The 143,516-nt window shown below is 42.0% G+C and overlaps 4 protein-coding genes across 6 annotated transcripts; 3 read left to right on the plus strand and 1 right to left on the minus strand.

The window, feature by feature from the left end:
- Positions 1–32,864: 32,864 nt before the first annotated feature.
- Positions 32,865–63,417, plus strand: LANCL3 (LanC like 3). Its single transcript, XM_041399960.1, has 5 exons — positions 32,865–33,410; positions 59,765–59,888; positions 60,656–60,853; positions 61,808–62,015; positions 63,258–63,417. Exons 1-5 carry the CDS (start codon positions 32,865–32,867, stop codon positions 63,415–63,417), a joined length of 1,236 nt encoding a protein of 411 aa, XP_041255894.1.
- A 7,715-nt stretch (positions 63,418–71,132) lies between these two features.
- XK (X-linked Kx blood group) lies at positions 71,133–92,709 on the plus strand. 3 transcript variants are annotated; one of them, XR_005952307.1, is made up of 5 exons: positions 71,133–71,468; positions 79,695–79,957; positions 85,108–85,949; positions 90,360–90,524; positions 92,091–92,709. XR_005952307.1 is itself a non-coding variant. In XM_041399974.1 (4 exons), the coding sequence occupies exons 1-3, from the start codon at positions 71,224–71,226 to the stop codon at positions 85,932–85,934; spliced, it is 1,335 nt and encodes a 444-aa protein (XP_041255908.1). In that variant the 5' UTR covers positions 71,133–71,223; the 3' UTR covers positions 85,935–85,949; positions 90,360–90,590. The 3 variants fall into 3 exon arrangements, 2 of the variants coding, with proteins under 2 accessions (XP_041255908.1, XP_041255907.1); XM_041399974.1 differs by lacking the exon at positions 92,091–92,709 and having other exon boundaries at positions 90,360–90,590; XM_041399973.1 differs by lacking the exons at positions 90,360–90,524; positions 92,091–92,709 and having other exon boundaries at positions 71,134–71,468; positions 85,108–89,023.
- Positions 92,710–96,480: 3,771 nt separating this feature from the next.
- On the plus strand, positions 96,481–119,273 carry LOC121333459 (cytochrome b-245 heavy chain). The gene is made up of 15 exons (XM_041399821.1): positions 96,481–96,739; positions 96,860–97,155; positions 97,409–97,557; positions 99,994–100,089; positions 101,484–101,594; positions 105,011–105,095; positions 106,039–106,184; positions 106,968–107,158; positions 110,812–110,941; positions 111,851–111,943; positions 113,278–113,531; positions 113,827–113,989; positions 114,808–114,954; positions 116,135–116,259; positions 116,984–119,273. The coding sequence occupies exons 3-15, from the start codon at positions 97,513–97,515 to the stop codon at positions 117,108–117,110; spliced, it is 1,713 nt and encodes a 570-aa protein (XP_041255755.1). The 5' UTR covers positions 96,481–96,739; positions 96,860–97,155; positions 97,409–97,512; the 3' UTR covers positions 117,111–119,273.
- Positions 119,274–129,174: 9,901 nt separating this feature from the next.
- On the minus strand, positions 129,175–136,580 carry DYNLT3 (dynein light chain Tctex-type 3). The gene is made up of 5 exons (XM_041399905.1): positions 136,492–136,580; positions 135,436–135,477; positions 133,485–133,608; positions 132,462–132,539; positions 129,175–131,389 (listed from the first exon to the last, which is right to left on the minus strand). The coding sequence occupies exons 1-5, from the start codon at positions 136,519–136,521 to the stop codon at positions 131,313–131,315; spliced, it is 351 nt and encodes a 116-aa protein (XP_041255839.1). The 5' UTR covers positions 136,522–136,580; the 3' UTR covers positions 129,175–131,312.
- Positions 136,581–143,516: the final 6,936 nt, after the last annotated feature.

Genomic DNA, 143,516 nt, shown 5'->3' on the forward strand with positions numbered 1-143,516 from the left:
TGTTTGGTGACACACATCTGTACACAGGTGGCTCTGGGACCCAGAGCCTGCTTTCCCCCTGACCTTGCTGATCTGCTCACACCCAGACCAGGCAGCATTTCAGTGCTGGACAAGGAGCTGAGGGGATGAACAGCGTGTGGGACCAGAGGCAGGTGTCACCCTGCTGTGACACACAGTGAGACACAGTCTGTTATCACCTGTGGCCTTTTCCCTACCAGTCTGAATGCAGCCACCTCATGTGGGTTGTTTCCAGAATTAAAACCACTGCAGACAGCCAGAACTTTCTGTGTAAAATGGTCCTGTCAAAGAAAGCAAACATGATGAGACCAGCTCAATCATTTTCCCCAGCTAGTACCCCTAAACTCTCTTAGCACAAGTAATTTATTGCCATTTAGTATTAGCATTTCTATTTTTATTCATTTCCTTATGCTTTTGTTGTGTCTGCTTTTCTGTTCATGGTTGTATTCTAACCATAGGTTTTACCTTAAAGGTGGGTGAAGGTAAAATGTACACATAATCATGAAAAGCTACATGTTTGGGGTTTTTTTTTTTTTCATTTTTCTGTTTCTAGTTGAGTTGGGTTTTTTTCCTCTTAGCTTGCAGGCTTTTGCATTTTGTTTAATAAAAGTGCTAGTAATAATACCTCCTTTTTCTGCTCCCTCTAAAATCTTTCACCTGCTCCTTCAGCAAAGTGCATAACAGTTGATGTTTTTATTGTGCAGATTGTCTAGAAGAAACGTAGCTTTGAAAATAATTTCTAATGTTATTTTCTCTTGAATAATTTTTTCAGCCTTATGAAGTGTTACTTGTAGCTTAGTTTCCCCTTTTTTGCCTAATTTTGCTTTCACCCTCATTACCTTCCAGCCTTTCCCCACAGGCAGCTTGGCTCCATGAAAACACAACCATCTCCTCCATTGGCAGGAATGTTTTAAAAAGGGGGTTTCTGCTCTGCACATTCAGATTTCAGCATTTACTGCTTAACCCAGCACTGACTTTCTGAAAATTGTTCACAAAATCCTGATCCCAGTGCCAAGCAGTCAGCAAACCCCCAGCCCCTGAGGAAGGCTGGCTCTCACCCTGACCTTCACTCACAGCCCTGGAGCAAGGATTTGAACTTGTGTTGCCTCCATTGCAGGGCATTAGACTGCTCTGAATATTAGACTAAGCTTGCAGTCTTTATCTTTCTTGAGCTTCAAAATCCTTTGAAATTCTCTATACTATATGCAGATCCCTGGGTAGAGTGAATTTAAACTGCTTAACATAGACTTAATTTACTTACTAACTTCTTATGGATTGTTGGAAAGCAGTCCAGTATATTTCTGTTATGGGATATCATAGGGTGTGTGTTTGAGCTGTTGTCTTGATTTTTTGTATGCTGGTGACACCAACCTTGATATTACACTCTATGGATCACAAATTTCATCTGGAACCTGAGAAATTTTCACCAGTGTAGATTTTGTTCCTTGTTTTTGTCAAAATTGGCATGATCCCATAAGCAATTTTAACTTCACTGAATTGCTCTTCAGTATAGAAGTGTTTATTAAAAAAATTCCTGAGTAGCAGCAGTTGATGGTTTTATGATTGACTACGGTGATGTCTCCTAGCAACATGACTGTAAAATGATCATCCCACATTGCTCATTTGTCCAGAGATTTCCAGATTGCTGTGTTTACCTTGATGAGGCTGACTAAGTCATCTCACTTCACCAGTACTCCCTGCACCACATTTTGTGTTGAAAAGGGTTCTCCAAAGTCACACCAAAGGTGTAAGGCCTTTTCCCAGAGTCCTGTCTTGGGGTGTGCAAAATCCCCTCCAGGCAGCTGAGTAGTGCTGCCCCACATCCCCAAAGCATTCACTTCCCTTGGCCTGCCCTTTCCCAGGGCTTGCTAAGGTTGGAGGCCTGTGGAATTCACTTTGACAAAGGATTTCAGAGCCAGGTGCAGCCTGTGGACCTTTCATCTGGCACCTCCTGTGTGCTGGTGACAGTGACAAATGAGTAACTTGCTCGTAGTCATCCTCATTTTGATAATCCTTTCTTTTAAAGAGATTGCTGTTGTTGGCAGTGAACAGATGCTCCTCTTCCACGAGATGTCACAGGTGAGATTCTGCAAGGGGCTATCCTTTTAATTTCTTTGGGGCAGGATCTAAAAGCTGCAGGTTTTTTACATGGCTTTGAAGGCAGTTTAAACAAATCCTGTGAAGGTACCTTGGGAGTGTTCCTGCCATCACTGTCCAGTGCCTGATAAAAATTGTGCTCTTCACTATGTTATTTAAACTGCAGGCAGGTGAATTAGTTAATAGAATGCTACAGGGTGAGTTTTGCAAATCTAATTATTTGAAGGACACTCAGAAATGTTAAAAGGTCTCTTTTAAGGCCGGATCTGAAGAAAGTGGTGCAATTAAATAATAGTCTAGTATTTTTCCTTAAAAAAAAAAAAAAGAAAGAAAAGAAAAGGAAGAGGCCAGTTCAGCAGAAGTAATTACTTTTGTAGTAGTTGTTTAAAAGTCCTCCAAAACCCTGGGTTTTGCTCATGTACACATGTCTGATACCTTTATAGGTTAATTTGCTACATTTGGATCAAATTAACATGTGCATCTCTGTTTTGTCTTGGCCTGCCTTGGTGCTGTGGTTGGTATCAAGATACGCAGGAAGTCCACAGCAGGGGGATGAAAATGGGGATATTGAAGCAGTCACACAGAACCAGCCACCCAACCAGAGGTATGGCTCTGCTAAACTGGATCGGCCAGTGCAGGCTCTGGTGGAATCTGTGTGAAAGAGTCAACTTCCAGAGAGGGTTGATCAGAGGCTGCTTGGTGTGGAGGGAGTTGTGCAGGAATGCTGAGGTTATCCCAGCAACCTTGCAGTGATTGTCTCACCTGATAGGTATTTTTATTCCTTAGGATCTTTTTAAGTCACCTCTCTGCTCCCTTGGTGGTGTGAATAAGATTACAGGGCATGCAGATAAAGTGTCCCCTAGAGCCCAGAGATTTGCAATATTTTTCTTGTCATTTCCCTTCTAAGCCTCTGTCAGTAACAATTGAGTTTGGCCTGCTGTGTTCACCTTAAGAAATCATGGGAGTGGATTTCTATGAATGTTTCTGTATTCATCTCTCAACTCCACCCTCCCTGGGTATGAGAATCCCTCTGAGAGAAGAGTAGCAAGTTCCTGTAGCTGCCTCTGGCTGTAAACCATTACATGTCTTGAACAGCTGACTCTTGCTGTGCTTGAAAAGCACTGATGAAGGACTATAAGGAGTTAAATCCTGCTGTATTTCAGGACTTTTTCCTTTAGTCATATTCCTCTTGACCTGAACACTCTTCAGAACACCTTTTCACAGATTAGACTCTCTTTTATTCATGGCCGTGCCAAACTAAATTTGTAACAGTTTTCTTTCACTTGTGTACAACCTTGAGAAAGATTCTTTCAGCCAGTAGTTTGTCCAATCTTACAAAGAAAAGAATTGAGCAATTTTGTCTAATCTCATCATATTGAAAAAGACATACTAAAAACCAAAAAGATTAAAAATGTAGTGGTTGTGCATAAGTCCATTCTCATTATATTTTTCCAAGTAACCATTTCAAGGTTTTATCTGTTGTTGAGCTTTGTTTCTATTGCTAATAAACCTGTATGAGACATATAATGAAATATTGATTTGCCAGCTTGAAACTTTTTCAGCTGCCATTTTATTCAGTGAATTCAGCAGAATGGAGGTTTTATTGTGGACTGAATGAACCCATGGTTTGAGCATGACACAGTGAAATTGTAACATAGCAATAAAATCGCAGGGCACATTTATGCCATCTGTTTCATAGTGGAAAAACAAAGAACATTTTAGTGATGGCTTCAAAGAATAAATCTGGATTTAGAAAAGAAAAATAATTGGAGCTTGTAATATTAGGAACAGCCCAAGATGTTGTACAGCCTCCTTCCCCCACTGTTGCTCAGCTGCAAAGTTCCCCCAGGTGTTTCTTGGTTTTGGCATCCTTTGCTGTTATAGTCTGCTGGGTTAAGGGCTCAAAAAACCACCTCTAAGTCATAAAACACTGATTCAACAGATGTTTGCCTCCTCCTATCTCATCCATTGGTTTTATCAGCTTTCCATTTTTGGAGGGGGCAGACATGGAAGCAGTCAGGTTGCATTGCTCCACCATCAATCAGTCATAGGAAACATAGTTAAAAGGTCACAATCGATGAGGAAGAGGCAAATATGTTTTATTCAGTCTTTCATCAAAACAATGTAAAATTGAAGACATGAGCCCTGTGTTATCAGAAAAATAAGGGATTACATTATTGTAATAAATGTAGAATATGTAGAAAAAGGTTTTTTCCTTGGAAAATATGGGATGTAAGGTAAGAGGGTTCTCTTATTTGGGTCTATCATCAAATATTTGATATTGTGGTTCTTGTGTTTTTAAGTAAATTGTGATCTGGTCAAGACTCTGGACAAGAATGGTCCAAAAAGTAATGTCCCTCTAGCTGTTGAAATATTTAGATACTGAATGTGATTAAGATCAGTAATGAATCTTGTTATTAATTATATTTGTAGAAAAGTTATAAATGTTATGGTTTATCTACCCAATAAGAAATAAAACAATGTATTTCTTCACGTTCAAACTGAAAGAGAGTAGGTTTAGGTTAGGTATTAGGAAGAAGTTCTGTACTGTGAGGGTGCTGAGGCCCTGGCACAGGTTGTTCAGAGAAGCTGTGGAAGTGTTCAAGGGCAGGCTGGATGGAGCTCGGAGCAACCTGGTCTGGTGAAAGATGTCACTGCCCATGGCAGGGGGTTGGAACTGGATTGTCATTGAGGTCACTTCCAAGCAAAGCCGTTCTGTGATTTTATTCTATGATTCTTTGAGGGATGGGATCTCTTGCAAGCAGTTTCTCTACAGTTTGTTATTGTTTTCTACGCCCTGTTTCCCAGTCCTCTCTGATGTACCTGGATGACCTCTTGTGATGGTATATGTCCAAAGTCTGCATAGTCTCTTATGGAAGAGGAAAGGAGAAGACAAAAGATGTCAGGGGTGTTGAAGCCACCACTTTCTGGTCCAGCTACAGCACTGTGGTGCCTCAGGGCATCTGTGCACACTCCCAGTGTTAAAACCCCTCACTGGCATGTCCTGTTCTGTTCCACCACCTCATCTCCCAGTGCCTAGTCCTGGTTTCTTACCTGCCAAAACTTGGCACTTTCCTACAGCCCCCGCCACAAAATGCAGCTTCACAGGGTAACACCTTCAGAGCTGATTGCCCTGAGTCTGCCACCAGCTTCTGTGAAGGAGGTTTGCATCCCCACCCAGCTCCAGTAGGCGCCTGGTTGTCTACCTGGCACAAATCAGTGCCTGGCAGATATGAAATGAGAAGGATGGAAGCAACTGGGTTTGCTTGTGTCTAAGCCACAGAAGGCACAGTTTTGTTTTGTTTTGTTTTGTTTTGTTTTGTTTTGTTTTGTTTTGTTTTGTTTTGTTTTGTTTTTAATAGTGTTTGCCAGTTTTAGGATGAGAGCTTGAAAAATGTCATTAAAATGAAGAATGGTCACAAGGTAATAAAGAAGCAATCTTCTTGCTTTAATGATTTGAGCTAAAAGCTAAATGACTGTAGCAGCTCAGATTGTAAAAGCAGTGGGAAATTTAATGAACAGTGACCCCACAGGAAAGTCAATCTGTCTGTTAATGTTTAGTTTTGTCATTTCTTCTGAAAAGTAATAAACCTCTATTATATAATCTATTGGTTACAGAACCTGGGGTCAGGCTCCCATTGAGCTTAACTCTGCCAATCTGTCTCAGCTGAAATTACTGACCTTCCCCAAGAAATAGATAAACATCCCAAGCAGGAAATAACTGGAAGGTACTTGGGGAAACAGCTTTGGTTGTGGGAAAAAGAAATTGTCATGAACTTGACTGTGAAAGCTCTAAATGGTTTGCAAATTCCCTTAATGATAAGCTGATTCAGCCAGTTACATTATGTAAAATATAATGAATTAAACTATCATTAGTCAGTAGTGGCTGATGCCCCAGTTCTGTAACAAGTGCTGGGTGCTGCGGAATACTCACTGCAGGTCTTGAAGCAAAGATGGTAATCAAAGATACAAATATGAATCTATTAATCTCTTTGCTTATGAGAATAGCTACTGAGAATACGTATTTACTTAACCAGAGAGTGGGAAGAGGCATGCTGAAAGTTGGGTGATTTAGAGAAGTGTATTTTAACTGCAGTAAGCTTTGGATAGCGCCATCCACACAGGTTGCTGCAGTGAGCACAGCCCTGGAAGAGGCTGGAGCAATCTGCTTCTGTCCCCTGCTGCAAGACAAAACCAGCCCTGTCCTATAAAGTTCTTCATTTGGGCTAAAGTTTCAGCTTGGCTTTGGCTTAGTCTTGTCTAGTTCTTAAATCAGAAACTGATCCTGTTTGTTTGTGCTCTGTGACCAGCATGTTTCAGTGGCTTTGCACAGCAGCTCGTGCTGTGAGAATGGGACTGTGTGTGCGTGGGAGGTCACTTTGGAAGTGGCTGAGCTGACAAAACTCTTCAGGCTTTGCCTCTCATCTTTTTTTCACCAGTTAAACAGTGGCAATTATCCAAAATCCAGCCTCTGCATGTGCACATCCATCACAGTGTTTAAATTTAACTGGAGATTTGTGAATTATTTACAAACTGCATGTCACACTAAATCTGTACTCTCTTCTTTATGATGCCTTAATAAAAACTGTGTAGCCCTATTTACACATGTGTCTTGCAGGTAACAATTCCTGTAAGTTCACTCAAATTTATTGTGCTTAAAAGTTTATTGCAACTTGCTGTTAAATATTTAACAAGTAAAGAATAACATTTAAAAAGTCACTGAACTTTTTATAATTTCCATAATTTTTTCCCTTCTCTTTTTTTGTTGCTGGTTGGCATTTGGTTCTGAGGGCTGGAAAAACTGATTTTCTCAATGGTAATGTCATTTCCATTAAGCAAATATTGTTGATGTAAAGGAAATTTTCCATCCAGTGGTTTGTTAGTGCTGAAGTACACTGAAAATCTGATGCAAATTAGTCTGGAGAAGGCCACTGTTTTCATGAAAAGAAAATGAACTTATAAATGGTCATACTGGTCCCCAGGCTGTCCTGTCATTCCAGCAGCCCCAGGTCAGAGCCAGGATGGGAAACATGACCAGGGAGCACCACAGAGCCAAGTCTGGCCAGCTGTGGCTGTGGCCATTGGGCAGCTCTGTGCCTGAGCCAGGGGCCCAGCAGGTGGAGCTGGGACAGCAGGGTCTGCCCCAGACCCCAAAGCATTGCCCAGGACAGAAACCCCCAGTGCTCTTCCTCACTGGCTTTTCCCACTGGAGCCGGCCCTGGGCAGGGGCTGCAGAGCCCCAGGCACCCTGGCCCTGGGCTGGGCAATGCTTTGGTTCCCATGACCAGCAGGATCCTCTTTTTGGTGCTGCCTGTTGCCTTCTGCTGCGTCTACAGGGGCATGATGGGGCAGACAGGAGGATGGCAACCTGCCAGCCTGGCCCCAGTGTGCCCTTTGCCCCTTTGGCACTCCTGATGTGTGACTGTTTCCACTCCTGCTTTAATCTGCCTCGCATTCTCATCAGAAATATTGTCTCTCTCCTGGCAGCACTGAATGTGTTCCATGTGTGCAGACAGCAGCAGCTGCTCAGTGCCCTCCACACTGGGCTGTGCCCAGCCTGGGCTGCACTGCTCCCACCTCACCTTTTTTCTGGGCACAGCTTCCTGGTGTCTTTCCCAAAGCCACTTTGGAAACTACAGACTTATTAAAAAGCCCTTTCAAATACACCTCGTGGTCAAAGATACCACATCACTCTCCTTCATGAGAGTATGGCATCTCTCCAGCCAGCAGAAAAGTTTTGGGAGGTAACAGTGCTCCCTGACCACCTGTGGTGTCCAAAAGGAAGGCAAAACAAAACAGAGAGTAAATTAATTTTAATTTTTCATCATGGCAGCACAGCCATTTCTCACAGCAGGGCACAGAATCATTAGAGACTGTTCTGTCCTCATCGATACAGAAGTTCTTTATCCAGGCAATTTTCTGAGTACAGTTTTTTCCAATCTTTTAAGGCTCACTCCCTTTTCCACCCCAGCACTGTTGCAATCCCTGAGACATAAATGACTCTGCTTTCCAACATCCTCACTCCTGACCTGGGAGGGTGGCAGCTCATCTCCACAGGTAATGACAGCCTGGTGTGCCTGCTTAACGTGGGCTGTGCAGGGACACGTGCAGCAGCCACAATTGCACAAACAGTGACTAACCAAGCTGCTTAATTCCTCCATTCCACAGAGCTGCCCAACTGTTTATAGCAATTAAATAGCAAGAGATGTGGGAGAAGCACACACAGTAACGTCTATGCCATGCAAAAAATGTTGACCCTTTTGAGGCCAAGGGCCTGGCAGAACCTGCATTATCAAGTAGAAAAGTGCTAATGCTATTCCTCTTCACATGGTCCCATTTTGGAGACTGATACAATACTTAGTGGAAGGAGCTGCCTAGTCTTGTATGTGCCTATTTCTACTGCTGCAGCCCAGTGGCTGCCCAGGCTGGCACAGTTGGCTGCAGGCTGACACTGGAGGAGCCAGTGCTGCCAGACCTCCCTGCATCCCTGCCTTCCTGTCCTCATCATCTGCTGCTCCTTCTCCTACAAAGCAGGGCAGTCACGGTCCTTCATCTCACCTTACTTATTCAATCCTTTTAAGCAGTTTCTTGTAAGAATGTTTTTCCTCCTTCCCACAGCGCTCCTCACAGCATTGCTGATGTGGTTCTTCTCTCATTTACCTGTCAAGATGTACTTAACGACTCTGCATTCTCCTTTCTAATGGCTGGTGACACTGCAAATCACTACCAGAGCCTGCATCTGGCCAGTAACTTGTATGTAATGCAAAGCAAAGAGAAATCACTCATATATAACTGAATCACTCAGAACAAAATATTTCAGCTGCATCTGATAAGACAGCTGCAACATATGCACAGTCTTTTTGGAATATAAGACAGAATATGAAATCTGTGGGGGCAAAAGCTTTTTTGGTTGGCATTATCAACAGTGTTTAGCACATGGTAAGCAATTTCAGTCAAGTGGAAGATAAACCTTTTAGAGGCCACAGTGATTTGCTGTCAGTAGCACTTTCAAAAAGCTCATTTGGATCAACCAGGTTAGGAGGTGACACAGACATTTGTCAGCCAAACAAAAGAGATTACAGACCCAGGGTGAGATACAAAATAAGGTATTTAATTGCATAAAGGTCAGTGAAAGTAACAGAAAAACCTATAGTATTGTACTCAAACTGTCAGACCTATTAAAACAGCTGATAAATAGGCTAACCCCTGAGGATGAGTTGTAGCACTGAGCCTGCAGTTTAATTGTCTGAGTGTCCAAGATATGGGAAAAAATGGTTTTCTTTGGATGTTTAGGTGTCTTAGATTGCCTATCAGCATTAGCCCCATATTAGCTTTTACTGCTATAAGCAACCCTTTAGAAGAGTAAACGCTCTTCCTATAAATACCACAGCTATGTTTTAGCACGGAATTCCCGGGTGCAGAGCGCGGTCCCTCCCTGTGAGGGAGGCAGTGGGATGGATGTTGCTGCATTGCCCTCTCGTGGGACGATGTAAGAATCCATGTCTGCAAACAGCAGCTGAACGCCACGGAGCTGCCACCCGGCGTCACTCCCGGGTTCCAGCGGCCCGAGCTGACAGCCAAGGGCTGCCCTGCCTGGGGGAGAGTGCTCAGAGGTCTGCACCTGGTAAATATTTACTCGAATAAGTAAATATTTAATCTGCCTCGCTTTACACTTAGCGGCATTAAAATATTCACCTCCCAAAACACTGCTCACATATTCTAAAAAAATATTTAAAATACAATTTTTCATTAGAAAATAAAATACTCCATTTCCCCCTAAATCTTCTGTTCCTGCATTTCTGTAGGACACAGCTCCGAGGCTATGTCCCTGCAGGATTTGCAAAGATTGTCCCGTAACATCACAACAATAAGCAGCATAAATACAGTCCCCACTCCTATCCCAAATCTCTTTCTGCAGGACTTGATGTCCCAAACAGGAATTAAAGAGCAGGAGGATGAACAGCACCATTTGGTGGCACACAGTGAGGATGAAGTCCGTGCCAGAAGTGGAGGGAGTGTACCAGGAATGAAAGTCGACTCACAGATCCGTTTTATTGTGCTGGGAATGATGCCATCTATCACACAGAGTGCTGCAATTGCCTCCCACAATGCTGGATCTCATCTCTATTCTGTCCTGCTCTTCTGGGAATTTTAAAGAAGCGTTTTCCTGTCTAGCCAAAGCACTTTTGTCACCCGCACTGAGTTGTCTGAGTACTTCATAGTCTCTGAAATATTTATCCTCTCACTTTTCTTGTCAGGTAAGAAAATTCACCATTTTGCAGATGACAAAGTGAGCACAGGGATTAATCCTCCGTTCCAAAAAGAGATTTATGTATGCAAAGTGGTGCTTAGGCAGAATTTAAGAGTCTATATCCAAAATGTACATTGTGAAAAGCCCTTTTCAAGAACTGAAGGTGCCTGGTGGCATGCAAGGAAGCTGTCAGGGAGTTCCCATCTCTTCCTGAGGGAGAGGAAAAGTGACAGCAGTTCAATTCCTTGTTATGAACCATTTATTTCTATATTATGAAATAAAATTTTCTAAAAACTGCATTAAGGTAGGACTTCGCAAGCAGGCTGTGCTACTTGTAAATACCTTGGGATGGAAGAGGAGGAGGAGGAACAGCTTACAATACTCCCAGCAGGGAAGAAATCAAGGTAAGATCTTGTCCTACCCTACTGTAAGGAGCTGAGGGAAATGCTGCCTCTCTTGTTTTATGCACCTAAATCCTCAGGGAAAATCTCCCCTGAGAGCCTGCTGCAGCACCAACAGGCACAGCACAGGCTCTGGCAGCTGGGCTTATGCTGAATTTGTGAGGCTGTTTGGGGCCTGACCAAATTCAGGATTCATTTCACAAGTCTGAAGTACCCTGGAGCTCACTTAAGACTTCATCACAAACCACGATGCCCTACTTGTGACTGATGACAGAAGGCACTGCTGATGGAAACATCAAACCTGTGTCCTAATCTAATCCCATGAAAAGTTGAGCCTCCATCTCCCTGAAATTAGAAAAATGCCCTGAACATCAGGTGCTGCATATTTGGGGTGGGGATGGTCCTCATTACTCTTGGGCCAGTGAGAAAGGCAGGACTGCAGCAGCAGCAGCAGCAGCAGCAGCGAGCCCTCCCCTACCAGGGCTCAGTGGGCCCTGTGTTTTCTGGGGGCACAACTATGGCTCCCAGTCTAGGGCATTTTTCTCTGCTTTATAAGTGCTGTGTTTCTCAGTAGCCTAAGGAACCACACAGTGCCCCTCCCCAGGCTAAGTGCCTACTGCCAAGGCTACTGATCCAGTCCCCTGCAGGGACCCTTGCCTTCTGCTCTCACAAATTCACACTTCTGACTGCAGAGCAGTCTGAGTTCAGTAAGGGGTGACAATCACCTCTGCAGAATGCCCCCTGTGAACTGGCAGCTTTTCCTGTAATGCAGAGCCATTTGTTCAAATGACAGGAAGGGTGATGCTGGTTTGGGAATCAGTCTCCTGGGCACGTTTTGTAAGCCCTGTTTATGGAAGACAGCAGGCAAGACACTGCAGACACTGAATCCCTCTTTCTCCAGGGAAACATCAAAGACCAGTGTTTAGTTCCCTTGGTGTCTCTCAAGGACTAGTTTAAAACTCTCCTGTGCACAGCAGTTTAGCTTTTGGACATTCCCACCTGGAAGCCTGATTTTCCTGTCTTCAGTGGAGAGTGACTGTCACCCCAGCAAGTCACCCCTGCAGCTGGCACGGCAAGGCAGGTGCTGACAACAGCTGTGCCACAGCTGCTCCTCTGGGTTCCTACAGCCCATTGCTGGGTGCCTGCTGAAGTGATCAGCTGCTGAAAGCAAACAGCCACAATGGACAGAGAGCTTTGTTTTCTTTCTTGCATTTGGGACAAATAGCGACTATAGAAACCATCTCCCCTAAAAAATTCTGTCTGACAAAGGTTATTCATGTGGCTTACTATCAGCACTTAAAATTAGACAGCTAATTTAGACATCTAAGCTGGGAGACTGTCCTACTTCATTTCCTTTGTCTGGTGTGTGGAGAAAGAAAAACTCACCCAGAAACTTTCCAAAGCTGGAACTAGAAGTCAGGGGCTATTTAAAAGTCAGTGTTGAGTTACATTAAAATGCAGTGGAACATCAGGATTTTCTGATTTATCCTCTAAAGGTCTGTCTCCTCTGCAATGGTAGAAATAGGCACATACAAGACTAGGCAGCTCCTTCCACTAAGTACTGTATCAGTCTCCAAAATGCGACCATGTGAAAAGGAATGGCATTAGCACTTTTCTACTTGATAATGCAACTCAGCAGGAAGGAAAAATGTTACATTAGAAAGCAGATACTGATTTTATCAGTAAGATTTTACCTGCAAGACTGCAGGTATCTTCTTCAGAAGCTTCAAGAAGCAAACCACTTGGAAGCTGATTCAAAGACCACAAAAACCCACTTCTGCCTATGTCTAACTATGTGCCTGCCTTACTATGTATATTTCTTTAAGGAAATGTTTAAGGACATCTCTATTCAGCAAAGCACACTAATGTGCATTTAAATCCCACTGCAGGCCAATATTCCCCCTTAAGCTTATTATTGAACTGCAATTTTGAAATACATCATCACCTCTGAAATCTTTCTTCACTTTGGAACTCTACTCTTTCAGTGAGAAAAGCCATATGGAACTAATCATGCACATTTTCTGTAGCAGATAGGCATTACAGCAGATTGTGTTTCCCTTCAAGTGCATGTCCATATGATCCTACAAACTGTGGTGTGCATACAGCTGAACATGCAAGACAGGATTTTTAGCCCTAACAACATCCATACTGTTCTACCTCCTGCTTAGCTGCATAATTATGAGATGAGCACTCATCACTGCCTATCTGCCAGCCAAATGAAGCTTCTTTTCTTTCTTCTTTTCCTTTTCATTTTCCTTTTCCTGCCCTCACAATGACCCTACTTTTTTTTAACTTGTTTTCTCCTTATTTGCTTTCATTTAACGATTGGTCGTTCCCCCTTTTCTGCTGGCTCATCACTCAGAAACACAAAGTTCAGACTACAGGAGAGAGATTTCTCTTTCTGGTAGATATTCCATACACCACTACATTGCCTCCCACAAAAGTATGTTCCTGGGAAGTAAAAGATCTGAAACTTCAGTATTGGCTTACAGAGAACAAACAGAGGATGAACACTGCAGGATTTCTACCAGCCATAACCCCAAGAGTGGGAAGGAGGCATCAGTCTCCACTAATCCTTATATGTTGAGCTGTATAAGTCAGATGACAGTAAAGACCAAATAATAAAGTTTAATCAGCTCACAAAGTACTGTGGTTCTTTCTCTTTAAAAGGTGATGGCTATAGTTCAAACTCAAATCTGCAAAAAGTCTGACATTGAGTCATTTTTGTTCATGTCACAGCACTGGGCCCACAAGGCAAACTCATCTCAGCTCTTTTCACTTAGGGCTTCTTGTTCAGTTGCTTGGACTCTAAAGACAAGACATTCATCCTAACTCTTGAAAATAGCCCTAAGCACTATGTCATGACACAAATTCGCACTTAGAGAAACACATCTGGTACAGATAGGTGTGTATATTATTTCCTAATGAAAGATTGTATTTTAAATATTTTTTAGAATATGTGAACAGTGCTTTGGGAGGTGAATATTTTAATCCTGCTAAGTGTAAAGATTTATATTAATCCTTCTCTGTAAAACAAAGGAGAAAGAAAATTCAAGATCAAAACAGGTAAAATTTCTCAAATATGTCCTCAAATATTCTTCTATGCACTAGGCTCCTCTATGATTAAAGGTGTATATCTGAGCACTCTCCAGTTCTCTAAACTAGTGGATATACAATCTGGGAGACTCCAAAGCTCTTTTCTCATTAGCATTTTATCTCTAAATTGCATTACATTAATAAATACTTGTCCAACATGGAATACTGACTGCCAGGAGAAGGTAATGTAGAGGAACTTAAATTTCCCACAGGGCAGATGGATATGAAGGGAGAAGGTAGAAATTTATGGCAGGGTAAAATCTGAAGCATTTTTGTAATGGCCACCATTTGGATTAGACAGAGGATTGTAGTGTCAAATGGGCTTCCAGCAGAGCGAGATGGAGAAGTTTGGGGTTTTTTAGAGCATTAATTTATCATATAGCTGTACTTGTGAGTGGTGTATAGCTATTTCCCTTATACATATGTAAGAGAATGACAAGGGTATGCTACCAACATCATAACCAAGTATTCATATTTTACAGTCCCAGCTGGGCCTGTATGAATATTTCATCAACTGAAAAGGTAGTTTGGGTTCACTTGGCACAATTCCCATGGCAGATGATTGGGAGCTGGCCTCAATTTGAGCTGTAAGGTTTGCAGTGAGTGAGAAAGGAATCAAAGGCAGTAGGTGTGTTCTTCCATGCGCACTGCTGCAGAACCTCACCTTGAAAATTCTCACTGAGGCTGCCAAGTTTATATAAAATACCTTAAAACTAATTGACATAAGGACTCAAACTCATGTTTTCTAACAGCAGGTCATCTGTAGGTGTGCTAAGACCCTGATTCTAGCCAAAGAATTTATTTATTTATTTCACCAGGAACAAGCAGCAATGATGATGCTTGCCATTGCTGCATAACTTGTACAATGGTTGGGAGAAAACAGTCCTTTAAGAGACAACAAACAGTGACTCAAATCTGAATCAGCTCTATTAATCAAGTAATGAAAAGCAAACTGTATTTCCATTTTTTAGTGGTCTAAAATACAGGGAGGTCAGGTTGATTTGCAGTATTTTCATTGTTTGGCCACTTCAGTGAGAAATCAATCATTTGAAAAACATGAGTGATGAGAAACTCTCAGCTAGCTTTCAATTAATAGAGAACAGGAATACGGCAAATTTATATTTTTCAGGTGAGTTACTATATATATATATTTTTTTTTGTTGTTGTTGTTGAATTTGATCATTCTCCATAGGATGCAGAACTCTCCTTGAAGAAGAAACATTAATTCATCTCCCTTATACAGAATAAAAAGAACAGCAATGGTTCAGCTTATGCCTGTGAGCAGAAAAAATGTGCTGCACTCTCTGAGATGTGAAGAGAACAATGTCTAAAGGAAATATTCTGGAGTAATTAAATAATTGTAAAAGATGTGAAAATTGTTATTTTATCTGGGTTCTTTTGTTTACCTTTGTCTCATTTTTCAAACTGGTTGCTGCATTTATTCAGTACCACAGAAATTTTAAACAGCCAGTTTGCATATGGGTGTATGTGTTTGACAAACATGATAAGTAAAATTTATGTAAAATTTAAAATTTATATTGTACATTTATAAATAAAATTTTATTTTAAGTTAACTTATAGTTCTAATTCTCAATCTTTGCATTACTTGCAATTAAGACATAAAAAATAAGTGTGACATCTCATTCTTTCGTTGCTTCAGCCACTAATCAGTGATGTTAAAAAAGTGAAATATGCAACTGAAAGTGGTAGATTTATATCTCATTTGGAAAAGCTCAATACCAAGTCAGAGGAATTCAAATAAGCCCTAGTCTGACTTGCAAAAAATAAAATATCATTTTTGTATGTCTCAATATTATTTCACTTTTAATGTAGAGATATTATTGCTCTTTATCATGGGAAATTAAAATATAATAAAATCACAGCAAGATTTCAGAATATTTTTCACCTGAGCAGCTGTCAGGTCCTGTGAGGGAAATCCCAGGCCTCCTGCTCTGGGATAACAAAATGTTGAATCTGGAGAGGGCAGGCCTGGACTGCCTCCTCTGGGACATATCTGTTGAGGATACCCTTGGACTAAACTAAGGCAAAACAATGCCAAATGAGTAATTAGAAAGCTTTAGCTATGGAAGCAGCAATTTAAGCTTTTAAACCTTGTGGTAGGTTGAACAGTCCATGTCAGCAACAACTTAAAATTTCTGAACAGCCTGCAGCATCATCGATCCAAACTCCATTGAACAGCCTGAAGCAGCAGCACATTAAAGTTTTAAGGAAAGGAAAAAATGAAGAAGGAAAGATATGAAAATTAGAGGTAAAGGTTCCGTGCCACCACTCAGGGTTCCAGCACCATCTCTGGTGCAGTTCCTGCGGATGGTGGGTGCACACCCAGCCCCCCCAGTAGTGCTATTTACAGAACAGTCCTTGTGCAGGCACATTTTCTTATTCTCAAACTTTTGAGAACAGAGTTGGGTTTTTCCATAGTTTCAATTCCACTGTCAGAAACACAACTGCAATGCTCTCTAAATCTGGTTTTAGAGATAGTTACCCAAGATAAGGAGGGTGGTCTCCAAAAAGCACTATCCTACCTCCAAGACTCTCTATCCTAACATCACCTTACCTCATTGGCATGGTAACATTCCTTTTCTCCTCTGTCCAGTGTTTCAGACATGAACTCTTTCAGGTTTACATTAACTCTTCCAGAATTTCAGCTCTCCTCTTTAGGATGAAAACCATATCCTACTCTCCCTATCCTGTAACTGAGAAGTTGCCACAGACACTGAAGGCACACAGCAGATCACTGGCTAAGGCAAGAAGTGAGATGAGATTCTGTGATTCGTGAATCTGTGTCCCAGCCACCTGATTAGGTAACTTTTATTCCAGGAGCAAATATTCAATCTTTATGACATGCACTGCAGTACAATCTAGGAAGCTACAAGCAGAGGGCTGAAACCTATTGTTTTAGGCACTCTGACAACACAAGCCAAAAATAAAGTATAGCAGGGTGAAATTGAAGATGGAAGAGCAATGCACAGTAGCATATTAGTTTCTGAGGGCATTTTTCCTTTGTTTGTCACATATCTTGACAATACTACAGCTTTAAGATGAATTTGACAGACTTAAAGTTTGTTTGGACAAATTTTGCTTGATGAAATAACAATTTTGAAAGTAATCAGCAGCCACACAGAAGACACACAATGGTTTGGGGTTTTTTTGACTTAGGAAGATATATAGAAAATGACTGGAGTTGTCAAATGAAAATCAAGTGAGGATTTGCATTGAGCCTAGTTATCACATTAGACTGCTACAATAAAATCACAGACTCAAAGAATTGTTTAGGTTGGAAAAACCCCTAAGATCCAACTGTTAACCCAGGACTGCCAAGCCGAGCTCTACACTGTGTCCCTAAGTGAAATATCTACATGTATTTTATTTACCTTCAGGGATGGTGACTCAGCCTTTTCCATGGGCTCTTCTTGTTCTAATGCTTGACAACACTTTGGTGAAGAAAATTTTCCTGATATCCAATCTAAACCTCCCCTAGCCCAACTTGAGGCCATTTCATTTTGTCCAGTCGCTGTTACTTTGGAGAAGATACCACATCCCACCTGCCTAAAGCCTCTTTATAGCTAATTGCAGGGAGTGACCAGGACTGCCCCAAGTCCCTCTTTCTCCAGGGTAGACACCCAGCTTCATCAGTTGTTTCTCTGGAATGGCCTGCCTGGGAAGGTGATGGAGTCATCATCCCTGAATATGTTTAAAAAAGACTTGATGTGGCACTCAGTGCCATGGTTTAGTTGAGGTGTTAAGGCACAGGTTTGACTCAATGATCTTGAAGGTCTCTTCCAACCTGGTGATTCTGTGAATTCTGTGAATTCAGTCCTCATAAAACAGGACTGGCCCCAAGGCTGAGCCCTGGGGAACATCCCTGGTGTCTGTCCCCAGCTGGATGTGACTCCATTCCCCATCCCTCTCTGGGCCTGGCCCCACAGCCAGTGTTTTACCCAGCAAACAACCCACAGCCATTGTTTTACCCATCCAAGCCATGAGCCACCTCCAGGAGAATGTTGTGTGAAACGGTGTCTAAGGCTTTACTAAACTCCAGGGAATCAGGACCCACAAACTCCCTCTCATCTGCTGAGTGGGTCATCTTGTCCTGAGAGGAGATCAGGGTAGTGTAGCAGGCCTTACATTAAGTACCTCAGATCTTCCTCCTCCTCCTCCTTTGTCACTGTGTTTCTCACCATCCATTAAAGGCTGGAGATTCTCCTGAGATCTCCTTTTGTTACCAATGTGCTTATGGAAACAGTTTTCATCATCTTTTAGGGCTCTTTTAGGGCCAAATTAACTTCTAGTTAGGCTTTGGCCCTTCCGATTTTTCACCTGCACAGCCCCGTGAAGGCTATGCCGTGCTCCCGAGTGGCTGCTCCTTCTCCAAAGGTCATAAACTCCCTGGTTCCATCTGAATTCCACCTGAGTTCCATCCAGGGCCCAGCTGGCAGGGCGGGGTGTGGCCATGGAGCCCCGGTGTCTGTGACATCAGGGGGGACAGGTCCCCAGACACCGCTCGCTGCAGGGCCGGCGCCGCAGTGCGGCTGAGGCAGTGGTGAGGGCGGCAGGCAGAGGCAAGGTCGGGCTGAGCGAGGGCCAGGCCAGGAGCACCAGCACCTGGGGAGCGCCCAGGGCTGGGGACAGGGGACAGGGGCTGTGGGGAACACCTTGGGCAGGGACAGTGCCACCACTGGGGCGAGTGCCCTGTCTCCGGGCAGGGCAGGTGCCACCACTGGGGCCAGTGCCCTGTCCCTGGGCCCTGCGCTTCCTGGCCCCGCTGCCCCAGAAACACTCGATCCCACTGAGCCCCTTCTCTCCCTCCTCCTCCTCCTTCAGGCCATGGCTGGAAAGATCACCAAAATCCTGCTGGTGCTGGCCATCCTCCAGTATGGGCTGAGGGCGGATGCCCAGGCAGTGAAGGCCACGGAAAATGTTCTGACACAACATGAGGAACAGTGCAACCAGGAGATGACTTGGCTGGTGAGAAAGATTGTAAATCACTCAAGTGACTGGGCAGCTGGGAATAAGTCCTGGTTAGTCTGTGCACAGCAGGGCAGTGATCCTCTAGCATGGGCTGAGTTGAACAGTGCCTCTGCTCAGGGGTTGTTTCCTGCCTGCTCCTCATCTCTGTTTTCCAGTTCAGGGGCCTGGGTACATGGAGAACAACTGGCCTTACCTGAAGACTGAAACAAAGAAGGCATTAAATATCTCAGCCTATTCCTCATTCTATCTCACTATATTTCATCTATATTTCATCCCCATCCAGTAAAGGATGGAGATTCTTCACACCCCTTTGTTGCTAATGAATTTATAGAAACATTTTTATTCTCTTATATAGCAGTTAATATATAACCAGATTAAGTTCTGTCTGGGCTTTGGCCCTTCTGATTTTCTTCCTGCACAACCCCACCACAGCTGTGCAGTGTTCCTGAGTGGCTGTCCCTTCTTCCAAAGGTAATAAAGTCTCTGGCTTCATGTCAGTTCCATCCAAAACTCCAGCTGGCTGGGTAGGGTGTTGCTGTGGGGCTCCAGTGTCTCTGACCTGAGAGGAGGGGGACATGTCCCTAGATACCCCATGTGGCAATGTCACTGCTTGAGGCAGCAGTGAGTGGGGCAGGCTGGGGGAAGGCTGGGTTGAGGGACAGACATGAAGCACCAGCACCTAGGGGAACTTTCAAAGCTGGGGAAAGTGTGCAGGGGCTGTGGAGATAGTTTGGGGAAGGGCAGGCGCAGAGGGGCACAGGGCTGCCAGCTACAGCCAGTGCCTATGGGATGTGCCCCCATCCCCAAGGAGTTACCCAACCTTCTCCTGACTGCCTCCAGGTTCCTGCACCCCCTTTCCCACCTATCCCTCAGTCCTCCATCTCCTATCCCTACTGCCCCAGCCACCACCTCTCCATCACCCAGCCCTGTTGAGCCCCTTGTCTCCCTCCTCCTCCAGGCCATGGCTGGAAGCATCACCAAAGCCCTGATGGTGGCCAGCATCTTCCAATATGCATTGAGTGTGGATCTCCCAGCAGTGAAGGTCACGGAAGAGCTCCTGAGGCAGCATGAGGAGCAGCGCAGCCAGGAGATGGCCAAGCTGCAGGAGATGGAGCAGAGGATGCAGCAGCAGAACAGACCCACCCAGGAAAGCGTGCTCCACTCAGTCTGCCAGCAGTGGTGGTTCTGGAACTGTGTCGAAATAATCCTCATGCTCTTTGGGATCTACTGGCTGCCCAGTCAGAAGAGAGCAGGTTCTGGCAGTGGCAGCCAGGAGAGAACCACCTGCAGTGCCCAGGAGCAGATGGAGGAGGACAAGCCCTTGGATAAGGTAGGGACCTCCACTGCTTTTGCCTTGTCCTTCCCACAAACAACGTTCTGACAGCTGCATCCAGCCATGGGAGCTGGCAGCATCTACAGAGTCCTGAGCACCTGCAAGGACAACATCACTGACCACCCTGAGACCAACTACTGTGCACTTTTTCCACCAGAGCTGGGCACTGGGCAAGATCTGCTGATACCATTGCAGCCATGGAGAGCGGCAGCCACAGAATGTGCCGTGCTTCCTCCTCTCCCACTTGAGGAGGCAGAGTCCAAATCCCTGCTTCCTTCACAGCCTCTGCAAATGGTCCCAGTTGTGATGCTCCCCCTGTCAGGAGATGCAGAAGTGATTTCTCTCTTGTCCAGCTGTTAATAAAATTGTTGATTTGCTTTGAGAAATCCTATGTCTGTGAGGGTCTAGGCAAGACTGTGTTGAGGGATGGCTCCCACCTCCCCTTTGTAACAAAGGGATGAAGTTTGTGCTCCCACAGATGTTTGCAGTGGTTACACTTGTGCTTAGCCACTTGGCACCTCCCTGTCTTCTCTGCTCCTGGGGTTCTTGCTGTCTCCTCCTCCCAGCATCCTTTCCCATGCCTTGGAATACCTCTGAATTTGCTTTGAAAGATTTTACTTAAATCAGCAGTTCCATTATAGGGTCTTTTCTTCAAGCTGTTCTTTATAGGATGGTTGTTCCATGAAGTGGAACACCCAAAGGCCTGCAGAGGCCATTGTGTCACCTATTTCTGATCATCAGATCTTGACCCACAGCTGAAGCCTCAGCCACCTCTGGACACAGTTTGACGGGTGTTGGGACACAGCCTTGTGCACACAGACTCTTGCTTTTCTCCCTGCACTCCCCTTCCAAAGTGGGAGCAGTGCCTGTGTGTCCCAGGCTGCTGAGAAGTCCCTCTTGGCACAGGCAGAGCTGTGTCTTTGGCCCAGGTGTCGAAGCCTGGCAGAGGTGAGGCTGCAGGGAAAGACTGTGAGAAGAGAGAAAATGCTGCAAGGGGGACAGAGGAGGCAGGAAAGAACTGAGAGGGACAGTGAGGAGGAGGAGGAGGGAGAGGAGGAGGGAAAGGAGGAGGCGGAATCAGTAGCAAAAATGTCATTTCTAAATAAATGTTTTTAGGACTAAACTAACACGGCAAACAAGTATTAATAGCTTCTCATGTATTTATTAAAGTTTTAAACTTTTATACTCTCATGGTTCAAGGGACCTGAGTATGGTCTCGTGGTCATTTTCATGGATGTCAGCCCTGAAAGCAGGCATTCCAGTTTCCTGTGCACTACTGTACATGTAAGCTGCACAATAAAATGAAAAACATTTTCACTCCTATCCCCATTAAACACAGCAAATTTCAAGACACCCAGAGTTTGTATGAGAGCATTTCAAGAGTCAGCCTGAAAACAAAATACAATATGCATTTTTAATTCTAGGAGTGTCACTACCCTATAACATCATTGATATTTTAATTAAGATGCTTCAAAGGAAAGAATAACAGAGAACACTGGATGAAGAGATTGAATGCACCCTAAGCAAGTTTACTGAAAATTCAGAACTGGAGGGAGTTGGCCAATCCACCTGAAGGCTGTACGCCCATTCTGTGACACCTTGATAGGCTGGAGAGTGGAGCAGAGAGAAACTTAATGAGGTTCAACAAGGGCAAGTGTAGGGTCCTGCACCTGGGGAGGAACAGCCCCAAGTACCAGCACAGGTTGGGGGCTGACCTGCTGGAGAGCAGCTCTGCAGAGAAGGAGCAGCAATCTTGGTGGGTGACAAATTGACCATGAGCTGCCAGTGTGTCCCTGCAGCCAGGAGAGCCAATGGGATCGTGGGGTGCACGGGGAAGAGTGTGGGCAGCAGGTCAGGGAGGGGATCCTTTCCCTCTGCTCAGCCCTGGAGAGGCCACACCTGGAGAGTGCTGTGTGCAGGTCTGGGCTCCTTGGTACTAGGAGAGACCTTGGTGCCAGGACAGACAAGGAGCTATTGGAGATGGCCCAGCAGAGGCCACAGCAATGAGGAAGGGCCTGGAGCACCTCTCTTGTGAGGAGAGACTGCTGGAGCTGGGCAGGTTCCATCTGGAGAGGAGAAGACTGAAAGGGGATCTCATCAATGCATATAAATACCACAAAGGCAGTGCCAAGAGGATGTCCCAGACACTTTATAGTGGCCCAGTGACACAAAGAGGAGCAATGGCCATAAATTAAAACACAAGGAGTTCTGCCTTTGACTTGAGGAAGAAGTTTATGTCAAAGCTGGCAAGGCACTGAAACAGGCTGCCCAGGATGGTCATGGAGTCTCCCTCTCAGGAGACATTAAAAACCCACCTGGATATGTTCCTGTGTCACCTGCTCCAGGTGACACAGCTTTGGGCAGGAGGGTTGGACTGGGTGATTTCCAGAGGTCCCTTCTAACCCTAACGATTCTTTGATTCTGTGAACTTGTAAAATTGATAAGAAACTGCTCGTGTGTGCAAATGTCAAAGAGAAGCATAAAATATGATATGTAAATCATCTTTTCTCCCCCTTTTTTTTTGCTTTTTCTTTCCATTTTGCCTTGCATCTTCCCTTCCCCAGTTCTCTAAGTCCTTGAGGCCAATAGTAGAAATACTCCCCGAGGGAGCAGCCGGGCTGTGCCCAGGTTTTCTCCGAGGATTTTCCAGGTTCCTTGAGGAAGCGCACGGCCATGGCGGGGTCTGACCGCGAGGGGTCGCCCTTGTACCGGAGCCGGAGGAGCGCGGGGCGCCGCTGGATCGGGAAAATCCCCTCGGATTCCCTTAACAGGTGTCTCTACGGCTATGTAAATATTGCCGCATCATCATTCCTCCGCTAAAGAAGACAGTTTTAATGTAGTTTCTCCATTTTGAAATTATGGTGTTCCTTAGAAGGACATAATTTGCTGATTAGAGATATGTTTGTTTAGCTGCAGCGCCTCAAGTTTCAAAGTTGATTGCGTTCATTTTAATCACGTAACTGATCTTATTTTCAGTAACACGGACTTGTTTGTTCCAAATGCGTTTATGAATTCTTATTTCAGTTATGTCACGTGCTGAAAGGGATATTACTAATTCCTAAAATCATAAAACCCTAACTTACACAGAGGAGAAAGTGCTGGAAGAAGGAAGCATCTTCTGAATTTATTTTTTTTTTAAAGGGCTAAATTTTAAGTCTTTAATCCTGCCCTAAGGGATAGGCTCCAAAACCACACACGATCCTTGTGCCTCTGATGTGAAAGACCTGTCAAATGTCACACACTGAGTGTGCCACAGATACACTTGGCTCATGTCACATTGCCCCTGCCCGTGGCTACATGTCTTTTGTCTGCCATGCTTTACTATGTCTTCCTTCTTTCTAGACGCAACCTACTCCCAGAAACTGCCAGCTGCTCCAGCTGTCATCCCTTATTCTTCCACCCTACACAACAAGGGATGAGAAAATAAAGGAATTGAGGCAGTGGCACTCACAGCAGTTTCCTGGCTCCTGTCCCACCCTTTCTGCCCTGTAATCAGAGTGCCTGCTCATCCTCTGCTTGGAACTCTTCGGGAGAAGAAAAACCTGAGCTTTCTGGGCCTGCAAGGCAAGCACCTAAGAGGGTAAACTTCTAAAAAAGCAAGGCAGAGAGAGGTTTTAGTGATGGAAAAAATTGCACCTGGCAAGTCACCTTTAATCCAGAGATAGATTTTCAGAAACTTTCATTTTCAGCCAAGGATTAAAGAAGGACCTACAAAGAAAGAACTAATAATATTACAAACACAGGTAATAATCTGTCCTAACCCCACATGTTTAACAGTCACCTCTGAGGGCCATAGGGTGAAGAACAGGGATCCAAGGACATACAGTGTCAGCAGCAAAATGTTGCTCGAGTTCCTCAGAGCTCCTTTCCCAGCCCACTTCCAGCCTGCCACCGAGGAATGTCCATGCTCTCCAGGATGTGTGTGCCAGGGATGTGGGGCTGCAAGAGTAGGAGGTTCATTACCTTGTTCCCGAGGTTACTTAGGTGCTATTTTAGGAAGAGGTCATCACTGGGACATAAAGCACTTGAAAAATGTCCTCTCTCACCCTTTCTCCAGTGAGAGTGGGGAGAATGCCAGTGGAAAATTCCTGTGCATAATAAGGTCAGATATACTAGGTTTTGCATCTTTTTTAACTACCCAAGCAGTGAAAAGCAACTGGAGTGACAGTCAAGGCTGATCCAGACACAGCTCCAGGAAACATTATGCAAGAACAGGACCTTGATGTAAACAGGAGTTCAGGACCTTAATGCAAATGGGAGTCACTGAAAACATCAGGCTGATCGCCTGCTGAGATGGGGTTGTTCTAATAAGGAGAAATATTTGAAAACTAACTCCCATTTCCTGAGAACAACAATGCCTAAACCCAAAGCTGGATATGGGAACCTGTCACTGAGCACCCCAACAGGGCTTTGGCGTCTCAGAGCCAGCATGAGCCAGAAGGGAAGTGACATTAAAGAGAGGGAACAGTTTGTACACAGGCCAACATGCAGAGGTTTAATTTCTCCCCAGCAGGTAACAAACACTGACATCTGTGAAAGCCACTGTGCAGTGAATAAAAACACCCAAATGTGGGGCATCCAGAGAGGCACCAGTCCAGCCCTGCCAGCATCAGCAGCTGCACTCCAAGCACAAAGTTTCTACTGCAGCGGCTATTGACTGAGCCCAGCACCCCTTTGGGAGGAGAGGCTTCTCATCCAACTCTGTATCAGAGCCTGACTCAGAGAGCTGATGGCTTTGCTTCATAATTTGGCTCTGACACAGGGGAACAGAGCAGCAAGAGAAGGCAGCAAATGCAGGTCAACCCTTCTGAACTAGTTGTGATTCCAAAAAGTACTGTTGAGCCTCTTCTTTGCACAAATGATAAAAAAAAAATGCTGTGGCACTTGAAAGGCTGGCTTTACAAACAGCGTGGTGGAAACCTGCAAGTAAACCAAGCACTAAATAAGTACGTATAACTGGAATTGTTTGTTTTTAATGAGGTGCAATAATTAAATAATTAGAGAAAGGAAGGGCTCCATTTTAAAATTATTTTCAGACTCACCACAAGTTTAGTTTTCAAATTTGAGCTTATACATATATATATATATATATATATATATATAATGTAAGTTTGTATATAAATATTACATACATATAATTTCCTTTACATTGCCTTTTTCATCATTAAAGAATTTGAATAATCTGCCTTACACAGAGAAGTTTTAATAACCATGTTTGTATAGCAAATACAGCAGGTTTTCCCAGCCATTCACTAGTATCATTTTGTGAAGCCTTAAATGGCTTAAAATGCCCTTTAAACAGTCTTAATTCTGCTTACTTCAGAGAAATCTCAACTTACAGAAAGCTGCAAGGGGAGAGTCTTGTTCCAGAGCAGTATTGGTCTGATCCACTCAAGCATGAGCTTTTTATATCAAGTCTGTAAGCAATAATTCTGACCCACATGGTTTACTGAATCAGAGCCTAATTTTGTAATATCCCATCCAAATATAAATCTTAGTACCTTAACATTTTGCCTTACCAACTAGAATGTTGTCCTGTATAATTCATGAAGCTGTGAATTATTTTTTTATATATCCTCTGCCTCTATTTGTTTTAGAAAAGCTCTTTGAAAACCAAACAGTAGAAAAACAAAAATACTTAACAGTGTTCTGAAAAAACTCAGACCATGATGTTGTGAACAGTACTGAGAGCAGTGAGGGACTATTCACACATGCAAGATAAATCCTAGATGCAAATATTTCCTATATCGTAGCTTACACACTTGAGGGTGCAAAAACAAAGCAAAATATTTTTGTTCAAAGTCCAATAATAACACTTCACATTATATTAATTTATAACTTGAAAATACCCATAAAACCTGCTCCTACTAAAAAACCCCAAATCAGAGTTCAGTATCTTTAATATTTCTGTTACCTCCCTCTTGGATGCTTAACAAGCAAAATAGCATAAACTTCTACAGATGGATCTTTAGCACAGTTTAGCAGAGCTCTATGCATCCCATCAGAGTAATACAGAGCAGTGAAATGAAGACAGACGGTGCAATAAGTGCAAGAGCTATAAATGAATGTGAACAGAAATTGATTTTGAAATGTTCTTGGCACTTTTCCAAGAAAATATTATCACCGTATTTAAAGAGAAGCATTCCATGCATTGTTTCAGGATTATTAAGAATACACTCTGACCTCCTTAATTATCTCCTCTTCTGAGACCTATTTTCAGTGCAGCTGCAACATTTACATAAAAAACCAAGCAAACTCATATGGATTGTCAAACTTCAGAAGAACAAGAATTGTACTTGATCTCTGTGTCTAGTTCTGGGCTCCCCAGGATGGGACAGATATGGAGCTACTGGAGAGGGTCCAGCAAATGGTCACTGTGATTTTTAAAGGCCTGAAACACCTCTCCCACAAGGAAAGGCTGAGAGACCTGTGACTGCTTGGCCTGGAGAAGAGAAGACTCAGGGAGGGACCTCATCAGTGCAGAGGAACACCTGGAGGGAAAGTGCAATACAGACAGAGCCAGGATTTTCTAAGCAGTGCCAAGTGACAGCACAAGATGCAAAAAGGCACAAACTGAAACAGTTCTGTCTGAACATCAGGAAACACTTTTTTACTGTGAGGGTATCTGAGGACTGTCACAGGTTGTCCAGGGATGTCGTGGAGTCTCTGTGCTCAGATATTCCAAAGCTACCCAGACACAGTTCTTGGCAACTCACCCGAAGTGACCTGTTTGAGAAGGGAGGGAAGTTGGACCAGAGTGAGGCTGGACCACTTCCAACCTCAGCCATTCTGTCATCCTGTATAGCGAATTGAGCTTTAAAATGTGTCAATTAAAAAAAACTTCTTGAGGAGACTGCAGTATCTTGAGTATCAACCTCATTCATTTTCAATATTAGTTAAGCCAGCTGTTTCATTCTTTGAGTGGACAAGAACTATACACCCAAGGTCAGGTTATTTTATGCTTTCCAAGGTTTGCAGCTGTAAGTGATAATGCATCAGCACCCCATGGAGAGCAGTCAGTATTCTGCAGATTTCTAAAAGCATCTAAGCCGGGCTGCTGTCAGGTGCACAAAGCTGGACCTGTGTGAATTTCCATGACTGTGTTCCCTAACCTAGGCTGCTTACTTCTTAGGGAAAACTGGAAACAGCTGGGCTAGAAGGTTCTCAGGAAAAGTCTCATATTAAAGTTTTCATTTTTGTAAACCCAGCCTTGTCTTACAGTTTTGAAACACCCAATCAAACAAAATAAACCACCCCACCAAAACAAACAATCAAGCAAACATCAAAACACTTGGGAGAGGTTTTGCTTATGGACAATGTTGTATTTGTGCGTGTCTGTGTGTCTCTACACATCTTGTAACACACACTATTATCACAAGGCACTATGAAATATGTCAAACTAAGAGACCCAGACCTGGCCAAAGCATGGCCAAGACGGAAATTTTAAAGAAGGTCAAATGCTGCACTAGTTTTGATGATTCAGAAGTTGGAAATTTTTCATTTCCATTATCATGTATCAAACTTCCTTAGCATATTGTAAAAGGATAACTTGTTTCTGCAGGAGCTAGCTTTCCTCAAGGACATAAAACCACTGTTATCATTACCATTATTAGTTGTATGTAAGACTCCATGACATTGTCTTATCACATTCAGTTGTCAGCCTGAAATCCCAATAATTTGCATCAATGCTCGGTGCCTGTGGCTGTGCCCAAGGCCCAGTCACTGTTCCCAGCTCCCTTCATCACCAGGCAGGGGTTCCTCCTGGTGAGGTCCCTGCCCTGGCAAGTAGAAGCATGGTTTGTTAATACGAGTCTATTATTTCCATCACAGCAATTATTGAGATCAGCTAACACCAAGGCAATAGCAAAGTGTACTAGTTGACTTCCGATATTGATTTTTTGTTCCTGTACTTTGAAATGCTTCCAAATTCCGGCTGTGACAAAAATGTTACAATTAAAATCTTGGCTATCACACTGACACCTATTGTAGAAAAGATGCACTTAAGGAAATTTAGAATTTACAATATATTTTGTACTGACAGACTAATTAATGAGACAAAACGAAGTATTTGGTTTAAATATCAACAGTAGAGTGCCCAGTGGGATTCTTTGCTTCCTTACTCTATCAGACAATGCCAGAGCCATGCAGAGAACTGCAGATAAATGACTGCTCTCCAAGCAGACAAGAGTACTTGTGTTCAGTAGAAATCACTTTGAACATAAAAAATTGGGATAACCTGCTGGACAAAGAAACTGTTAATTGTGACATGTCTGAGAAAAGTTCCACCATCCTGTTAATCTGAACACGTTCAAGGCAAGGGAAGGAAAACCAGGGATAACAAAGCCTATGGAAAAAAGTTCCAGATAGGGCCAAGGTACTGCTATTTTAAAGTTAGAGTTTTACCAGCTAAGCCAAAACTCTAAATTGCAAACTTCCTGCTCAGGCAGGAAGCCCTGGCATTTGTGAACAGCTGAAGAGCGATTCACTCATCACAGGTAGTTCTACATAAAGATACTGAAAAATGCAATATTCTCTTCAGAGACTCTGCAACAGCTGTTATGTTCCTACCTAAGCTGAAACCCTTACCAAAATCATCCTACCTCTCCAAATGGAAAATTTGACATTTTGTAATAAAAATCAATTCTGTAAGCAATGGGTATATCTACCCATGCTTTCAGTTTTTTGTTACAAAAGTTTCTAAGTTGCCACAAAACAACAAACAAATCCCAAAAACCTTTAGTCTTGTCTCTTAAGGAAGACATATGTATGACTGTCCAGGTACCTATTCAGCATTTTCCACTATCCTATAATTTCTCATGTTGGCCAATTTCTACCATATTTGGTAATTAAGACAGAGTCTCAAGGAAATTAAACTCCTATGTTAAATTCTCAAATTTTATCAATCTGAGTAGTGGACAAAAATTCAGTGTGCTCTTGAAGCAAAAGGTAATTCAGTGCAGCCATGTATTTTTCTGATGTGTAATTATCACTGTGATGAAATGGCAATGCATGCACCAAAACTTAGGTTATGTAGAAATTGTATTTGTATTATCAACAAGTTACAGGAGAAGAGGTTAACTCAGGAAAAGAGATTCTGTTGCACAATGCCAAGAACATTTCGTTTTCAAAACAGGTGCGCATATCACTGCCAAATGATCGTTATGGAACAAAAACCACAAAACCTTTTGGTGTAGCTTTATAAGTGGAGTCCGTACAGAACAGGGTAGCTCAACCTGAGAAATAAAAAAAAAATTAAAAAAAATACTTATGGTAAGAAACCAGAATATATTGAGCAATCAGAAACTGCTGGGACAATTTGGCTCCCAAATAACAATGCTATGAAGCCCTTGGGGCTGCCTCCACTGCATGACTACTGGTCAGACTATTCCAAATATTGGCTACTAGCATGGTCTGAGCAGTGCAGTGATAATTCCATCCAGCCCCCACCCTTCCTGCCCCCACAAAGAACCCTCAACAGAGAATACTGGAAATATAAATACTTATTTTCTGATGTGGGCATGAAACAGCTCAGCCTAATTCATTCCTTTCTGCCAAATGCCCCAGAGCCAGCTGCCCATCAAATGTGAACTGACTGCAGGGCTAGGCTGTAAACCCAGAGCCTCTTGGACAGGAGTGTAGATTCCTGGGACAAAGCCATCCAGGCAGGAAAGGAGCTAACTGCAGAGCTGACCTGTAGCAGCAACACTCTCCAGGGAGGGAAGAGCAGCACTGGGCAGTAAAGAACCAAGGGCTGATACTGATAGGTAGAGTAGGAACTGAGTTTGGATTTAGTAACAGGTTTGCTCAAACCAGCTTTGAAAAGCCTGTAGCACAACCCTGCTGATGTGTTCACACTATTTAATACAACTCTGTTCCTGAAGCTCAAGTGTTGTGCATGGAGCCCAGTGCTCACCTTCAGTGAAGGAGGGATGCGGAATACTGGGTGAGAACAAAACTGCAGCCACATGGATATCCCAAAGTCCTGAAGGCATACAAAACTGGTACATCACAAAAAAGTATAAAAGACGAATGACAGATCAATCCATAAAACACTTGTTTGGAGATGCCTCCAGTCCCTACACAACAACTGAATACAGACTATTGTGTTCTCTTGGAATACCAGGCACCTGGATTCCCTGAGGGAATCTGTAAATAAACAAGTAGAAATGAACCAGCATACATGAACAAGTACACCAATAGGTGCCACTTTGAGCAAGTGTTGAACTAGATCCTAAAGTTCCTCCCAAGCCTATTTATTCTATGACTAGAAATTTTATCAATATGTACAACATCTCCAGAATATGTGTTCTAGAATGGTGGATTTACTAATACAGAACAAACAGCTTCAAGGCTTCAGCTCCCTTCTCCTTGTACAATCCCTACTTTTTTCCTGGTCTTTGGCTTGTGGCATCAGATTTATAGAGCAAAGAGGAGGCACAGCATGCCCAAAGCAAACAAACCAAGGAGCTGCAGAAATGCAGAAGAGTGAGGGGGGAATTCACATTTTTGTCAAGCTGAAGACCCTCACTGGAGGCCCACTTTTGCTCTGAAGAGGAAGGAAAATCTCAAATGATCTGGTGAGAAACCTGTGAACTACAGAACTCAGGTGAGCTACACCCGAAAATCAGCCCAACTTCTCCTCCAGTTTTATTAGGACTGCACTTGTGCTTGTTTGAGAGAAAAAGATACAGAGCACAACCTGAAAGCATAAACTTTGGTACACAAGCAGTTTAAGATTTGGGGGCTTTGCAGCTACAAGAAGGATGTGTTTTTTTCAATGCATCTCTCCCTTTGGCTTTGGTGGTTTAACACTCATACAAAAGAAGCACAGCAGAAAGTGTCATCCTCATTTCTTGCTCGACTGCTCTGTGGCATTTGCTAAGCTCTCTTTATTTCAACAGAAGCCTCACAGAGCACAGAAGGTGCTTCTTGGCATGTCATTACTGACTTTCTTTTGACTCTTATGTAGAAAAATGTTCTAATTCAGCTCATTTGCTTATAAAATCTGTATTTTTCTTTAATTCTTTGCTGCTGAAACTGGCAGAGATCCAGTTCCCTTTGCTGAGGTTCTCAAAATGAGAGAGCCTTTTTAATTTGAAAAGAAGACTGAATAGATGAAGCAAGCACCCCAAAAATGTCAAATAAATTATGTCAGAATTAAAAATAAAACTCCCAAATTTTAACTTAAAAAAGCATTTAGGGAATACACTTTTCTAGAACCAACAGAAATTCTGCTGGAAAATCTTCAGCTATACTCTCAACCCTATCAATGGGCACCAACAGAAGCCAGTTTATGACAAAAAATAACACATGAAGGAGATGTCTTAGCCATTTGCAGGGCATATCCACATTTTCAATGCTGAAATTAAAAATGTGGAAATAGCCTGCAAATGGCACTTGCAGGGCATTTGCAATGTGAGGGATTTGGAACGTATGTGGGGTATCTGGAACGGAAATATGGCAAAATGGCACTGAAGTGAAGAAACCAAAATCAGGAGGTGAAAGCAAATATCTCTGAGCAGATCGTAAACCACATAAACAAGAAGAAAAGAGAAAGGACAGATCAGGTGAATCAAAAACAGGGTGTGAAAGTGCAAGTGAGGAGCTGCACAGGGTTAAAGGAACTTGGATGAAACAAGTAACCACCACAAAGCTGAAAGAAGCCAGCCACAACTCCACAGAAGGTGTTCCAACATCCAAAGCACAGTGTTCTGGTGCTTGTTACTGCTGTGCCAGCTGCTGGTTTCTGCCTGGAGCCTACAGCAAGCTGCACCTTCCACCTTTCTTTGGGCAGGTCCTCAATTACTGTGGCTGCATGTCCAGAGATTACCAGGTGCCCATAAGGCACAGGTCTTTGACAAGAAATTCACTTATGGTGCAGAAGTTGAAATCATCGGGGCAGAAGTGACAACTGTGTATTTGCATCACGAAAGAGTTACTCTTAATCTCTACTTCAAGATTTTCCCTTTTTTTTTCCTTTTCTTTCTTTTAGCTGGAATCTATTCACTGACCTAAATTTTCTGCTCCTCCTAAGCTCTGCTTGGCTCATGCATGAAGGAAAGGGGCAAAAGATGGCCTTGTGCCACCACTGGTCTGGTGGCGACTTGCTTAGCTTCTCATGTAAATTGGCCTCGGGCTGCCCTCGTTTGGGTTTGGCCCCATCCTTTGGCTGCAGCAGCCCCCGGGGGGCCGTTCCACAGCCAGGAATAACTCAGCAGCTCTCCGGCCACCCTTGCAGCCCCTGGATCTCTCCAGCAGACCAATTAACCCCTTTTCCTCGGGGATGCACAACCGGGTCGGGCAAAGGTGATGCACCACTTCCCTGGGTGAAGGAAGAGCCCCAGGGCAGGACAAGCCGGACACCAGAACCGGGCCAGCCCCCGCGTATCTCATCCCGGCGCTCCGGAGACCCGGGTCAGCCACAGCCACCCCGGGCGGCCGCCGAGCAGCGCTCGCCGAGCGCAGGTGGGGCGGCGGCGGGCGAGGGGCGCTGGGCGGGCACTGAACGCGCTGTGCCGGACCCGGACGGGCTCCGCAGGGGCTCCGGGCCGGCATCGCCCATCGCTCCCGCCTCGGCAGCAGCGCCTCGCCCGCCCCGTCCGCGCGCTCCCTCCGCCCCCTCGGCCGGCAGCTCCCGCCCGCCGCTCCCCGCTGCGCAGAGCGGCCGCGCCGGCGGGGGATGGAGAGCCAGCGCTGCTTCGCCAACCGCTTCGATGACTACCCGGGCAGCCCCGCGGCGGCGCCGGACAGGGAGGCGGCGGTGCCGCTGGTGACGGCCACCATCGAGCGCATCCTGCGGGAGCTGCCGCCCCTGGGCGGCCCCCGCGGCTGCCCGGGCGGGCTGTACGGCGGCGTGGCCGGCGTGGCCTACATGCTGTACCACGTCGCGCAGTGCCCGCTGTTCGCGCCGTCGCGGGACTCGTACCTGCGGGCCGCCCGCCGCGTCGTGGACGCCTGCCTGCGCTACCAGGAGGGATGCGGCGAGGCCGACGCCGACACCCGCGCCGCCTTCCTGCTGGGCGGCGCCGGGGTGTACGCGGTGGCCGCGCTGGTCTACCGCGCCCTGGGGCTGCCCGACTACGCGCGGCCGCTGGGCAAGTTCAGGGAGCTGAGCGAGGTCTGCGCCCCGCTCTCCTTCCTCGAGTGCGGCTCGGACGAGCTGTTCGTGGGCCGCGCCGGGTACCTGTGCGCCGCGCTGGTGCTGAAGCAGCGGCTGGGCATGGAGGTAAGGGCGGGCCGGGGCCGGTCACGGGCGGCTTTCCGCGCCGCTGCCGGGCCGGGACGGTGCCCTCGGTGCTAGAGGGGAATGCGGCGGTGCCGCGGCTGGCTGCAGCTCGCGCTTTCGGGGTACAGCTGCAGAGCCCCCGGGGAGCGAGTTCCCTGGGAGCTGTTCTCTTCAGCGCTCCTCCCCGAAGTGAAAGGATGCGGCTTTGGCCGAGGGGAGCGGGATGGGGTCCCGGCTGTCGAGCGGAGCGCTGCATCCCGCGGCACGCCGACAGCATCAGCTGTTGGTTCCGGATGGTGAATTAGTTCGCAGAAGCCACCCCGGGCTTTTCAAGAGTGTTTCCGTAAAATGAAGTGGGTGAGAAAAGAAATAGCGTTGAGTAAAACAGAGCGAAGAACCCTGTAATACTAAGCAGTTCTGTGCTGTAATTTGTAAGCAAGGAACCACATCTTCAGAGGCATTTGGTCTCGCTAACCCCAGCACACAGACTTTCGGAAATCTGGCCATGTATTTTGGTGCTTTTCATGAATGAGAGCAGGGAGTTTTTCCTGGGAGACTGAGATGTGGTTATGGTTCAACATAGTGTTGGTTTCAGTAGTCGGGACTTTACCCCAGGACGTTGTCACTGTCAGTACAATTCCACTGACATTTAAGAGCTTCCACTGATTATGGCATAATAATTACTGCAACTGATTGTGTTTGCTGTGGTGATTGTTGCTAAGTGGTCAGTGTGGTATCTGAGCAGGCAGTTGGTAGATTTTTTCCCCCCTGTCCTCTTGTCAGGTCCAATCTGTGTTTCTCTGTTAATAACTGATTTGCAAGTTCATATGCTTCTGGCTTTCTTCCCTCCCAGGAGAGGAAGCAAGATTTATTTATAAGTAAATAAATGATGTAAAACTAGTGGCTCTGCCCCATCCAATACCAGTCACTGCAATTGGAGTCTGAGGAGATGCACTTAATGGAGATCTCAGGAGGCTCCAGGGTATCCAGAGAAGCCAGGAAGAATGTTAAATACTGTGATTGCCTTGAACTAGAATTCCTAACCACACTAAGCATTTCAAGTAGCCTACCAAGCCTGCTGTTTCTTTGTATAGGATTGTTTGACAATCATAGCCATAAACATGGTTACTCTATTTGTAACCATAACATAACCAAATTTTTCATTTGGTAGTCTTTCCCATGACAGGAAAGTTTTGTAGACATGTCACAATCCGTTGTGCAGCAGTGCCTGCCTGAAGGGATGGTTTCTCATGGAGAAAGAAGCCATCCCTCTTGGTTCAGTTTGCACTGGGGGAGTGTGTCCAGCACCCGTGTCAGTGCTTATGATGGTGGTGTGACATTCCGGCAGAAGGAGGTGGCATCCTGCACTCTACTGCTTTATTTAATGCTGTTTCCATTTGCCTTTCATCCCTGAGAGCAATTGCTGAACAGTTGGGAGAGTGGGTGCAGGCGCCTCTCGCAGGCAGCGTGAGCAGTGGGAGAGCTCTCCTCTGCTTGCTTGGTGAAAAATTGTACTAAAGGCAGCTGAAAAGAGTGACACATCCCCACAGATAAGCACAGGTGTGCACTTACTGTGGAAACTATTTAGCAGGTGGGTTAATTGCTGTTTTGCCAATAAAACATATCCTGTGACCCCTTGCTGATGTTTTCATTGATGAGCTAATGTCCTTCTATAGTATTATTTCTTCTGTCAAATATGTGTAATTTTAAATACATAGTGCAAGAAACAATGCACACAACTAATAATTAATAAAATTAAATTTTTAAATTTTAACAAATATTTAAAAACTTACAACTGAAATATTTTGCTTCTTTGTGAGGAGAATAATGATTTCTACTCTATATGTACACAAGCTTGAGTAAAATTTGTGTCCTTTGATAAATATTCCCAGCCTAGTACAGAATTATTTTAATTAGTACATTGTCAGACCAAACCTTGCATCTTTTTACAAATGAAGAAAGGGATGCCCAGAGAGAGTGCATGTCATTTATTACCCAAGGTCAAACTGTAAGCCAGGTACATCCCAGAATAGAAGCAATATCTTGTGATTCGAACCGCTGGAAAATGCTACCTCCTGTAATTTGATTGTGCACAGCCTCACATGGCTCATTGCAGCATGTTTTCTTGTTACCCACGTTCTTTTTTTTCCTTTTTTTCTCCTTTTTTTTGAGGACACAGTGCAAATATTTCCAGCACAAAGTGAAATACATTCCTTATGTTGAAACACAGCCGCTGCTGCCCGCATGATTTTTTCCTCTGAAGGAGTCAAATGATGACCTACATACAAGAAATCACTTGTCCTTGAAAAAAGCCTTTTGAGGGAATTTTATAGTTTGTGTCTTGTATTTGTTTTTTGTTTAATTCAAGCAGGGAAGGAAGGTGACAGGTTTATTTTAGCAGACACATGTTTAGCTCAGCTGCAGTGCCCCAATACTTCAATTTCTTGCTAAAGAGTCCTGGTGTCTTTAAGCTCCACATGTTCTTCATGAAGTGAATGGACTGTCCTGAAGGATCCAGTCTGTTGGATAACGCTGGCCTCATGTGCAGAAGGCATTTGCATTCCGCTGGTTTTCGGATTTTTAGGCTAATACAGCATTTTCCCCTGATTAATTAATTGGGATTTTTTGCATGAGTAAGGATTACTTCAACAGTCAAGGCTTAACAGGATTTGACTTTCATGATGCACTGTGCATTAGGAAAGATGTTTATTTTCATCCCTTCTTTAATTTCCATTATATTGCAGTCAGTGCTTCCCAGACAGATATAGGTAAAATACTGTTTTGGCAGAAACAGTGTGTCATTTGTATAAGGTGCATGTATTTTAGCTGTCCTTAACTGCTGTGTTTTCACCATTCAGGGGGGAAAAATTGTTTTATTCTCTCTTCAGTACATCTTTTCCTAATGCTTGTAGTGTTGGTTCATTGTGTGTCCTTGGGGAAATCTGTCAGTCCTGCTTTTAATTACCTTTACTCCCTCTCTGTTTGCTTGGGCAAACAGCAGTAAGACCCCATTAAAATGATGGTCCCATCCCTCTGTTTGGACGATATCTTATCCTCTCCTCAATTTTTCTCCGTGATGCTTCAGTCCCATTTCGTGGTTGATGGAGCATGGTGTGCCCGGGTCGATGCACTCCCTTCTGGCAATGTAACTGTCAGATGATGGGAAAGGTACAGAAGTTCAAGTGGCTCCTTGTATTACCATCTGCTAAAGATGTTGCTGCCTTTTAGCACAGCTTGGGTTATCTTTTAATAACTGACTCTGTGGATGGGCTCCACTGACTTCCACTGGCTCAGGGTTGCAGCAGCAGCACAGACAGCAGTCATTGGTGCCCTGTAGGAGACAGGGCAGCATTTGGCACAGCCTGTGATTTCATTGGAGACTCTGCTTTCAAAAGACTTTGGGACCCCGTGAGAGACCCTTGCTGTGGTTGCAGGGGTGTCAAGGTGAACTAGCACACTGGCAGCAATGTGGCCAAACCTGTTTCCTCAGGGACTGCGGCACTGGGAGCCTTGAGAGCCTGTAGAGCTCTCCAGAGCCACAGTGGTTCCTGTCTCTGTGGCAGAGGGACATCTCAGTTTCCTTTTCCAGCCAGTACTAGGTCATGACTTGATGTGTGTGTCCAGGGGTGTTATCCTGTCAGAGTGTGCATAATTCTGATATTCTGTCAGGGCCTGCCCAGGAAGGACCATGGTCTTTCTAGCAGGACCTCCTGGAGTGTAAATGGGGAATGGTGAAAACCATTCTTATCCTGGCTGCCCTCTGTCACCAGAGCCTCTTTTGTCCTGCACCTCAGGAGATTGCAAACCAAGCTGAACGAGTCACCTGGTGTGTGGAAAGCAGGAATAGCTCTGCTGTGGGATGTCTGCGATCTGGATCCCAGTGTGGAAGTGTCAGGCGTTATTTTAAGAGGCAGTGGAACGGATGGATGTGTAGTGTGTGGATCCAATTAGTGTGTATTTTGTAATATTCTGGGAGAGAAGATACAAATGAATGAAAACTATTTTCTTTCAGCTCCGCAGACAATTCTAGGTGATGTTGTTGGTTCCTTAGAGCCTTCTCTCCAGACAGCCAGTGAGTGTTTAAAGACTCCTATAGGCTACTTTGCTTCACTTTTTTCTTTTTCTTCAATGTCTTAGGAAAAAGTGGAAAGTGCGAGAGGAAGAATCTTCCTGAGTCCTGCCTAGAACATGTTCATTTGCAAATCTTTAATGTGGAATGCTGTATTAATGCTGAACATAGGGTTTCTGAAGGACATACAAATTAAAGATCTTTGAAGGGAGCTCTGCAAAATACCCACAAAACTGATGCTCCTCCAAGTGCTGTAGTGCAGAATCCCTGTGTCAGGCTTTAATTCTCACCTGTGCCTGAACGGGGAGGGTTGGCCTTTGAGGTGAGATTTCATTCCTCCTCTGTGGCCATTAAAGTCCTTTCTCTCTGTGGAAGAATTTGCCAGTTTGTGTGAAACGTTGTGGTGTTTTAAATGTCACATATCATGGTGCTAGCTGGGACTGTGCTGATTTCATTATTTCATTTCACACAGGCCACTACACAGCCAGGATCTCTTTTTTTGCCAGAGGATTAAAATGAGTTAACAGTAAAGATAAAATCTTTTCATCCTAGCCTGCTTCTTTTAAATGTACAGTCTCCTAGCCATGGTTTTCAAAATTACACACAGGGGATGGATTTTGAATCAGTTTGCTTAAATGGATTAATTTAAACCAGAATTTGAAAACCGTCTTTTTCTAAAGTAAACAGTAAGACAAAGGGAATTATTTGAATCTGGATTATTTTTTTTTAAGGAATCTAAAATAATTTGGGTATGCATTCAGAATTTTCCTGTTTCTCTTCAGCAAGGCAATGCAAAACCTTTTTATTTTAACAGCCTTCAGACTGGGAGATGGGGACATCTTGATAATGGCTGAATTCCGTTCAATGCAGTGAACCCTGAATATTCAGCTGTAGAGTCAAAGTAGAAAACGAGGTTCAAAATGTTGAATTTCAAGTGCACTGTTTACCAGCCAGCAAAAAAGCACTGTAATACAGACTGGATCCTGCTGGAATTGGGGGTTTGATTGACACAAGTTTAGTGACATAAGTTATGTATTCTGCTGCAGAAATATGGATTTCGACTGCTTGGAGCTGAAGAATGGTATTAAAAAGACAGTTCTGTACAAAAGCAGTGCTGGATCTCTGTACCTCTTTGTGCTGTTGGAAGAACATTTGCCTGTGCAGCAGCACCTTTCTGCTGAAAAAGCAGCCCAAGAAGTAATACTGATGTTATAATAAGAGATTTTAACAAAAAAAAAAAAAAGGAAATATATTTATGTGATGCATCGCTTGTATGAATTAGGATTGATTTCTACTCCATCCTTCTCCTGACTCCTTTAAATTTCCTATGCCAGCGTTTAACTCAAACTTTGTCAGTTCAGTCACCTTCCTCATGATCCCCGTGGAGAGCTCTGAGGTCACCCTTTGGAGTTTGTAGTGCTCTTTGGGAGCAGAGGTATTCCAGGCAGTGTCCCTGCCCTCTGCAGTGCTGCCTCTGCCCTGAGGGTGGGAGCTGCAGGGCAAAACAGGAGCTGCAATGGAGAGCTCTGAGGTCTCCCTTTGGAGTTTGTAGTGCTTTTTGGGAGCAGAGGTGTTCCAGAGGTGTCCCTGCCCTCTGCAGTGCTGCCTCTGCCCTGAGGGTGGGAGCTGCAGGGCAAAACAGGAGCTGCAGTGAGGGCATGCTTGTGGAGAGGTGCTGGGCAGTTCCCTGCGCCTGTGGAGTGTGTCTGTGCTCTGGGAGCACCTGGAGCCATCAGTGTTTGGAGCAGGGGATCTCTGTAGCAGAGGGTGCAGGGCTGGCTGGGAGCTGCTGATTTTCACAGTATTCCTGCCTTGGGGTCGCTTTGGTGGCACAGGGTCCTTAAACCTGGATTTTCGGATTTTTGTGTGTTGTGTTTTATGTGTACACCAAAGAATTTTATTACTATGCTGTGCTTCTACAAGTAGCAATATTTGACATTGGTGTTTTCCCCTCCTGGTTATTACACAGGACCAAAAGCCACAGTGAGCTGTGTTAACTCCCAGGTAGCACTGGATGACACAGCAGAAAGGAAGAGTGGGCATATCAAACATGCTTATGGGGTGGAGTGTGTGGAGGCAGAGACAGGCAGGCATGGGGAAAAAGACATTTGACAGAGACTGAACAGAGAGGCAAAGAAAGAGACAATTTAAAAATTATTTTAAAAGCAAAGGAATTAGTTGATGGCAAAAGCAGAAAAATGGAAAGGTGCAGGGGGTAGCAGAACTCAAGGATGAAGGGAAAAAGGAAAGAAATTACATGGTCCCAAGAGCAGGGGAGATTTAAAACAAAAATCAGGTTCTTTGACAGACTGGTGGAGATTTCATGGCCAATGTACTTAATTTAGAAGAAGGTAAAAGTTCAACAGAACATTAAACACAGGGAGAAGAGGACAGACAGAGGAGTAAGCTACATTTTGTTGGGAAAATTACTCTTTTTGTCTGCTTGTTTTTTGTTTGTCACCCATTCTGTCCCCATATTCTCTTTGCATACACTCATACATTTACAGAAATAGCTGTCATCACATTCACTGCTTACAAATCAGAGTACAGCCTTGTGTGTTATTTTCCATATTTTCTTTAAGGAATAACTGAGACAACTACTGATGTCTGGAAGCAAATACAGGCTTTTTCATTAACACTGCTGTACTTCTGACACTGACATATTCCTGTTATGTGCATATAATACCATAAACCAGTGTGTAACCTGAACAGTGATGCTGTTAGTAACCTTTACTTTGGTACCAGACTAAAGAAGCAGGACTATGAAGGACTGAGCTGCTCCAGGGAGAAAGAAAAGAGCACCAGGCTGACAACAATTACTCTGTAAAAGTGTAACAACCTCAGCACTGAAATGGATGGATAAAAGTAAGCTGTAAGTTCCTCTGTGGCCATTTAATACACATTGTTAGAACATTAGATTTTTACCTAAAGATGTAGCACAGCTATGCACCACAACTGTCAGGGTGCAGATGTAAAAAAAAATCCTCTTCTTTTGTCTCACCTCCATTAAATCAGTAGATCCTACTTTTCTCTGTTAATTCAGCTGGACAGTCTTAAAATCAACCTAGAGCCCCACTGGCAGGCTGTGTAAAGATTGCAGAGCAGGTTCTCAGCCTTGCCTCTGAGCAGTATTGAAGCTCTGTTGAGAGGATCAATTGAAATGGCCAAGTCCCATGGTCCTGCTCTCACCCAATTTCTCTATTCTACCCCATTTTTAAAAAGAAACTGAATTCAATATATGCAATCAGGTCACTATTTTTGATGAGATGATATGTCAAAACATGTCTTTGTGTCTGTCATGGCAGGGAGTTCTTTGACCATTGACAAGCATGAGATTAAGCACTGAGTGATGTTGTGTAACCTTCTGTCCACTCCATTACAGCAGAGTTCAGGGACAATATCCTGTCAAAAACAGTTATTTCTTATCTATGTTGTAGGCTTATTTTTAATTGGTAGTTAGTGAGCTGGAGTACCAAGGCAAAATAATTAAAATAGCTGCTACATTTTAGGCAAACATGATCAAAAAGTATTTTAATACCAGTCCAAGCTGTGGCTGAGTCATTTGGTGTTTCTCAGCTCAGTATATTTTGATGTCTGAGAGAGGAACCATAAATCTATTTTTGCAGTAGATCAGCATTCCTGAATTCTTCATCTTAATGGCTTGGTATCTCTTGTTGAAGAACAGTGGATCATGAGTGAGATGGAAGGGATGTCTGATAGCATTGAATTATCTGGGAGGCAAAAGAATGTGGCAGATAAATACACCTTCTATCTGTCCACGGCATTTAACTATTTTGTGTGGCTAATCTTCTTCACAGGATGCTTCCAATCCCTCATTGGTACAATGTTAACATGGTTGAGGATTATAAATTTGGGATATGCTGATCATATTTAGGCTGCTCTTAAATGAAGGCTGCTTTTAAAAGTGTGTGGGTCTGGGTCTAGAAGCAGCACGGGACAAAGCAGCTCTGTGCTGGTGGATCAGTGCAGAATTGGAGGATGGTAATTATTGCTTATTCCATACTGGTGGCATTCTGCAGTTTGTCTGCTTGGTCCTGACAGCCAAATAATATCCCTACCACAATCAGAGAGCTGACAGGCACCTTGAGAGGGAATTCAGGCTACCATCTAGCCCACAGGAAGGTGTGCCTGTGCCTGTCATTCCTTACAGCCCCTCCCTGACTTGCTCTTCATACCCCCAGTCAGTGGTGAGGGATCTGCAGTCTGTCCTGGATGTCTGACACACTGCTTTGTTAGAAAGTCCAGCCTAATGACTAATCTGAACCTTGTTGTAATTTAAGCCTGATTTCTTTGTCCTCTCCAATGAGAAATAGCAAGAAACGTTGTTCCTCTCTGCAGAAGCTCTTTATATTATAATTTCAAGACTGTTACAATTTTTACCCTTATTTTTTTTCTTCTCTAAACAATCCTAGTCCTTCCAATCTTCCCATGTGTGTCATGTTCTCTATGTCTCTGGTCATTCCCATTGCACTCTGTCAGTCTCCCTCCAGCCTTTCCTGAAGAGGGCCAGAAGTTGGACACATGGTTCTGGCAAAGGCCTTTCTAGTTTAGCAAAGAGATAACTCTCTTTCTTCCAAGTCTTTTTCCCATATACACAGCTGAGTAAGGTGTTTGCATCCTCACACCAGCCTGACACTGACCCACCTCCAGCTCATGACCTGCTATTATCCAGCAGCTTTTTAATGGGCTGCAGCTCATGGCATGGACAGGTGTTCCTCAGGAAAAGTCTCTGAACAAGTGAAGGAGGAAGGGGTCATGTGGTGACAGGGAATCATTGAACACTGTGCTGAGATATGCAGGATGAGAAGCTGCTGCACCTGAAGGAGCTTTGTGTCATTAATTTCAACTAGAGAATCTCTTTCCCTTTGTACCCTGAAGAAAACCGGGAGTATGTCATTCTGTGTTGTAACTTGAGGTGTGCCAGTACTTATCCAGGGGACATCTGGGAAGTGATGAGAGTTCTTTTGTGGAAGTACACTTGGAACAACCTATTTGAGAGGGCTGTATTAAGTCGATTATTTTGTCTGCATTAGAAATCAAGGAGTAAGTGAAATCTGAAGTGTCTGGAGGTTAAATTTAGTCTGTTCTTGTGATACTTTAGTTGCTAATGTAAAGATAAAGCTCAGTGTTGTCTCTTCTTTTTGCCATCTGTGAAATGGCTAATGCTATACTTGCTTTAGTTTTCTGGGACTAAGCCAGTGATTAAGTAGTCAAAATTCCAGTTATAATAGCAGTGAACTGCAAGATACACATTCAACATGGAGCTGTTTAAATTTGATCAGAGCTAAGCTGGTCAAATATGAACTTGGGAAAAATTCTTAGCAATAGAACAGAAAATGAAACTTGTTCAGGCTCTTTAAATAAATATTGATTTGTTTGCTTTTGGTCTTGCAGAGCTGAATCAATCATGAGCTTTCTTATTCCAGGCTGCCATTTTCAGCCATGCATGTTTTTTTATTATGCTATAAAAAATGCCTGGAAATAATGCTCATTTAACTGCTACATATCCAGGACACAAAACATAGATAGAGTTGTAGTGTGAATGCACTCGTGCTGTTTTGATTTTATTCTCTAAGCACTGTGGCACTGCTAGCTTATTTTGGTAAAAGAAGTATTTAAAAAAAACAACACACAGGTAAGCTGAGTCAAACTTGGACTTGAATCTAAGGGTCTCTAAATGAATAAAATCTATACCATGTGTCTGAACAGTGGATGAGCATACTCAGACTTGGATTTGGCTCAGTTGTAGAGTCAAAGCATGGCCACAGCTGGAAGGCACCTCTGGAGATGTTCTGGCCCAGCCCCCTGCTCAGAGCAGGGTGCACAAGAGCAGATTGCCCAGGGCTGTGCACACTTGGTTTTGAATATCTCTGCTCTGTGCCTTTCCTAGGCAACCTGTGCTTGGCCACCCTTACAGTAAAAAGGCTTTCTTTTTATAGTTAAGTAGAATTTTCTGTCAGTGGGCACTGCTAGGAAGATCCTGGCTCTGTCTCCTCTGCTCTTTTCTATCAGGTATATATCAGGCTATACACATTGGTGAAATCTCCACAGAACCTTCTCTTCTCCAGGCTGAGCTGTCCCAGAGTTAGTACCTAGAAAGCACACAATCAATTCCTGCTCCATTTCCCTCTTTTCCCCAAAAGCAGCCTCACGAAGCCATTCCACCTGCTCTGAGTACCTTGAATGGGTGAAGGATTCCAATATTTTTTCTCCTGCAGTTGCCAGTAGGGAAGTTCAGAAGGGACAAAAGGACCCACTCAGCACCATGGTCTTCTTGTCAGTCTTTGCTGTATCATGGAAGGGCAGAATCTTCTCTTAGTAGCTAAATATTAAGGTTTGACAAAATGGCAGGTAGTTAGGAAGGTTGTGGATCTGTAAAGTTTTGGTATAAATATTTCTTTTTTCTCTGGTTTAGTGCATGCTGCAGCTTGAAGGCATCTCAAGGGCCTCACAGCCCTGCAGCTCTGAGTGTCTGTCAGTGAAAATGCCTGCATGATTGTAGGAGGTAGACCATGCCCCACCATTGAAAGAAGACAAAAAATACCCTAAAAGTGCCTGTGCCCCTGCCCTGCAGGAACACAATCTCCTGAGTGTGTTAATCAAACACCTCAGTGCTGTTTGCCAGTGGAGGAGGAGAGTTCCCTGTCCCATGTCATGTGTGAGCAGCCACGGATGCAGCAGGGGAAAATGACAAAACCTTTTTTCTGAAAGCTGAATTATAGGCCAGGGGATGCTGAAACATTCTTTCCCGTGTCTGCAGATGGCCAGGACACCCCTCAAGCACAGGAGCTATGAGGGAGGTCCTTTTCTGTTGTTATTTTTGTGGAATGTCTTTCAGATTCTGCATGACAGACATCAGAGGACTTCAGTGTCCTTCCACGCCCTTGAAGTGAAGCTGTTTTATTCCAAGGGCATCAGAATATTAAGCACACAAAATAGGGTATGAAAGGCATCTGGTAAAGAGGTTTAAATACACGTATTTTGATTTAACAAGCTTGCCTTGGAAAACACACTTTGTGATCTGTAGGTCTAGAAATAGCTATGTGGGGCCCTCCTGTCTCACTTTGCTCAGTTGCTCCTGTGGGGCTGCAGAGAACAATCATGTAAAATGACAAATCCAGCAAAAGAGAAGATGGCATTGAGTGCTCCCAGGGCACCATGTGTCATCTGTAACATGAGGAATTTTATTTCCTGTTAGTTAATTAGATGCAAGCTAATGGCCAAGTGCTGTGAATATTTCTTTATTACTGTTGGCAGTCGTGTGATTTGTCTCATGGCTCTTGTTCTTCCTCCTTGCTCTGTGGTGTTTGAACTCTTAAGAGTAATATGAACTGTGGTTCTGATACAGCAATCTTCCTTTTCCCAAAGTCTGCTTGGTTTACTGTGAACTGAGAAAAAGTAGCACAAAGGGAAGATAGATAAAATGTTCCTAATTCTATTATAGTACCAAATGGCAACCTTGCAACTAGGAGGAAAGTACAGATGGTAATCCGATTACTTACCAAGTAGGCTACATTTTAAAGAGCACAGTATTCTACACTTCCTCAAATAAATCCCATGACTCTTACTCTGCCCTTGAAATGTGGCAGTGATGAATTATAAGTGATTGTCTGTATTTGAAATATGACTTGGATTGTGTTTGGAGTTGTGGGCATATTTCCAGGCAACACTAATGGCACTGCATGCCCCTGGAAACTCTTTTGTTACTGTCCTTTGCTTCAGAGCCATCTTGTCGATGTGCCCTGGAGTATTTGGGAGCCACACACAGAACATCAGGATTTTTACTACATCAGGCTGCTACCACAGTCTAAGGACAGAGTAAAATTCAGATGACTCAGAGGACTTGATCACCTTCATCTGGTTTTCCTGCATTATGTTGTCAGCATTCTTCCTGTAGCTTAAGTTGATATTTCTATTCAGTGGCTTATTGGCATGGCACAAATTGCAGATCATCACAGAAAGTAAAAGTGGCATGATGCCAGCATGGAGTCCTCTAGAACTCCCCCTGCTTGAAGGCAGTGCTGGTGCTACTTTAAAGTGACTAATTTATGCCTTAGCCTCTAAATTATGCTGTTGTGTCGTTTACCTCGTTTAACTAATTTCACAGATATCCACATTGTTCTTCAGGAGCAAATATTTAGACATACTTCCATACATCTGCATAGTAGAACTGTGCATATAAAGCAGCATGACATGGAGTAAAGAAGTCTTTTGAGACAAGCAAGATCACTTCTTGTAAACAACAGAATCATAAAATTTGTGGCTGATGGAAGTAGCCAATACCTTGTTTACATTTGAATAGTCTTTTGATGCAGTGTCCAAGATAATCTTCTTTGAAAACTTAATTGATGCTGGCTTGGATGGGACATTGTGGATTTGGATTTGGCTGAAAGAACCACAAGCAAAGCTAATCATAAGTAATAAAAGGGACTGATGTAGCAACAAGGCTTATTTATTATATTCATTAATGATCCAGAAGAGGCAGATATGTGGATAAGAGTTACTTTGGCATTTAAACTGAAGCAAGTGCCAGACATTATGCACAGGCAGAGGGAGAGTACGAGAACAGCTCAAGAGATTAAAAATTAGCTAAAACAAAGATTATTGTTATTTTTTAGTGTAAGTACCTGTATCTGCAAAGAAATATCTGCAATACTTACCCTATATGCTAGGAAGAAAGTGAGATTCAAGTAAGGTGGACATGACAGGGTCTGAGTATGTCAGAATTCAACACTTTAATGTAAAATCTCCTTACATTTCTTTGCATTTATTTCCATGGGAATGAAAAGCTAACATCAATGAAAAACCATAACCAGTTCTTGTTATCACAACATGGCATCCACAAGGTCAGTGCCATTTTGGGCTCCTTACCCAGCTGTACCATTCAAAAGAGATATTATGTGTTTACTCTCTGTGGTTTCTCAGACCTTTCCATTGACTAAAACTCTCCCGTGATGCTAAAACATCAAAAGTTTTTGCAGTCAAAACTTTCCCAGGCTGGTGAACAAGGCTGGATATCCTTAAATGTCTAAGGCACCACGATTTATGCCCTGGAAATCTTCTGGACATCTTTTGATAGGCATGCAAATCCTGCAAGTGCTGTGTTGAGGGTCACATAAGCCATGCCAAAATTCATAGGCCAGCAGCTACATCACCCACCATCTGTGGAGCTCTGGTACAGATTTATAGTGCTGTCTTTTCTCCATGGTATTTATGCAACTCCTTCCAGTTTTCCCACAGGTAGTGGCAGTTTGTACTCCGTCTCAGCTGCCTCAACTCATCTGTACATCCTCCAGAGGAGGCTGTAAAGCTGCAGCTGGGGAGCACATGCCACGTAGCTCATCCCTCCCAGTTTGCTGGAAGTGCTCTTTTCACAGAGCCCCAAGGGTCTGACCTGCTGCAGAGTAAAAGCAGATTTGGCATCACATCTTTTCCTAGTAGCAAGGGCAGAATGTGTTCACCTCTTGTCACCCTTACAGATTTTAAGACCAAATGGGCTGTGAGCAAATTACAGTACAAGTGGGGGTCTTCCTTTTTATATGCAATAACCTTGAGATTTCATCACAGACCTGGCAATTCAAATTCCCCTCCCTTCTTTTTCTGATACAGTGATTTAAGCTGATACCTCTCAGCAGAGTGTGCTGATGGCTGGAGCATCTTATTGTACCACTGATGGAAATTACTCCTGTTTAATACTCGAACATTCTTCAGAGCACAGCCTGGAGGGAAGTGCCCCAAGTGCTGTCTTTGTCACCTGAAGTGGCAGCAAGGGATGAAACTGTTACTTGCAGCATGGCTGAGTACAGTAACTGCACAACAGGTTTAAATAACAGTTTTCAAACTGTTTCACACACAGCACAGCATGGACAGTTGGATGCTTCCACTTGATTGCAGTGAGGAGCACTAGAGTGTATAAACAAATCTTTCTCCTTAAAGATTTGTTTCTCGTGCTCCATCTGGTTTAATGTCTTGTACCAGTGCTGGATGACTCAGCTACACAAATGTCTGTGGAAAGTAATTCTGAAATGTGTTGTCTGTAACATGCCTAACCTGCTTTCATTAAGGACTGCCTTTATGCTCTGAAACACAAGGGTTCATTTTTCTTCCAGAATTAATTGGCTAGGTTCTGGGAGTTGATTGTATGACTGCGCCTTGCAACACCTGGCAGTGTTGTGACCCATCCCTGAAGGCAAGAGTAACCCAGGTTCTTGTTAATAGATCCCTTGGGGCAGATCAGAATGAAACAATACTGAATTAATACTGTTTGTAAATATATATACATAGGGTTTATTTTAGAACAGTTTGGTTATAAAGGAGAGCAGGTATGTGGCCATAAAATAATAATTTTGATTACTGTTATCTTTAGTGAGCAGGTATGTGGCCATAAAATAATAATTTTGATTACTATTATCTTTAGTAATATGGCAATATAAAAGCATAAAAATAACACTCAGATAAATGTATGAGGGAAAAGAAAAAAAAGCATAAGAGTAGAAAGATATTCAACTAATGAATCCTGCAGTGAGACCTGATGCAATTTTGATGTCCATTGGTCACAGTGATAGTCACAGTCTTGATGCATTGGGGGTGGGGGAAGCCCCCAAAACACAAAGTTCAATGGGTTAGTATATGCTTAGGCTTGGTGAGAATGTCTAGGTAGCTTTTCTGGTAGGGAAACTTTCAGTCCTTTGGGGGAGAGCCTCAGAAATGAGTCTGGAGGTGCTCTGGGGGTCTTTGATGGTTTATGAGCCCTTCTTGCCTCTCATTAATCCATTAATTAATAATTAATTAATCCATTTGAGCCAGTTATGCCCCATCAGAGGGGATGAACACCCTCAGGACCTTTCCTTGGGGTAGCAGGAGGAGTTTTACAACTGAGGGAGGACAACTGGCATGATAAAAAGCACCATCCCACCTTGCAGGATCTCACCTGGCTCAAGGCCTGGCTTGTAGCCCTTGGTGCTGGGTGCTCACACCCTCGGTCTTATGGGGACCAGAGGTTTCACCACCACACACCCAAAAACTCACTCCCTGCCCCTCAGGGACAAATGGGAAATTGTTTGAGTCATTAACCATTAACGTTCCAGTCTCTCACAGTCGGGAATAAATGTTCTTACATTGTGATATTGGATGAGTTGAAAGGTGATAAATTATTTATTTACACAACACAGTCTCTGAAGAATTCAAATTTAATTCAGTTGGAGCAGTGGAGCACTTCCAGCAGCCAAGCCAAAGATCTTTCTAAAAAATCTCAATTATGGAAAAGTTCAGTTGGTTTGTTAAAATTGCAGTGTGAGTGGACTCAGCTAAATTTTGCAGAAATAATTTCCCTAGCTTACTGGGTCTTGGAGGAGCAGAGAGATATTTTGCCTTTAAATTTACAGCTTTTCATAAACCATTATTTTGTTCGTACATTGCAAGATAAAGTAATTTTTGTGTTCTTTAACATGTTGTCTCCTTTAACACATTATCTCCTGTCCAGGAAACAGATGTCAGCTTCACTTAGAAGAATTTCTTAATTACCTCTAAAGTACTTGTTTCTGTTTGGCTTCTTGTTTTATTTTGATAATGGGGCAGCAGACCCAGAGAATTATCCAAAGAAAGAACAAAACAATCAGTGCTAAAGCAGCTGTTAAATAATCATTTCATTGTTACTCTCACGCATCCTGACACTTTCTGTTTGCTTTCCGCAGTGCTGCAATACCCGGAGCAGAGACAGCAGACCTGCTCACAGCACTGACAATTGTCACTCACAGTTTGGGTCCTTCTCCTCCCCGAGTGTCACATTCCCAGCAGGTCAGGGACTCCTCTGAGCTCCTGAGCTGTTACAGCTGTACCTGTATTAAACAGCCCCTGTGCATCCCTAGGTGGCATGGTAGCACGGAAGCCCAAGCTTTTATTCATTTTACATGTGGAAAAAACCCCAGTGCATTGAAGGCATTGTAGTTAGGAGCCTCTGACGCTGCAGCAAATGTGTTCTCCTTCTGAGCCTTAATTTGAAACAAATGAAGGAACGAGTAGTGGTTAGTTTCTGCAAGTTTTAACAGTAACAAGCTGTACAGTCTTTTATGGATAGTTTTCCAAATGCTGCTTTCTCCAGCCTTTCCTCCTCCATCAATTTTTTTTTTTGGTTCCAACACTTCTGCCACGAGGCTTTGAGGAGATGTATCTGTTTTCTTATTTAGTTTGGTAAGCCTGTGAATGACGCACTTGTACAGGAGGAGGAGGTCTGAACGCTCCCAAAAGTAGCCTGCAGGCACTGGAAGTAGACTGGGAATTCTTGCATGAGGAAGATGAAAGGACTGGATGATAGTGACAGATGAGGAATGCAGTAATTTTAGCATAAAGAGGGGGAAAAAAATAAGGCTGCCTAAAAATGTATAGAATGAAGTCTCTGTTTTCTGAGTTTCAAATGTCGCTGGCATATTTTGTGAGTTGCAACTCTGTCAACAATGCTGAACAAACTCCAAGGAAGCCTGAAAAAGAAGGTAGAATGAACTTATGACACCCAGCAACACACTTTATATGTAAAATTAAGTGGATGTGCAACTGCTTACATTGTAATATTTGATTCATTGAAAAGTGGTAAAATGTTTTTGACAGGTGTAGTCCAGGCCAAATCCTGTACTCCTGACAGAAAAAAAATTCTCCATGTAAAACTGTAAATGACAGTCTCAGCTGCATCTGTGTACCATGACCTAGGATATTAGTTTGAAAGGCAAGTGAATTCCTGTTAAATTCCCTGTCAAGCAAAGTGAGAGATAATTTGATCCAATGCAATTTACTGATGTGTATATAAACTGCAATCCTTATTTTTTTTTTCAAACTTCTTAATTTTCTTAATTTTATTTTAATTCTTCAGACAATGTATTTGTGGTAGCAAAGAAGATCTATAGCACGAGTAGAGCTCGAGCTCTGCCTCCACAGAAATTACATTATTTGGAATTCTGGCTTCGGGGGAGTGGTGCCTCATATCTCAACTGAAATTTTTAGTTTCTTTCATTTAGATGCAGAAGACGTGTTGCCTGGCTCATGGCAGGAGACAGTCTTCTTGAGAATATTTGTTGACAGTTCTTTGAGAGTCTGAGGGAGAGCTGCTGCTTATAAATGCAGCTTTTTTCAATAGGCATGAAGTATGCACAGCCTTGGAAAAAAGTGATTTAAAAAGCCCAGGTATTTTTTATTGCCACTAAGTCCTGCACTCCACATTGGTTTAGAGCAATGAATGACAGTGCATGTGCTCGTCAGTACTCCAAAGTGACTCAAATGAGAGTAGGATCAATGTTTGAAGAGTTGGACATTTGCTCAACTGTATCTATTAATTGTCTCTACTCAGCTTCTGCAAGTGAGGTCATCGTTTTACTCTGTCAAGTAATTCATGTTCTTGAAGTCTCAGTCTTTAAGGGCTAACTTGGACAGAATTATCAGTCCCAACAAACTATGAGCCATCCCTATGGTGGTACTATCAAGATGAAGAAACCCTAACCAACTTGTAAAATTTTCAGCATTTCTTACATGATACTTGCCAGGAGTAACAGTCTCCACAGTCAAGACCCATTCAGGTTAATGGGGACTTTGATATTAAAAGCCATAAGAATGATCTAATAGTTGAAGTGACTTTGACAAATTGAAAAAAATAAAGTTCTGCATGAGGCTGAGAAGGCTCTTTTCCATTACTTTGAGTGATTAAGATATGGTGTTACTTAAGATGAATTGAATGATGAGCTTCCTTAGAGATGTTCTCAAGGAACTAGCAATCAATCTTTCTCTGTCCTCATCCTGTACTTTTAATTTGTCATATTACATAATTGCTTTTAAGTATAATCTCTTTGTTTTATTTGGGGTTTTTTTGGGATCTCACATCTCTTAGTGATGAAGTAAAAGGAAGAAACAGAAGTGTCCAGTTCTTTCTGGAGACATTCAAGTCATCTTCAGATATGGCTCATCGACTTTCTTTGGTTTCTAGATACAGTTGTCATTTTCATTTGTAGAACTCTAAGCCTAGGTCCGTTTCCTTTTGAGTAATGTTAGTCTTTACTGACAGATTCAAAATCGAGTTCTGTCCATCTCGTGCTGACCTGCAGATGTGTACAAACAGTAATAAATTCTTTTTCCCAAGAAGCAGCCTGCCTGAGTTCCTAGTAGCAAATGATGATGGTGCCCAAATGAGCTGGACTTGTATAATTTTAAAATTCAGACTAAAGGGGGTTAATGCAGTGTTTGGGGAGGATCTCTGATTGCTGGTTACAAAGATTTTGTCTCTTGCAAGGACTGTTTCATGAATCCTGTTTCCTGCTGCTGTGGAGCTGGAAGAATGGATAGTACTTCTTGTGCCTCTGCATAGATTGCATTCATCTTCCAGTCCAAGCACCAGGACAGCTTTGCTAGCACAAGAAATGTCTGTGGAACAGATGAAGGCATGGAATCCCTTCCAGAGAACCAGCAGAGCTGCTGCTAAGGGGAAGTGAGCTGATCCAATGTACACAGGCAGAGCAGATGTTCCTTGCTTGGTAGTGTTGTAAATGGGATGGGATCCTGGGCAGCAGAGCTACAGCACACTGTTACCCCGACAAGAGTGCAAGGTGCCCAGCTTGGAAGGTGTTTGTCATCATCATGCAGCACTGTCAGGGTCACCTGTCTGGAGTGCAGAAGGATAAATCTCCCATCAGGAACTGACAGCTCTGTGCTGTGTTTTTGGCATGAGCCAATTACAGACCTCATGCACTGATTTACTTGCTGACTGAGACTAAACGGAGTCAAAGGATTTCCCACTGATGAAGTTTATGCATGAATAATCTTCTTCCTACCTGTGAGGGGAGAATGGGAAGGAAAGCAGTATCCATGCAGCAGTAATCTTCTGCTAATTTGCAGCTCTGATAAGCTGCTCCTGTGTCTGGTGAAGGAATGGTTGATACACAGGAGCTCCAAACAGGGATCTGGATTGCAGAAAGGTGATCTCTGATACATCCATTTTTGTCAGTTCCCAGGGTCTGTGGCCCCATAATTGCTCAGCCATGCATTATGTGGCTAGTCAATAATAACTGAAAAAGGAAAAAAAAAAAGGATTTTACATGCCTGTTGAAAAAGGTTGGGGTAGAATTCTGTAATGTAAGAAAAAGCCTTTCTAAGCAGTGCTGGGTTTGTTTCTCACTTAATTTGCAAATCTTTTGAATGTTTTTAAACACGCTTTTCAATTCATGCTCTTGAATTTGGGTGCAATTCTAGGGAGAGATGCTTGAAATTAAATTGTTGGCTTTCTGTGCTCTGTGGTAACTCTAACCCTCGACTAGGCAGCAGAGAAATGCAGCTGGGGTGCAGACAGCTGCCGTTCAAAAGCCTCAGCACAGGAGTGCATCCCGGGATGCCTCACTTCTCCGTGATTGGACCTGTCCTCCTGAAAAATGCCCTGCTGGCTTTGCTGCTGAGCAGGACCTCAGCTCTCTGTGGGCAGACTGATACCTCCTCAGTCATGGTGATGATCTGAACTGCTCTGATCTGGGATCTGTTCCTTGGCATCCTTCATGGCTTCATTTCTCCAGCAGCAGAGAGCAGGGGCCTGGTGCTTCCCTACTTTCTTCAAGTAGTGATAGTGATGGAGACCTGTTTTTTCCTTCCCAAGACCTGGGAGATCTGCTGTATTACAGCTGGATAGGTTATCCAGCCACACCCTGGTGCAGCAGAGTAAGAGGTGTTAGGAGCCTGAGTGTAACTGAGAGAAACTCATGTTTCCCTCTCTCTTCATTGACCCAGCATAGGGGGAGCTTGAAGAAAGGTACAGCAGCAACAAAAGATACTAAGGTCTTCTTGTGCTTCCTCCCCCTCCACACACACCCTCTTCCTTCTCTTTGTGTCTGCTGGGTATTGTGATTTGTCCTAAGATGAGAGCACCTAGGGAGAAATGTCCCAAAAGAATACCATGCAAGAGGAACTGTGTGATTGCTTGCATAATCACAGAATCCCAGAAACAATTTGGTTGGAAAAAACCTCTGGGATCATCAGATCCAACCTGTAACTGAACACCAATGTGTCAGTCAGACCATGGCACTGCATCCTGTCTTTCCTTAAACACCACCAGGGACAGTGGCTCCCTGGGTAGTCTGTTCCAATGTCTAATCATCCTTTCTGTGAACAAATTCTTCATAATGTCCAAGGTAAACTTCTCCTGGCACAGCTTTAGACACTGTCCTCTTGTCCTGTCACTGGTTACCTGGGAGAAGAGGCCAATGCCCACCTGGCTATACACTCCTGCCAGGGAGCTGAATGCATTCCAGGCGTGGGGGAAGTGTGATTATTGCCACTGACTGTGGGACACATCAGCCTGCAGAAGGGTGTAAAATGCTGCTGGAGGTTGGGCCAGCTGGGCACTCCTCCAATTCCTACCTGGTGTTCTTGCCTCAGGACAAATCAAAATGCCCATCAATGACAATCACAAGGGAGAGAAGTGTGTGTGGACAGTGCGCACAAAGACCCTGGTGGGTGTGGTTGTCACCCACCACAAAGGGCCAATTGTTTTTCTTTGAAACTCTCAATTTTTAAGTGGAGACATAAGGAATTGAGATGCTCATTGCATTTGACCAACTGTGTAGCAGCACCAGCTGCTCTGAGCCAGCCAACTGTCTACAGTGACCGTTGTGCTCCATCCTTTTCTGCAACACTTCATGTTCCCCTTCTGAAGGACAGGTTTAGCAGCAGAATTTGATGGGTTTAGTGCTACACAGTCCTGGCAGGTAGGATCTGTGGAAGTTTTGTACTGTGTTAATGTAACAAAACTTCTGTATTGTCTTATTTACCAGTAATCTGATTAATCAGGAATAAAGGCAGCCTTTAGTTTCTGATTGGAGTCGTGACCCACAAAACAGGACAGGACTGGCTTTTCTGGTCTATGGTGCTGAGGCAAACAACAAGCCTCAAACCCACCCAAATTCACATGTTAATGCCAATGGGATCTGTAGGGAAGTCTGACTTAGGATTGCAGTCAAGTACCATTTTCCAGTGAAGTGGCAGAATCATAGCAGTAGTTGTTCTGAGTCTGACTACACTGTCACTGTCAGTTGTGTTACTGTGAGAAATTTGGGGAAGTAGACTCTCAAGACAATACATGGTGCAGTAACAGCATCAGACTGCATTAGGAACAGTACTTCTGAAACTAATCTAATTTATTCACCAAAGTTTTCAGGAGATTTAAAACCATATATTTTTATCTTTAAAAGAAGGGTGTACTTGACAGTGCTCATGAGGGAAGTAGACTCATGAGCTTCTATGTCGGTGTACTTGGAGCTGGGTTTCCCACTGTGCCAAAGGAGAGGTAGATCAATCAAACTGGAATAACACTAAGGGGAGACAGATCCTGTTGTACCTGCTGCTCTTCCATGGCTTCAGGTGTTACCATCATCTGAAAGAGAAAAACCTGGCTGTGACATTGCATGGAAAGGTTCCTGAACAATGCCAGTCCCTGTCTTTGGCAGGAAAAGATCAAGCTTAAGAAATGAGCTGAAATACCATGTGCTGCAGTAAGTATCATGAAATTACCAGTGTCTGCTGTCTTGCTGAACACAAATATGCATCTCATTTTTTGCAGCATTTTGAGTTATTATAACTAATTCACAAGCTCCCTCTGCTGGGCTCCCAGCATAGGAGAGCAATGGCAAAGCTCCTGTTATGTTATTTGCAAACTGACCCATTTTCTTCAGCTTATTTTGACACTTTATACAGCATCAGAAATAGTGTACAATCAAATTCATGTAAGTGGCTTGTTAGAAGTGTAACAGAGAGAGATTTGATGTGTTAGATGCCTAATAACATGGTTTTATGTGCATAGAAGTTTTTTCCACAATAATGTAACTGTAGCTGTTACCTCCTGAAAGTGCTCATGCATCTATCAAAAGATCGTGATACTTGGTTTCAGTAATGCCTTCTGTCACAGGAAGGAGCTCTAAGGAAATAAATACAGACCCGTTAAAAGAATTAAAAGCTTACAGTCATCAAATACACTCCATACAGTATGCAGTTTGATGTAGCAGTGGTTTTCAAAATGAGCCAAGGGGTTTGTTCAAGCTTTCAGAGGAATGAAAAAGTGCTGAAAATGTTAGTCTAATGAGAACAGCTCATCCTGCTGCTTTCTGCCTAATCCTCAAGGTCAAGATTTCTGCCTACAGTTTTCAAAACACATGCGTGGGGCTTAGCACTGTCATAACCAGTAATTGCAAAATCTCTTTCAGTAGATTAAAAGGAGTTGTGAAATTATTGACTTCCAACTAAACAATCTCAGGGTGAAAGATTGCTAACAAAAAACAGAATGATGCTCTGTGATTGCTGTAGACATAGCACTTCCTGACTGCCTTTTAACAGGGATTTACTGAAAAAAACACCTGCCTTAAATAATTCACAAAATTGTGGAGTGCCTTTATGGGAACAGGCATATTGTCTGCAGTGGCACCAGAGAAAAATGGAGAGACTTTATGAACAATCACAGTGGCTTTTTTTACTGCAAGTCAGGCTGCTAGACACAGACAGTGGTACAAACAGAAAGTATTAAAGTGCTGCCTATGTGTTGTGCTTAAAGTAACAGGTATATGGGAATGTAGCTGTCACCAGTGTGAGTGGAACAATTATTTGGCAGCACTCAGCATCACTGGACAATGATGTAAAACAGAAAATAAAGAACTCCAGTGACCAATTGATACAGAAATTGAAGGGAGAATATGGAATGCAAGTATTCCAAACTTCAGTCTAATGAGGAGACTAAAATAAACATTTCTAACATTAACTAACATTCAAAATCACCTCTTTTGACTAAAGTGGACAGGCCATCTCTATTTAACCAGGAGAAGGAACATGTATGATGTGTGTCTTTGACAAATAGCTGAAGGATTAAGAGGGGCTTTTTACGTGGGCATGTAGTGACAGGACAATGGGGAATGGCTTTAGACTGAAAGAGGGCAACTTACAAATATTAGAAAGGAATTCCTTACTGTGAGGGTGGTGAGACACTGGAACAGGTTGTTGTGGAGAAGTTGTTCAAAGCAAGGCTGAGCAACCTGGTCTAGTAGAAGGTGTCCCTACCCATGGTGGGGGACTTGGAACTAAATGGTCTTTAAGGTGCCTTCAACTCAAACCATTCTGTAATTCTGTGGCAGAACAGGTTGTGATGTCTTTAAGAATAGAAAAAAGAAATTCGGTGAAGTTTTAGAGCGTTAGCAATAGTGCTGAATGTCATTAGTCTTCCGTTCAAGTACTGACATGATAAAGAATGATTTTACCCATGCTCATATTAAGTGACATTCAAGAATTTTCTCAAAACACGTATCTTATCTCAAGTATGAATTTTTTTTCTAGGTAGCATATTCTCATATTGGCTTTATTCTGCATCAAAGCATCTGATGGCTCTAGAGGACATGATATCAATATACAATTTATCCCTTCGAAGTCTGTTTCTTTTCTGTCCCTAATTAAACATTACTTCAGTAATTCCCAGGGGCAAGGAAGCATTGCATCTACACTGAAATGAAAATGAAGTTTGTAAGACCACAGTTGTACTGTCTGTGGTTATGATTAATGTATTTTGTGATTGTTGTTTTGCTCATAAGATTTAGCTGATTTTTTAAAGATACTGTGAGGGAGCATACAGAGAGAAACCACAGATTTTTTTTTTTTTTTGGTAAGGTGACAGAAATCTAAGGAGATTTTAACACGATTGAAGTAAAATGTGTCAAACCAATGGAGATCTTAAATGTGATTGCTGATTATTCAGCCTTTGGCAGGCCGCAAATAGTGATGGTAAGTGAGAGTTTCTGTTCCAGTCAGCCACTTCCCAGAATGAGGAGCAAATGCTAATCCTTCATACTTAAGTGTTTTGGGAAACAGGCAGCAACCCTACAATGACTGTGAATTGAGTGACTTGGTAAGTGGTATTTGTAGTCAACATAAAGATCTATCTATTTAGCTGTTAATGAGGACACATCTGCCTGGTGTAAGCCCACAGATCAGTCCAAGAGGCCAGAAATAAGGCTGTTTTCAAGATACACAGGTCATTTTCTTTCCCATTTTCTTTGGTCATGTGGAAGTGGATCAGGTGGTTTGATTTCTACCATTCATTCATGCTTTTAAATACCGTTTTTCATCTGTCTTTGCATATGGGCTGCTTTTGCATTCTGAAAAAGAGGTGACATTTGTTAGCATATTTCATTATGCCAGCCAAATGGATATACTCTGTATTCATAGTGCTCAAGTGTTTTGACTTTTTACACTTATTTTATATTAAAAAACAGTGAACAGTGCATTCTTATCTAGCTGCTACTTCTTTATGCAGCACCATGGAAGGCTGGATTTGGATAGAAGTTTATATTCATTTAAAATACACAATCAGCATTCTAAAACAGTCATTAGTTCAATTTAAAAATTAAATATGCTGAACATAAAAATAAGCTTAGAAAACATGTTTTGTATTGAAAGCTAGTTGATAATATTAAGTGAAGGAATTATTACATACAGAAAATGAACTGATTAAGATTTTTCTAACCCACATGCCTTTGCCTTTCAGAATTACAATTAGTAGAACTTATCTTTCTCATTTATTTTTAAGGGATGATCTTATTAATGCTTTTACAAAGTACGGAATTGAGAGGAGTAGGTCCCAAATTTCAAGACAGTGAAATGAGAGCTCTGGAGAAAATTCAGTGTTTTTCAGCTTGCCTTTGCTTTCCTCATTTACTAAGATTCAAACCATCACTTTAAATTCTGTGAAGCTAAGACAATTAATTTTAAAATTTCTGGAAATGAGTGAAGTCTCCAGATGTTAATGGCGTGTTTAATTCTACTGCAGTGACATTAAAGAACACTAATCAAGATGAGAACTAGGTTGTTCTCCAGGTTGTACAAATACCAGTCATTTGGAGCAGCTGTAATAAAATCCCTTGTTGTGGAGCAAGGTGAGACACACAAACAAGGTCTTTCAGCCATTATTTTTCAGTCAAGTTTTCAGTGACATTAATTATCTGTAGCATGTTTTACAGTCCAAATGAGAAATTATAGTTTATAACAGATGTTGTCTCCATATTAAACCTATCAGTATTTTTTAAACTTGAAGAAGTAATTGTCAATCCTATAATACAATACAAATCCTATAATATAATACAAATTATAGCAAACCCAAATGTGTTCAGAAACATTTCAAAGACATTATTTTCTGATATTCTGGTTAATTTTAGGGTAGCTGTGTATCTTGTCAAAACTATTTGTACAGCCTTTTCCTTTTTTTTTCTGTGTTATTTTTCCTTTTAGCTTTCTCAGTTCTCTTTTCACAAGTTGAAACATTTTTCTTCAAAGTACCTCTTCCATATAGGCTTTCCCCTAAAGCTAAAACAATACTTCAGTTAAATTATTTAAGTGGCCTAGGTATTGGTCAGTAATGTCCAGGTGTGGCTGACACAGGACATTGCTGATGATTGCAGTGAATTGCATGTAATTAGAGTTGTAGTTAAACTCTGTAAAACTGATCTCTCACTGAATGCTTTAGATCATTAACATGGAATAGTTCATGTCTGGTGAAATGTGTGGTTTGTCAGTCTTACTTTTGACACCTGTAAGAGTAAGGCATTAGTCATTTTTAGGGACTGCATTAACCTGTTTGTGATGCTGAAGTCCCACAAGCATACCTAGCCTATCTTCATAGAAGCCTGTCTTGCACTTCATTTTTCTTAAAATTTTCTTGTATTAAGAAAGTCTGATTCTTTTACTAAGAGTTTTCTGAACCTTCATATGTAGTAGTGATTTAGTAACAAATTAGTAACTCCTCCTTGCTTCCTTTTTTTTAAAATCTTGTCTGTATAAAAATCTGTCTGGGTCAGTGTGTCCCAATAAAGCCTGTAACATTTACTTCTTTGATCTTTGTCTTCTCCTAATGCCTCATCCCCCAGTCTGGAGGCTGCTGTTCTGCAGCTTGCCTGCTGCTTGTTGTCAGCTTCCATCAGACTGAAGGATTTCTGGGAAGGAAAGATTCTTACAGGGCCTCTTTTCACCTCATCTGTGCAGCTAAAGATTTGACATTCACTTCCTGAGACAGGATGAAACTCTGGGTTTGAGAAACATTATGTAAATTGACTGTGTTATGTAAGGAACTCCTAATAATGATGTACATTACAGCATATTTATAAGATTAAAGGCAGTACTGCATTCTGAGCACTGGCAAAAAAGCAGACTCCCAAAAAATGTCTTTAAAATGAAATAATTATAATAGACTTGATGTTTGTTTGATGTTTCTGTTTAGGTGCTGACTGCAGCACAAATTAAATCAATTTGCCTGGCCATACTAGAATCAGGAAAACAGTATGCAGTGAAGAAGAGGAAACCAGTCCCACTGATGTATTCCTACTATGGAACAGAGTATCTTGGTGAGTAAAATACACCAACACCTCTGAGAGGGTGCTGTGTGGAGATGCTGAGCTAGTAAGCACTTCAGGAATAAAATACATGAAATCTACAGTGTGGGATTTCTCCTGAATCAGTTGGGACCATCCATCCTTCTCCTCCTCACAGGCAGCTGGGTTGGAGCTCACCTGAAGCAGTGGTGAAAGGCCACTGAGCAGGGCCCCTGTGGGCTTCTCAAGGCACAGAATCACTGCAGGAAGTGTGAGATTGGTTCACAGTTCCCTGGCTGGGGAGCAGAGAGAGCAGTCACTGAGTCACTGAGACCCTGGTGGGTACAGACAGTTCTTGCACTGAAATTTAGGTGTTAGCTCACTCATACTGTCAGTCAGTAACTGGAAATACCCATTTATGGCCCAGTTTCAATTTGCATTCAGCAAATGCAAATATATGGCCCAGATTCAGCAGTGTGGTAAGAAGAGTAACACCTTGAAACAGAATTCAGTTCAGGTTCAGTTTAACTTCATACAGTGAGTTTCAGTCATATCAGAGTGAGAGCAGAAGGAATTCATACATATTTTTTGCAAAGCTAGAGGAACTAAAAATGACAGAAGTAGTAAAATATGGTGTTAAGCATTTAGAAATCTTTTATTCCGAGCACTATTGCAGCATGCATGAAGAAGATGAAGGAGCCATGCTCTTGACAAGGAAATCTGTCCCAAGGGAAAGTTGCAATGAGGTGCAGACAGGCCCTAAACCCACCCTCTAATTCAGTTGTTTGTGTTCTTTGCAGGTGCAGCACATGGGCTTTCCTCAATCCTGCAGATGTTGCTCTCCTATTATGAGTACCTGCAGCCAGCAGATCAGGAGCTGGTGTGGCAGAGTGTGGATTTCCTGATGGACCAGGAGCAGAACAGCAACTGGCCCCCTGAGCTGGGGGAGACCATTGAGAGGGAGAATGAGCTGGTGCACTGGTGCCATGGAGCTCCAGGTTCTTTTCCCATTGATGCTATGCACAGCCAGATGCTGATCACATTGCTTTTCCACATTAGGTGATTCCATGTAGAAGATCATCACAGGTTAAATTTGACCAAAGTGAAAAAAACCCAAAGGACATAAAGAAGTTACACTTTGAGATGGGGAAATTCATTAATTGCTATTCTTCCCCAGAAAAACCTGTGTCCCATCACTGTTCTTGGGTAATAACACAGATGTAGCTTACAAGAACACTTCAGCTACTCCAGTGTTTGTTAAATTCAGACCACAAGTCAGCTTAACATTTCCTTAGGCACTTGAGTTGGTTATGTGTATGTGCATAAGGTTACTGTGAACTGAGCTGTGCAGTGCTCTGGTGAAGATGATGATTAATTTATTTAAATCTCCTGTAAAAATAAGCCAAATAGCTTTTTTTTAGCAGAAGTTAGTTTGCGTAACTGTGTATAACTAGAATAAAACAGTGTATGCCTCACTGGGAAAAAACAATGTGAGTTTCTTTTTCTCATTTAGTAAAAGTTTGTATCTGTTGCCAGTGTAAGAAATTATCTTACCCATGCTTGTGTTTCTGTCAGTGTAAGCAGGTGAGGTGAATGGGGATTTGGAGCCAATGCTCCAGAAGACAGTGCTAAGAGTTTAGTGTTTAAAGACAAAAATGTTACTCCTCTTTTAAAATTACGAAAGTCTGGGAATGTTGGACTAAAACCCTGAAATTCAATAATGCCTTGAAAAGATTGAATGTGATATTGTCACAGGGGGTGGATAAGTACACCTCACGGTGTGTTTTTAGCATAGCAGATACTCCCTCCTCATGGAGCATTTAGAGGCTACACTAACATGTGTAGAGCACGAGCCTGCAGTTTTTTAGTGTATTAATCTTTATTTTCTTATGTGTTCTTTGAGACCCTTGGTGTGCTTATTACAAAAGACAATCTCACTGCTCTTTTCCTAGGCATTGCTTATCTGTTTGCCAAAGCTTACCTGGTTTCCAAGAAGCCTCAATATCTGGACACTTGTATCCGCTGTGGAGAGCTCACCTGGCAGAAAGGCCTTCTGAAGAAGGGCCCTGGCATATGCCATGGGGTGGCTGGTAGTGCTTATGTGTTCCTGCTGCTGTACAGGCTCACTGGGAACTCCAAATACATATACAGGGCACAGAGGTGAGCATTCCTGTCTTCTGGATTTAGGTAATACCAGAAAGTTTCAGGAACACTGATAAAGCAGAGTCCGTGATCACCACCCTCAGATGTAACCTGAGTGTTTAAGGTTCAGGATCAATTCTGGCCGTGAGTTCTGGGGTGGGAGCTCTGCAGTCTCTTTCCAGGCTGCCTGAGTTCTCCCAGGCTCCCTCCCTGCCTTGGAGCCTAGTTCCTACAGAGGGAACTGGGCTGGATGTGGAGGAGCCACGTGCATCCAGGGCTCATCCTGATGAGATGGCAGCACCCAGACAAACTGTGCACCCAAGTCCAGGAGTACAGTAAAACATGATTTGTTATGATTTTTTTCAGAGCATTTAACACATGAGATCTGGGGTGGGAGCTCTGCAGACTCTTTCCAGGCTGCCTGAGTTCTTCCCAGGCTCCCTCCCTGCCTTGGAGCCTAGTTCCTACAGAGGGAACTGGGCTGGATGTGGAGGAGCCACGTGCATCCAGGGCTCATCCTGATGAGATGGCAGCACCCAGACAAACTGTGCACCCAAGTCCAGGAGTACAGTAAAACATGATTTGTTATGATTTTTTTCAGAGCATTTAACACTATTCCATATTACTAGAAGTGGAAATTAAGTATAGGATGTGGTGTGCAGTTATTTTATATTTTTTTAATTTATCATTCTCACCTTTAGCTTAGCTAGTGGGGTTAATTCTGTTTTGTCTGAGTGCAAACACATGTGGTCCAGTAAAAATTCTGTCATGGTGCTGCAATTATCTTTAACTATGTATCTGTAGTTTACTGTACCTGTTTAAAATCATACTATTCCATGTTTGTTACTGTTTTCCTTACAGCACAGAATAACAAGGGGAAGTGGTATAGTAATTAAGATGACTGATTTTCAGTGCTTTGCTTATTTTTTTAATTTCATGTAGTTATTTCAGCATTGCAGAATATGTTGCATTGATGTGAAACATTGCTTGCATCCCAGAATTTATCAAAAAGTATTTGTTTAATGATACGTCTTACAGAAATCAGAAAATGTTTATAGCTCTTAAATAAGCATAATTCACACACAGATTGTTTGTCTCTTCTGGATCTAATGAAATTGCATGGTGTAGAATTTGCAGAAAAGGTTAAATACTGATCATTCTACTTGCTTTAATTACTGAGTGCTATTAAAATGATACTTCAAAACATATAGACAGAGAGGAACACAAAGTAATAACAAACTCTTTTTTTTTCTCTCTTAGGTTTGCAGAGTTCTTATTTACAGAAGAATTTAAGTCTGGTTCCCGGGCACTAGAAAGTGTATATAGTCTGTATGAAGGTTTTTCAGGAACTGTGTGTTTCCTGACTGACTTGCTGCAACCCAACCAAGCTGAGTTTCCTCTCTTCAGTGTCTTTGTCTAAAGACTGATGTTCTCCAGGGCCACATCCTGGAGGTAGTGGGAGAGGGCACCTGCAGTTCCACTTACTTTTCAAGACAGGCTATGTACAAAACGAGCCGGGGTACCACTAATGCTAGCCTTAATGTAGCTGGGAGTCAGATCAAAAACAACACACGCTGGGGCGTGGGGGGTGGGGAAGTGTGTGGTCAAAATAAATGGGTCAGTGGGGAAAAAAAATGGGGGAGCTGATTGAATCTGATGTTGTAGATATTTATCTAATTATTCAAGTGAGAGAGAAAGGGGCATTATCAAACTTTTTTTTTTTTTTTTTGTGAAAAATAGGCAAGCTAGAATTGCAGGGACATGCAAAGAAGAAACAGTGATGCACCCAGTAGGTTTTAAAAAGAGTCCTGCAAAAACCATTCATGGAGCAATTCACTAACTGGGGAGGGTGTTGTAGACATGTCACTGCACTGCACAAAGGCAAAATCTGGGATTTTTTTACCTAAACCACATATGCTAGTTTTAATAACATGTATTAGGAAAATCTGTATCTTTGAGCTCTTTGGTCCTCATATAATGGCATTTCTGTAGATAGCTGTGTGTTCAGGCTGCAGTTTCACAGTTCATTTCAGCAAGTGGGGTCTCGTGTGTAAATGAGCACTGAATTGGACCCTTCCTTTTAGAGCTCAGTCTGTGGCAAGGAGCTGGTCTCCTTTCTGATCTACTGTAACTGTGTCACCTCTTGTCAGTATTTTCCCAGTCACATGGAAGATGGGTGGAGCCATGGAGAAGACTTGGATGGAAAAGTTCAGTAGCAAAGATACAGCAGGCAGATGCTTTCTTCATGGTACAGCATTGCTAGATAAGTATTGTTCAGTGATACAAAAGCTTCCTTTAAAAATTAATTACTTATAGCAAGCAGCATTTCTGAACAGTGCCCTAAGTTTTTCAGATGATGGAAAACCTATTTTCCTTGATGAATTTTTCACTACAAACCCTGCAAAGTGAATACAGTCCTGGGGTGGCATACTGATCCTCAGAAAAAACCTGATAACAAAACTCAAAATTGCTTTTTTTCCTAGTTAGCAAGATAATGGATATGCCCAAATGATTTTTAGCTAGAAAATAATTTAGATATAAATAAATGGGTTGCTCAATACTAGTTGCACTAGCACATATATTTGCAAATATATGCTGTTTTCTATACATTATAGATATGATGAGATGGTACTTGAAAGCTAAAGAAAACACTAATATAGATTTGTACTAAAAAATAGAAAATTAATATCTGTATTTAAAATATATTTATTATTTATTTATTTTTATTTATATGGGAATAATATCTATAAAGACAAATCAGGAAGACCAGTATGTCTAAAACTGAAGTTAGAGAGAAAAAGCTGCTGTACATGCACTGCCAAACAAAGCAGTCCCTCCTCCTGCATTCTCAGCTGGAGGAGATTACAATTTCTTTATTTTTAATGCCTAATGGATTAAAGTTCCCATTTCATTTCAGTGGGCTTTGATCAGGCTATAAGTTGGACTAGGTCTTGAAATCCTTCCACATTTTAATATAATAATCCCTTCCTGCTCTTGCCACTGTTATTTTAATGAGATGGCTTACATTATTATGAGCTGCAGATAAGGATTTCTGTTACTCTGTCTTGCACTGTGCAGCTCTAATTAATTACTTAATCATAGAAATAACCATATTTCACTGGTGAATAAAGCAGTGCAGTTCTGTATCAGTTTGTCAAGAACTTAGGTATCTTTTTTGTGAATGGAGATGTTAAATCTCAATATACATTTGTTATGTGTTTATTAAAACACATGAGTTAAAAGGTTATATGGTCTTTTAAGAAAGCCACTAATGTCACTTACTTGGTTAGTCTGAGCAGTGAGATGTGTGCACACAGAGGGGTGAATTCCATAGGGACGGTGTACACATGAGGCTGAATCAAAAAGTCAATGGATATGTGAGTGTGCTCTGCCCAGCCCTGTGGAAATGCTCCTGTTAGATCAGAGCAGAGCCAACTGTCAGTAGTGAAGATCCCAAATCCATTAGGATTTTTTATCTAGTTGGTTCCTGTAACACATTTGGCTCCTGTATTTCATAAAGGAAGGTAAAACTTGGCCTATCCACTTCTTCTAAATGTGATCCTTCACAAATGCCAGGGAATAAACATTGAGCTCAGTGTCTTTTCTAGTGCTTTCTCCTATGTGTCTCTCTTTGTAGAATTTCTTCCAATTCACATTCAGAGGAGACTCTGATCTCTGTGTTCTGATCAACAGCACACTGAAAACAGATCTCCTGTCACCACAACCATTCTCTATATATGAAGCCACATTTTGGAGAGACAAAACAGTTATTTGAGTAAGAGTCAGTCCATTCAACAATGAGAAAACTCATGGAACCACCCAATTTTTGAAATCTAGGTCCCAAACATGTGAGTTCAGCACTGACTCCGGCAAGAGCAGCGCATGAACATCCAGTCTCATGGGATACATCTGGTAAAAATCTTGGAACATATTTATTCATCTCTTTCATCAGACATGGCAGTTTGAGCTCACTCTCAGAGATTTGTGGCTTTTCTTACCTGACCTGGCTGGGTTAAGGTGGCTTCTAGATGTGCTGCAGTCACAGTTTCTGAACACAGTGCAAATACACCCCAGGGCCTTTGGAAAATGCGACTCATTAAATGAGCAGGGATTTTTCATCTTTCCCCTCTTTGTTGTCTCATCTGATTTTTTCTCTGTACTATATATGCTGTTACAGATGTGCTGTTGCAATCTTTATTTGTTGCTTTTAAGACACTGACAGAACAGCAACCTGAGTAGAGCTGTCAGCACTTTCCAGTGTAACAAAAAGTAAGGTCCTCTGTGTACCCTTCTTCCTGCTTTGAGAAATCAACCTTGCAACCTTTGTTAGACATTCTCCATGGAATGCTGTCTCCTCCTGCTCCCAAACTGGGCCCTTAGGAACTGGAAAATGTATTCCTGAACAGATTTTGCCCTGGTGCTGTGACAAAAGACTGTGTTGTGGGAAACTTGAGAAGCCTCTTTCAGGATGTAAAACACAGTAACTACGTCATATTTGCACATTAGTTTCTTGGTTGTGTTTAGTTTCTAAAGTGTAGGCAATAGGAATTTAAGTGATAGAATAGTATTTCTGATTATGCTGTTAAAGCAAAGAGGATGCATTATGTGGGTATTGGTGCTTGTTTGTGATGTACCTGTGTTTGTGTGGTGCTATTTGTGAGTAAAGCTGTAGATTACACATCAGTTTAAGGAGCTATATACTGTTCATGACTTTCAGCCTGCCATCCATAGATTACTGTCAGGGAATAATTTAGAGGGAAGCTAGATCTGTAGTGTCCAGATTTATTGATTTCAGGATTCATAGAACCAGATGCTGTAAGTTTTATCAGCAGTGCAGTTCTAACAAATATGTATTTATTTTTAATTGCTACTCACAACTTCTCATCATAATAACATGTTTATTTTGTGACACTGCTTTCAATATCTACTTTGTTTGCATCATTTTTGCCTTCAATTTCCCTGCCTTTGTTTCCCAACCTTTGAATAACTTGAGGAGGTTGAAGAAGCAGCCCAGGTCTTTCGTTCCTGAAAATAAGATTGATAGATTTTGCTTAAGCAGGGTGTTCTACTAACTTGCATTACATTATTTTATGCTCCCAGATGGTCTCTTCTCTCTGGCTGTGCCATTTCCCACCTGCTAAGGAAAAATCATTATCCTTTATAACAACTGTCACTGGTGTTTTACTTCATTAAATAAAACAGAGACTTTCTGGGGAGCATGGTCACTTCTCCATGCTTCAGTGTTTCAGTTCTGTTAGGACAATCGAAACCAAGTGAAATGGTTAAACATTCCAAAATTCATTTTTAAGTAGTTCTGGGAAATATACATAAGGGAATACAAGTAAAGGGATCACCTTTATTGCTACTCTGTCAAATTAAGTAATGCCACTTTGATGTTCTAATACTGATTATATATGGACATGGAAAGAATATGACAAGAATACTGATTTTTTTTTTTAATACTGTGGAAAAAAAAAGAACCATAGGTATCTGCTCTATTCAGAAATGTGGAGGGGCAATATGTGCAAATGGAAACTTTGATAAGCAATCAAGTTTTTGTACTCATATAGTTTTCTGCAATACAGTTACAGCATCTGCCAACATATTGCATGTTTTATGCCAACAGTGACCTATTTTAGTGTATGCATGCATTTTGAGACTATATCCTTGTTCTTCGGATCTCTGAGGTCTGCCAAGTAAATCTCAGGTGCAGTAATCTTCTACAAACCTTGAATATTCACTGACATAAGTGCATATTCTAATCTGTGGGAAGATTAGCATATCAGGACTAAATTTGCCCGATTGATTTTCAAAGAGCAATCTTGCTCTGAAGAGCTAACAATTGCTGGCTGGCAGCACAGCCTGGACTGCTCTGAGAAGACATTTCAGTTTATAAAAATATGTCTAAGACTAAGTAGTAACAGCAGAAAGCTAAATTGAAAAGAAATAAAATGACCAAAAATCCCACTATGAGGGGAACAACATACTTCAAAGCCATAAGCCAAAAATGCTCAGGGCCCACAAAATAATACAGCAATTTAGGGATGTGAATAGGCATTTTCCAAAGGAATAGCAGTGTTTCATGGCACAGGTAGTGGTACAGTAAGCACTGAGCATGTTTCAGCTGCCTTGAACAGCACTCCATTGCCATTATAGAAAAGTCATCAAATGCTAAAAAACATTTGCCTGTGATGGAGTTGCCTGTAGCTGAACCTACTGCCTACTCCTGTCTTTTAGTGGAACAGAAGTGACGTGCACTATCCATGATGAGGCAGTTTAAAAAAATACAATCTGCCTTTGAATTACTAAACTTGACTAATTTGTACTGTCACCATTGGTCTTACACCCCGTATATTGGAAAATCTACATCATGCTCTCAAAAAACAAATTTATAAACAGGAACCTGCTTGAAAATACATAAGGCCATATTTATTTTTAATGCTTAGAAGGGAGTCCCTTGACTTTGTTCATGGCATGACTCAAAGAGAAGATGGAGGCATTTAGGTCAAGTACAGCAATACCAACTAGAATGGCAGAAAATTAATTAAAAACTTATTTTGCCCAGTGGTATAATGATATTTGAATACAAGAGAATTTATAGTGTACTGATATTCAGCAACAACACTGTATCACTATGTAGAAGTTCTTAAGTCAATTATATCCTATAGGGAATAGAAAACACATTCTAGTCCAACATACATTTTTACATCATATAGAAGAGAAAGGCTGTCTGACCACAAATTTAACTCTGCTTCTGTCTTCATTACCATGACCACACAAGAGAGAAGGATTTATTTTAACAGTGGTCTGGTTTTGCTACTGAATTGGCCTCCTGCACTCATTTTAAGAGCCTGATAGGCCACCTGCTGATGTCCGTGGTGAACCTCTGCTTGATTCCAGGCATGTAAAGTAGCTCCTTCCACAACTGTGAAACAGGGGTAAAACTATGTCATTCCAGACCCCAGGCCTACAAACTTTCCTTTACACATGAGTCCCATGGAATAAGTAAGGTTTGTTTGCATAGTTTGAAGAAAGCACAGGTGTTTGCATATGCAGGGCCCTGTTTGATAGCAATTTATACACATTTTATCTCAGTATCTCTGCAATATACGTGAATACCAATACAAATAAAAAGTACAGGGAACTTAAATGGCATTATTTAATGTCTAGTTTGTGTTGGTGACACTTGATTATTCAGTATATTCCAGTGTGTGATGTTCATTCCTTGAGTACGTGCCACACCCTAGATTGGTTTCTCAGTGTTACAGCCATTCACAGCCATGATGTGGTACAGGCCTGTAGAGTCAAGGCTGATTTGATTCTTTAGAGATGCACCTTATTGTTTGAAAGCAGGACCCCTGCTTTTCTAATATTTTAAACACTGTGATCTTTCAGAATGTGTTTATTGTATTAGTTTTGTATTGTAGATTATGATAGAAACTAGATTTTATAGCTTTTTAAAAGCAGTGATAATACTAAGCTTCATAGTGGCAGAACAAACTGTGTATATCCATATTATGAATATTAAAGCTGTGATTATATTTTGCCTTAAATAAAAGTCCAACCTTGAACAGGATGATTTTGCATTGGCTTATTTATTTCTGTACTTACCTTTCATAGTGCTGGCAACACTTTCTTCCACAGTAGTCACTCAGTGCTCCAAAAGCTTTTCAGCTGTTATTAAAAGTAAAATAAATAATTTTAGAATGAGATAAATCATCCAGGCCAAGTGTTTATTGGCACTTTTTATGTAAATCTGGTGACACCCTAACTTGCATTAAAGAACAGTAGCAGATAAGCAGAAGTAGCCAGTAGTGTTATCCCATTAATAATATCTCAGACTTCTTATCTGGTGCTCCTGTAGGTCCCAGGTGTGTATTAACCCCCACAGGGTGATCAGCAGTTACCTGGGAACAGGCAGGAAGAAACAAGATGTATCAACAGAGCCAGCTGCCTGCACCAAGAGGAGGAGAGAAGTGATGACTGCAGGCTCCTGTGCAGGACAGAGGCACCATCTGCCAACCTGGCTTGGTACCTCAGTTTTGTTTCTTGCCAGGTGCTCAGGTTCAGGATTTCATGGAGGGGTTACAAAGGCTTGTCTTCTCCTCAGGCTGTCACCTTGTGCTGCTCATCCATGCAGGCATTGGCCATACTGCTGGGGTGACCATACATATCTCCAGAAGGACTCCAGGATTTTGGTGGCGAGGGAGAAAGGATCCTGCTGGTGAGGGGGAAAGGCCCAGGGAGAGCAGGCAAATGCTGCAGGTCAACAGCTGGTGTCACAGCAGGGCTTAGGGTTCTGTGGCCCAAGGAACCTTTGGAGAAAAAGGTCTGGCAAGCAAGAGGAGAGCCACCTGGCAGAGAGCTAAAAGGGCACCTCTGACACTGCCACACTGCCCTGATCAGGGAGTCTGAGCTGGGTTGATGAGGGGAGCCTCGCCTGCACTCACAACTCCTTTTCTGCCTCTGTTTGTTTGGTTTTGTTGTGGGGTTTGTTTGTTTATTAATTAAATATTCTCTCTTTGCCATTTTTGTTGTACAGGGTTATTTTCTTCCTGGTACAGACTTTGCCCTTGCCTCTTCCTTTCAGATCTCTATTTTGTCACGCTCTACAAGTCCCTGACAGGAGGGTGTAGCCAGGTGGGGGTCGGTCTCTTCTCACAGGCAAACAGTGATAGGACTAGAGGACATGATCTTAAACTGCACCAGGGGAGGTTTAGGTTGGAGATTAGGAGGAATTTCTTCACAGAAAGGATGATTAGACATTGGAACGGGCTGCCCAGTGGTGGAGCTACTGGAGGTGTGCTTCAGGAAAGCCTGGACGTGGCCCTCAGTGCCATGGTGTGGTTCCTCTCCAGCCTGAGCGATCCCGTGGCTGTGCGATCTCCCCAGCCCGCCGAAGCGCCCTGAGGGGATCCAGCTGGCCCCTTCCCACCAGCCCCCAGTTCAGCTGTGTCTGACGGCTGAAGGAGACACGATAACGGGCAGCTCCCCGCGCTCTGCCGGGGAACCTTCCTCCGCTTCCAGCCCAACCGGGATCGAGCCTCGGCCGGGATCCAGAGCCAGGCAGGATCCAAGCCCGGTCAGGATCGAGCCCCGGCCCGGATCCAGCCTCAGCCTGCAGAGGCCGCGGTCCGGCGACGAGCGCGGCGCTCCCTCTGCCGGGGACTGGGCCCCAGTGCGCGGCGGCGGCGGCTGGGCGGGCCGGGCTGGGGCGGCCGCTGCGATGAAATTCCCGGGCTCCGTCCTCATCTCCCTCGTCCTCTTCATGTCCGAGATGGCGGCCGCGCTGTGCCTGAGCGCGGGGTACCGCGACACGGGGAACCGCATGTGGCAGACGCTGACGCTGTTCTTCGCCCTCCTTCCCTGCGCGCTGGTGCAGCTCAGCCTGGTCTTCATCCACCGCGACGTGAGCCGCGACCGCCCGCTGGTGCTGCTGCTGCACCTGCTGCAGCTGGGGCCGCTCGTCAGGTCGGTGAGTCCGCGCCGCCTCCAGCGGGCCGGGGCCGGGGGTGCCCGGAGCCCCCCGGCCTTTGTGCGGGGCGGGCGGGGCCGCTCCGCTCGGCACCGCCGGGAGCCGCCGGCGCGTCCTGCCGCAGCTGAGAGAGCAGCGGTCCTTTGGGAATGCCTCGGGCACAAACCTGCGGGTGACCCCCGGGGCCGGGCTCAGCCCTGCCCGGCAGCGGGGAGCCACGAGAGCCCCTCCGCGTCCCGCTCTGCGCTGGGTTTCCATCCCTGTGGCTTCTTGCAGATGGTCGTGTCTGTTCGCTGCTGCCTCATCCACAGGGCTTTGCCCTCAGATCACTCCCAAGAGAGAACGGGAGATTATTCACTCGTTTGCGAGTTAAGAACAACGATAGTACCCATCCCATCCGTGCGTCTTGGAACATCAGTGATGCTCTAGTCTGTCTTTCCTTCCAAACCTGAGCTTCCCGCCCCGAATTGCTTTGGAGATTTTTTTTCTATTCCAATTCAATGTCTCACTGAAAATACCCGTAGGAAAAAAAAAATAGATGAAAAGTTACAGCAGTGTGCAACTCCAAGACAGAATGTTTCTGGGGGGGGCATTAATTTTAAATTTATATTCAAATCTTTTATTGAAAAAGAAAGGGAATTAAATGCAGTGTGTATGTAGTAGAGGCTAGGAGAAGTATCACCAACTTTTTGAAATTCCTGAATAGTGTGTAAAATAAAGATTTGTTCGCACTAAGGAAAGGTGAACAGTTTGGATGTTGCAAAATATCTTACACTTCAAAAACATGGACTTCTTCTATAACTATGCGTGGATTTTTTTTGCTTGCTTTGTTAATATTTTAAAGATGTTTAAGATGTGGCTTAACAGTTCTGAAAGAGCTCTGATTTTCTAAAAACTAAGAACAAAATGCTTCCATTTTTTTGGAAAATAAGAGAGGAACCAAAGAGAAAGAAACTATCAAAAATTAAGTACATGACTTTTGTTATTCTAAATCAATTTATTGAGGTAAGATGAGGAAAGAATCTAATGTCAAGCCAAAATATGTGAGGAAGCAGACAAAGGATTTGAGCAACAAGAAGAAATTGAAGTATTTTCTTTTTAATTATACAAAAGAAACATAGGTTTATATTTTGACCTCAACCACCAAGCATTACTTGACTTTCTGTTTCTTTCTCAACATCAAGTTTTCAGTTTACAACACAAATCTTATCTTGTGCAGAACGCAGTTCCGGCTCTCTGGTGAACTCCCAGCTGCAGCCACTGCTGTAAAACTAGTGAGCATATGGAAGCCCTCGCCTCTCCTCTAGTGTGTTGCCAACTCTGCACTTTTTCCTCTGTCAAAGATTTACAAACTTAGCATTTCTAGGAGCCTTTGAGATGCTTTGGATGTGCTGCAGCATACTTGTGCCATGCCAACAGCACAAGTGACTGTGGTGCCATAGTCCCCCAAGGTGTCATTTAGGCATGACAAAGTGATGTATGTTGACCTCTCTCTAAACCCAGGATGACTGGAATTATAATTACTAATTAAATAGATGAGTACATTCATTTTCTGCTAAATGCTGGAAGGTCTCTACAAATTAAAAGTTTAATACAAACCAAGCTCTCTTTACTTTTAGGGAAATGTGTCAGTTTGTAGGATACAGCACAGTGCTACCTGAAAAACTTATTTGCTGCTGGAAGGACTGGAAGGACTCTACAAATTAAAAGATTAATACTATCCAAGCTCTCTTTACTTTTAGGGAAATGTGTCAGTTTGTAGGATACAGCACAAATGTCTGGGAAGTCAAAATGATCTGACACAGACAGTAAAGGGTTTTGGGGTTTGGGGTTTTTTTCCTTCCTTGCCTTCCTGCAACTAAAGATTGCTGTATCTGTCAGAAGAGGAAACTGATTGCTTCCTGTCAGATACAGCTCTGCACTGTAAATGCTGTTGTGTTTTCAGCACACAAAATATGTTCCCTTTCCTTGCTCTGTACAGGAGGCTTTCTACCCTGGGTGGACTGGCATACACACAAAGTATGGATGATAGCTAGAAGGCAAAGTATATTTTAGTTGTATCATCACTGCACTGGGACTTTTTTATTTTTTGTAAGCTGAAAAGGACCCTTGTCCTTGGAGGCATTTTACTCCATCCTTTCAGGCAAACCTCTGCTTCTTTGCTCCAGAGAATCCTGCTGCTCTGTCATCTGCTTCCCTCGTGTGAAGTCTGGCTCCATCCTCCCTGCTGGGACTCTTGTGCTTCCCTGGCACAGCCCAGGGCTGCTTAGGGAGGGCTGGGTCAAATTAGGTCAAATAGGACACAGACAGTAGAGCATCCCCAGGCTCTGTCTGCTTGTGGCAGGGAAATGAAACGTTTAAGAACCTTGAGGCTGTGTGTGATGATATACTGCAAAAGAGAGCTGGCAGCTTTGGCAGGCTTTAACAGAAACTTAACAACAACTTTTTAACTATCTCTGTTTGGTTTGGTTTGATACAGAATAGTCAGGATTTCTCTGTTCAGACTTAAAGACTCAGATATCTGTGCACTGCTTTACCATCAGCCCATATGTGTTGTGTGAGTTTTTCTTCATCATCTTCAAATCTAGGGTGTTTTTTTCCCCTGTTGATTTTTTCCTTAAAAAGAACCCCTTTAGATTTGGGGAATGGTTTGGGAATATCTTGGCAGGGAAGGAGGGTATTTAGCCTTGCAAGCCAAATGATTCAGCCTATTTTGAATCATCTGAGTGATGGAAAAAAAGTACTTTCTCTCATAGAACCTTCTTGCATGCCACCACCTTCCCCAAACACCCACACTCCACCTGCTCAGGAGGCACTCGCTGTCCTGCTGCTGCCACTGGAAGGACTAAAATTAGGTAGCATCCCTCTTCCCAGAGAGGACTTTTGGTGTACTGTTCATGTACCCTTTTTCAATTTCTTCTCCCACTCCTTAGGAGTTTCTCTATAAATTTGGAGCAATTTGTAGAGCAAAATTCCTGTTCCCCTTAGTAGCCTGGCTGTGATCCTTAGGATGCAGGCGTGCCAGAGGCTCTGCAGAGACTTGGCTGGAACCAAGTGACTGCAGGTTTCTGGGCATCATGGGGATTCCTGCAGCATTTCAGGTCAGTGCCACTCCTTATGAATGCACTTGTCTGGATGCTTAAAAGATGTATTTGGGTTTGTTTTTTGTTTTTTTTTTTTTGTTTGTTTTTTTGGTTTTTTTTTTTGTTTTTTTTTTGTTTTTTTTTGCAAAAGGAGATTCTTTTACACTACAAATTATAACAGAAAAAAATACTTAAAACAGTAGCCAGTGTCAATGAGAGATTTATTATTTTTTTCTCTAGGGAAGATCATGATGAGCTTTTTGGCTCAGGTTGATCCTGGGCTAGGGTCTGTCTCTGTGTTCCCTTCATTTGGGTGGCACTTGTAGCACCGAGGTCACCTTGAGATTTTAAGCACTGTACAATTACAATAGATAATTACTGGATGTAGTGTTGCTGGTGTACTGCTCTACACTTAAGGATTTCTTCTAAGTGTAAATAACTCCTCAGAGAATCAGGGAATTGTTTAGGTTGGAAAAGACCTCTAAGATCATTGAGTTCAACTGATAACCCAGCACCACTGTGTTCACCACTCAACCATGTCCATGAACACCACATTCTCATGCCTTTTGAACATTCCTAGGCACGGTGATCACACCACTTCCCTGGGCAGCTTATTCCAATGCCTGACTGCCCTTTCAGTGAAAAAATCTTTACTTACATCCACATGAACCTCCCCTGGACCAACTTTACACTATTTCTTCTTGTCAGGTCTCTTGTTATCTTGGGAGAAGAGACTGATCCCCACCTCACTACAGCCTCTTGAGGAGTTGTAGAGAGCAATAATGTTCCCCCTGAGCCTCCTTTTGTACTTACCCTTCATGATAGGCACCAGAGAAGCCCCTGTTAACTTGCTTGCCCTTTTAAATTCTTCAAGTAATAAAAAGATCGAGAGCTGAAGTGCAGATATCCAACAAACTGGCTTGGCCAGTCAGGGCTTAACACACTGGGGATGTTGGTGGTGCTGCGACTGAGTCTGCTGGATGCAGAGACTCCTCCCACCTGATTTAATGAAGACTGTACTGAAAAACCAACTGTTGTGAACCTGGCAGTGCTTCCTTCTGGTACCAACTTCATGGAGATGGAGGTTTGAGTGACTGCAGGTGTCTTTGGAACTCTGTTCCCTGGTGCTCTGTTAGTGCAGTGTGAGCCCGACCTGTTCTGTGTGAGGAGTTGCAGTCAGGGCAGGGCTGGGTCAGCAGAAGGATGAACTCTTGCAAAACAAATCTCAAGTAAATATAACAGGCCCCTATATAGAACACTAATGACTGTTTTCCTCAGGTTATAATAGGACAACGATATAAACAATAGACTTTTTTTTTTTTTAAATGGGATCAGGCTTTGTTTCTCAAGGCATAAGGAGAAACAATTACCTATCTCTGTGTACCATGTAGACAGCAGCACAGCAGATGCAGGAGGAAGCTTGCATCTGACTGCCAGAGGAGCTGCTGTTACGGACAAAGTTTGATTCTGTGAGCTGCAGGAAGTAAAAATAAAAAGAAAAAACAAAACCCCCATTTTTTTACAGTCGTTCATGTTTTGGGCATCTAATTCTGCAGTTTGAAATCTAATAAGCTCTAATGGTGCAGATACTGTTTCGGTGACATTGTGCAGAAACCTTGTCCCTTGTGAGTAGTTTCTCTTTGCTGGTGACCTGCTTAAAAGTTCAAAATAGAGCAGGTCTAAAAACTTCCCTTCCTTGTAGGACTTCATCGGCAGACCTCACTGTAGGAGATCCTCCTAGCTTTAAACTTAACAACTCTTGATGTGCCTCCCTCTTTTCTAGATGGGAGAATATGTTTAGACTATCTTCAGGCTATTTTCTTTCCTTTATTCTTGAGCAGATGTGTTAGGTATCCATGGTGAGGTGAACAAGAAATCAGTGCTGGTAGAACAATGAGTGAGGAGCAGATTTTTGCCTGATGCAGGTAAGTAAATCTGCAGGACTGATAAGTCTCTTTTGCATACTTCTCTGAAGAGAAGGAATTAGTGAAAATTTCATATCAGAGAAATCTGCTTGTACATTTACAGAGGGTGTGTGTGGATAGGTCTCAAATATTTGTTCTTGGAGTGCTGGTTGAGTGTGGAAAGTTCCCTGTTTTCATTGCCTTCTCCCTCTTCACACCACCATTATTTTGCCTGTGTTCCAATCCCACACATCCATGATTAAAAGAGGGAATGAGGTGCTCATTCTCAGCAAGTATATAAGGGTAGGATTATTCCTCCTACTTACTGTGTAGAAGACAAATGTGTTGGGGCTGAATCACTCTTTGTGGGCACCATCAGGATCTCTGGAAAAGTATGGCTCTTCTTTCTGCCAGGATATGGCAGCAGAGGAGAAAGCAGCACCATCCTTTTCTTACCTCTTAACTTTCACTGTAGAAAGTAGATCTGACTTTTTTCTTCAGAGCAATTTTAATTCCTTCAGAGCCTGTGCTGTGGTTGTCAGTGCCTTACATGCAGAGGACACAGCCAGCTGCTTGTTTTCTGCTCTTGACACCCTGTGAAGGGCTCTTAAAGTGGCCCTAAACATCATTGCAGGAGATGGATTGTGCAGAAGTTGGGATCTCTCACTCCTGTCCCTCTGGAGCAGAGCAGCAATGAGGGCTTCTGTGGAATTCACCATGCTGCAGGAGCTTGTAACTGTGGGGGAAAGCTGCCATGGAGCAAACCCCTTCTGGCATTGTCTCTTAGTTGTGTTTCATGCTAAAAAAGAGCAAGCCAGGTAGTTCATTTAACGACAAGATGCCCAATCCCCTCAGCATGTACTTCACAGACAAAGTCACAGTCTGACACAGCAACATGATCTGCATTGATTCTTTATCACCCTTCTCACCTGCATGGTCATTCATGCACCCCTCCCACACTCTATTCCTTACCTTTTAGATTGGTGCTTGTTCTCTCTAGTGTGTCAGCTGCCAGTCTGCTCCTGCTTGGCCAGTGGCACCAGCTGGATCCTGAGTGCATTTGTTATTTGTCCCAGATGGCTTGACTTCCAGAAACACTCTTGCGTGGGACTGGCGGGGCCTGGGAGAAAATGGGCATCATTATCAATGTAATCTGAAAGCTTGCATATAGCATTTTTTATTACTCTGTTGTAGTGGTAAAAGGCCTATTTAGCTCTAAGGTTTGCTCATCAGACCATTTATGTTTGCTTTTCTGTATGGACAAAAAATCCCCATCACAAGCAATATACTGCTACTTAATACCCAGCTAATAAATAAAAACCAAATGCTTGCTCCAAAACTCAGGGTTTGGTTGGTTATAATGCTTGCTATTGTCAGTAGAATTATAAATCTGATCTCTTTAATGGGATCACTGCATATTTTTTAGATGGGTCCCTAGACTATATCTTCTTCTAATCACACATGGCAAGAGTTCAAAGCCTGATACTGAGATCCAGTTTTCCATAATATACTCAGACTTGCCCTCAGCTCAGGGTGAATGCATGGCTGTGAATACTAAATGAGACAAAAATTGTCTGGGATCTTTCTTTTTGGAATAAAATCAATTTGTTGGTTTCAGAATCTGTGCTGGCTTCATAAAGCCACAGTGCTTTATTAATTTTTCACACTTTATTTCTACCTGTATGGATTCTTTCATGTGGAACAAGATTGACAGGGAGTGAAAAGATTAATGAGGGGAAGACAGAAAGTCACCTCTGTGAATGGAGCATCCAGAGCAGCAGGAATGTTGAATAGCTTTAGTCATAATGATAGCTGAAGCCTAGTGAATTAGGAATAGTACTATACAATCCCAAAACTGCTCTTCATTTAGAGTGGTTGGAACTTCCTAGTGGTCCAGTTAGAGGAAAAAATGAAGTAAAGTTTATTAAAATAAACAGAAGTAAACTTGTTTTTTCTTCTCCCTTCCCCTTCATCTTGTGATTTCACCTGTTCCTTGCTTGTTGTTACTTCCTAGACAAGGGTGAATATTTCCCAGTGTGTTTTGTGTCCTGTGTGATGTCCAAGCCTGCCCTTGACACGTTCATACCCAAGCAGTTCTCTTAGAAGAGAACTACTCTTCATGAGTAAACTTCATGAAAACTCTGAACTAGTTTTCATAAATTTTTAGCCAGTCAAAAAACAATCATTGGAAGGAAGTTGCGGGAGATGCTCTTTCCTTGCAGATATCTCTCTGGGGCTGTTATCTTCTTTTATACTCCAGGAGCCAGATTGTCATTGTTGCTGCAGCATTTTCTGGAGACAACTTTTCTGTTCTCTCCTGAATATGTGAATTTGTCTCTGTGTGTGGGTGAATGCAGCAAATAGTGTAACAATATGTAATTTATGAGTAGAAGTGTATGTGCTGGCTCCAGATTGTTCTTTGGGAGTTAGCTGGCAGTAAGTTAGACCTTTATAAACAAGAGGGTTTGGCTCCCACTGTGTTTAAAGTATGAAAAGCTGCAGCAACTGGAAAGACTCCATCTTCTTAGTTAGAATCTTTTTTGCCAGATTATATTTAATATTTCTTTAACAGTACAGTAAACATGAACACAGTTAAGAACTAAAGCTCCTATTCTTGTGCCTTTTAAAAAAAATAATGTTGACTTCAAGGATTGTGAGGCTCAAAACTGCTTCTTTTCACTGGTCTGGCATGTTACTGGTGTTTTGAACCATTGCTTGGTAAAGTTTGGAGGTGTGTGCATCTGCTTGTACCTTGACCTTCTCCCTTCAGATGTTTTAAGGCAAAGGTATGAAAAGTGGGTTTATTGCCACGTCCCATTAGCATGTCACAGGTGTATCAATAAAGAGAAAAAGACATGAGTGTCTGAAGAAACACACTTCCAATTTGGGTCCTGGATTTGTCATCCTTGTAGTGGATGAGCAGTTAAAGGACTTTAATGGGGCAGCAGAGAGCAAGGGCAGCTCATAGAAAATAATTAAACCTCCTCCCAAGTCTGAGTACCACAAGCAGCCCAAAGGGCACTGCCAGGTTCCTGCCCTCTAGTAACATGTAATTCCTCTTTTAAAGAATGAAATCTGTCATAGTCCAAGTTCACCAGGAGGAGAAAACCTACAGGCTTTGCTCTATGAAAAATAGCTTAGGACTTAGTATGTGATTGCTTAGAGTACCAGGAAGTGGGGAGACCTTTCATTCTTTCATTTTTCCCTGTTACTCTATCTACTTGTTTGCTTGTAGGTGTGTGGAAGCCTTTTATATTTACTTCCGTGCTGGCAGAGTTGAAGATCCCTATGTCAGCATCACAAAGAAGAGGCAGATGCCCAAGGATGGGTACTCAGAAGAAATAGAGAAGGAAGTGGGACAGGCTGAAGGCAAGCTGTGCACACACAGGTCTGCGTTCAGCAGGGCCTCGGTGATCCAGGCGTTCCTCGGCTCAGCGCCCCAGCTCACGCTCCAGCTCTACATCTGTGTCCTGCAGCAGGAGGTCACGGTTGCCAGAAGTAGGTGGAGCTGTTGCTATGACCTTTTTGGTGTTTGGGTGGGAGGGCAGTCAGTCGTAGCTGCCCTGCACAAGAACCAGTATTCTGCAATGGGTTTCATCTTCCTGATAGCTTTTGATGGTGATGTTGCTTTTGAGTTTATATCATCATGTTTTAGACTTTGACACCTTCTGTAGCACAGTTGGGTTGCTGTAAAAACAATTATTTGATAAAGTGGCCATTATGGTATGAGAGGGAGGCAGCTGGAGGGACCGAGCTGTCTTAATGAAGAATTTTTTTAATTACCTCTGTTCCATTTTGTTTTTTGAGCTAAACTTTCTGGAAAATTCCTTGGGGTACACTGCAGAGCATGTTTTGTCATGCTGCCTTAGGGAACACATACTTTCAGGAATGCAGTTTAAAATATGAGCTGAGAACATGACTTGTCTTTACTTGTGCCACACTCTGATTCTGGAATCAAAAGGCAGGACTCAGTAAGCTGCTATGCAGCTGTGGTCATCTCATCTCTGGACCCAAGCTGTTAAGCCTTCACCAACGTGGGCTTACCAGGACATGTGTCTTATTGTGGAACTCTGCATCTTGCTTCCATGATATGCTCTTGGTTTTCTGTCTCACTGCTAAATGGAGAACCATCTCCAGCTGGTCATGGGCCAAAGAGCTTTTCAGTGTGAGAAAGGACTTTGGCACCTGTGTGAACTTGAAGGAAGTGGAAGGTGCATTTCCACTGAAACACTAAATAGCTCTTGTATCTCTAAAGCCCTGAGAGGATCTTTACCAGCTTCACAGCTAGGGAGGCTGAGGCTAAGGTGACAAGCTAATAATTGAAATAAAGTCATATAGTAATAATAATAATAATAACAATAATAATAATAATAACAGCAGTAGTAATGAAGAGGAGAGAAAGGGGTGAGAGGGGTGGAGGGAGAGAGAGGGAAAAGAATAAAGCCCAAGAAAGACAAGTGATGCATAAACCATCCAGTAGTAATGAAGGGGAGAGAAAGGGGTGAGGGGGTGGAGGGAGAGAGGGAAAAGAATAAAGCCCAAGAAAGACAAGTGATGCATAAACCATCCCCCAGCATCAATTGGCTCCTCCCAGACAACTCTCCCCAGTTCATACACTAGCATGATACCAATGGTATGGAATATCCCTCTGCATAGTTTGGGTCATCTGTTCTGGCTGTGCTTCTTCACAGCTTCTTGTGTACTTCTTCACTGGCAGAGCATGGGGAACTGAAAAATCCTTGACTTAAAGCACTGCTGAGCAACAACTAAAACAGTATGTTATCAACATTATTCTCATATTGAATCCAAACTCATCACTGTAACAGCTACTAGAAAAAAAATTAACTCTACCCCAGCCAAAACCAGAACATCCTAGCTGTAGTTTCTTGGAAAGACATTACTCCTTCCAGTTCCTGAGTTAGACATTACTCCTTCAAGTCCCTGAGCTCTTCATAATAAGGTAGGTCCTTCAAATCACCATGGCATTTGTGATGTGGGATGAGGACAATGTGGCTGAATCCTTTGCTGAACGATGCAATTAGCAAAATCTCCAGTCACTTTGCTGTAGATGGCATTTACTTGAGAAAGGTCACCTTTTTATTGTCTTTCTTCCTTACTGGTCATGGTTTCCAAAGAGAAGTCCTGTGTTCTAGATGATTAGATAATTGCATATTTAATAATCTTTTGTAAGGCTCTATTGCTTGTAGCTTTTTCCGTCACTGCTGAGATAAGTCATGATCACAAACTGATAAGTGACACTCCCTGAGTGAAATGACCAAATATAAGCTGGCTCACCGGAGTTTGGTGAACCCACTTTCAAATGCAGCAGTTATTTCATGCTTCCCAGTACCATCTCCATACAGATGTAATTCTAAAATACAGAAATGCAAAGAAAAAAAAGTGTTAGGAATGTTGTCAGTATCTGTTAGAGCTCATTCATCAGAAAAACAAGAGTCCTAGCCATATTCTCGTTGTGTGTATCCTAGCTGCTGATACACTGAAACCTTCTGCAATCTCTTCATCCAGCCAGCCCAGTTCTTATTCCACACTTCAGATGTCTTCAGCTTCCCTGTTCTTTGACACTGGTCCATCAAATTTCAGGCTCTCTTCCATTTGCATCTGTTATAATTATTACTGTCTTGTATTTTGATTTCCACGTGTTTTGTCTTGTCTCCTCATCAGTCTGTTGTTTTTCTGGATTCCAACACACCCTGTCATTCTGTGTAAATTCTGCTTGTTCAGGGTAATGAGGTCAGTATGACCTGAGAACCTGAAGCTGTTTACCATCATGCTGGGGGCATGGCTTGTCCCTTTCAAATCTGTTTGAAACTCCTTATTGCTTCCAGTGTTGGTTTGAACACTTCTGAAAAGAGCATGCATCCTTGCCTAGCCCTTTGTCAGCCAGAGCCATGCTTCAAATTTCTTGTGTATTTCATGGTGTTCATTAATTTCTCTGAATGTTTTCTTCTGGATTATTGGAGTCTTGCCAGTGTCTGGCATTCTTCAAAATTGTCATTTCATAGTCTGCCAAGAATGTAAGATCAAGACAGCCAGAGTTGCAAAAGCAGGACCAACGCTTGAGGTTAGTGATGAGCAACATCAAGCTTTGGTGACTGTTTATCATGAAATGTGTAAAAGTGTTGGATGTAATAAAACATTGGAAACCCACATGTATTAGCCTAATATGAGTCCTAGTTCTATTTTGTATACATGTAACTATAGTATCTAGAATAGATTTCATTGGTACTTGTGAGGTAGCTCATCTAGAGCAGAATTCGCTGTCTTAGCAGTTTCTGAAGTGGGAAGGACCAGGTCTTGAAAGGACTTCAGATGTAATAGCAAAACACAACAATGCAAATCAGTGCCTCCCTGGATGACTCTGTGAGTGTCCACCTCTGATTTGTAAGAAAAAGCCTATTGGGAAGAGGAAGAAGAGAAATACCTTTATAAGGACTGTTGGAGGATTTGGAAATGTTCCAGGGGAAAATACTTTGCCTTTTAAATTTACATTTCTTTGCCTGCTCAGGATGACTAAAAGCAGCAGTGTTACCCTCTGGTAACTCTCTTTGCGGTTGCTTCAAACCATCTTTCTCACAGAGTTAAAAATTACGTTTGAACTGAAGGTTTAGTGACAATGATGAGCTTTTAGGAAGGGAGTAGGACTGGACTAGTGTATTAAATCAGAGTCAGCATGACTTGTGTTGTATCAATGAAGAAATGCCTCTTTTGGTGGTTTGAATTTATAAGATAGGTTTGAGATTAATATAGATTCCCTAAAGTGAAATTGGGGAATAAGATCAATGTTTCAGCTTGTCAAAGTAGAAAGCAAGCAGAGTTCCAGCACAGCAGCACTCAGTCCCCAGTGGGTACATCTTTATGTTCCTTTAACTCTGAGAACATTCTTTTGCTTCATTAGCTGCTGGAATTTATGTTCTTTTACAGCTCAAAACTACAGGAAAGATTTTGTAAAACACCACAGGAGATCAAGCAACATTCTTGACTGAACTCATCTGCTCTTCTGCTTTCAGCTGATGTTTTTCCAAGACATAACAATTAAAAATGCCCAGCTCTGTGTGTCTTTTGCACATAGGTTTATTGTCACATGGGTTTTTTAAGTCATTTTCAGAGACGTTATTCAGTGCTGTAAGAAAGATGTAAAAGCTACTGACTACCTACTAGCAATTTCAACATAAACATTTTCAGAGAATATATGCACCACCAAACTGGCATGTACAAAATTACCATATAAAATGATAAATGCTTGTCACCTTACTGAGTGCCTTGGAAAATTAGATATAAAGTCTTAATTATGTTCCAAAGTACTTCAGAGGTGTTTGTAGGTCATAATTGAAAAGAGATTAGCTGAAATGATAGTGAAAATTCTCTTATTCTCTTAGAAAGTTGTTAGGGGTCTTAAAATACACTTGTTTATTCCAAAGGATTGCTTAGAAATTAGTGACTTATAATTAGAAAAAAAGGCCAAACCCTCATAATTTGGGTCATATAGCTATAGCAAAACAGGGAATCTGGTTTATTCATAGGATACAAATGTTTATTTGTAGGATATTGGCACACTAACTAATTGAAGGCTGCAGAAAACACTGGTTGCTAAGCATTGCAAATGTAATTGACATAATTAACAATTCCAAACTCAAATTATTTTATCTGAGGCAATATCAGCTATTCAGCTTGTTAGTAAAAACTGTGAATAAATATTTATATAATTATGTATGCAAATACAAAAAAAACCTGTGGGCAGTTAGCACTTTGTTTGTTCTCTGTGTCCACTATTCATGTACATTTGTACCTACTTAATATGGCAAGACAGGACGCCCTCCCCCCAGGTAACATCTGGTCTCTGCCTTCACTTTCTGCAGAATTTAAATGTGAAACCTTCCTTTCAGGGATTCTGGATAGGTGGGAGGTACTGAAAATTGATCTGAATTTAAAGACATTTTTAATAGGAATGGTTTTTTAAATGGAAGATACAGATGGGTGTATAAAGAAAATTGATGTATATGAAAACAGTACAGGCAGGTGAGTAAATATCTCCCTACACAGTTAGAGACTATGTGGACAGTGCTGGGTTTAAATTCCTTCAGCTTTCAATTTTGAGCTGTACCACATACCTTTTTTGTGATTTGCTTCAACACAGAATGTCACAAGGACCAAGTTATCTGCATGTGCAAGTTACTCCAAAGTTTCAGCTTCTATTTTGCAGTTTTTCATCTGTATGGAAAGGGAGTAGCACCCCTGTGCCATGTGGAGTACTGTAGGAGTCTGGGAGCAAGTTGGATACTGTAATGACTGAGCTGTGAAATTACCAAGGCCTGCCTGTGTATGAACAGCCCTGGGCAGGGGGAGGAGGGACAGACACTTATGACTGTTATGTGCCTTCTTTTTCTTACCAGCTTCCTGAATAAATATCCAACAGGGACTAAAATAGGAGGTAGGATTAGAGTAATGTGCTGGGTTTGACTGGGATAGAGTTCATTTCCTTCACACAGATAGGGGCTGGGAATGGCTCCCGTGGCATTGCATCCTGCTGGGAATCCCCAGGAGCGCAGTGACAATAACGGCACCTGCACTCCCCTGATGGAATGTCTGCTGCTAAGCTGAAGGTCCTGCTTTGTCTTTTCTCTTTGTAGGTATTTTTATGGTGCTTTCTCTCCTGTCGATCGTTTACGGCGCCTTACGCTGCAACATCCTGGCCATTAAGATAAAGTATGATGATTACAATATCCGTGTGAAACCTGCTGCCTACCTCTGCATATTCATGTGGAGGAGCTTTGAGATCGCCACGCGGGTCACGGTGCTGGTGCTTTTCGGTTCAGTCCTTCAAATCTGGGTTTTCGTCGTCGTGCTGCTGAACTTCTTAGGTTTCTTCTTCTACCCCTGGATTCTCTTCTGGCTTAGCAAGTCACCATTTCCTGAGAACATAGAGAAGGAATTGAGCAGGGTGGGCACAACCATCGTCCTGTGCCTTCTCACGTTCCTGTATGCTGGCATTAACATGTTCTGCTGGTCAGCAGCACAGGTGGAGCTCAGTGACCCTGACTTGATTAGCAAATCCCAGAACTGGTACCGCATGACCGTGTACTACATCGTGCGGCTGATGGAGAACGCCTTCCTCCTGCTGATGTGGTACATTTTCAGAACTGACTTCTACCTCTATGTCTGTGCCCCAATGGTGTTCCTGCAGCTCCTGATAGGTTACTGCATGGGCATCTTCTTCATGTTGGTGTTCTACCAGTTCTGTCACCCCTGCAAAAAACTTTTCTCCTCCAGCATTACCGAAGCTTTGCTGTCCTGTTTCAAGATCCTCTACGTTATTTGCCAGCATCACAAATCCACTCTACTGACAGGCAAGGTGGCGATGAAATCTCCTGAAAATACTGATGAAACACGGGGCAGTAGCAAGACAATAGATTCTCAAAACAGGAGTATTCATCAAAGTGTTTCTTCCAATGCCTAGTACAACTGGAAGCAAGTAGGTGCCTTTGGAAGGTGGCAGATCACCTGCTGGGAGCATTGTGTATCTTAGACATTGTGTCTTGTGGGTAGGATTTCTTTCTTGCAGTTGTAGCACTGCATGATGGCTGACATGCCTGTTTTTGTGGGGAGTAGTGTATGAATATTTGTGTTTGTGTACGGAGAGCAATCGTTGTTTGTAGATTTCTATTTCAGAGCATTTTTGCACATAAGTTTATTATCACATACTTATTTCAAGTCATTATGGGAGACATCATTCAGAAACTGTCCTGATGCTCACCTTACTCAGGAAGTCTGAGGATGGAAGGCAGTGACTTTTATTTCAGATAGGATGTCCCACAGCATGTCACCCTAGCATGGAAACAGAGCTTAGACCTGGACAATGTATGGATTGTAGCTGTGGTCTGCTTTGATCAAATTGCAGACTATTTTACACTCTAATCAGTGTAATGAGATAATACTTCTCTCAGTGGTAGAAGAATTGGACTTGCACAACGCACTGTAGTCTGGGTTGCCATGAAACACCCAATTAGCCAGCACTGAAACAGAAATGTGACTGTTACTGAGGATGGACAGAGGGGTTATTGGCTTTGCACTGTTTCACCCTTCATGTTTGCTGCTTGTTAGTAAGGGAATTAAATTGAACACATTAATTGTGATGTTCTGGAATAGCGTATTTTTCTTTCATTATTATTTCTTTAATACTTTGTGATGTTCTGATGTCAGGGTGGTGATCACTTTATATAAATATCTAGAGGCTGGGCAGACAGTGTGTACCAGCCATGTAGATGCTCTCCAGTGCACATCTGCAGGGAGTGACTCACCCCATGTCAAAATGCAGGTGATATGAATCACTCTCTGGAGACCTGTTACTCAGTGTTAACCAGATGCCTTCACAATTAGTTCTGACTATCCATCTGACTTTTAGATGGTTGAAGTTAGAGAGATGAGCACTACCCTGATTGTCAGGGGCTTGGTAGTGCACCATGTAGGCAGCTCATTGACTTTTTGGGCTGGATAGAAGACACTGATTCCTTATTTTTGAGCTGTGATTTGTTATGATTTGTTTAATATCATTATTTCAAAACCCTCTGACTTTACCTCAGAAGTATCACAACCCTGATACTGAAGTCTGAAAGAGAAAATGGAAGTCATTGACTTTTTGTTCTCAGCAATACATCACCACAAATAAAAGTGTTTCTGTATTTTTCAAATTTCTGAGAAAGCTTTAGCAGATGAACACAAGAATTTAGTGAAAATGCACAGACCCATATGTATTTTCACAAATTAAGTGAAAGCATTTTGCACTTTGTTTGCTTTGCACCTTCCTAATATTTCTTTTGAGTGTTACACATTGTGGCTGCTCATGGAAACAAATAATTGATGACCAAAGCATCTCCCAGTGCTTGAAGCTTAGCCTCCATTCTGTCCTCATGCAGGATGTGAAGCTTGTAGTAGGGATGACATCAGCATAATTGTTTTAGAAGTGTCTCAAACTCAGGTCTGGGGTAATTTTTAATTAAATATGTCACCTGCAGTGCTGCCAAGACATAACCTGTTTTTATTTTCTTCTTTACTACAGTGTAAATTAATGTCTTCATATTTCAGTTTTATTATGGTGTTATGTTTTCATTTTGCTTAATGTGTGTCTATATATGGTATGTGTATGTAGATGCCATTAAATTATTGGTGGGTGGTAACGGGATTTTTGGCCTGATTTTGCCATGGGAATGTACCTCATATCTGGGGAAGACACCAAACACCTCCATTGTAATTTCTCTGAGGAGAATAGAACAGTGAAGTGACTCCTGGAAAACACGACTGTGTTTCTCTGTTCCTTTGTATGTAAAACTACAGTATAGGGTTTCTCTGTGCTTTTCTAGTTGTAAAAGACTATTGCTTTTTGTTTTTCAGTAGTGAGTTAAAGGAGCAAGGGAGAATGTAACCTTTTCTTCCAGCCTTGTGGAGTTCAGCCCACAGGCTCAAATTTTCTGGTGTTCTTAGCCAAACTGAGTATCTGTCTTTATAGCTGGACACTCATCAATATCAATAATCAGGGAATTACAGTGGCTGCCTATCTACAGAAGCACCCAGGTCAGAAACATTAGTCTTTGGGAGAAAATTTAAAAAGTAACTTCATATGTAGTAGTACTTCATATCTAAAGAGAGAGCCTAAAGCAGAGTTTGGGGACTGTAAGTGGTGGTGCAGTTGTGATTGTGCCATTTGGAAACAGTGAAAGCTTCAAACCTCAGCCAGGTACGTGCTGCAGTGAAGGCAAATGTAGGAGAGTTACAGAGCCAGAAGCCCAGGATGAATACACAATGAGTGCCATTAAATCTCACAGAAGACTGTATATGCATATTTAGAGTGTGTGTCATATTACTTCTTATTTTTATACCAGTCTCCTGAAGTGCATGCATAGGGAGCTGAATATTTAAATCACTGTTATGAGAGGGAAAAAAATAGTTTATATGTATTCTATTACTGTCCTATGGTTTTGCCTTAGTTGTGCAGAATAACCAAATACAGTTGAAGCACTCCACCAGCACGAGGGGCTGTTGCCTGTGCAGTGCCTGGTGTCACCATGGCGTGGGGTGGTTTATCCAGCTGTGCTGCCACTGCTGGTGGAAAGGTGCAGGAGGCAGTCGGAGACACAACGATGATGTGTTAGACCAGGGTTTGAAGGGAGCAGCTGGTTTTTCTGAAGTGTGCTGTAAAGCTGGGAGAGACAGTTTTTCTCCAGATAATGACAATCTGGAGGGTGTTGTTATCAGTGCACCCAGTGGCTGCATGGAGGGGACAGTGAGTACAGAGTCTGTCTGTGTGTGAATGAGTGATCTCTTGCTGCAAGTTCACTGTGCTTTTGTTCTCCTCTATGAATGTTAGAGGGGCCTGTGTGTTCCATGGAAGGGTTTAGGGCTGCTGCTGAAAACTCTACTCGTTTGAGTAGTCCTGAGTCACACAAAGGATGGTTCAGCAAGGGTTATTTGTGTGTATAAGAGTATACAAGATCTGACACATGGGTTTTCTTTTATACTTGTAAAACAGCACTAATTAAAATGTTGAAACTATCCCTCAAGTTGTGTTGGTGTCAGTTCTTCGTGTGCTGCTTTCAGAAAATCCAAAGTAAAGGTAACAGAGCTGATTGTCATCTGTCACCACACAGCAGCAGCAATGTTTTCAAGAAGACCTGACAGAAGTATTAATGTGTGATTGATTTAGTAGCCTGTACCCACACGCTTCCATTGCTATTCAGAAGAACATTTTGTAAGAGGGGGGCCTGTTTAAGAGGCCAGTGTTTTATGGAACAAGATTAGTATAGATTATTCATTGTCAGTGTGAGAATCTTAGCTGGTTTACAGTGAGAATTGGGAGGAAATTGTTACCTTATAAAGAGTATTTTAACTTCCTCTCTCACACTTCTTTTACATTCATCTGGATTCACCATATACTTATATCTGACCCTGGGAGTATCTAGCAAATTCAGCGCTGAGGACTTTTGTGGAGGGATAGGAATGCACAAAAATTTTGCAGCACATGTAAGTGTTTTTAAATTTAAATAGATAAAACAGACACACATTTTTAAAATATGGTGTTATTAGATACATTGTAACGAGTTATAATGTGTGTACATCGCTTACACAGCACTGAGAAAAGATTTTAGAAGTCCTGGTGGTGACTGACACTACTGTGTGCTAGTAAGAGTGGCACTCCCTATAACATAGAATTGGTGGATACTTGGGACTGTTAAACTGTAATTTTAATTTTAATTTTTTTTTTTCATTTAGAAGTAGTTCTTTTATTTTTTCCCCATAGTAGCTGATAATATCTTGCATAAAACAATGAACCATTTTCTATCACTTTTTACCTATTTGGAGGTCTTATGTAGCAAAGAAAACAGGGCATTGAACTCAGATGTTTGCAAGCCAGACATCATAATCTTGTGTTTTAAAATGAAGTTGTAGTGAGTGCCTCAACTCAGTTGGGAATCATCACAGAAATATGAACATACAGTAATATGGCAGAGATGGTAAGTTTGATTTACCAGAGACAGAAGACTTGAAAAGTAAGATGTATTAAAAATTATGTAATTTCCTACTGACCAAGAAAAAAATGTATCATAAAACTGTTAGGTCTTGGGGTCACCCCAAAATTAGACTAAGAATGAAGGGTAAGTGTTTCAGAATGACAAATATGAAAGCTTACTGAATCTCTGCCCTGAACTGAGAGCTGAACTGAACTGATATGAACAACTTCATATCCTAGAAAAAATAGACAGTTTAATCCTTTTTTTTTTTTTTTAATTTGTTATTACATTCAGGTAGAAGGAAAACTTCTCACCACTGAAATAAAGTTTTATGGAAATGGTGAATGTCTGTATTCAGGAATGAAAATTTTGCCTTTCAGGTGGGAAATTCAGATGTGAATGCATATGTTTGTAAAGGCTTCTAATAACAGACTAGCATTAATGGGAAAACATACCTAAGCAGAGGATGGATGCTAATTTGCTGGATGTTGCTTACTGAGATCCTTCTGGAATAACATCGGAGTTGTAACTTTTTGGCCCTGAAGGTGAGACCTGATTGATTTAATGAACTAGGACCAGCCTGTCTTAAATAGGGTATGTGCCTTCATGTTCATAATTGCTGAAATTCCTATTTTGACAGAGCACACAGAATAACAGCAGATAAATGTTACATATTTTAACTTCTGAAATGTCTCTCATCAGCTACTTGTTTCATCTGATTAATGTGCCCTGTCAGTACAGAGCTTTAATCAGCCACAGACACCTTCTGGAAAATGATCAGGAGCAGATTTAGATGGAGAGCGATGCCAGAGGTAGTCAAGGTGAAGATTAATTCACATCTGCCTTCTAGAGTGGGAAGTAAATGTCAAAAACAATAGGCCAGCACCTTACAGACGAGGTGCCAGCATTGCATTTTGGTGTGTTTATGCATGGATTTGCAGTTCTTGTAAATGGTGTAAGTTGTGTGCTGGACTCGACTGCAAACAGAAGAGAGGTGCTTGTGATTGCTTCAGTTCTGCCTTTGCTGGCCCTCACAGCACCAGTTACATTCTTCAGAATGGGTGTCCTGGCTACTCCTCCTCCCTCTCTGCTGCTTCATGGGGGTTATTTTAAATAGAAATGGAGAAACAAGGCACCGTGAAATGCTCAGCCAGATTTCTCAGTGGGGCTACTCTTTTGGAGACAAACATTCCTGGCAATGAAAAGGGCTGAACTCATGGAATGCATCAATACTTCATGGCCATTTTAAATATTTTAATAATGGTGGGCAGTGCAGTAACTCAAAAGCATCCAGGTGTCATTAAAAAAAAAATTAGAGGGGAAATGGAGTTTTCTAAAAGAAGGAGCTTCAACTTTGGAACTATAAGGAAAGTAAGAGAGCCCTACAAAAGCACAATAATGAAGTTTAAACATCATGTTTATTGTGGTCTTTCTTGCCCTTCTTATTTTTTTAAGCAACAAGGAGAAAAAATACCAAACAGAAGAAAGAGAAATATTTCCTGAAAAAAAAATTAAGTGTTACTGCAAACCTATGGAAATGTGTGTGGCAACTGACAAAAATGTTGCATTGAGGGGAAGCCTAGATTTCCCCGCTGATGCTCTTGAAGAGGCATAGTGAAAACCCCAGAAAGAAATCCAGGAACAGTGAGGCAGAAACTGTGAAGGCCATTCTGATCTAGGACATAGCATCATGCTAAAAAAAATCATTATCTATCTTTTTTGTTCAACTACTTTAATACCAGCAGTCGTAATTATATGTAAATGATATGTATTTGTATATATGTAATACATATATATATATAAATGTGTAATTATATGTGTATTTTATGTATGAAATGTTTTGTAGTACACACATTAGTCTGATTCTGCATCTGAACACAAATAGGCAAAATGCTAATGGTCAGAATAGAAATGTTACCACTGACATTTTATGTGCAGTTTGCTTACACAATTCCACCTTCTTTATGCATGGGAACAAAAGCAATGGACCATGCAATATGTCAGGTAGTTTTTTTAACCACTGGGTATCTGGATGATTCCTGCTTTGATCCTGTTGTCTTCATCAGCTGAAAAGATAGGATGTACTGAAAAAGCCTTTGTGTTCTTCACAGAAAGATAAAAGCTAATTGATTGGAGAAACCTGGGACACTGGCTGTGCTAAGCCTTGTTCATGGTGTGTGGATCAGAAATGAACCAAACTTCTTCAGATTCAAAGGAGAGGAAAAGGGAAAACTTTACAGGAGACAGGTGAGAATAGGCAAGGAATGTAATAAGTGAAAAATTACTTCTGCCTAGCCGTGAACTATGGGCCTCAGCAAGGATGTGGGTGTTGTGCCATGAGGATTGATGGTAAGGCAAATTCAGGGAGGGCTGCAGAGTGCTGTAGCATTAACTCATCAAACAGCTCAGAAGCCAGTGACAGCTGACTCTTCACCAAAATTTACCATTGGCCCAAAATGCAGTGGAAGCCCCCAGGGGCACCAAGCAGGAATCCATTAGCCATCAACCATTGATCACCTGCCCTACAGTGTCCTTTAGCAGTCAAGGGCTTATGTGTTTAAGCTGCTGCCTTAATAACCCATACATCACTGTTCTTCCCAGGGCACAACAGCAGTTGTCTCTTCAAGCAAGAAAAAAAAAATCACCAGGGAAAGAGGAGTTTTACTAGTGGGAGATCTAAAATTAAAAACAACAAACTGTTTATAGTCTTAAGTGTTTCACTCATTCAAAAGAAGTTCTAGTGTAATAGAAAACTAAATTAAATTTTAACATGTGTGGGAGTGTATTTGTATGGGGAGAGAAAATACTGACACAGGATTGGAGTACGATTTGGCAGATTCTCCCTGCCAGGTAGCAAAAGTCTCAGTGAGACGAGATTGTGTCCCTTAATACAAAAGAAAGTGTCATAAGTCACTGTAATTAGCAGTCAACAGATGTGATTTTGATCAAGGTGGACACAGCTTCTCGAGCTTTGGCACAGGACTGAGAGGATCTCTAAATCCAGTTGAGAAAGAAATGAGGTACCTCCAGCCTTTTGCTGCTCCCCTGAAAGCCTGAGCAGTGAAAATAGCAGAATATGATTAAATAATCAAAACTTAAGAAATCATAAATACAAGAAATCAAATGAATAAATAATATTGTGGAAACTGTAGTCCTTAATCTAACCCACTCATTGAAGTTTTGTTTTTCATAGTGATTTCTCTGGAAGTGCTAAATATGCTAGGAGGGAGGGGGTTGTGTATATGAATAAACTGCTGTAAACAGTCTTACAACAGGAGGCTTTAGTAACAACTCATCCAGTGGTAATTTAACCTGGAAGAAATTCATTCCAGTTCAAAACCTAAAATATGGACACACAAATTATCAGACACTTGTGTCTTCACTGATCCCAGAGAGATGGATGGGTGCTTCCAAACTTCTCTTGAGTGTAACTTAAGCCAGATAGGGGTTTGTGAGATAGTCTCAGGCAAGTGTCCAAGTTTTCAGGGAAAATCCTGAAGTAAAAAAGCTTTATCAAGACAAATGAAGGAAGGGAAACATATAAATTCAGCAATTGTATGGCTGGAGCAGTGTAATTCTATAACAAGAGGCAATTTAGGTATGATTTAGCAGCATATAGGCTTCATGCTGAATCTTGGCACAAGGATGAACTGTCTTTTAGTAATCTAGCTGGAAGATAATTTTAAAGCAAAAGCCTCATCCTTGGTGCCATAATTTATTGTATCATGTTATCTTGCTTAGACACATCCATTAAATATGACATCATTCCTCAGTGTTTCCTCTGTTGATATTACTGAAAATGGGCATAAAACCAAGGCTGTGTCTTTCAGGTGTCCGGTTGTGGACAGTCATCTGCTGACAGAGCTGGGTCACCCCCACACATCCACACTGAGGATTGGGAGGGAGAAAAATCAGCAAAAGAATTATCACAGCACTCCTTTGTATTTCACAAGACAAACTGCAGCATTATAAAGACCTGTAGTGTTGCTCTGTGTTGCAGGGTTTGGGCACTGAGGTGTTCACACCTGGGGGCTGTTCCTGGCTGTGAAGGGGGATGCTGGAATACTTCTGTGGATGTGGAGTTATACTGATACCATGGGCATGAGCTAGCAGGCTGGGAGGCACTTCTTTGATTTCTGGTTGTGGAATTGGGGTGCAAACGTGTGTCAGGAGTAACACAGCTGCAGCAGGTCCTGTTGGGAAGAACAAAGTGAGCCAAGGAGCTCTGGAAGTCCTTTCCCAAACTGTGATCAGGAGCTGCTAATTAGAAATGGGATTTGATAGCCCAGCACTGAAAGAGAGGGAAAAGCAGGAAGGTGGTTTTGAGCAGGGATGCAGCAGTAAAGGAGACACGAGGGCAGGGGCATGCAGAGGGAAGGTTCGGGACGGATGAGCGGGATTCCAGCTCCTTCCCCGGGAGCGGCGCGGGCCGGCGCTGCCTGCGGGTGGCACCGCGGGGCTGCTGAACCACCGACCCGGGTGATTCGGGCACAGGAGAGACTGCCGTCCCTCTTCTCACGTCTTTCGAGGTGTTTTCTTGAGCGGGAAATCGCTGGTGGAGTCCCTCTCTCCAGGCAGAGAAAAGTTACCCTCGGCTATCAGCGGCACGTGTAAACGAAGTGGATCTGCAGCCCTGGGAAGAGAAGTCTCTCAAACAGGTGATGGTTGTGTTCCAGAGCGACATTAGCAGATGATAAAGCTGGTACCCTGCCCAAAGGATGCCATCTGGGCTCCCTCTCCCTCAGTCCTATGCAAAGGCAGGTTAGTTTTGCCTCTGCCTTTATACATGGGAGGTGATGCTGTTGCATCTCTTCCTGGAAACCACTGACTGCTTACTGAGATGAAATTTCTGTCTGTACTTAGGACATGCTGCTGGTGGTGTCTCTTCCTTCCAATAACACAGCAGTGTGCAGCCATTCTGGTACATTTTGTGGTGGTGCTGCTTGACTTCAAGCCAAGACTGGTGTGGCAAGCAGCATCTGGACCAGACATGGATTTTTTTTAATACAGCACATGGGTCTCTCATGATGATTGCAAAGGACAGTGTGGGGAAGTACTGGAGCAGGGAATTGCATTGGGAGTTAGTGTAAAGCAAGGACCTAGAAGGATCTGCCAGTCATTGGAGTCTCATTGACATGTTTTTCCCTGGCTCATGTCTATCCCCTTTTCTGCTCTCTCAGCTTGGAATCACTTATTTTGTAAACAAAACAGAAAGAGCAGAAGTTTCAGGCTGTGTCATTCCCTGGGGTGAAGGCAGGCGCACAGAGTAACAGCCTCAGGCTGCATGTGAAGAGTCTTTTCAGAGAGGACAGCTTGACAAGTCCCTTGTTTGCTTCTTCTCTTTGGTGTAGGATCAAGGGAAGGTTGATAAACAGTGATTGCACAGCATTCAAAATAAAGACTTCAGGCTACAAAATTGAAGAGGTTAATCAAGGTCTCTGCTTGGCTTTCCCCCTGCTGCACAAGAAGGAGGAGCTGGATCTCTCACTCTGTTCTTCACATCACTCTCTCTTTGGGGGTTTTTACTGGCAGAATTTTTCATTGTCCCTTTTAGGGACAGTGTGAAACCCCTAGGCTGATTGCCAGCACCTGGCATTAAATTTGTGCAGCAATACACAGACCATTATTGTGCAGAGCAAGAGAGGAGCTAAATTAATTCCTAAGCAATGAGGTAAAAAATTACTGTGAGGTAAAAAATTACTGCGAGGAAAGGAAGAACCCTGAGACATGAATACTTTTACAATACTTCATGCTGAAAAAGGATTGGTGTTGACTGAACTTTTGAGCACTAAGAAGGATGAAAAATGCTTTGTGTAATCAAGTAGCTTGAAACAAATTTTATAAACAGAGTGAGATAGCACTGAATTTTTTCCATACTTCAGTTTTACTTTCCTACATAATTAATAAACAGCTGACAACATGGTTTTTTTCTTGTACAGGATGCATTTTCCAAATAAGTACAAAGTATAAAACATTCAGATTTTTGTAATATCAAAAATATTTCATTCATTTAGTAGGTGAAACAATCAGAATTAAATGAGGGGTGATGAGTGGGTGGTTTTGGTATCATTTCTACTCAAATTTGTCACTTGCAACAACAGGCAAAGTTTGCTGTGCTTGTCATGTCACTTTCAGAGGTAACAGCACAACTCACAGGCATCAGGGAGCAGCACAACAGCACTGGCTGTGGAAGGGCCCAGCACCTCTGCCCTTTCTTTTGAGTTCAGGCATTTCTTTTGAAATCAGCTACTGCACTTAATAATTGCTAGGCTGAAGGCAGCTGAAATATACTCTGTTTCATGATCTGTGTTCAGGCTGTCAGAAGGACCTCAGACTTTGCAACTGTTGTGACTGATCCAAGATCAGCCCCTTCTGGGTTTGTAGCCTGCCAGAAACCTCCTGAGCCAATAAATCCATGTTTCAGGGGCTGTGGTGCCTGAGGAACTTCCAGGCAAAGTAAAGCTGCTGAAGCTCAGAGCATCCTGGAAACCTGCACTGGCTCTCCCCAGAGAAGGCACAAGTAACTCACCCTGAGCTAGGCAGAAGAAAAAGGCAGTGAGAACTGCCATTTCTGGTCAGAGAGAGAAGGCTTGTCTTCACTGCAAGAATGGACATCCACAAATCAGAACTGCCCCCCTCCTTTCCTTCCCTGCTGTTTAACTTCCAGAGGCCACCTCCATAAACAAAAATATGGGAACCAGACCCTCTGATCACATCCAGCATCCTTGGAAATGTTACCCCATCCCTGAAAGCATCCGAGGTGAGGTTGGTTGGGGCCCTGATCAGCCTTTTAGTGGGTAGCCTCCTTGCCCATGGCAGGGGATTGGAAGTAAACGATTTTCCAAGTTAATTCCAACCCAACCATCCTATCATTCTACAGTTCTGTGATTCATTTGGGATGGCCATCAAAGTGGATTCTCCGAGACTCAAAACCATGAAAAAAAGCCTATCCAGTGACGTTTATCCTCAGTTTTGGCCAAAACAGAGAGGAATTTTGGAAGGAATTTAGTGACGTTTGAATGTACCAGACAAAGATGAATGTTCAATTACACTTTGAAGTTTCTGTGGATATTGAATTACTGGGAGAGAAAGAGTAATAGTGAGTATTTATCAACAAAGATCATAATTAACTGCATCTCAGTCCTGAGGTGATTAAAAAGAGACAGGTCTGCAGAGGTAACTCTTCTGTGCTTTCAATGTTACACTTCAGCATTAAAAGTTATATAAAGTGGCAATACATTTTTTAGCAGAAGACCTGACCACTTGTATAATTTATTCTATCCTTTGTATCACAATGAAAAAGTCAATTTCAACAGTTTATATGTGTTTGAGTTATGAAATGTTATATGTAGAGATGATAGAAACATATTTGAAACAGAACTGGGGTCATGATTAAATGGTTAACTTATTTCCCAAATGAATGAGAAAGGAAACAGGGTGCTGCAACCTTTTGCTCTCACTTCCTCATGAGAGAAGACGTAGAGGCTGTCCCAGAGAGAGCAGGGCTGCTGTGCACACACATCTCAGGCAGCCATGGGGAACTGGGTGGAGAATGAAGGACTGTCCATCTTCGTCGTTGTAAGTACAATTTTTGTTGTGATTTGTGTCCAGTGAAAAGTTCTGCAGAAAGCTGTGCTGAGCAGTTCTCACTGTGCCAGTGGAAGATGCACCTGATTATGCTGAAACTGGGGCAGCAAATGCAGGGTAATGCTTCAAGGGAATAATTTTTAAGGAGCTCTCTGGTATTTCAGTTGCTGTAGGCTTCATTGTTAACTGAGAAATGATCATGTATTAACTTTGCTTTGTTAGAAATACTTTAGTTAAGCAAAACAGCTTTAAAGCTCACTTAACTATGTGCACTTCAACAGAGAAAGCAAATAAAACAATCATCCTTTCTTGCACTTTTATGAGCAGAAGTGTGTCTAAATGAAAGCAGTGTCTTGATGGTATAAAATATTTATTAATGTCAGATTCAAGGGAGAAGTGAGCAGAGATTTAGAACAGAGATTCATGAATCCTTTATTAAGACAACTACTATTTCAATTGAATTTATTTACAGTTTGCATAGAGGGGCTATGAAAGTAGTTCAAATTAATTCTGAGCAAGATTTAACAGTATGGAAAATCCCAGTTGCATTTACAAGAGCTAAAGAGTAAGCAGAGCAGTCCTCCTTGGAGAAAACTAAGTTTGTATTCTAGTGGGGTTTTTTTTACTTCACATTGTGACACAAGGGCTAAAGGTATACCTCTATACATATATTATATACATATACGTATAGGTATACCTCTATACATATGTTATATACATATACATATATGTATTAAAAACATATACAAAACCAAAATGTAAGAGCAGTTGGTATTGCAAAAGGTATTGTTGCTACCTTTTGTAAGTAGATGTAAATACTGAGAGGAAGAAAACGAAGGCATAGAATTTGTATATTTTTGGTGACTGAAATGTGAGCATCTTTATTCCAAGAAGTATTTGTGCTGCTATGAGCAGTCAGTACTTGCATATGACCTTGTAATTTAGGAACATAATTCCATAGCTGTGGTACTTCAGTGCTTTGAAAGGGAATGACAGTGTGTGCTGTCACCTTCAGTGACTTGAGGAAGTTGAAATTGACAAGAGGTTAATTCTGGCTTTTTTTTCTTTTTTTTTTTTCCCCCACCAGAACTGAAATATTAAAATAATTAAGTAAGAGGCCTTTATTTTGCTCAAATAAGGAATTTGGTTTTTGAACCTCAAAGCTATAACAAGGTGAGGGTAATAGGGAAGGAAATTAACAGACATATTTATAAAGAAAACAGCTGAAAGGACAGATCACTGGAAACCCTACCCAAGTGTTCTGCTTTAGCCTCTACATCTTTACTGAACACTGAGCAGGCACAGGGCTGTCCAGTGCTTGACAAAAACAGGACAGACACAATTCCTACTGAGGTACCTCAACAAAACAGAAACACGCTGCAGAGTGTGCCACTGTCATTTTCAAAAAGTGTCCTAAGCACTTAATCCTGAGATGAACTTGGTGTTTTAATGAGGACTTGGGGATTTCCTATATACTGCCTTACCCTGATCGAAATCCCTTCATTTCCCAGTATTTATTTACATTTTCAGGACCTGTAATAAACCCAAGGTTTTTTTACAGTGTTATTTGAGCCAAAAAATTAGCAAAATATATGGGTTAGGAGGGGTGAGGGGGTGTAGTCACCTTTTCTGGGCTTTCTCACAGTTCTCAGACTTTCTGTTTTCATGCACCACTTAGTAGAACTACCTAGACTGAGTGCAGTGATACAGATATGTTTCAATATGGGATGTGAGATCAGTCAGCAAGCTCCAGGAGGGCAAATATGCAGATTCATTATGACCTTTTTTGCCAGATGGACTTGTAGCTGCCTAAGAGCTGTCTTTCCCTAAAAACCTGCATCTCAAGATGTGTAAGTGTGAGAAAATTCTGCAGTACAGCTACAAAGAAGCCTGGTTTGAGGTACCCTACATGCTACCAGAGGGCCTGTTTTGAATATTCCCTGCTGGCTGACTTCAGACCCTCTTCTTGAATTCAGCCCTATGTGTAATTTAGCCCATCTAAATTTAGATCTCAAGCTTCTTTGTCACAGCTTCCAGGACTTCCTCTCACATACCTGTGGAACTGCCATTTGGAAGAGTCCCTAACCTTCCATGGTATTTAGAGATTTAACTGGACTCAGAATTAAACAATTGTAATATGACAGTCCTGATACAACCAACCCTAAACTCCTTGACCCATGAAAACATTTCAGCTGCACATTGCTGTGTTTTGGTCTATTGCCATTCCTGTACCCTATGGTTACAAATCAGAGCCTGTTTAGGCCAGAAAGATTTCTATCATCCTTGCTGAAAACTTTATACCCTGCAGTACATCCCTCTGCACAAACAGGAGCACAGGGAAGTAACTGACTGTTATCTGAACTGTGTAAATTCAGATGGATTATTTCTAACAACAAACTGTAAGCTTCCTGTTTAATTCTCTTTCAGCTTGTGTGGCTGGGCTTAAATGTCTTCCTCTTTTGGTGGTACTATCTTGTGTATGATGTCCCACCAAAATTCTTCTACACCAGAGTGCTCCTTGGCGTAAGTACAAGACCTTATTCTTTTGGCAGAGACAGAGCACATAGCAGTTTTTGATAGTTTTAGCTGATCAAAACTGGATCTAGTGGCTGGAGGAGCAGGATCATGTAGAAGTCACATGCAAGCAGATAACTGAATGCAGGCAGATGTTCAGTGCTTCTGAACAGAAAGCTGGTGCACAAAATAGAGAAATCCCATTCTAAAGATGTTTTCAGTTAACAATTATGTTCCTGGTAATTAAATTAAGCATTGATTGTGGCTACTTTATTAAGCAAAAGCTGAATAAAATATTGCCACTGAACTGTTGTGCAGTCATTTCTCCTTGCAATTATTTTTCAGAGCATGAATAGTTTATAAAGATATTGGCTCTGAAAAGCAATCATCATTCATATATTCATCAAGAATGTGAGTGGTAATCAGGTAGTGAAGTGATCCTGGATCCTGGGCTATTCCATGTAATCCAACTGCATTGAGTCCTACTACAAACTTGCTTCCAAAGTTACCACAGGTCATGACCAATTGACAGGGAAAATTAATTTGTTCACATATTTTAAAACCCTGATCACAGACATAAAAAATCAGCCTAAGCTTCAGATTACAGAGCACAGCATTTTGCTGAAGGTTTGCTAAGCCATGGTTTAATTCTACAAAGCCTGAAATCCCATCCTGCACACAGCTTCTGGTCTGTGGATCAAATCCTGTGCTTTGCAGTCATGATGCAGTTGCCTTTGAAGTCACAGAGACTTGTGCTTGGATAAGCAGAGCTCAGTGTAAACCCAAACAGCTGTGATCTAAAACCTAAAAGGGTCTCAATCCATGCAAGGAGAGCAAACATTATTTTTCTTCCCTTCATTGCATTTTGATTAATATGGTCATTTTTCCTTCATTTCAAACAGTTCAAAAATATTAAATAATTAAGGGTGTAAAGACTACCATTAAGGAAACAGATTCCTAAAAGCTGAGGCAACAAATTTCCCTAGACTCCTTTACTGACAGAGAACTTAAACCACTTCTCTTATAAGCTGTCCATAACCACCACCAACTGAAACCACAGACTCTTTACAGCCTTGGGACACAAAACTCTACTAATGGCTTAGATTTGCACCTGTCTTTGCCTGTTGAGTGCCAAATGTGACAGGCAGCTTTTTATACAACCATTTTAATTCAAAACTGAAAACAGGAGGTGTCTGTTTGTCTGCAGAGTGTGTTCTGCCTGCACATGTGTTTCTGCCTTGACCAGAGAATGATCCCTTTGAATATTCATGGTGTAAATGTGAACTCTAGATCTCACACTCTTTACCAGTTATGATATAATACATGAATGAAATCTGTGCCTGTCCATGCCCTGGATAATGTCTTAGGTAATGCAATTAATAACAGCATGTCTCTAATTACAGCGTGCTCTGGCTCTTGCAAGGGCCCCTGCAGCCTGCCTGAATTTCAATTGCATGCTGATTCTGCTGCCAGTATGTCGAAACCTGCTCTCCTTCCTCAGAGGATCGAGTGCGGTAAGATGAGGAAAGAATTTCAAAATTCATGAAAGATATTATCTTTCATACCTAAACAGACTTGCAAATATACCGAGAAACCGTGTCCAAGTTCCCCAAATATGTTGTATTTTGAGGATGTCCTTTTATGAGAAGCAGATAAGCTGGGGTTTGGCTATGAGCAAGATTGAGGTGTAATGCCCATGGGATATCTAGAGCTCTGTTGAGAGTTTAGCTTTGAATTAGTCTCCTTTGAGTCTTCCCCTTTCAGCTGCCTCCTGGGCACGGTCCTGCCCTGGATGCAAAGTCCCTCTTTTGGCTGGCAGAAGCTGTTGGAGTTCACACACATCCACTATTTGTCACTGATGCTACACTCACTTAGAGAGGGAAATACTAGCCCCTGTCTGTCTTTGCATGCTCAGTCCTTAAGGTAAATGTAGTCTTTTACAAACTTTCAGAATGGGACTTTTTTCAGCTGGCTCATAAATTACATTTTATCTTGTCTGAATTGCATTTCCATCTCAGTGAAATAGTTCACACACCTTTTGATTTTTTTGAGGTCCCAAATACAAATTTTTTACACAGCACTGAGGAGCTGACACTAAGAAAAGGACAACTTATCCTAAGTGACAGCTGGAGAGTCTTCCTATGATAGTACTGTCACTATCACACTGCCAAAATCTTGATTTCTGGCTATTACAGCAGAAATAATGCAGACAATGCAGGCCACGGTCCAGTGAAAAAGCAATATGCTCCTCAAGTTCATTAATTGTCCTTCCAAATGTATAATGATTCTTCCTTTCTTTCTGGACACTTTTAACATAAACACGATCAACAAAACCAGTTCCCAGAAGTTGTTTTTCATCTCTAAACCCAGTATAAATTTCTTAATGCAAATGAGACAGCCTACAGGGGCTGAAAAGGCAGAGCAGAAGAGGAAGTGATAAAATAGATGCAGTGTTTCAACAGTCCTTCTTAAGGGAAGAAAGTGGGATATGAAGCAATAAGAAAATAACCAGAGACAAAATAGGCTGTACTTCCATCTAGTACATGCATCCCCACAATGAGTGTGGCTGAATAAATGAGATGTGCCTGCCACATTAAACTCTTAAATTACATTAATGAGCAAGGCCAGTGCTCTAGCCTTTCTAAGGAATAACATTAGGAATATAAAATTGGAAATACATGTTAGGCTTCCAGTCTTTTCCAATACTCCTTCAGATCCTGAGATGCTACAAAACAGCCAGCCATACCCTCCATTCATGTAAAAGGAGAAAGGATAGTAAATGAAGCTGTAGGGTTAAAGTTGTTATTCTCCAGGCAGATCAGCAAGTATCAGCCAAAATCCAGAGCTGACTCCTCTGGCTGCAGAAGTCAATAATGAACATAAATGTAGAAAGGACTAATGTTGCTATGGGTGAATGCATCTGGAAAATAATGATGAGCCCATGATCATATAAGACATTTTTGAGTTTGGTGAAAGCAAGCTGGGCAGAGGTCTTCTGAGCTCTAAGCAGTGAAAGAGCAGAGCATACATATGGAGACTACTGGAAGGCCAAAACCTGATTCTGGGTGTTGAGAATTGTATTCCAGCTGGGACTTTGTGCTACTTGTCCTGAACTGCTCCTCTCCTAGCATGCATAACCTAACTTTCTAACCAAGGTCTTGGGATCTTTTCTAACCAAGATCTGTCCCTCTTTGTAGGGGACAGATTCAAAGTACAGAGTCAGTCCTTCTGCCTTGGGCACTGTGGCAGACGCACTCAGGCTACAGGCTACACCCAGATAAAAGTGAGTCCAGGCAGGGAGATACAGTTCCATTCCTGCTGGCAGCTCGCTGTCCTGCTGATAGCTGGGAATGAGGAAGCAAAAGGCTCTGAGGGTGAGCAAGTAGGGCAGGGAGGGGCATAGAATAGGACTCTTAGACAGCTGGTGTTTGTTTAGCTCCAGTTGCTTTTTTGCAGTAAAGCTACAACTCAGGAAGGATGTAATTTTAGATCTTAAGCAAAAACACACACAACCCAGTGAGCCACTGGCAGTGGCAGTGCTGTGGTGGCCTTGGCATAGGGGGACAGCTGCTTATGCTCGTTGTGCTGTTGTCTCTAATTAGCTATGCTCTGCAGGTAACTACTGTGAGGGTCTATAAGAAAAATCATTTAAATGTCAAATAACTTATTGGAAGAATAGTGACCTTCCCAACAGCAATGTCATGGTGTGTCAAGTAGAAGAAAGAATTGTTCAAACACAGCGTTCAAAGGGAGTGTACAGAAAAGTCTTGCCCTCTTCCATCCTGCCACCCAGAAATCACGTGTTACAAAGTTATTTGTAATAAATTTACACCTTTTTAATTGAAAAGATAGCTGTGTTGTGTTTTGCATGCCCATCATTGCTGTATTAACTGTTGCTAATGAGCCACATGACTGAAGGCATCTGGAGTCCTCTGCCATTGCTTGGCTTTCCCTTCTAGGATCAAGTGGTTTTTGCAGGGGAGTCAAGCTCTGCCTCACTATGCTACAGTTCATTCTACAATTTTTTTTATTGTTTCTCAATATAGGTGATACAAAAAGACCACATTTCTCCTGGTTGTTATTATAGTCTGAAGTGATTCTGGCAGCCCCAGTGTTTGTCTCTTGTGAGGAAATACTTGTGGTAGTTTGCATAGTGTTTTGTTCCCTTATCCGGTCAGCAAACACAATGCAAACATACAGCACATGACAGTCATGCCTTCTACTGTGTGGAGACAGCAAATGTCAGCTTTACAGGGACTTAAGGTTTTAGGAGAACTCCCAGTGACTGCAGCAGAGTTCATATGGGGTCTGTTAGGAACCCATCATCATTAGTAACAAAAATGTTATTCTGTTTTTCTTGAGAATTAATTTCTTTGGTTTGTATCTGCAGAGATTTTTGCTGGGTTTTTTTTGGGTAACTCCAAAATCAAGTTGTAAGTGAACACCTGGGAAGTAAACTCAATATTTTGGGGAAGGAATGCCTTCATATCCCTGCCATAGGTGATATGATTTGGGGTGGGATCTCCCTGAGACAGTTACACCCAAACTTTGCAGCTTGTTTCTAGATTGTGAACCACAATAGGATCCTGGTGCTACCAAAGCATTCACTCTGCCATGGCAGACTGTGATCCCTCATTTTGTTTATAATGTACCATTTAAAACAGATAAGATGTATTCCATTGCCACACTGGATGTTAAATTTTTTCTCCTTATAAAATGCTATGTTTTGGGGGGACGTGTTAAAACATAATCTGGAATTCCTGTTTTCTGAAAGATGAGGGGAAATATTTTTGTCTATATTCTGGAATTCTAAATTTTTCCTAGCAATGTCACCAATATGCTCAGGGATTCTCTTTTTGTCCCTGCCTTTAAAAAGTGTGCACAGACAACACAAATACCTTTTCAAACACCTTTTTCTTTCTACCCAAAGTGCTGCTCTACCCGTATCAGGCGGCAGCTGGACAGAAACCTCACCTTTCACAAAATGGTGGCCTGGATGATTGCCCTTCACACTGGTTGGTGCTCTAATGTTTCTTTGTTTATTGCTTTTCTGTGTATTTTACGTGGAATCCAGGTGGCATTCAAGTTCTTAAGAATATGGGCAGAGACCGGATTTCATTAAAGGAGTCAGTGTGTGCCAAGGCTTAAATCAGTTTCCAGATACGTGCCAGCTGTCAGAGAGCAAAAGATAAGAAAGAATACCTTTATTTTGAACTGTCAGTACTATTTATGATAGTTTAATAAAGGGTGTTTAGCAATGTCCTGAGAACTGGATACGCTGGATTTAATTCTTGTTTAGACTTCTTATTTGGCATGTCTGAAATAAATAATAGAAATTCTTTTTTAAAAAGGATATAAAAAGCTTGGACCTGTTTTGAAGATAAATAAGTACTTGCTTATAGGAGGTGGTTCAAATTTTGAAAAGCATTGTACAGTTTTACCCTACAAAAACATAAACTGGAATTCATGTGAACATCTCAGCTGGTTTAGGTTTTTGGTTGCATTCAGCTCAGCAAGAATATTACTAATGATTATTAGCAAAACTGCAGAACAAAAAAGCACTAACAAATGTGACCCCAAATAAATCCAGATTCAGTTCTTGGCTCTTTTACAGAAGTTGTGGATGAGGATGATCCTGACAAATAGCTTAAGCCATTCCATGTTTTAGTATCCCATATGTTGGGGTACTACTACTTGAATTGTTGAAAGCCTTTGTTGAACAAAAATATACTGAGAATTTCCCTTCGCTTCTTTCCCTCCCTCTCCCAAAAACTGTAAAATTCAGGTGGTTAAAATTTTAACAGTAAAACACATCAGTGATCCACAATTGTGGTGAAGATGGCAAGAACAGCAGAGCTCTTAAACAGCAGTTGACAAATGTGACAAAGTTTTAGGTGTTCCCTCAAAACACCAAGTACTTGTGGTCAGTGCTGATTATTCCTTTCCTGTCACTCCTAGCAATTCACACCATTGCACACTTATTCAACGTGGAGTGGAGTGTGCAAGCCCGTGTTGAAGAGAAGGGCACCCTGGCAGCTGTGCTTTCTGGCCTTGGAGACAAACCAAAGGAAAGCTATGTCAACTTCTTCAGGCAAACCATTGCTGTAAGTGACATCAGACTCCCAAGGGTCATCATTACATTTGTGCAGGTGATCATATCAAACCATTTGAGCAGAGTGCCTGTTTCTGGTGTCCACAGACTGGGTTTGGGCCATCTTGCAGAAAAACCTTGTAGAATCCATTCTTCTATATTTCCCAGTAATATTGCTGCTGAGCTTTGGTTGTTGCTGAACTTTGGTAGTACTTTAAAATTTTCCACTTGAGGATTTCAAAATCTAAAACGTTATGCAAAAACCCTGTAAGGCAGTGTTCTGACTTAGACATGGCACTCAGAAAGGTACACAGAAATAAAGGCAAGAGTTTTGAAGTTGGGTGGTTTAAGCTCTGGTCAGTGGGGAAAAAGAAAAGAAAGTACTTCCCTACTTCTCAGAAGAGCACTGAACCTCCAAACTCTGCATGAGTTATGAGTCCCATAGCTGTGCAACAACAGAGGAGAGTTTTTATTTAGCTCCTGAAATATGGATGTAGGACTCCAGCTCTGAATACCAGAGCTGTGCAAATGTATTCACCTTCCCCAAAGCAGTCTTGCTGAGCCATTGCAGAGTAAGAAACCATGTTTGGTGTGTTAATTCATGGGAAACACATTCTCTCTACTTCCAATTACCTTAGTAAAGGTAAATGTGCAGTGCAACAAAAATGAGCTGGGATTTTGGCATCAGATGACTTAAGGACTTATAACAAAGTAAAGGGTTTGGTGAGGGATGGTTCAACTGGCTCTGCTTTGGTGCAACACTTTCCTTAGATCAAGGTGTGCAATTGTTTCACAGAATCCCGTTGGGGGCCTCTATGTGGCTTTCACATACTTGGCTGGCATCACTGGGGTTGTCATCACACTGGCCCTCATCCTCATCATCACCTCATCCACCAAAACCATCCGGAGGTCATATTTTGAAGTATTTTGGTACACCCACCATCTCTTTGTCGTCTTCTTTATTGGCCTTGTCATCCATGGTGCTGGGTGAGTATTTGCACTTATCACAAAATATCTGATAACTACTGAATCTTTATTTAAAGCCCCCTTCAAACATGAGTATGGGGACTTCTGTCACTGAGCAGCGGTTTTTGATGGCAGTGATGGACCAATAGAGGCTCTGAGAGTCAAGAAGCTCTCAGTGGTGCTTGCAACAAGTTGTCCTCACACAGGTTTCATGTGACTTTGGCATACTTAAGCTCTCTATCACTCAACTTCTTATGATGTCTTAATTGCAAAGCTCTTTTCCAAGGTTTCTGTTTCTAATTGGTAATTTACCTTTCTGTCCTACAAGGAATTTCACACACATGCATGTAAGGAGATCTCAGTATAAAAATTACATAGAGTCTAGAATTTCAGTGGATAATGAAAATGATAGTAATATAGATTTATGTTTCAGGCTTGGATGAACTTGTAATATCAGCAGCATTTAAGAACAGATTTTTAGCTGTTTCAACTTAGAAATAGGCATTTGGAAAGTTTTCTAACTTTCTTTTTCTGCTGTTGCTTCATTTGATATCTTTTTCTGAAAGAGCTGAAAAGCCTAATGAAGCAGTTTTAACACTACACAAACACAATTTTAGCACTTAGAAAAATGAACTTTAGATCCATTTTATAAAACAAAAAAACTGATGAATAAAGAAAAAATACTCAAGTATCCAAGTTAAATTTAAATAGTTCATAATTACACTACATTGCCCATTTTAAAGGAAGTCCTACATGCAATAGAAAGTGTGCTTTAAAAGTGCCCAGCAAAAATGACTATTTAAAACCACTTCCTTACAGTCCATTAGTGCCATTAAAAAGACAGAAATCAAAGTGAAACAGGAAGAACAAAAATAGAAGGCAGATGGGAATCACCCCCAGCATATTTGTTCATTCCACCTTTCATAACAAGGAAACGGTTTGAGCAAAACTTGTGGAAGGAAAAAAACAAGTGGTTTGTGTTTTCTGCAGCAAATATTGTATAGTTACTGACACAATGTCCAAACTTGCTAGTAATTATTACACAATGCTATCAGAAAGCAAGCGTTGCCCTTTCCAGAGGTCAGTGGAGAGTACATATTTTATAAAAGTTGAATTTTTATTTACTTCAGTGTTCACTGTACTCCCACCATCTTAATTGTACTGGAATGAAAAGGTAAGAGTTTGGGCAGCAGTGGCTGTCAGTGAAGTTCAGCTATCTTTTGGAAGCAGATATAAATAGCAATATTCTCATCTGTAGAGGAAAGGATGTTTTCCAGCTGTGAACTCAGTGACCTCACTTATTTGGCCTTCAAGGTAATAATGACATTTTGAGTTCAGAGAAAATATGAGACGGGCTTGTTACACTCAGGGAAGGCATCTCAAATGTGCAAAGATGGATGTCATGGAATGAGTATGAACTGACATCTCAAAGCAACATGTTAGGAAGAGGCATAAATGCCATTTTATCTCAGGGGACAGAAGGCTGTCACACATATTCTCATTAATCTCTACAAACACACATCTTTGTATATACAGAAAGCTGAGTCAAAGGTTATTGGCAGCATCAAAGGGGCAGATTCAAGAAAGATGGAGAGAGACTATTTACAGGAGCACAGAGTGACAGACAAGGGGGAATGGCTTCAAACTGAGAGTAGGTTTAGATCAGATATTAGGAAGAAATTCTGTACTGTGAGGGTGTTGAGGCACTGGCACAGGTTGTCCAGAGCAGCTGTGGCTGCCCCATCCCTGGAATTGTTCAAGGCCAGGCTGGACCAGACTCTGAGCAACCTGGTCCAGTGAAAGATGTCCCTGCCCATGGCAGGGGAATTGGAACTGGATGATCTTTAAGGTCCCTTCCAACCCAACCATTGTGTGATTTAATTGTCTGACTCTACTATAATTCTTGTCTGTTACAGCACTTTTGAAGCACTGATGGTTTTTGTGCCTGAGCTCTGTGTCACAGACAAATGTCCAAAATTTCCCAACACAGTAAATGCAAAGAGGAGCGGGTACAGAGGTGCAGTTTACTCTTTTGGAGTTAAAGGAAAACCTTTAGCCAAAAAAAGAAGTAATTACAAGGCTATACTGCTGAAAGCTTAATTACAGTACTAGAAAGAGCATCTACACTGACTGATAGGGGGAAATAAGCTTTTGTTTCTCTTGTACAGGGTCATGACATTGTCAAACCTTGAACAGAGCATAGAGCAAGGCAAAAACCCCCAGGCCCCCTTTCCCTTAAGCAATGGGGTGGGCAGTGGGGGAAATCGGTTCCTCCTGTTCCTGTAACTCATCCCAGAGGTGGCTCAGCTGAACCCCTTGTCATTAGTGGGGAAGTGAAGTGTAACTGCTGATGTTCCTGCAAATTGCAACTCGTGATGCTGCTGGGACACTGTCACTGCTTCCCTTTATTTTTCAGACAGGATATTAATCAAACATTTAATGAAGAAGAGGTTCATTAGTAATATTTATGAGCAATATCTCTTAACCCTGAGCAGTGGTTTTGTAACAATCCTCTGAAAAATCTGTCACACAAAGTTAGGCATGCATATGGCTTAGATACCATGGGGACAGAACCTGTGAACTAGACAACATCAGAAATGTTGTCTAGTTCACAGGTACTGAGCTAGAAAAGCAGAAAGAGAATTCATGGGGAGAAGGTATCAAAGAATCACATCGGCATGAAACTGACCAGCCTGATCAGAAGCAGACAGTTTCTAGGGAAAATTCAACAGACCTTAATCTGAAATTTTTTACTAAGATCCTGAGGTTGGCAGAACTCCAGACAGAGGCAGGAAATAGTGAAGAAGAATAGCTTTTTGCCCCTTGAAACTGAAATTACCTCTCTGCGCCAGTTCTGCTACTGGAAATACAGTTGTACTGGGAATACAGTTGTACTGGGTCAGTTAGGATTCTGTATTAAAAAAAAAAAAAAAAAAAAAAAAAAACCAAAACCAACCCCCCCCCCCCCCCCAAAAAAAAAACACAACAAAAAATCCAAACAAAGAAATAAACAAAAAAACAACCAAGCAAGAATATTGGCAGATGCAAGCTGCTATAGCTGCAATAGCTGCTTGTGTCAAAGGCATCTGTATTCATTTGTAGTACCTGAACAGCTGCTCCACAGCATTAGAGAGAGAGGAAGGGCCAAAGGAAGAATGTGTGTTGGAAAGGGAACTCCAACTGTCTAAAATAAACAGCAGAAATAATCTCTGTAGTGGTCAGTAGCAGATTGATTACTTGTCCATTCCAGGTTTTGGGTTTTTTGTTTGTTTTTTTTTCTTTTTGTGAGGTTTTTTTTTTTTTTTTTTTTTTTTTTTTTTTTTTTGGTTTTTTGTTTGGTTTTTTTTTTTAATTGAAGAAAGAAAGTAGGATAACTCAGAAAAGAACGGAGCTTTCTAATTGTGACCACATCCTGGAAGTGGTAATGGACATAACTCTCAGTTCCTCACCTAACCTTGAAATCGGGATTTTATCCCACAAACTTCCCTCCCCATTTTTGTTTCTTTAATGGTAACTTTGTGGTTAGATTAGAGCAGTAAATCTGTATCAAAGCTGTAGCATTGCAGAAATTGACAACTCCACATAAATATAGTAGTACATAAATAGAATAACAATAAGGAACAGATACTTTCATTTTAATTTCATTGCCTTCATGCTCTTTACTTTTTTCCCAGTCGTATTGTGCGGGGACAGACAGCTGAAAGCCTGGCTGAACACAACCCAGAGATTTGCTACAAGAACTTCACCCTCTGGGGCAAGACTGAGGCTTGTCCAATCCCCCAGTTTTCAGGGAATCCTCCTATGGTAAGAACAGCTGCCTTCTGTGTAAATCCAATTGGAAATGCTTACATTTTTCTTTTTTTCCTTAAATTGCATAGAAAACCAACCACATAACCCTCAGGACTCTTCAGTGGCAGCTTTCTTTGCTTGAAGCAAGAGATTTGGGCACAGTGGGTTGTAAGCAGAAATGGACTCCAGACAAACTACACACTTCCAGTGTGCTACAAAATAAACACAGTTGACAGACAAAGCAGAAGAGCAATTGGTATCTGATAACTTTTTATCCAAAAAGTAAACTGCAAAGTAATGGCTCCTGGGGATATCTAGAAAGTGCTATAATACTCATAATAAATAGTTTAACATTATTAATGGACTGATGTTCGTTAGCAAGAAAATAACACCCCTGGAAATGTGAATTTGAAACTTCAGCTTTTATTGACTAACCAGGCTGTTTTTCTTTCACATTTCAGAATGATCTGTTAACAGACACCACATCTTTTCCTGTAGTAATACAGACCTGAGTCAATAATACCTTAATACCACACTTCTCTTCGTTACATTCTTTTTTAGACAGAGACAAAATTACTTGCAGGAAAATACCTTGCTGTAACTCTAGTAAAAACTAAAAAGCCAGCTGCAACACTCAACAAAGAAAGAAATTCCCCCTCTGACCATAATTTTGAAGCTGTCATATATCTTAAGGATTCCCTAATCTGATTAATAAAGGACACAGATTACTTGAACTTCACCTCTGCTTATAGAATTTCCAGGATTTGATTTGATCTAAAATCAAATGCCATCTTGTCTAGTGGAAGGTGTCCCTGTCCACAGCAGGGGGGTTGGAGCTCGATGATCACTAAGATCTCTTCCAACCCAAACCTATCTATGATTCTGTGATTTTAATCATCTGACTTGTTTTTTTTCTGCTCACAGACATGGAAGTGGGTGGTAGGTCCCATGTTTCTGTACCTGTGCGAGCGGCTGGTGCGGTTTTGGAGGTCACAGCAGAAGGTTGTTATCACAAAGGTAAGTGCTGATGCTGCACTTAACACCAGGCAAAGCATCACCCTCTTCTCCAAATGGTGCAGCAAAGGCAGAGGCTCCTACACACCCAGGTTATCAGTGGGAGGAATGTTCTGACTGCTGTCATGATGCCAACATCTAACACCAAAATGTGGCCTCTAAAAGTGAGTAAGAGGAGGAAGTTAGCTAAGGCACTGAGAGGACTGAATCTTAGGAAAGAAATGAATTTTCTTTGTATTGGGTGAAAAATTCCACAGTGCAGAAATTCTACAGACTTGAGACTAATTTAAGACACAGAACAAATGACCCCTGAAAGCAATTTAGAGCATGTTTATCTTACATATCCGAATCTAATGTTGAGCTTCCATTCCCATGGTGTGTTGCAGAGATATTAACACTGATCCTGAAATTCCAATAGCTGAATTAGCACAGAACTAAGCTCAAACTTATGAAAATTATCCTGGCCTTTCCCAGCATAATTTCCTCACATGGCACTGCATCCTGAGGACACACCCTGTTCAAATCATTGGGGATGACATTAGGTGTTTTTACCATGCTCTATAATGATGCTGACATGTTGGAAGGCTCTTAAATATTTGTGTGCTTTTGATAATTTTGCCAAAATATCCTGTGGGCCGCTTCTACACTATATTTATATGGTGTCTCTTTTGTGCCCTGTTGGCAGAAAATTTCCTTCACAATCCTAAACACCACTTAGTACCTAAATTAACACACAGAGAGACTTGATTCTCCCTCTTGCAAATCTCTTTTGAAAAATGAAAATAACTTTGGCAGACAACTTTTGGATTAAAAATTAGAGTGACAGAATTACTGGTTTTAGTTCTAGAAGATTGTTTCCAAAGAATAGCCAAGGTCCCACCCGACTAAAACAAGAAAACATCCATTTCCTGAGGTATTACCTATCCAATATCTGTAGGACAGCCCTGTGTTTTTTCCCCTATATACATACAGTCAGGCCCATTAACTCTGTGCTCTGTGCTGCTGGGAAAGGACCATCTGGAACTGACAATGTGCACACACAGATCTGGTGGTGTGTTACAAGTTGTGCCAGCCTGGCCTGTGCCCTTTGGAGTGGCTGCAAGTGTGGTGTGAGAAATACTTCAACCAAAACATCAGCATCATCTGCAGGCTTTCATCTGCCTGTCAGGTGCTGTTGCTCACTCTCAGCTCTGCTGGGAAGAAAGTTTCACCTGCTTTCCTTTCTCTCATGGCAGAAATTTTCTTAGTGATGATGGATGTGAATACATCAGTGAGATACATCAGTGAAAACAGACATTTTATTTTCCTTATTTTTCCCATCGCCCTTCTCACTGTAGGTGGTCATTCATCCCTTCAAGACAATTGAGCTCCAGATGATGAAAAAAGGCTTCAAGATGGAGGTTGGACAATACATTTTTGTCAAATGTCCAGCAGTATCTAAACTGGAATGGCATCCATTTACACTGACTTCTGCTCCAGAAGAGGATTACTTCAGCATTCACGTCCGTATCGTAGGAGACTGGACAGAGGGCTTGTTCAATGCCTGTGGCTGTGATAAACAAGAATTCCAGGAGGCATGGAAATTGCCCAAGTATGTACAAAGAGTCTCCATGGTAAAGTCAAAAAACACCTATGGCTGTTTAAATATTGCTCAAGCAATTTGATGGTGCCAGTGATACAAACATTAAATGGTGACACAGATGTGGGTCTTTGGTGCCTCTTTAGAGTTTTTTCTATCAACTCCACCTCTCCTTTTGCTCTCCTTTTGCTCTCCTCTGTATTTAGTCCAAATATGCATTGTAGCAGACAAATACTTTTTAACTGTCATTTTAAATGGTGTTAATAAATATTCACTGCTGGTTTAATAAGCATACTTTCAACTCCAGGATAGCTGTGGATGGCCCCTTTGGAACAGCGAGTGAGGATGTGTTCAGTTATGAAACTGTGATGCTGGTTGGAGCTGGAATAGGGGTCACCCCCTTTGCATCTGTCCTCAAGTCTGTCTGGTACAAATACTGCCATGATGCCACCAACCTAAAGCTCAAGAAGGTATTGTGTCCTCTTTCCCAGGCCCCTGTAACTGTTCAAGGGCCAAGGGCCCAAATCAAAGCAGGCACAGCAAAGGTGATCTGGCTCCAGGCATGCATGAGTCCTAAAAGAAGGAAGAGTCCTGTTGCCTCTCAAGATTAGCAGGAGGAAAACATGAGGATCTAAAATATAATGAAAGGACAAATAGCCTACAAGCCAAATCACACATGCTAGTCCTGACTGTGGACCTGGGGATTTCCAGTTGCAGTGGAAATGGTGTTCATCTACCTGAGAAACACAAAGTTCAAGGTGCTATTACAGGCTGGCACATATTGCATTCCTTCCCCCAGCACAAAGAGAAAGGCTTTTCATAAGTAGAAGAGCAATGGAAGCATCCTCCTCTCCCCTCTTGCCCCTGGAAACTCCCTGTGCAGAGGTGTGGGGTCACACTTTGCAGTTGTGGTCATATTCAGAGAACAGAACTGGTTTTTTTACCTACTTTACCTTGCCTGCCAGCAGACAGAAAGAGAGTTCACCGCTAAATCATTTATTTGTGTCCTAACAAACTGTTTTACAAGGAGATAAGTAGGGAAACATTGCAAACTAAAAATGTGTAAGAGAAACAAGAAGATATTTCCTTGTTCTTGCAGTCAGTCATTCAGTTTTATAACCCTCTCAGTATCAGTATTCCTGAATAGCTTTAATACCATCCTAACCATCTACTGAAGTGTTCAGGACATTTTTTACCAGAACTCTATAATCCTTACTCTGTCAGCAGACATAAACCTGGAAAACAAAAGTGCCTGTATCCCCTGACAGCTCATTCTTTTCTCTTCCAGATTTATTTCTACTGGCTTTGCAGGGACACTCATGCCTTTGAATGGTTTGCTGACCTCTTGCAATCTCTGGAGGCTCAAATGCAGGAGAGGAATAACGCAGAGTTTCTGAGCTATAACATCTACCTTACAGGCTGGGATGAAACTCAGGTAACAACATACTGGGGGATATCACTGCCCAGTATAAAACTGAGGTTAATGTTAGAAAATTTGTTCTCATAACTATTCAAATGGTCTTTTATCCTGGGCATCCATCTGTCTCCCAGAGGTTTTGAGTGCAGACGGGTGTTATCCATCAGAATTTACATGAGATCAGCTGTTCATGTGCACCGATTTCCTTTCTGGTTTCCTCTGGCTGTGCTCTGTGGGAAGCAGGCTTTTTTCACAGGAGGAGCCTCAGCTGACCATGTACAAGTCTCTAAAACAGCTGAAGCTGCCTAAAGCATGTAATTAAGAGCTTTAGGAACCAGGTAAGTCAATTCACAAAGCTTGAACTGCAGCAGCATATTTGTTTCAGGACTCATGAGCTCTCTGGTCCTGTGCTGGTAGGTTGCTGTGGGGATGCAAAGGAGCAGACACTTGAAAATGTGGGATTGGGTCAGGAAAGGCTCTCACTCTGTTATTTTAGTGATGTTTTATATTACATTTATCTCACCATTGCAAAATTCACCATGTGCCCAAAGCTCAGCTAGATAGACAGGGAGGGGGCGCAGCAAGGAAGTTATCACATATGCAATATCAAAAAAAGAAAAAGGAAAGAAGAAAAGTCCCACATTTTTTTCCTTGGGGATAAAGTTACCTGCAGCTTTTTTTGTCTCTTATAAAAGGGCTACAGAACTCTGTAAGGCCTGAGTTTGTGCCTTTAACCACATCTTCTCTTCCTTGCTTTTCTTGACTTGGCTGGTCTAGCTGGAAGTTACACAAGCAAGACCTCCTCATGTGGATCAAACCTTCCAGAGAACAAACTGGCAGGATTTCATTATGGTCAAGGGAGTCATGCTATTGTATTCGAAGGGAAAGGATTTTGTAATTTGCAGTCCCATGTTAGAGTTCTTAGACTAAACCTGTTCATTGAAAAAAACCCTACAATTAATTGCTGTGTCAGTGTTTCATAGCTTTAACTCTTGAGATCACCCAGTCTGGTGCAAAGGAAGGGGTAGACACTGATAGACAGGATTTTATCAGTCTTAGCTTTCCTTGCAAAACACCATAAATTCCATCATCTCATTAGGGAAATAATTCCGTCAGTATTGACTTTTTTTTTTTAATTTTTTTAACCAGAACACAATGCTGCTGTATTTATCTGTCCCTTGTCTTTCATTTCCCACAGGCCACTCACTTCGTAGTGCATCATGAAGAAGAGAAGGATGTGATTACAGGACTGAAACAGAAAACCTTGTATGGAAGACCTAACTGGGAAAATGAGTTCAAAACGATTGCAGGAAAGCATCCTGGGTAAACCTTTGCAAATTTATACTGTCTGTGGACTTCCTCTATTTAATGGCCATACACACCATACAGCACATTCTTCTTCCTTTGGCTGATAAAGTTTGAGGAGCATTTTTTTTCTGCTACCTATCTTCAGGTATTTTTTATTCTTTTTTTCAGCCATGGACATGATCTATGATCTTGAACAAATTATTTTGGCCTACAATTTTTTAAAAAATCATTCCTTTTCCACAAGATATTTCTTGGATTGTCTAATTACTAGCAGAAGATTTAGGAAAAAATGAATCTATTCTTCCTATTCTTCTAGCTGAAATAAATAGGAATATTAGGTGGTGTCTAAAGACCTCCAAAACCACTTTCTACCTCTAGAAACCAAACCTGAATATGGATAATCTTTAGCTAGCCACCCAAAATTTGCAGGAAAAAACCAGAAAACTCCTCTCAAGAATTTGTGCCATAAGCTCTTTGAATCTCTATTTCTTTGATTCAGTGAGGTCAATAAACCTGTCTTCACTGACTAAGTCTGAGCTGAGATTTAGCCCAACATTTGCTTTACAAGCAGCAATAAGTTTGAAAGGGTTATAAGGTTTAGGGGATGGATGTCCAGTTCTACTTCAATTCCTGTAATTGGGAAAAAACCTTGCATCTATAGAACATAAAAATTATTTACATGGAGAATATCCAGCTGCTCCATACCTAGTTTCTGACCATATTTTCATTTTCTTAACAGCTCCAGAATAGGTGTTTTTCTCTGTGGCCCTGAGGGCCTGGCTGACACACTCAACAAGCAGAGCATCAGCAACTCAGAAGCTGATCCACGAGGAGTACACTTCATTTTTAACAAAGAAAATTTCTAACTCTGAAGCAAGTGGGAGGCATTAAAAGCAAAGTCTAAAGACTGAATCTGTTTTTCTGTTTGGAGTCTGGGAAGGACAGCCCAGCTTCTGAATTTCAGCTACACTAATGCAGGTCCCTTTGCTTCTTGGGAATGATTTTGGCTCTGTGGTAGAATAAAAGAGTCAAGTTTTACCTTAGGGAAGTTTTCATTGCCCTCCATGTGCTGGTTATTTAGTAGAAATCTGTTTTCTTTGTCTGTGTGAGGCGATTTACCCTCAATTAACTGCCTTTATCCTCTTATTATTTGCCATGACTGCTGAAGAGTGGAAGCTGTCGTTTGCTTTTGGGAGCCAATTCATACCCATAAAGCTTAGTGCTATTAAACAATAAAGTATTCTAGCATAATGCTTGCTATTAGGAGGCAGCTTGTCCTGGCTGCCTGTCCAGTCCCTGGAACAAGGGGAGCTGGAAAAGGGTGGCTGGCAAAGTTAGTTCCTTACGAGAGGAACACTCCTTTGTACACCAACACATTCCAGGCTTCCAACATAAGCCTTAAACATCCTCTGCAAGAGAGAGCACATGCAGCTGAAAAGAAGGAAAGTGAGGAACTGAAAAGGAACCACCTGGGCTTCTGAGAAGCAGCCCAGCTGCAGAGGGGGTGACAAGGACAGATTCAGTTCAAGTCCCACACCTGGTGTGAGTCACTGCTGCTTTGGACACCCTCACTTTCACATCTTCAGGCTCACGTGCAGGGAGCCATACAAGAAGAGGTTCTGTGTTTCCAAGACTGACATTTCCGGTGTTAAGGGCTGAAAAAAGCTGTTGCTGAATAGTTTAATGGGTGCTTTCTGAAGCACTCTTAGATGCAAACAGCCTTTGGCACTATTGCTCAGCTGTTCCTCTTTGAGGTGAAACAGGTTTTGAGAAAGTGATGGTCACTTCATTCTCAGTTATTGAATAGCTGTGGGTGAAGTTTCTGATGTGCACAAGACTCCCATACACAGCACAGTACCTCTGGGTGCACATTACAGGTAGCAGGTTCTTAAACACAAACAAAAAAAGGGAACCAAAACTTTTAATACTAGCAAGAGAGGAAAAAAAAAGTACTAAAGCCAGCAGCATAGGAAAAAAATTATGAAAAAGCAAGTGCAAAAACCCTTGAAAAAGCCACAGTTTAGTATGCCATGTTTTCCATTCATCCCAGTTGTCTGCTTTGTGACTTTAAACTCCACAGCCAAGCCCTGCAGTAGCTCCTGCACAGCACAAGACCCTCCTGGCACGTTCTTGCAGCCACAGAAGAAAGCTGTGGTCTCCTGCAATTCAGTCAGCTTTGTGCAGCCATCTGGTTGCATGTAGCATATTTTACACCTCAGCTTGCCAGACAGGGTGTGTGTTCTCCCTTTACAGCATTTTAAAATGCTATTCAGGCTATGAATGCTACTTAAGGAAGACAGCCTACCAGTTCCTACTTATTAATATCAGTTAACAACAAATGTTGGCAAAGATCAACTCTTGGTGGGGAATTTTCCAGTTCTTTCCCTCAGAAGAGCCATATTCAAATCCACAGAATTCTGTCTGAAACACACCTATTAAACCATAACAGAACATAAGTATATCCAAAGAAACATCTTCTGTGGAGTAAATATTGCTACTAAAATATTATATGGGTCTCATCCTGTGCAAAGAGCACTGAAATATTTGCCCTTGATTTTAATGGAAATGTGATCAGGCTTTTATAATCTTATAAAGTGGGCAAAGAAGAATTGCAAGGGATCACATGGAGACAGCATATTTATCATAAGAAGAGTCTTTGAGAGGTGCATTTTCATTCACCATTAATTTTCTATGCATTGACAAGTTTGTTCTTAAAACATCAGGAATCTTTCCTTATTCAGTCAGTTGCAGTGGCATTCCCTGACCAGCTGCACTTGTATGAGGGCTTTTCAACTTGAACTCAGAAATTGTAATTCTGTGTTTATTAATAAATCATTGTGTTCCTAAAACATATGAAAGAATAAGTGACAGTTTTTCAGTTTTTTTCAAAAGTTAATTATATTAAATCCTGCTAAAATAGCAAGCCATGCACAATCAGTTATGGTCTGAACATTAATATTTTCTTAAATCTAGGATACAAGAGTGAAATGGATTGCAGTGAAATACAAACATAAGAAACAAATTAGTTTGAGTCCTAAGGGCAGTGGGATACAGGTGAGCTTCAAGGACACTCACTTTTGCAGCCAAATGCCACTGCTTGCAATCATTGCTATTAGCTGGACCTCTGCCTGAAAAATTCCTCCTTCTGTGTATTACAAAGTCTCCTGAAGTCTGATCTCTGCCTCAGTGCGAAAAATTTACCTGTTCAAATGACAAATGTCCTGCTGAGGGCAAGAAAAGCCAGTTGTTGGATTATTAAAATAACTGTTTCAACTAATGGAAGCAATTAGGAGTTAAATTCAAAGGTCACTTATGGCCTCAGCCCAGGATGTTTTCCTTCCCTTCTTATGCAATATTTTCTTTGTCTTCCCATAGGTAGTCATCTGAAATAAGCAGTTAGTTAATTCCTCAATAACCTCACTCTCCCATCCACTGTAGTTACCCTTACATTTAAAGGCTGTGACCCTCTGGGGTGCTGGGCAGCTCTGGCTCCCACTGCCCTCAGCTTTTCTTGGAAACTGGAAGGGGGCTTTGGAGAGGACCTGGAATGGGGCCATGCTCAGGTGACGTATTCAAGCAAGAACTTGGTATGACTGGGTCTCATCTCTCATACCCCCGGTTCCTTCTCTGCTCCCTACTTGCCAAAAGTAAATATGGGCAAATGAAATCCAAGTTTCAGGCTACAAAAAAAGTGCTACTGTGCCTGATCACCATAATGGTAGGAAACCAACCCATCTGCAAACAGGTCTTCCTCTTCAAAGTCTTGTAAGACTTTCCCTGCTGGGTGGGGATTTTCTGCCTTTCAGTTCCCAGATGGTGGGTTACACTAAATTAGAAATGATAAAAACCACCAAAAACTGACGAAAAAAGCTGCCTGTGAAATACAAGGTATTTTTGAACAAACAAAAAAATGTTCAAGTCTTGTTATGGCACTTTTCCTAAGGATACTGCTCTATTTTGGAGTGCTCCTAGCAAGTTGATGTTAACTGCTTATATTATTTTCATGTTTCAATGGGTTTCTTGTAGAATGCAGAGCCAAGTGTCTGAACACATAGTTATGTGTGCTCAAAGGAATTTAGGAGCACACATTAAGATGCTGCAGTTGTAAACGTTGGCAGGATCACGATCCTCATGCCTGACCGTGTAAAACAGCATCAGTTGCACAAAGACAAGCCAGAGCAGTTACTTGTCATGAATCAGACATTCAGTTTTGCATTTGGTACAGACCTTAACAACCTACTGGTCTCATTTACATTCACCACACACAAACCAGCCCAGACTAACAGCAAAATTAATCACAGTGGAGTGGAAAATTGTCGAAAGACTTGCTGAAAGATGACAAAGGCTTTCCAATCCCATTCTGCACCCCTGCAGACCCCATTCCCTCCCTCTGCTCTGGTACTCTTCTGCCTGGCAAAGTGGTGACTTTCTGCCCAGAGAGCTACCACTGATTTCTCTCTGTCCATTTCTTCTACCAGTTGCTGCTGCCCCAGCTTCACTTCTCATTCCTTCCGTCTCCAATCTCTGAAAATTTCCTCTCAATCTCCATCTCCCGTGATGTTTTTGCCAATGTTTTAAGTGCTTGTGCCCAATGCAAGCTCAGGGAGAGGCACGAGGGCTTCACCCCAGCTCCAACCACTGCGGTGCTCATCTCACAAACATGGTTCTGCTGCAATTTCCCCTGTCACTACAAACAGACCAGGGCAGTAGCCACGTCTGGACTGACAAATCAGACTGTTTTAGACCTCTCTAATAATATTTTCTCCTTCTGCTTAATGATTTTTATGTTAAATTCTAAAATGAAATAAATTTATGAGCTGCTCTGTTCTAGATTTTTTGGCATATGTGAGTCAATTTTTGTATATTTGTCCTGTAAAAAAAAGCCTTGCATTTGACCTATATTTAATTTTCATTGTTCATAAATGAGGGACATGGCCAAAAAAACCACCTCACTACACCCTAAAATACTGAGCCACCTTGCAAATAATTATCATAGCTGGAGGAAGGGATAGACGAAGGGAAGGCCAATGAAGGGAGAATCAGACCATCTGTCTCCCTTGGAAGAAATGTTTTCTTATTCTGGAAACAATCTATAAAGCAAAGTGTCCTGCAAGTAACTCCTTGGTTGATTTTGTTTTACACTTGTAGGTCAACTGGGTTTAGGGCCAGAAAATATGCAAATACCATTCAGCCTAAGTTTTTTGACCTTCAGAGCAGACAAATTGCAGAGATGTGTTTGGCCAAGTCATCTTTGGAGCATAAATACTTCCTGTGTTGGTTTTGTCTTTTTATATGGCTGTGCAAAAATCTGGAATCTGCACTGTTGCTATGTAAGATTCTCTCTGAATGATGTAGGACACTCATAAAATTCAGGTGGAATTTTCCTGGGTGCAGAAATGGCATAGGGAAGAGCTGGAACAAGGCAATTGCTGTAATCTTGCAGTTAACAGGCCAAAATGCAGCTGTCAGCACCAGTGTAAACAGCAAGGCACTTTGGCACAGACATTGTCCAATTTCATATCACAGACTCTTTTCCTCTATAGACCAAAGGGTTTTCTACCCTGCAATGCCATGGAGCCAGGGCATAAGTGAATATCCCTGCAGGACAAGCCAAGGCTGTACTAGTTCCCATGAACAGTTAATGAAGGCAATTGCTGCTGAGGTTTTACCACCCTCTCTGCTTTTTTCTTATACTTCCCTTTCATCTGATCAACCAGTGCTAGCTCAAGCCTCTTTTCAGGTGGTGAATTCACTCAAGCCCTCTGAAACCTTACGCTTGCTCAGACAGCAGAAAGGAAATAATCAGCAAAGGCTGCAAACCAACTGTGAGAAACAGTTTCTAAAGTAAATTCCCCTGAGGAGACAGAAAAAGAACATGTAGGTTGTGAGCAGCCATCTTCTGACTCAAAATTATGAAAGCTCTCTCAACAGCTGTTACCAATTCATGCAGTACTCTCACTGTAATAGGGCTGCAAATGGTTAAGTAAGTGGATCACTGTCCATCACTCTTGTTCATCTCATATGAATAAATTAATGACTTGATAGCAAAAACCTATGGCTACAATCCAAAATAAATTATGGCAAAAACAGCTTGTACAGGGCAGCAACATGAGCTGCAGTGAAATTCTGCTTACAGAGGACTAACTGATGCTCGGTGTCCCAGTATTAGCTTGTATTCACTTCACAGGAAACCTCTGAAGGTTATAGTCTCTGCTACAGTTGTTGATGCACCTGGAAAGGAGCCATTTCCCTGCCCTTTCACATCCTCTGAGGCAGGCAGCTGAGTCTGTGCTGCAAACTTAGCCAGCAAATCTTGCATCAAGTTAGTCATTGCTGTTGGTAATTTAATGAAAGTTCCATTGCCTGTATTTGCATGAATCTGTTGGATGATCAGCTGGTACCACTGTAAAGCCACCACGTTGAATGAACTGACTATCTGGGGACTGCAGGTTTGTTGTGTAGCCTCACACCACTGCCTGGAGCATTCCAGCAGCTTTTCCCCAAGCAAACACTCCGAACCCCCCAAGCTCTCCTCCTGGGTAACCACAGTGATGTGAGTGTTGGCCTGAGCATTGCAGTTTAAAGCCAATAGCTCAGTGTATTTACAGAATTTCCCACTGTTTATAGCCTGCAAAAAGACAATATCCTATAAAAGCCCTTTATGCACTGCTGCCCTCTGTAAGTGCTTTATGCTCTAAAAGCTCCCGTGGGGGGTGGTGGTGAAGTGTGAGTGAGCAGGGTACAGATTAGAGAGGAGATCTTTGTAGAAACATCTGGGGAAAGATCTTGAAGTGAGATGATCACAGAATGGTTTGGGTTGGAAGGGGACCTCGAAGATCATCTCATCCCAACCCTCCTGTCATGGTCAGGGAGAACTTTCACTGGACCAGGTTGCTCAGAGTCCAGTGCAGCATTACCTTGAACACTTCCAGGGATTGGGCAGCCACAGCTTCTGTGACAACTTGTCCCAGTATCTTACCACTCCCACTGTAAAGGGTTTCTCCTTTATATCTAATCTAAACCTACTGTCTGTCAGTTTGAACCCATTCCCCTTGTCCTGTCACTCCAGGCTCTTGTTAAGAGTCTTGCTCCATCTTTCTTGTCAGCTCCCTTCAGGTACTGGAAGGCCACAATTAGGTCACCCCAAAGCCTTCTCCTCTCCAGGCTGAACAATCCCAGTTCTTTCAGCCTTTCCTCACAGCAGAGGTTCTCCATCCCCATGGATCATCTTGGTGGCCTCCTCTGGGCTCTCTTCAAGGTCGATGTGTGTGTCCTGGTGGCAAAGAAGGCCAAAGACATCCTGGCCTGTGTCAAGAACAGTGTGGCCAGCAGGAGCAGGTGGGGTCGGTCTCTTTCTCCAGGCAGCAGCCGACAGAACCAGAGGACACAGTCTTAAGCTGTGCCAAGGGAAATATAGGTTGGATATCATGAAAATTTTTTTTACTGAAAGAGTGATAAAATACTGGAATTGTCTGCCCAGGAGGTGGTGGGGATCACCAACCCTGGATGTGTTTAACAAAGACTGGATGTGGCACTCATGGTGCCATGGTTTAGTTGAGGTGTTGGGGCTGGGTTGGATTCGATTTTGAAGGTCTCTTCCAACCTAGTGATTCTGTGAATTCTGTGAATTCTATGAATACTGTGAATTCTGTGAATTCTGTGATGTCCTTCCTGTGCTGGAGCCCCCTGTGCTGGACTCAGCTCTGCAGGTGGGGTCTCAGCACTGCAGAGCAGAGGGGCTGAATCCCCTCCTTCACCTGCTGCCCACGGTGCTGCTGATGCAGCCCAGGAAATGGCTGACATGATGACAGACACTGCATGAGCCTGAGCTTCTGAGACTGGGTGGAAAAACCAGCATCCCCCAAGTGTTCACACTGCATGAAAAATCTGCATTCCTCAGATGAGTCAGAGGGTGATAAATACAGGCAACTGACTACTAGGAAAATTTACCAGACACACTTGCATTTATGTAAGAAACAGAAACCAGCCCCAAACCCAAGAAAATTATGAAAGCCCTTATGTCACTTTCAAGTCATTTGCAAAGACTAAGCTGTAACCCATTCGGATGCCACTTCCCCTTCAGAAGTACCAGATGTTCCCTCCTTTTTTAGGTAATGCCCACAGCCCCTTAATTTCTTTCAAGCTACTGGCTCTCCCCCTACCAAAGGATGAAAACACTGTTCATTGCTGGATAATGGGGACAGCTTTTGCATTTTGTAATTGCATAAGGAACGGTATCAGAAGAGAAAATACTGGCAAGGCAAGCTGGCAAAGAGCTGCCTTACATGCCAAGTAGGTATTTATTCCTGCTGAGGAAAGTGTCTGTGGGAAAGGTTGCCCAGGACTTTGCATACCTTGTAAATGTCACACGTGCTACAAGGGGAACCTCTCACCTCGTTGTGTTGTTCTCCACCCAACCCAAGAATGCTCTCATTTTTAAAAAGTAAACAGAAGAAATTTCTTGCTAATACAATTACCAAACTTTCTTCTCTTCCATCCATACCAGAAAAAATATTTTATAATGTTGTTGGCTCACCCATTTTCTTCTTAAACTTTCTTCTGTCTGACTTCTAGCTCGGTGTGACTCTCAGTGCTGTGAGTAAAGTTTCTAAGCAGGAAAGTCCCTACCCCTCAGTTGTTTTGCTCCCAACAGGCAGCACCAACCTGTTCAGCAATGACCTTTTTCAGAGACTTCATCTCTGTCCTCATCCTGAGACAACTGCTGGGCACAAATTCCATTCTAGGACCGCTGGGTTTGGAGTGCCTGATATTACTTTGTGTTCCCAGGACTTCTTGTGTCCATCCATTTCAGTTTTCCCTCCACATTCAAACTGAATGTAGTTGGGATTTTCTTTAATGTTTGAATAACATCCAGCATAGCTGGGCATTGCTCCAAACTTAGTGCTTCTGGAGGATACAGTAATAATATATTGTGAGAATAACAATACTACTACTGCTGCTGCTGCTACTGTTCTGGAGAACCAGAAACACACATTCCAGTGACTACAGTTTGAGCAATGCTCAAGATTGATTTCCAAGTTAGGCTTATTTGTTTAATCTGTTTTCCTAAAGAAGTGAGACAGGAGCTGAGAGAACAAATGGGTTACTGGAAAAGGGAGGGATAGAGACCAGGTTTTGTAAATTCATATGCATGTCAGGGTTGGCTCTATGAACTGGAGTATGGAAAATAAGAAGTAAATTGGAAGCTCAGTTTTTTCTTCAGTTTCTGTTTCAGCTGTTGGTGTTTTCCTTGCCCCTTTCACACTGCCTCTCTGCTTTGCTTTTCTCAGTTTCAAGTTTGCTTATAAAAGAGAAAGTATTTAGAAGATTGTCCAGCCCCTTGACCAGCTGCAGTGGGTGACTGAAGGAACCAACTTTATATTTAATTTACTGACATCTCTTCAGTATCAATAGATACCATTATTCTAACACATGAATGTCAGTCCTGCATCTCTTCTCAAGGGAAGGCATTTTAAGTACTTGCAACACTGGTACTAAAAGTATGTAACATCTGTAGTTAAGCATGAGTACAAAAACTTCCTTTGACTGGGCCCAACAGGTAATGCCAAACCAGCCCAAGTCAGAAGATGGGTGGGTGACTGTCACAGCCAGCTCACAGCTGTGCCCTGACTCTGGAATTCCCAGTGGGGAAAGAAGAGGAGCATCTGTGGGGTATCTGCCAGCCAGCAAAGACAGGCAGTTGGCAGCCTAGTGTTTCCTGGAGGCTGTGACAGTTTGACAGAAAATAAGGGTTTCAAGAGGAATGGCACAACCATAACTGCCCCTGGCTGTTGTGTAACACATTTCTGTTATGTGCCAGAACTATGACTTCCAAGCCTGCAGGCAGGGCTTATCTTCCTTGGCTGGCCCCACCAGCCACCCCAGCCCACTGCTCTCCTGCTGCAGCTGCCCCTGGAACCAGCAGCAGCAGAACTGCCTGTTCAGACAGGTCTGGGCTTGCTTCATGTGGAGCAACCCTTGGAGAGAAGCAGAAAAGCATGCATCTTCCAGTTGCTTTTTAAATGAAGCCTAAACTTCACACAGACACACACACACCCCAAAGGCAGCTGTGTAAGTTGCTTATGATATCAAAGCAATGCTACGAAGAGATGAGCTTGGAAGATCTCAGCTCTGATCCCTAAGCCTCAGCTGATCCAGATATAAACTTTAAATTAAGTCTTCTCAATTCCTTCCTTTCTAAAGCCAGCTTTTGCAAAGTTTTTCCCCACAAAAAAAAAAAAAAAACATTTCAACTACTATTCAGAGGACCTGCAATGAGTGCCATGAAATAGGGAACTATAATTTGCTCACATCACCAGACCACCCAGCTACTACCCTGCCTACTGCTTAAGATTAATTTCCTGAAGCATTTAACTCAGGCATCAACACTTTACAGCTATTACAGCATTCATCTGTGAGGTTCTTACATAGCCATAATATATTTCAGCCTAACAAATGACCTCACTTGAAACCCTGCAGTAGATTCTTGTGAGATTTGGCCAGACAACGTTCAACAGCTGCTGTAGAAGCTCACACAGGGAAAAAAGAAAGCCCCCAGAGTTATTGACAGAGGTTGGATAAAGTCATGAGTGCTTGGAGCAGAGTGTTGTGAGCACCAGTAAAGGCAGCCACAAACTTGCTGTTACCTCACCCTCTCACTTCTGCTGGCTAATATCTAAATGCTGAACTGCATTATCTCTGTTTGGACATTTGTTTGTATGAGCACTGTTGGAGTCCTTGTCTTGACGCCTAGATATTAGTGAAGTGGAAATAAGCAACAATAGATGAAATTTTAAATTTAAAAAAATTGTCTATGTTTGACTCAAAATGGTTAGAAATTTGGATAAATAAAAAGGGATGAACACATTTAGAAATACATATATATGTGTGTATATGGCAATTCCATAGAAAGACCCCTTCCCACAACCTCTAAACCCAGCTGATTGTGAATAATCACTGAATAAGGATGCCTCAACTGCAGTAAACTCTACAAAATCATAGAGCAGGGAATGTTTGATTTCTTCCTAAGGTGATTACACATGTGTGGATATTTTGCAGCTAGGATGATAATGTTTCATACTCTAGGAGGTGCTGTTCAGAAATTGTTTTAATTACACCCAATATAGGCCTATGAGGAGGAGAACATGCTGACTGGAAAGCAGTCTGAAGGTGCACTTGGGCTCTGTGACCCCAGTAGCTCCTTTGCATGAGGGTAAATGCAAACACAAACCATAATGACCAGGGAGGTGTTTCTGTGTCTCTTACTCCCCTTTTCAAGTCATTTTAGATCAGACATTGGATGGTGTTTTCAGGGCACAACCCTGTTTCTTTTTAGAAAACTTTTATGTAACAAATACAGCTGCTGCCACATATGTTTCCTGTGTCTGAAAACAGATGCTTGGTGGAACATGGGAGCTAAAATTATGTTATCTGCAGTTACTCAATGGTGATTTAGATTCAATGAAATAGAAACATCACCCTCTGTGGGCATGTGGTGTTTGGCTGCAGCTTTCTTCGAGGAGGGGGGAGAGAGAAACCATTCCATACACGACCCATGTCCACAGACCCCTTACCTGGCAGGGACCCAGCAGGCAGAGCAGCTCACAGGCAGCACAACATAAATGTGACTGCATGGCTTTGGAGCCATGGTACAGCTGGGTTTATTGCTGCATTTACAAGATATCACCTCTGAGCTAACACTCCCTGAGAGACAAACTGGTGCTGGCTTTGAGCTAGGAAGGTCCTGCAGCACACAGACAGAACTTCCTGACTCAGGATATTCTGATGGGGATGTAGACTGGCTTTGTGCTTTTATCAACACCATGGCTGTGCTAAAAAATCCCTCTCCAAATTAAATAGGAATAAAATGACCTGGTCAGACTGCACAGGAGGCAGCAAGCACATCCCAATAATCAGGTAAGAACTGCTCATGACAGGAACTGCTCTCTGTATTGGAGCAAACCCTGTGTGTCTCTGTATGGCAGACACTGCACTGACGCATGCAGGCTACCAGGAGCTAACAGCTTCTTTTATGATGCACTTGAAATATCAGTGTGCTGACATTCACATCCAGCTCCACATGGCTTAGCTGCAAGCTGGGATTTCAGTGGATTCTGAGTGCTTTATATTGCATGAATCTGAGCTGAACACACCAGACTTTGTACTGGTGACACAGATCGAGTGTAATGGGATCACAGCCATCAGAAAGGTAACGAGTGACTGGCAGACACCCAGCAGGCAATAAGGAAAGTAACAAATCTGCTCCCTTACTTCCATTTTCACACTCCTCTGTTTACATGAACTAAACCTGCGTGGGAAGAACAGCAGGTATCTTTCATCATGAAATCATACATGGGGACACGCAGTGCCCTGTACATGGGCTGTACCTTAATACAAACCCTTCTGTCCTGTTAATAAGATCCCCATTGTTAACCATAACTCAAACCCCTGATTGCCACAATGAAGAAAATATGTATTGCTAGAAAATACCAGTGAAATGTTGTGGGCTTTCATAGTCTGCAATTCATATTTATCCTTGAAATGAATTGCTTGGAAAAGCAGATAATGTTCAGCATTTGTTAGGAAAGTTAAAATTAGCTGTGTACCTACAGAGGATGGGGAAAAGAAAGATGGAAAACAAGCTAAGCTTACTAGGACATGATGCAGAATGAAAATACTTTTCCCAGAGTTTCATAATAATCTTTCTGTAGTAAAAAAGCTTTAACTTGTACCATCAAGATTTGCAATAGGGGAAAGGTGTGAGAAACAGAGGTGCAAGAAATTAGGCCTAGCCTGGAACAGGATTTCTTGTCTCCAAAATGATCTTCAATGTATTTCCCAAGCTCTCATTGTTGTAGACAAGTGAAGGGAAGTAAGAGGAATTTTTTTTCCCAGTTACTTTTTATAGTCATCAAGAACACAAAGCAAAAATACAACTAAGGCAAAACTTTATTTTTTTTGGTAGAAAGAAAAATTAAACAGTCATATAATTAAGCAGTATTTCCTAAGGTTCTTCTGCAGGAGGACCCTCACCAAGCCTCATTAAACTGATAGTCTTACTCAGTGCACCTGGTTTTCAAGTAAAGCAAAAACACCAAATGAGAGTACAAGTAGCTATGTGGAATATTTCTTCTGATCATTGCACCTCAATACTCATGACAGGGGCACAACAGCCACTACTGTTTTTACTCACCCACTTCTTTAACCATACTGATCATACCACACCTTTCTCCAGTTGCTGTCTCACATTTTTTCACATTGCACAATCCCAAATATGAGTGAAACCAATGTATTTTTGTTAGTTCCATAATTTGGCTCTTGGATGCTGGAACCTAATTCAGAAATTTCTATCCTAACCCAAATAATGCTTAATAATTAATCTACATTTGAAGGTCAGTACAACATACAAACACATTTTCACACAACACTTGCCTTTGGCAAATGCACCATTACAGTATTAATTTTACTTGCACTTCGGTAAAAGCAGAATTTTATTTGTCTGCAAAGCAAGATACTTTGAACATTATTGTAAACTACACATACACAGGGCTCCTTCTGTAGTGTAACACCAGCTACACATATACACAATTTAAGCAGTAAAATAATCTTTAGCTTGCTCTTTGCACAGGACTTAGTTCATACCCTAATAGTCAGTTATCTGAAAAACAACCCAAAATCAAACAAAACGGCATCATAGTGCTTTAATATTCATTTCTTAAAATTCAGAACAGCCCTACAGTACTGTTAGGCTGTCACCAGTCTCTTTCAAAGACATACAGTATAAACAAAAAATTCTATCCTTAAGCAGCATCTGAGAAAACAACTTAATGCAGCTGCCACTTAGTGGCAGCAATCATGTAGGCATTTTTGGTATTGATACATCTCTTTATCATATAATTTGTGCATTTATCAATAAAAACGTAGGCCCCAATCCAGCAAATACTTGCAGGTGTGCAAATGCTTTTCTTCCACGTGGAATATTTCAAGTGAAGACTCATCAGATGAGCAAAGTTAAGAACTTGCATAAATCTTTAAAGGAGGGGAATTCTTAGTGCTGAAAACTTAACTGTTTTATTTCACAGGACTAAGATCCAATTATAGACTTAGAGAACATAGAAGAACTCTTATAAAGAACAGATATGTTATTTTGATAAATGCTTTCAAAGCTAACAAGAGCCTCTAGAAATGTGTGTGCCTTCCCACTGATCACTTCAATCCTGTCTGGAGTATGGGTGCAGTCATATTGCCCTGGCTCCTGGCTACTGCATGAGGAATCAATAAAGTGCTTGTCACAAATTCTGTAATCATGGAATAAAATCGATTTTAAGTACCTTCAGAATGTTTTCAGATTTATAAATGATGAATTAAGGGCTGGTGTCAGATCCCCAGCATGTTTTCCTGAATTACTAACAAATATTATGCTCTTCATTTGAAGACAAATTAGAATTCTGCTAGGACTGGGTATATTTCACCCCTCTCCCGGCAAAGTCCTCCTCTGCCTCCAGGGGGGAAGCTTACCTGGATTTAGTGTCCATGTGAACGTTCATGCTTGACCAAAAAGTGATGCTCATGCAATTTCACAAGCACCTGCATTCCAAGGGAGAGTTTGCTTTGTTTAACCAAGCATGGAGAACCAGTATTGTTTACAGTAAATCCACTCTGAATTGTGTTCATAATTTGTTCCCAAAGGCACCATAATCCTGAGAAGTCTTGCTTGCCCTTTGACATTTCCTTTGATGTGTTTTGTTCCTCTGGAATAAAATATCTTTGATATTAGCTTTGACATAAATTCTACGGATCTTTGTGGCAACTTCTCATTAACATGCTTATAAATATTTAAATTACTACAATTTTCTCTTCAGATATATATATAGATATATATATTAAATTTCTTTGCTAGCTTTCAGATAACTAATCTATGAGAACTGGCTTAGACTGTATGCTCTCTGTAGAGAACTTCTGTATGCTGCCCATACAGAAACAAATAATAGTTTGAAATATTTAGCCATGGGTTAGGACGATTTATTTTTTAAAGGCTTCGGTGTTGCTTCTGTTTCTCTTCCAGTCAGCTACAGGATAATAGCAACAGCAAACACATTGACAATGCAGTTCATGGTTCTGTTTTCCCATCTCACTGTGCAGGTTCCTGGAAGAGATTATTACAAAATCAAAACAGAATTCCATTGTCTTTACTATAGTCACTTTATTGAATTGTAAATGATGCCAGATTAGTATGAATATTTAAGTTGTAATTTAAGGGAAATAGTACCATGTCAGCTTGACTATAAAAAACCTAAAATGCTCAAAACATTTTTATTAACTTATACATTGTTTGCTACCTAATGTGAGACTTGTAAGCATAAGAAAATTAATATGAAAACACTATTCAAGTATCTTTCTTTAAAAGCTGGACTTGAAAAAATCCTTGAAATTCCCATACTGAAACATGCATGACAATCAGACAAGAAATCAGAAAAGGAACTGGATCAAATATATTCCAGTGTATTTACTCTCTGCTGCTCTTCCTCTTCTGTTGTATCAATGCCTTACAGGCAAAAGAAATATGAAGATTAAACTGTGTTTACTTTACTTTATATTATTATTTCTTTTTAAGCTTGGTTGACTTTTTGAGGCCCTTTCTGTTTTTTAAACTTAAACCTTGGCACAGTCCTCTAAAAAGACCTTTCTGAATCTGTGACAGACAACAAATTATTTTAATACTATCTCCCTGTGATATTCTCAACCTGTGAAAAAATCTATTTAGAGCTAATTTTGAAACAATACAATGCATCCAAAGCCTGGCTGACAGTTACACAACTGAAACACCTATGGTAAGTATAACTATTTCTATTTTTTTCTAAGTTCTTTTTTCCTCCAAAGTAGCTGTCCCCTCACAGCAGGCAGATATGTTTAGGGCTACCCATATGTATTTACTGTGAGCCACGTTTTCTGCCTCTTGAGCTGAGAGAATTAAATGTTTTGACTCTTGTTTCAGAATGAAAGGCTTTCTATTCCTGCTCCTCATAATTTACAAAGCAACTGCTCTTAATGCCAGCACTGACTGATAACATTTTTTGCTGGGATTGTAAACAAGCATTTCATTGTCAAAATTACTGCTTCCACAGCCATTCCCAAAAATGTTCAACCCAACTAATACAACTGAGCGAGAAGTAACATTTCTCTTGTTACAAATTTTCTGTTTGGATGGGGATACTTACCATCAGTTGTGGTATCCCAGAAGCATGAGCTTGCTGTGTGAAGACCAGCTCCACTCCTCTGCATCACTGCACAGGTAACTGCAAGATACAGCCATAAAACCAGGGAATTAAAGCAGAAGAGGTGAATCATTCAGCATTTACAAACTCGAGCCTGTATTACATTTCCAAAGGGCTGGCATGTGGCATTCAGCTAAGACAAAACCTTTTTTGACAACCCCTTTGGCCCCAGTATTTTCCTCAAGAACTTGTTACTCATTTCATGATTATTTTTACTCATATGAAGACAACAGCTTCAACAAAACATTGGCTAATAGGATTGTGGTTTTTGTCCTTTAAACTACTTAGATAGGCTTGTGCCCCTCAGAATGGGATTGCAGATGCTGTCCTCACAGGTACAGCAGAAGTCACGCTTGATGAGAGTTGAGTTGTTTCCCAAAAATACTTGTGGACCCCTCTCTGAAACCACACTCCAGTAATGAGCAGCTTTTCTAGACTGACCTACAATGTTCATAAAACCACTGACAGCCTGAGGCCAAGACTTGCAAAACAGAACAGAGTGCAAACAATTGCTATAACATAAACACTTCACCGAAGGACCAAAATGGGTTAAATTTTCTTATTTACCTTTTTCCTTCCACATGTCTACACATAAATATAATGGGACATAACTTTGCATACATAACTAAAGTCTTCCAGATGCTTCTATTTAGAGGAGGCTTACTCTGATTGAAAATTTTATTAAAGATAGCAATTTTTTCCTGAACTGACACTAAAAGGTTGATATAATTGTCTTGGGGTTGCTTAACAATCAGGAAAGACCATGTAACATGTAATCTGAGTTAAGTATTGCCAACATGCTCAGCCCAGGTAAAACTGCCACAGCTTTACCACAGATCTTTCTAAAAATCTCTGTAACAGAAGAGTTCAGGTGCCTCCTCTGTTTTGTTGACAGCATTCCCCTGAACCTTTCAGCAATTATTTATTGTGATTGCCAGTGCTACAAGTACAGCTGCTTGTACTTACCAATGTACTTATAGGTTTTCCCAAGTTTCACCAGATGGGTCAGTGACTGTTCCACTATAGCAGCAGTCCATTGGTTGACTTTGTTGTGATTATAATCTGCCTTGCCTAAAACATTTTCTATGCACTAGAACAGAGGGGGGAAATAGTTACAGTAAACACACTTCAAAATGTAGAATTATAGAATGTTTTGCATAATCTGAGGGATATTTTTCTGAGAGTTAGGTTACTTTGAATCACTCAAGCTCATTAGGTATCAGCTGCTGAATGGGAAGTAAAATGACCCTTCTTGGAAATTTATTTTTAGTACATACTTACCACATATTACAGGTATAAAAATGACTAAACATTTCTTGCAGGAAAGGCCTTAGCCACATGCTTTGGGTACCAAGTGAATGGATTTATTTGCCAGTGAAGATCCTAACACATCCCACTGCTCCTAGCGACTGCCAGCTCCAGTTTGGCTTTCAGAAGCTGCTGCAATGGGGATGGCACTACTCAAATCAATAATAGCAGCTTGGGCTGGCCAACCTTTCAGAGCATATAGCCAAAATTCCAAAACCTTCAGAGGCAGAGTGACAACAGTGAAATGCACATCCCCACTTAAAAGATGAGGAAGATACTCAAGGGTCATATCTTGCAGCACAAGAAACAGCTGAACTGTTGGAAAATGGAACATTCTCCCACAGCTACAGATTGGCCAACACTTGCTTAAACTTAAAATGATTGAACAAAAATCCTTCTGTCAAACTGTAGCTCTTAAATTGAATTCTTTGCTCCTGAGAAATTCAGAATTATATGCTGATGGATACTTCTTAAAGCTGAGGAATTCACTTAAGAAACCCGGAACACACCTGGAAAGGGTAAGGGAAATAAAACTGTGTTCTCCTGTGATTCAGTAAGAGGTATCCCTTTTACTAATCCCCCACTAACAGGCTGTGTAAGAGACCTGTGTCCCAGATTTTGAAAAGTCCAGTTAATTCTGACCACATTGCACAAAGCTGGCCAAAGGAGTCAGTGGAAACAGTCACAAAACACAACAGAATACAGAAGAGGGACAAGACCCCTCAGGGATTCTGGTCCTTCCAGAGATGTACCCAGTGCTGGAGCCCCTTGGCCCTGGTTAAGCTTCCAATCAGCGGTGGAAACACTTGGCTTTACTCCCAGCGTCTGGAGACTGTGTCACACCGTATTTGGCTTTACAAGGCAGGGACAGTTACATAAAGGGCTGAACTGTTGTTTATCTAACATCCAAGAGCTTGCTGTTGTGTACTGGAGCAGCTTGAAAAAGTGCAGGTGGGAAAGGACCTGCAGAGTCCCTCTAGAAACCCCTGTCTCAAAACACTATTTCCCTACAAACCTGAAAGCATCTCTGAGCCACAGGCTTCTTATTAATAACTTTCTAGTTACTAGGTATTTAATTGAGACTATCAGACTATTCACTTTCATCCTATTCTTTCTCTGCAAAAAATGTATTTTAAAAGCAAGAACAAGGAGCTCATAGAGTGCAAACTCCCACACATGCCAAGGCTAACTTCCAAGTCTGATAACATCATTCAAGGCCTTGTCCAGTCAAGTTTTAAAAATCCCTAAGTATGGAAACTCCACAAGCTGTCCCTGCAAGCTCTCCAGTGATTAACTTCTCTCTAGCTGGATAAAGGGAAAACAACAAATTGGAGTGAATTTCCCTTGCAGCTCGTGACCCTCACCCTGACTCTTTCCACTGTAATGAATATCTGGCTCCCCTCTCATCTACCTTCTCCTCTTTAGATAGTTGAAGACAGCAACTGGATGAAGCTTAAAGCAGCTCCAAGTTAAACTCTGTCTTTATATAAATACTAATTCTCTATAATTTTATATTTATCTGAGGCGGTCAATGAAAATAACTGCTTTCACTACTGTGCAAGGTATGGTAAAGAATTTCTTCAAAACACAGCTGTTAGCTAAAACCTACCTCCTTAACTATGTTGTGGGCCTCATCAGCATTGAAGATCATCTGCAATAGAAATGAATCATTATTATTATTTGTGTCTGAAAAGTAGACAAATTATAGTTTTACTCTACAGCACACATAATGATTAGGCCTTGTGTCTGGTTATTTGCATTGTAGTCTGTTAGTATAATTTTAAAATCTTTTTTTCCTCATCTCCATACATTTGTTGTTTAGCATCGCTTTTCTATGATGTTTGAGTGGGGCCAAAAAACTCAGACCTCATGAACTTGGAAACAGATTCACTTTATGTTTTCTGTAAAGATTAAATTCCACCATGTTTATGCTTGTCACAGGAATATTCTCCAGGAAAAATTAAATGTCAAATTTTTTTCCTCTGGGTCTTAATCTGTGTTTTTACTGGAGTCACAAACTTGCTTACCCACAGGTTACATCTTGCTTCCCAAGGGCAACACACGGTTTTGCAAACCTAATAAGTGAAAGACTGGTTTGCAGCCATTACCTTACCCAAACACCCTTCTCAAGTGCAGAAAAAGCTTGCAGGTTTTAATTCCTCCTATTTTCCACTCCTTCCTGCTCATGGGCACTTGGCTTGGCTCACAAAGGAACCATGGCACGTTCCCTTGTGCCACCCGCCTCTGCTCACCCACGAACCCCTAACACTCGGGCAGGGGCAGAAACCTCAAGGGCATTAATGTTTAAGTTGCTGGAAGTTTTGGTTGATTTTTAAATGAAAACTGGTGGCCTGAGCCCTGAAGCGGCGTCCTGGGAGGGATCGGCTCCTCCGCCCAAACAGGCAGGACCAGCCCGCGGCGCTGACCGGGCCCGGCACTTCCTGGGATTTTCCCCTGGAAATGGGTTTTTTCCCCTGGAAAAATGGCCGCGGTCTGCCAGCCCCAGCGGCAGCGCCCCGCGCCGCGGCTCCTTACCGGAGGGAACATCCACCCCGCGGCCCCGGCCCGCTCCGGGCAGCGCCGCTCGGCCCCGGCCCCTCAGGCACGGCGGGGTCGGGCGGGCGGAGAGCCCCGAGCCCAGCGCCGGGCGAGGCGGCGGCCCTACCTCATCGTTGTGGGGGCGAAAGTCCTCCATGGCCCCGGCGCGGGCGGCAGCCGTTCCGGCAGCGGCGAGTCCTGCGCGGCTCCGCCTCCACCGGGCGGGCCGGGCCGGGCCGGGCGGGGCTCCGCCGCGGACCGGAGCCGCTCGCGCCGCGGGGCCGGGTGCGGCCCTGCCGAGCTGGGAAGGGAAGGAGTGGAAAGGTCCCCAGCACAGCAAGGACAGGGACTTCTTGGAGCCAGTCCAGAGGCGGCCACCAAGTTGATCAGAGGGATGGAGGAAAGGATGAGAGAGTTGGGATTGCTCGGGCTGGAGAAGAGAAGGCTTGGGGTGACCCAATGCAGCCTTCCAGTGCCTGAAAGGAGCCTAAAGGAAAGATGGGGCAAGACTATTTACAGAGCATGTAGTGACAGGACAAGGAGGAATGATTTCAAACTGAGAGTGTAGGTTTAGATTAGATATTAGGAAAAGAATTCTTCCCTGTTGGGCTGGTGAGGCCCTGGCCCAGGCTGCCCAGAGGAGCCGTGGATGCCCATCCCTGGCAGTGTTCAGGGCCAGACTGGATGGAGCTCCGAGCAGCCTGGGCTGGGGGAAGGTGTCCCTGCCCATGGCAGAGGGCTGGAACAAGCTGGTGTTTAATTCCAACCCAAACCATTTTATGATTCTGTGCCTCTCTGAGCGAGTGCTCCTGCGCTGGCACAAGGGACAGCGGGCAGCCGCTCCTGCGGCATTTTCTCGGCATTGAGGGACAGGCACAGGCACCGCCACTGCCCACGGTGTGGGCACAGTCCCTCCTAAGAGAGGAGAGTTTTCCTCTCTTCTGCTGCTGCTGTTGGGAAGTCCTTTGCTGGACGTAGAAAGCTCCCCCAGGAGCGGCTTATCCAGAGGACCCCTCTGCCTCCCTGTGTTTCCCTTCTCCCACATCTTGGAGTGAATTTGTGACAATTATCTGGTACAAAGTTACCACTAGTTACCAATAAGTTGCCACCAAAGTTACAAAAAAGGCTAATTTAAATTCTGGTTCTTAAATTCTACTTCATTATAGAGAATTGATGCTGAGTTTTATTTCACTCAATACATGCACATACATTATATACATATATATATATATATATATATATATATATATATACATCACATCTTTGCTGTTTCTGAAGTTGCCTGGGAAACAGGAAAGGCACCTCATACAAAACTGCAGAATTTTCAAAGGGTGTTTTTCTTTGTGGTTTTTTTTGTTGCTTTTTTTTTTTAATTTTTTTTTTGTTTGTTTGTTTGGGTTTTTTTTGTTGTTGTTGTTTCAGTGTTTTCTTTGTTTGTTTTTAGTTTGTTGATCAGGGAATCTTGTGGGAATCTTGTGTAGGTTTCTCTCCTGTGATTTCTCCTGCATTTTCTCCTGATTTCTCCTGTGCTTCCAAACCAGATTAAACATGACAGAGAAGACCAAGGCTTCTAGTTCCAGCATCAGTGAAATATGTTTGAACATATAGACACCTACTTTACAAAAGGATCTCTTGTTCAGTCTTAATTGTACATTTATTTGAATGTTTGTGTTTGAAAAACATGAAAGTACAGAGGGAAGTAAAACAAAGTGGTTTTTATTGCCCTGCTCCTAGCATAGCTTTCACATTTAGTATTTGCTAATGGCCATGGAAGGAGAAAACTGAAGGTGAAGACTAAAGCTCTTCAAAAGGTTTTTATGAGCAAGTGCAGAGGGATGTGGTCATAGGAAAACATGAAAGAAAATCTCCTGCAGTATAAAGGTTTCTTTTATCTCCTGTAACCTCTGCAGTATTTTTGTGAGCTAAGCTAGGGATGATATTGCGTGCTGGTTTTTAGTGAAATAAAAGCTAGTGGAAGCATTTGTTGCATATGCATTGGCATCCTGTAGACAAAGCTAACAGTTCTTAAATAACTTATCCTTGCATCCTGTGGATTTTTTTATCTTTTGTATCCTTCAGAGATCTCACATCTTTACATCTGTACCTTTAGATGCAGTATAGTATCAAACAAAAACAGTTCCTAGGCTGTTTTTCAGTTCTGTTTAGAAATATTCAAAGAAATATTTTTTAAATATTAGGAATTATGTCACTGAATCACATGAAAAAAAAGGTTTACTGAATGACTGATGAATGTGTGTGTGTGTGTGTGTGTGTGTGTGTATGTTTGTAGGTTCTAATGCAAAAAAATTACTTATCTTTCCTCTCCAGCTATCCTTTGTAGATAGGGGGATAGCAGGTGGTCCAAGGAAATGCTGAGTCCATCAGGCTCAGCTCAGCATCCAGAGAGCCACTAGAAAAATGACAAATGACAAAACAATATTAACCCAGGAAGTGTTTACAAATAAACACTCAGCACCACCCATGAGCATCCAACACAAATGTGCCAAGAGTATATGTCAAATAATCTGATTTTATTCTTTGGTAGGACAGCTGGTTTAATGGATGAAGAGGAAATGCAGAATAGGTGTGTTATTTTATTTGTAAATTTGTCTTTTTATGCTCTCCCATATAAGAATGAGTAATCTGGGGAAGAACTAACCAATCATTCCTAATAATGGTTTATAAAAGTAGGAGGAATAAGTGAAAGAAGATGGGTGGGTTTTTGCTCTAAGTGCTAATTAGGATTAGTCACAATAACTTGAATAATGGAATAAAAAGAGTGCTTATAAAATCTTGTTATTGACAGCATGTTGAAAGAAGTTGCAAGCATGCTGAATGACAGGATCAAAACTAACTGAATACTGAATAGGTTGGAGAAAACAACAACAAGAGATTTCATGAAAACCAGGACATCAAATGCACAACTACAAAATGGAGCCTAATTGTCTAGGCAGCAGTGCTGCAGAGAAAAATAAGTAATTACAACAAATAGGAACCCAAGTATGATGTTATAAATAACTCAATGAATTGAAGGATACCATGAAGGGCACAGAAAGCAGTCATTTGGTTCTGCTTGGTGTTTATCAGATGTTGACTGTAACTCTCAGCCCAGTGTGATGGTGGGACAGGCAGAAGAATAATTCTTCCTGAAGGCAGCACCAAAGGAAGCTTAGAGAATGTGATTTGTGGAGGAACTGTATTTGTTTTATCACCCTTGCCCAGACTTCTTTATAGATGTCTCTGACTGCATAGTGATTTACTAGAAAAGGTGATTAAGGAGCCAATGTGTGATGAAAGGCAGGACCAGAAATAATGCCTTTAATTAGAACTCAGAGATTTATGTTAAATATTAGGGGGGGGGGGGGGGGGAAATCAAAGTATAATAATAATAAAGCACTGAAGCAGATCTGTTTTGAAATCACTTTCTCTGGATCAATAACATATTGTTAACATCTGCCAAGCATCCAGTGGCCTTTAGAGAGGAGGAAGTATGAAATAATGCTTAAGCTAATTTTAGACACAGATTTATTTAACTTTCACAACTATTGAGGGGTTATTTTCTTTTCTTTCCTAATAAATTCATTAAGAAATTAGTAATTAAATTTATTTTTAATCTAAATTCAATAACCTAAATCACCATTATTTTTCCCTTTTTTTTTCCTGGAGAATAACTAGTGCTTAGTAATTTCACAAGAGAAATACAAAATTTTAACAAGGAGCCAACACTTTTCAGGAGAAGTTACCTGATAATATTCTTAATTCTTTATTACACTACTGCAAATTGCAAACTGGAAAATGCAAATGGGCTGGCAGTATAATCAGTGCTGTGAGAGAACCGTGAGAGGAAATGTGAAAAGTGCTGAAAGTGGTGGCTCAGAAATACAGCCCTAAATGTGAAAGAACTGCAGGCTTTCATCTTTCAAATGCAGATCAGGAACTTTTAACAAGAAAGAGAACAAACAGTGAGGTTGAAATTACTTGTTGATTAAAAAGCAAATATTTGAAGAGCATTTGGTGCTTTGGAGAGGTGGCAGTCTGTGCGGGCTGTGCAGATCCTACACTGCCTGAGCACAGCCAGGAAAAAGTGTGAATACTAAAGCAGCTAAAATCGTCTGCCTCCTGTCTCCATTTATCCTTTACATTGTAGCAAACATTTAACCCTCCACGTTAAACTGTGGAATACAAAAGCAGTAGAATTCTGTTTAATTTTTCTGACTTAATTCCTGAGCTATATGTGGCTGGATGCTGGAGGAAGAATCACAGCACCCTGCTCTTGTTCTGCTCTCTTCCTACACACTCACTGCTTGGTGCCACAGGGATTGGAAGAGGGGATCAGATGGACTCTTGGGATAATCTATATGGCACTTCTTCTGCTGGCCAGGTCAGGGATGCTTGACCCCAGTAGAAGTTTTCCTTATTTGTTTTTCTGAGTTTTGGGCTTGTTTGTTTTTCAGAGAGTTGTTTTAATGTTAATGCAGTGACTTGCTAGAAGTTCTTTGAAGAACTGATAAGCCACTAAAACAAGTGTTTAAAAAAATCTTGGTTCTAACACAGCAGGTCAGAAGCATTACTGCTACACAACATGACAACTCAAGCAGAAACTGGAGGAGCTGGAGGGGGAAAAGAGCACAGCCTCCTTCACTTCCTAAGCTTTGAGGCTTGCTTTAGTAGGAAGTGGATGGAGCAGTGTCTTGTCTTTCTGTCCAGGAAACTGTACAACCATACTGGGATGTACCATGTGTACAAACACTTGGGACAAAAACTGATGGAAATTTAAAATTTCTATTCCATGGGAAATGCTGACATTTCAGAGTTTCAGCAGAAATTTGAATGAAATGCCATTTGTGGGAACTGCTCACCTGCTCACTGAAGGCAAGATGTTTGTTGTGGCTTTTGTGACAGAACAAAACAAGCCACGTGATAAGAACAGCTTGCACTCATTCACACTGCATGCACACACTGGAGCTAGAGCCACCTGGCAGCAACAAGCAAATGTGGCAATGAAGAAGAAAAGGTGTTTGATGAAGATAGGACAAGACACTAACAAAATGCAGAAAGAAATTGTCAAAAGGACTGATTGCTGCTGTTCATGGCAGTGATTGACCAGTGCAATGAACTAGCTCAGGAGAAGCTGTTGCTTGTCCTTAAGGATGTTTTCAAGATTTTTATGTTCATATAAACTTCTAGCATCTTCAAAACTAAAGCTGAGGAGAAAAAAAAAAGGGGGAAAGATTATGAAGAAGAGCTGTCCTGGGAACTAGGTCTTCATTATTTACCTCGGCACCAACAGAAGAAAAGTTAGTGATGTATCTAGTTATACATTTGCAGTTTTAAAATATAAATATTAGTCTTAAAGAAAGAGGTAGAGGGTTGTTGCTTGTTGCTGAAACCAGTGATGGTCCTTGAGAACAGTTTTCTCCGTTCTTATAGGAAACAGGCAAACTCTTACCTACACAAAGAACAACAGGTTTATGGCTTAATCACAGGGATGTGATTTCCCACTTTGTTCCCTTCTGTGCTGGCACAGAGGTCCCAAACACTGGCATAAACCTCCTGTGCTGAGTTTTCATGGGAACGTGCAGGCAGTGGATGGAGAGCTGCTCTGTGAGAAGACACCAGGAGCTGCCTCCACATCAAGCACAGCTGGTTCCAGCTTCCTTGAAAATGGATCCAGCTCCCAAGTCTGGGCCCAGCACACCAGCAGATCACAGCTCCCTCTGCACATCCCAGCTGAAAGCAGCACTTTTCTCCAAGCTGCTGGCTCTCAGCATCACTTTATTCAGTGATACTCAGCAATTAGAGACACAAAAAGGCAGTAGGATGGCTGGTATTACTGAAGGCCTTTGATTATCTACTTTCTTAGAGCAGGAGAGGAAGATGCATTGTTTATTATTTGCTTCACTTCAGTAATTTTCCTCATTATGGGATAAATACAGAGCAGGAACAGCAGGAGCAGCTCAGGAGCAGAATGTTGGTGGAAAAGCCTATCACATATCACAGGACTAGGCATTCTCCATCCTATTGCTTGGGTTTTTTTTTTTTTCTCAGAGTTGCATCTTTGTTCCAGTAAGATAAAGAAATGAGAATATATCTAACCAAAGCAAAGCACACTGCATTTAGGACATATTACTAGTTTTTACATCTATGATAAAGTATTATAGTGTATTAACATTTTTGGACCAATTGTAGCTGTAATTCAGAAACTCAATAGATGATTATATGTGTGGCTGGAAAAGACTGTATTTCCCAAGTAGAATAAATGAGTGCTATGGAATACATTTTACTTTTCCAAAGCCATTAGCAAAGCAATGTTCAAAGCAATTTAGTGGGAATTTCTAGTGATCAAAAATTAAAAATAGATGCCATAAAGCAAATAAATTCCATGAGTTTATACACTACTTTTTTTTTTTTTTTTTTTTTTTTTTTTTTTAGCAGAAATTGGCTGATTTCAACTGAGAATGTCTCTAGATCTCTTTATTAAAAATGTATTGAATTACTTCCTCCTACAAATCAAAATTCACCACAGATGGTTCAGGAAAATGTGTGATCTCTATATTGAAATCTTGATTTATTTGATTTACTTAAATACAAGGGTAACCTCCCAAGTCAGAGAACCAGAAATAAGTCTTATTGAGGATATTCATATTATGATGAAGGCTCAGAAATTTGAATGATTTCTGAGATAACTATTTTGTTTGTCAAGATTTCTCTAAATAGTCATGTGTGGTAAAGAAAATTACCTTCAGTGACCTTATTGTGCAAACATCAAAATGTACCAAGACTGCCTATTCACATGTTTGTAACTCTTCATTTGCTTCTGGTAAATACTATTAGATAATATGTTAAAATACATGGAATATGGTGTTGTTTTAAATGTTATTCATGGAGTCATCATAATGCTGTTGTAAGATTAAAAGTTTTGGGAGCTTGTGCCCAAATACTCCCACAACATGTGTGTTTGAAGACGACAGATTTCATGATGTATAAACATTTAAGTGAAAAAAAGAAGTGTTTGAAAAAGGTTTTATTTAAAAACATCCAGGCTGTGAATTTTGTTATAGTGTGCTGTGCATATAAGCATCTTAAACTCACTCAATCTCAATCTTTTAAAATTTAGAAATGCTTCAGTATCAGCATGAAAAGCAGGCACAC

This window comes from Onychostruthus taczanowskii, unplaced genomic scaffold, assembly GCF_017590055.1.
Source record: "Onychostruthus taczanowskii isolate IOZ18803 unplaced genomic scaffold, ASM1759005v1 scaffold17, whole genome shotgun sequence".
NCBI lineage: Eukaryota > Metazoa > Chordata > Aves > Passeriformes > Passeridae > Onychostruthus > Onychostruthus taczanowskii.

Bases quoted from the DNA above. Each gene is read 5' to 3' on its own strand.
- LANCL3 (XM_041399960.1), top strand. From the start codon at position 32,865: ATGGAGAGCCAGCGCTGCTTCGCCAACCGCTTCGATGACTACCCGGGC. The intron at 33,411-59,764 runs GTAAGGGCGGGC...GTTTCTGTTTAG, and splicing joins AGCAGCGGCTGGGCATGGAG to GTGCTGACTGCAGCACAAAT. The intron at 59,889-60,655 runs GTGAGTAAAATA...TGTTCTTTGCAG, and splicing joins CTATGGAACAGAGTATCTTG to GTGCAGCACATGGGCTTTCC.
- XK (XM_041399974.1), top strand. From the start codon at position 71,224: ATGAAATTCCCGGGCTCCGTCCTCATCTCCCTCGTCCTCTTCATGTCC. The intron at 71,469-79,694 runs GTCGGTGAGTCC...GTTTGCTTGTAG, and splicing joins CAGCTGGGGCCGCTCGTCAG to GTGTGTGGAAGCCTTTTATA. The intron at 79,958-85,107 runs GTAGGTGGAGCT...TTCTCTTTGTAG, and splicing joins GGAGGTCACGGTTGCCAGAA to GTATTTTTATGGTGCTTTCT.
- LOC121333459 (XM_041399821.1), top strand. From the start codon at position 97,513: ATGGGGAACTGGGTGGAGAATGAAGGACTGTCCATCTTCGTCGTT. The intron at 105,096-106,038 runs GTTGGTGCTCTA...TGTCACTCCTAG, and splicing joins GATGATTGCCCTTCACACTG to CAATTCACACCATTGCACAC. The intron at 114,955-116,134 runs GTAACAACATAC...CATTTCCCACAG, and splicing joins CAGGCTGGGATGAAACTCAG to GCCACTCACTTCGTAGTGCA.
- DYNLT3 (XM_041399905.1), bottom strand. From the start codon at position 136,521: ATGGAGGACTTTCGCCCCCACAACGATGAG. The intron at 133,609-135,435 runs GTAGGTTTTAGC...CCTCTGTTCTAG, and splicing joins CCCACAACATAGTTAAGGAG to TGCATAGAAAATGTTTTAGG. The intron at 132,540-133,484 runs GTAAGTACAAGC...TGTATCTTGCAG, and splicing joins GAAAACCTATAAGTACATTG to TTACCTGTGCAGTGATGCAG.